The sequence below is a fragment of the Equus caballus genome, chromosome 1 (genome assembly GCF_041296265.1).
Source record: "Equus caballus isolate H_3958 breed thoroughbred chromosome 1, TB-T2T, whole genome shotgun sequence".
Lineage (NCBI taxonomy): Eukaryota > Metazoa > Chordata > Mammalia > Perissodactyla > Equidae > Equus > Equus caballus.
In genome coordinates, this window is record NC_091684.1 from 132,614,927 (window position 1) to 132,755,178 (window position 140,252).

General features: G+C 51.2%; 4 protein-coding genes and 1 long non-coding RNA gene across 34 annotated transcripts in view; 1 reads left to right on the plus strand and 4 right to left on the minus strand.

The window, feature by feature from the left end:
* Positions 1-1,209: 1,209 nt before the first annotated feature.
* PML (PML nuclear body scaffold) lies at positions 1,210-47,875 on the minus strand. Of its 17 annotated transcripts, none has more exons than XR_011439450.1 (9): positions 47,598-47,854; positions 45,419-45,885; positions 23,901-24,481; positions 22,320-22,390; positions 15,764-15,907; positions 15,120-15,375; positions 13,836-14,007; positions 4,848-4,998; positions 1,210-3,789 (listed from the first exon to the last, which is right to left on the minus strand). XR_011439450.1 is itself a non-coding variant. In XM_001493244.5 (9 exons), exons 1-9 carry the CDS (start codon positions 47,730-47,732, stop codon positions 3,007-3,009), a joined length of 2,646 nt encoding a protein of 881 aa, XP_001493294.1. In that variant the 5' UTR covers positions 47,733-47,875; the 3' UTR covers positions 1,210-3,006. The 17 variants fall into 17 exon arrangements, 12 of the variants coding, with proteins under 12 accessions (XP_001493294.1, XP_023509627.1, XP_023509609.1 ...); XR_011439449.1 differs by having other exon boundaries at positions 1,210-3,794; XR_011439448.1 differs by having other exon boundaries at positions 15,112-15,375.
* A 1,990-nt stretch (positions 47,876-49,865) lies between these two features.
* On the plus strand, positions 49,866-58,809 carry STOML1 (stomatin like 1). Of its 9 annotated transcripts, none has more exons than XM_070269216.1 (7): positions 49,866-49,952; positions 51,663-51,769; positions 52,845-52,994; positions 53,304-53,507; positions 56,516-56,711; positions 57,191-57,400; positions 57,896-58,809. In XM_070269216.1, the coding sequence occupies exons 3-7, from the start codon at positions 52,866-52,868 to the stop codon at positions 58,087-58,089; spliced, it is 933 nt and encodes a 310-aa protein (XP_070125317.1). In that variant the 5' UTR covers positions 49,866-49,952; positions 51,663-51,769; positions 52,845-52,865; the 3' UTR covers positions 58,090-58,809. The 9 variants fall into 9 exon arrangements, with proteins under 9 accessions (XP_070125317.1, XP_023509708.1, XP_005602997.1 ...); XM_023653940.2 differs by having other exon boundaries at positions 49,875-49,952; positions 57,188-57,400; XM_005602940.4 differs by having other exon boundaries at positions 49,892-50,134; positions 57,188-57,400.
* Positions 58,810-65,263: 6,454 nt separating this feature from the next.
* On the minus strand, positions 65,264-66,709 carry LOC138924514 (uncharacterized). Its single transcript, XR_011439453.1, has 2 exons — positions 66,397-66,709; positions 65,264-66,220 (listed from the first exon to the last, which is right to left on the minus strand). It is a non-coding gene; the product is annotated as an uncharacterized lncRNA (long non-coding RNA).
* Positions 66,710-76,918: 10,209 nt separating this feature from the next.
* On the minus strand, positions 76,919-101,650 carry LOXL1 (lysyl oxidase like 1). Of its 3 annotated transcripts, none has more exons than XM_001917702.6 (7): positions 100,123-101,650; positions 85,909-86,017; positions 82,661-82,798; positions 81,995-82,151; positions 81,304-81,399; positions 79,283-79,398; positions 76,919-77,258 (listed from the first exon to the last, which is right to left on the minus strand). In XM_001917702.6, exons 1-7 carry the CDS (start codon positions 101,258-101,260, stop codon positions 77,252-77,254), a joined length of 1,761 nt encoding a protein of 586 aa, XP_001917737.3. In that variant the 5' UTR covers positions 101,261-101,650; the 3' UTR covers positions 76,919-77,251. The 3 variants fall into 3 exon arrangements, with proteins under 3 accessions (XP_001917737.3, XP_070125319.1, XP_023509726.1); XM_070269218.1 differs by lacking the exon at positions 100,123-101,650 and adding an exon at positions 95,313-95,474; XM_023653958.2 differs by lacking the exon at positions 100,123-101,650 and adding an exon at positions 86,244-88,033.
* A 31,868-nt stretch (positions 101,651-133,518) lies between these two features.
* TBC1D21 (TBC1 domain family member 21) overlaps positions 133,519-140,252 on the minus strand; it is a 13,795-nt gene continuing 7,061 nt past the window's right edge. For 2 of the 4 annotated variants that reach the window (XM_014734126.3, XM_070269227.1), the window contains 8 exons: positions 139,488-139,582; positions 138,899-139,009; positions 138,671-138,771; positions 137,626-137,722; positions 137,184-137,317; positions 136,051-136,167; positions 135,303-135,386; positions 134,763-134,943 (listed from right to left, as the gene is read on the minus strand). In XM_014734126.3, the coding sequence (XP_014589612.2) occupies positions 134,911-134,943; positions 135,303-135,386; positions 136,051-136,167; positions 137,184-137,317; positions 137,626-137,722; positions 138,671-138,771; positions 138,899-139,009; positions 139,488-139,582 (772 nt within the window). In that variant the 3' untranslated portion in view covers positions 134,763-134,910. Of the gene's footprint in view, positions 134,944-135,302; positions 135,387-136,050; positions 136,168-137,183; positions 137,318-137,625; positions 137,723-138,670; positions 138,772-138,898; positions 139,010-139,487; positions 139,583-140,252 lie in introns of all 4 variants that reach the window. The other 2 variants (XM_003363651.5, XM_023653995.2) reach the window with 2 other exon arrangements.

A 140,252-nucleotide genomic window follows, 5' to 3' on the forward strand; every position in this document is an offset into this window, starting at 1 on the left:
AGAAGATTTTTAAGCGACCTTCCTGGGGGTGTGAGTGAGCCCTTGGGCTGCCACAGGAAGGCTGTTCCTGCTCCAGGTCCGTGGCTGAAATCTCCCATTGGGGTGTGTGTGGGACACTGAGCCATCTACCGCTCAGCCCCTCCAAGGGGGACTCCCTGTCCCCCTTCCTGGCTCCCTCAGGCCCTGGGACCCCACAGTTGTGTGCTCTGTGCCACATCTTGTTCTTTATCCCCCTGAAGACCAGCCTATGTACTTTTTTACTAAGATCCAACAAATATCCATTTTTTTTAATAACTTAAAAAGCTGTAACACTGCCACCTTTGTTGTCTGTGAAACAAGGTCTCCTATTTGTGTGGTTCTTCATATGTTAAAGGACTATTTTTACAAACGTGTTCTTGTTGGTTCACACGAGATCCCGTGAGGTAAAAATGACCTGAATTACCCCATTTTACAGAGTCAGAGCCTGAGCATCAGCGAATTTGACACGCCAGACCAGAGTTATACGCTACTGAGAATGGAAACTCAGTGTCTTGGCCTATGGCCCAGCAAGCTCATGGTTAGTTAACATGGATAAACCTAAGACAGAGTTCAGAGATGAAGCACAAGTGATGTATGTGGACTTGCTCTTAGAGACTAAAGCTCCAGGATTGGAATTTGGGCATCTGGGACAGGTGGGGGGGTTAAGGGTGGTGACACTGATCAAATCATATTACCTGTGCCAGGGGAAGCCTGCGGTACTGCTGTGAATTCCATCTGCCACAGCCAAGACAGAAACCATTAATGATACATTGCCAACATCCTCGGCCTCCCACACTTGCTTGTGAAGGGTTTTACCACCTGTGGCTCTGGGGACACAGACAGGGGTACAAGATTACCCAGCAGGGGGCAGGGCAAAGTTCCTGTAGACTCTGGTCTCTGGCTCCTGACTCCTCTACGGGGTAATTCTTGAAGCTGAAGCTTCTTTCCCTCCACATGGATCTCCCTTTTGGAGATGATCCCGGGCAGGCCCACCCTGGGTCTCCCCACGTGGAATGGGGGGTTCACATCCATGAGGCCCTCAGCACTGAGCAACAACGGGTTCTCAGCTCTGCTAAGTCCTGGAAGGTCCCCTCAAAGAGCAGCTCTCCCATGCCTGGGAAGTCCCGTCTTGACCAGGCGAGAGGCTGCTCAGTCTCTGGGGTGGGCAGAGCAGAGATTGTGACTGCAGCATCAGGCTGTGGAGACTCATATCTTTATTGAAGGCTGTGGAAGTGGAAAAAGGGCAGAACAGTCTCTTCTTACAAAACCTGTGATCAGCTACATCTGAAGACAGCAAGCACTGGGGGGCTGGGCTTGGAGCTGGAAATGAGCAGGCGCTGCTGAGTTCACCATGAGGCTCGGGGGGAGATGATATAGGGAGTGGCCCAAGTGCTGCCTTGCAGCTGCCAAGATGGTCATCACAGCTAGGCTGGGGCCCCAGTCCCCCTCCTCCCCTCCACCCATCAACCTGTTCCCACAGGAGCTTCAGAGCCAGCACCTGCTTTGAATCAGAATTCTAGTTCAAATGCATTGGCGTTCACTGTTAGAGCCAGCACTGTCACCATGGTAGTAAGTTCCTATGGGCACCCACTGGATGGGGGCTGAGGTGTGGACACACAGACTTCAGCCCTGTGAAAGCTGAGGCCATAAAGGCTGGAGGCCTGGGCTGTGTCCCAGAGGCAGGGAGCGGAGGAAGAGGGATGGCAGAGGAGGAGGCAGAGGGGACAGTCATTCTGCTAGTCAGACAGGATGGCCCTGACCTGCCTGTGTTCTGCTGCTGACCACAAGGTTGGGGCCTTAGCTTAGGGCTGGGAGCTTGGGCGCAAGAAAGAAAACTTTCTTGTCCACTGCCTCAGAGGCCTGCTGTCCATTCCTAAAACCCCGGAGTGGCAGACCTGGGTGGGAGCTTTCAGGCTGTTGGGGCCAACCAGCCCATTTTACAGGTGGAGATGCAGGACTCAGGAAGGGGCCTTTTCCTGAGTCACACTCAGAGCACACAGTCGGGGCCGAGACTTTCTCTGCAGCTCCACGCTGCCTCCCCTTGGAGAAGCAGTCTATCAGAGCAGTGGTTCTGAAACTTAGCGGGCATTAGAATCATCTGGCAAACCTGCTAAAGCAGCTTGCTGGGCCCCGCCCCAGGGACTCTGCTTCCGGAGGTCTGGGATGGAGGCTCCCAGGGGATGCCAGTGCTTCGGGTCCCTGGACTACACGGAGAGCGGCGCTGGGTTAGAGGACGTTCCTCTGGAGGGCTGGGGATGCAGTGCAGAGATGCAAAGGGCCATGCTGAGAGGAGTAGGCGGCCTCAACTAAGGGGAGGTGTTTGTGTGGCCAGGAGGGAGGAAGTAAGCTTGGAAGGGTCAGACTTTGGCAGTAGGAACAGGCATGGGGCAGCCTCCGTCTCTGCTGATATGAGGCCCTTTGGGGCTGAAAATGTTCCAAAGGGGAAGTGAACAGAGAGTGGCCTCCAGGCAGGCAGAGGCTGGGAGAATCCAAACTTACAAGGGGCAGTTTGTTTTGAAAGGCACTTTGAGTACCTGTGGGGCCACTGATGTTGTCGAAAGTGTCCATGGGAGCTGCCAGCAAGTCCCCTGGGGCAGTGGCCGAAGGTCAGGGAAGAGCTGCAAGGACACCCATGGAAGTGGCAAGTCAGGTGGCTGGGGCAAGACGGGGTCACTTAGAGAGCCCAGAGGCCATGACATCTTCCCCCAGGACCTCCTTGGTTTTGGCTCCTGGAGGGGAGGGGCCAGCAGGCTAGGTGAGCTGCTCCCAGGGCCCCCAATGCGATCTAGTGGAAGGTGGCTGCTTGGCCCTGGAACCTTCTCTGTGGGATTTTTAGAGAAGGGGAATTTGGTCCCAGAGAACTGATTCTTAACAAAATGACAACTGAGTACCGGAGAGCAGGACTTGCAAATGCTGTGATGGGTGGGGCCTGGCTCAGGGAACCCATCCCGCTGCCTCCAGAGCCTCCAAGCCAGTCCTCCCCTCCTCTCAGCTCTGCTGGGAGGGCCTTTCTGCCAAGCTGTGGCCGGTGAGCCAGGCAGAGGCGCCTTCTGCCCGAGTCAAGGCCGGCCCATCCAACAGGCCTTTGAAGTAGGTACTCAGAGCCTGCAGTTTGAAAGCAGGCTGGGCAGCGGGCAGCGAGGTGGTCTGTGGGCTCAGGTAGCCACTGTACTTCTTCAGGCCCCGCTGTGGGTCACGGCGGTGTGCAGTCAGCAGCTCCATGAAGCTCACGTTGTGGAGTGCCAGGAGGCGGGCCTCGGCCTGGAGCAGGACAGCCGCCTGCACCAGGGGCTGCAGGGACGCGAAGCACTGCAGGCTGCTGAAGGAGTAGATGTGCTGGGCCAGCTGGGGGCCTGGGGAGATATCAAGGAGGCGACACAGGTCGCGCATGGTCACCACGGTGGCCAGGGCGCTGCGTTCGCTCATGTTTCTCACCAGGTAGGTCTTGGCCAGACTCTTGAGTTTGAAGCTGCTGGCCCTGGGCACGCGCTCCCGGATGAGGGGCAGGGTGGCCAGGAAGCCCGAGATGGCCTCCTGGAACTCCCACAGCCTGTTCATGCCCTCCAGGGCCTGGAAGAAGTGGGGGAGGCTGGGCCCCCACAGCTTATAGCAGGCCAAGATGGGGTGGCGCATGGAGCTCAGGAAGCAGAGGAAGCGCTGCAGCCCCACCTCCAGCGAGACGGCCTTGGAGTAGACACTGAAGGAGGCTCCGGGCTGGATGAGCACGCGGAACTTGCTTTCCTGGTTCACAGCTGCCAGCTGCCTAATCTTCTGGGCTGAGCAGGAGAGAAGGGCAGGGTGAGGCCCCAGGGGCATGGGAGGCATTGGGCGGGAACAGGGGTCCTCTAGCGCTGCCGACCCACCATCCAGAGACCTCCTCTTTGCAGCCTGCCGGCGGGCACCAAACATCAACCTCCAAATGTGGCTCTGACCCTGGCTGTGATGGGGACAGGGGTCAGCAGGGGAGGTCAGGCTGCCCTGCAAACACCCCTTGCTCACCTGCTGGGAGTCCAGCTCCCTGCTACCTTGCTGCTTGCCCCAGAGTTCACCAAACCCTTTAGATCCAGGTCCCTCCTGTCTGTCTTCTGTCAGCCCGCAACCCCCCCTACACTCGAGACCCCTCATTGTTTCTACTTGGCCCTCTACTCCCTGCCCCCTGGCCTCCAAACCCATCAGTCACTTAGCTAAAGCTCCCAGCCTTCAGAGCCCTGGGATAGACAGCACACCTGGCCAGGCCACTCCATTCAGAGCATGGCCCAGAGCCTCACTGGGAGGTCTGCAAATGCCTCCCTTGTCCTACGGAAACACCTGCTGCTTCTGGCTGGCTGGCGAGCCCCATGTCGAGTCCACACTACAGGGCAGGGCATTGCAGGGCCAGACCAAGGACAGTGGGGAGTAGAGGGGCTAGCAGGAGAAGGGGTGCTCTCTCTGTTGGCCTCCCTGTGCAGCAGCCTATAGAATGGGCCCTGTCCTCAGAAATGTGCAGTCACAGCCTAAGGCCTTGCTTGGATTGCTGGTCTCACAGCAGTGACTTCCCGCCCTGTGTCTCTGTTTAGAAGTGTGTTCCCAGGCTTTCTAAGAGAAGCACCAGGCAGAGGTGAACTCCTGGAGGCACCCGCCTCACGCTTTCAGGCACTGGGCAAGGCAGAAGTCCTTATTCGTGGTACAGCTGGGCGTCCCAGGGGAGACGCAGTAATCTGCCCACTCTCTGCCTGCAGTCACTGGCCAGCGCTCAGGGCTCTTGGGCCTTGCAGATGGCTTTGCCTGCACTTAACTTGGGGACTCAGAGACTAAGCTAGAAAGGGGTAGGGGTGTACTGGAGAACCCACTTTCATTGTCAATCATGAGGTCAAAGAAAACCAGGGGCCTGTCTTCTGCTTGGGGGTCGGCGAGGCTCTCGTTCAGGACCCTGAGGGAGCTGGGGCCCTCCAGCTGGAGGTCACTGGACTCGCTGCTGCTGTCATCCAGTTCTCGGGAGGACTGCAACACAGAGAAACCAACAGGTCAGGGGTCCGGAGGGCGAGAGGGGGCACACTGGTAATGCACAGATGTGCCAGTAAGTTGGTGTGTGTGGTTGTGTGTGCAAGAATGTGAATGTGTGGGAACACGAGCAAGTTGGTATGGCTGGGGGCATCTGTATGCACATGAGGGTGATATATTATTGGGAAAGGGAAGGTGCATGTCCAAGTGAGTGCATGTGCATGGGAGAATGTGTGTGCATGAACAGATGTGAATGTGCACGTGCACGTGCAAGGGTTGTGTGTGTGAACCACTGCATGTGCATTAGTGAGTAGGAGTGAGGATGAGATCCTGCAGGCAAGTGTGAGTGTATGTGAAAGCACGAGTGTGGGAATAAATGCAGATGTGAACTGTGTGTGTGTGTGTGCATCTGGGTGTGCATGAGGGGTGTGATTATGGACCTGTGTTGACACACAGTGTGTGAATATGTGAGCAGGCGTGTGCATGGGTGAGTAGTGCTGGGTGTGGGGGCAGTGCTATGGTGGGCAGGGAGGGGTCTGCTCCTCACTTCATCTCTGAGCAGACTCAGAAATATCATGAACTTGGAACAGGAGGAAGGAGCCTAATCTCCATCCCCAGATGTTTCTCTGGAAGGGGACAGGAGCCAAAGCCAGCTGAGGTCCCAGTGTCCTACACAGAGGGGAGGGGTGGATTGCTTGGCTTCTAGAATGCCACATCTAGGTGGACATGCAGAGCCTGGCAGTGAGAGCAGTGGAGGGAGAAGGAGGCTTAGAGCCTGGAGGACCCCCTACCCTGCCCCGTGCTAGGGAAGCCTGAGGCCCAGAGGTCCTCGAGGCTGGGCACCTGAGGCTCCGTTCTTTCCAGCACCAAGCCCAAAAAGTTTGAAAGGCCTCAGGTAGGGGAAGGGCTCAAGTTCTGAGAGTCTCCCAGGAGGCTGGGGCTAAAGAGGGAGGAGGGGCCTCTCGTAATATATAGATTTAATTGCTCATCATCTGCACAGCTGCCAAATCCAGACGTTCTATCTTTGGTGACCTGCTTAGAACCTCCTGTGAATGCCACCTGAGGACATTATCCAGAGACCAGGAGGAAGGGACATGGCCAATGTCACAGGGCCAACTGGGGACACTGCTGGGAGAGTCCAGAGCAGGCCTCAGGTCTTTCCTCCTTATGGACTGGCTGATGGAGTTCGCCTCACCTGGTGCTGACTGAGCCCAGGAACTCTGGCCTCTGGCTAATGTCCCTGGCCCAGAAGATTATTAACGTGTTCTCCTAGGTCCTTCTACTCTCTAGATGAAACATCTGTTTTAACAAAACTTCAGCTAAGAGCTATGTCATTACTAACCACAGGTAAAATGTGCTGGATTTTCCTAGGAGTGGAAATTTGCATTTCACAGCCCTACCCCAGGCTCACCGACTTCCTTCCAGTTGCTGATAGAAACAGACATTCACTCTGAATCCATCTAGAGCTGGTTCTGCTTAGAGAAGCCCGTGAGTTCTGGGACTTTATACATAAGGGCCTATAAAAGACTTTGCCAAATGCCTTGCACTGTCCGTCTCCATGATTTGGCCACGCTTCAGAGGCTGATTTTGCATGTCTTGCTCTGAGTCTGTCTCACTGTCCTGGCTCCCTCTCCTTCCTGTAAGGGGCCTTCTACAGGTGTCTTTCTCGAGTTGCTAGCTGGTGGACAGGACGGGAGACACCGCCTTCCTCCCCTGTGGGAAAATCCGGTTGTTTTCTGTCTCCAGCGCCTGCTCTTGCACTTGGGCTGGTGGAAAGTGCTGGACTCCCCTTGCTATGTTCTCCTCTTGGCCTCAGCTGCCTCTTGCCAATGTCTGAAGAGCCGTCCCCTGGGCCGAGTCCTCTTTGTCACCCACCAACAGGGCACATTGGGCTTTCTCTTCTTCCTTCTCCTTTTCGCTCCAAACAACACTGCAGAAGCCCTTGCAGTGGCCCGGAGTGCTCCACCTGTCTCCTCCTTCAGGCCTTAGAGCCAGCCTTCTCTTCAGATGTTCTCTTCTAAGAGTGGAGCTCCCTGGAGAGCAGCACAGCTGGATCTTGGGGCTTGCTCCCTCCTCTTTATACCGGGGTCATATATGATGGCCATCAGAATCTCATTTTTAGATCCTCCCATTGTCCTGGGGTCATTTTCTCTTTTTTACTCACGGATATGTCCTTTGTCCTGCAGTTACTGAAGACCCTGCTTGCTCCCTTAATAAAAGGACATCCCCTTTTCGATAAGCTTGTTAAAGGAGGGAAGGCTGGGTCTTCTAGCCCCAACTGCTCTTCCTCTCAGATTCCTCTTGTCCTTGAGGACTTCCATAAAGTGCAGCACAGGGCCGGCCCCGTGGCCCAGTGTTTAAGTTCACGTACTCCGCTTCGGCAGCCCAGGGTTTCACCAGTTTGGATCCCAGGCATGGACATGGCTCCGCTCATCAGGCCACGTTGAGGCGGCGTCCCACACAGCACAACCAGAGACACTCACAACTACAATATACAACTATGTACTGGGGGGCTTTGGGGAGAAAAAGAAGAAAAAAAAAGAGAAGATTGGCAACAGTTGTTAGCTCAGGTGACAATCTTTAAAAAAAAAAAAGTACGCCTCCTCTATGGGGCTGGTCTCACTGGAAGGCCTTCCACTGACCTCCAGCCAGCTGTAAACTCAATTCCCCTCCCTGCCTGAAATCCCAGCAACACAGCACATTTAAAACAAGACTTTTTTTTAAAAAAGCATGCTTTTTGGTGAGGAAGATTGGCCCAATCCATCTGTTGCCAATCTTCCTTTTTTTTTCCTCCCCAGAGCCCCAGCGCATAGTTGTATATTCTAGTTGTAGGTCCTTCTGGTTGTGCTATGTGGGATGCCACCTCAGCAATGGCCTGACGAATGGTGCCATGTGCATGCCCAGGATCCGAACTGGCGAAACCCTAGGCTGCCGAAGCAGAGTGTAGGAACTTAACCTGGCCCCTTTCATCTCTTTCTTTTGTTCTCTTCCTTCTAGTTCTATGTGGGATGCAGCCACAGCATGGCTTGATAAGCAGTGCATAGGTCCGCACCCAGGATCTGAACCAGTGAACCCCAGGCCACTGAAAGCAGAGTGTGTGAACCTAACCACTCTGCCACCCACCAGGCTGACCCCCGAAAAGACTTTTCTAAAGACCCAAGTTTAACAGAGGGCAATCTGCCCATAGAGACTCTGGCACAGGATGTCTTTCTGGCTCTGCTCACTAAAGGAAACCCTCAAGACCCACCCCGACACCCCCACTTCTGGCCTTATTACAATCGGGAGCAGAGAGGGACAGTAGTAGAGCCCAAAACCCAAGCCAGGAGAGGGCCTTTCCTTGGAAAAGGCTGAGATTGCTTGGAAGGGAAAAGGAATGCAGCAGAGGGAATGGAGTGGGGAAGAGACGAGAGCCCATGTGCAAGGACTGGAAAGTGAAAAGTGGGGAGCGGCTTTGAGGAACTAGGGAGGGGGGGACGACGAGAGCCACAGGAAAGGGGAGAGGAATTTAAGAAGTGCTGCTGTGAGTTAGGAATTGGATGCCTTTTAACACTCTTTGAAAGATGCAAGTAAATACTGGAATTTATTTATTCTGCTTGGTTAATGAACTGTTTCTTTGACTGCAAAACTGTCCTCAGACCAAGCCATGTGGGATCCAGGACTTTTCCAAGGTACACATGCAATCTGGTTCATGAGCTATGTTTCACTTATCTTCATCACAGGTCAACTTAGCAGGTCAAGAGCATTCCAACTCAACACAGCAGGTCTAATGACCATACCAAATGTGGTCATAGGGAGCAGCTGGGTTGACATTTTAATCACCTTCCTAAAGTCTAGGAGGTTGATCTGGAGGATCCAGTGTCTCCTCTCCCTGCTGGATCATAGCCCAGGAGGTACATGTCGCCTTCATTCAAAGCTGATACCTACACAAATGTGCAGCGCTTCTCTGACACAAATGTGGAACTCGTGCCCCCAGTTCAGCAGTCCTCTACTTTGGCTGTGCATTAGCAGCTTTAGAAATCTTGATGCCCAGGCTGAACCCTAGACCAATTCAATTAAAATCTCTGGGGGTGGGACCCAGGAATCTGTCCTTGGTAAAACCCCCCAAGTGATTCCAGGGTACAGCCAGGGCTGAGAATGACTGTCCTAATTACTGATTCATTCATTCCATGTTTGGTCATCAGCAGATCAGACAAGAGCCAGACTCTGATATTCAGCATCCAGTCACCTGAAGACATTAATTATCTAGTATCTGGCATTAATTCTTATCAAGAGTCCCCAAGCTGCTGAGGAACTTTCTCAGCACCCAAGCTTAAGTAACAGCTGGGATCAGTTTGGCAAGACACACACATTGCTGTTTGCCGCAGAAACAAAACCCCAGCTCTTGCAGTTTTTAAGGCCCCAAAACTACCTCACATGCATCTGTGAACTGGATCACCTCATCAGCTGGCCTGTGGCCTTGACTACCTTCTGCCCACTGCTCCAGCCCCTCCGCAGGCTGCTGCTGTCCCTCAGGGGACATGGCTCCCATCTTCCCAGACGGGCACCTGTTTCTTTTTCTAACACACTCACCAGCATCACGGCCCCTCCCCTGGATCAGCTGCTCCTCACAGGCCTCCCTTGCACTGCCAGTCACCACTGCCACTTCTACCAGGGGCTGCCCCCTTGGCTGGGCCCCCTCCTGCTTCCACTTGGTCCTGCTGCTGCTGCACTCTGGGGCCAGTCATCTGTGCACGAGTGGGTGAGAACTCCCATCCTTTTCTGCCTTGGATCCTAACATAAGGCCCACAATAGAGGAGGCACTGCTGACTCACCCTCGTTTTTAAGCATGGTCCTCACTCCAGGTCTCCACCATGAGGGTCTTGCCCCTCCACCCAACTATGGCCCCACTGCCTCTTCCAGCAGGGGGAGGTCTCTTATAGAGCACTCTTCCTGCTTAAGCAGTCACTCCACAATGCCAGGCCTACACCAGAGCCACCCGCCACGTCTAGCTAGAGTCCACCAACTGGCATAGCTGCAGCCGGAGCTGGGTGAGGGCAGGCAAGGGGTGCCTACGTGCCCTGGTACACTTGAAAAGGTGATTTCTTAGCAGGCCAGTATTCTACAACTTTCACACTGTAAAGTCAGATAAACTTCATGGAGTGGGCATCGGTGTGCGGGACGCTGGCACACCCTGTGAATGTCACCCTACCCCCTCCAAGTTGCCATGGGTACTCTAAGAAAACCAAGGAGTCTGGAAGGGGGCATGGGAGCTGCGTGAGAAATGCACGAGAGGGACCTAATTTATTTTCTTTAAAACTTTTTTTTCCCAAAAAGCTTGGGACACCTGTAATGGTTAAATTAAAAAATGTGTGTCTAGGGGACCAGCCCAGTGGTGCAGCAGTTAAGTGTGCATGCTCTGCTTCAGCAGCCCAGGGTTCACCGGTTTGGATCCCAGGTGCAAACCTACACACCACTCATCAAGCCATGCTGTGGCGGTGTCCCACACACAAAATAGAGGAAGACTGGCACAGACGTTAGCTCAGGGACAATCTTCCTCAAGCAAAAAGAGGAAGATTGGCAACAGATGTTAGCTCAGGGCTAATCTTCCTCACCAAAAAAAAAAAAAGTGTGTCTGATGAATACCTACACAAAAGTGGTGGTCCTCTGGCTCTCACCTCCAGACACCGCCTCCAAAGGTGAGCAGCTGCTTCTAATTGTTTAATTCTTCATAACCTGAAAGGTGCTTCTACCTCCTTCCTTGATTAACCTCAGACATCACCTAGTAACTCCTTGTTGACAGCTGAGGATTCGACTGACACCCCACCCCCTAAATATTGCTGGTTTCAGTTCCTCCACTTGACTCTCGTGAAGACCGGTGAGACTAGTGGCATTTCAATCCTCTTCTCTAGCTTCCCTTCCCAGGCTTCTACCTCCACCCAGGGTCAGTTTTAATCTTACAGGATGGAAAGAAGGGCTCGGATTTCAGAGGAATTCAGAACATGTAAAGATAAGACTCAAAAATTGACTGAGTGTGAGGAATAATAAAAAGGGGGGTTGTGCAGGGCAGCTCTGGGGTCTCGGCTTGTGTAACTGGGCAGATTGGTACAACTTGCCGATAAGGGAGGACAAGAGACAAAATTTGAGGTTTCTATAGGGCATCTGAGGGCAAGTTTGACATGTTTATGGGGCATCCGAGTGGAGACATCGGAAGGCCATTGGCTACACTGGTCTGGCAGGCAGGAGTGAGTGCCGGACATCAGCAGCTCCTGGGCAGTAACTGAAGCCATGGGTGCAGCTAGGTCACCAGGGAGAGGACACAGACTAAAAAGAGAAGAGGGCCCAGAAGCAAAGCGGGAAGAACAATATTTAAAAGAATAGGGACCCAAAAGAGAGGGAGGAGGAGCAGCCAGAACTACAGGTGAAGCTGCGAGGGAGAGCAGAGGACCTGAAAGGAACTGATAGAGCTCAAGGGACAGGAGGCTGTGGTCAGTCTGAGTGGGCCAATTCTCAGTGATGGTGAGGTCCAGGGTGTGGCCATGTGGTTGGCGGCTGCAGCAGAATGGAGTGAAGACCCTCAAGAGCTCAAAGAGTGCAGAGGTCAGGGTGGTGGATGCTGAAGTCACCCAGGAAGAAGGTGGGGACAGGAAACCTAGGAGGCAGATGCCAGGGTCTTCCCTGTGTGGGGTGAGGTGGGAGGAGATCTGAGGGGCTGGGGAAAGTAGGGTTCACCTGGAGACCTGGAACCTCAAAGGCGCAGGAGATCTTACCAGATGGTGGGACTGAAACAGTCCAGGAGGCACAGAGGGCCTTGACCCCGCCTCCCACTTCTGATGCTCATAGGGTGTGGGAGAAAGAGACAGTTTTCCCACAGGAGAACCAAGTTTCCGTGCAGGGAGGAGGCAAAGCCGCCTGCAGGGAAGAACTAAGTCCAGCAGGGAAGCTGATGGTCATGGAAGAAGGGTTTGCAAGGCTATCTTTCAACAAATATTTATTAAGCAGCCACATCTGCCAGGTCCCAGGATGGACACAGTCTCTGCCCTCATGGGCTCAGATCCTGGCAGAGGCCCAGTGGAAAGGCTTGGGGTGGGGGGGATGGGGCAGTGGGAGGTGCAAAGGGCAAGAGAAGCTTTCTTTTGGTGGACAGAGGCCCAGGGATGTGTGGAAGGGTGGCCTGAATCTCAGTCATCACATGACCTCTTGGCTGAAGAGGACTTAAGTCTTTCTGCCAGAGTCCATGTAGCCATTCGTTCTCTGGTTTCCTCCTTGATCAAGATATACTGAATGCCTAGTGTGTGCAGGACCTTTAGCACGTGGGCTGGGCTGGGCTGGGCAGTGGGCCAGAGGCTCAGGGAGCAGGGCGTGGGTGTTTGGCTGCAGGGTTACAAGATGGTGGCCAGCAGCTATAGAAGATGAGGCAGTAGGGGCTCTCAGAGGCTTGCCTGAGGGGGACCCAGGCTGGCGGGAGGCTTCTCTGGAGGGTGGGGTGGTAGGACTGCAATTGGAGGGACTTCCACTGGGACCTGGACTTGGGGATTCTCTATGGGGGCTCTGTCAGAATCCCTGGGGGAGACTCCTGTCCCAAGAGTCTGGGGTGTTCTGCTTCCTCCCACGCCCCCTCTGAGACAGGCGTCAAGCTGAGGAGCCACAGAGGAGAGAGGAAGGGCAAAGAAGTTGTTCAGCCACTGGGCTACATGGGGGGAGCCCCGGAGAGAGTGGCCGCGGGATCGCACTGCGCGTCTCGCCCGTCGGGGTTGGCCACTTGCTGTTTGGAGGTGGGCAGGACACTCCTGGGGATTGGCAGGAGGGTTGGGAGGCCCTGTGGTGGCAGGGGTGGCGGCTTGGACCGCGGTGGGAGGACAAGTCCACGTGGGGGCACAATACACTTTGAGGGGCAAGCGGAATAAGTGGCGAAGGCGGGTACTTCCTTGTGCTCTGCGTGACAGGAAGCTGATCCCACGGTGGATGGCAGCACGCTCCTGGTGACCGGCAGTCTGGCTGGGACACTCGACATCAGAGACAGCAGCTTGCTTCGTGGAATCGTGGGAAGGCAAAGGCGGGGGGCGGCATGCGCCACGTGGCAGACGGATAAGACGCCGGCAGCGGTGGGATGCTCCTCGCGCTCTCTGCAGCAGGTGGGCTGGCGAGGAGTGTGGCGCATCGGTCTCCGTGGGCTCCACGCGCTTTCCAACACAGAACCTCAGACTAAGGGCTGGAAGGGACCTTGGGGACCACCCAGGCCAACCTTTCACTCTGTTCAGATCCCCGTTCCCCTGGACAGGTGACAGCTCAGCCTCCATTAACAAACCTCCAGAGACAGAAGGGTTACAACCCACAAGGCCACTTGTTCCATTGTGGGATGGCTGTAAAGAAGTTCTTCCTTACATGGAATGAAAACTTGCCTGTTTGGGCCCTGGACAGTGCTGCCCATGCCCTCACACCCCTGCACTGGCCCTAAGTGGCTGTGATTAACCAGGCAATGGGTTCTTGTCCACCCCCCTCACTGAGGACTTAAGAGGACAGAAAATGCATAAGGAAGCTCCAGACAAAGGTATTGGCTAGTCGAGAAAAGAGACAGGGCTTGGGAAGTAAGCATTCTATCAGCTTTTTAGAAGAGTACATGTGGTTACTAAAGGCTCCTGCCCCAGTATGGAGGAGGGCTGGGGTGCCCCAGGCCCACAGCTGGCATTTGGAGACTGTCCTCAGGACAGTTCAGGACTCATGGCTGCGCTGGAAATTCCCCAGGTGCAAGGTGAGTCTAGGTGCAAGGTGAGTCTGAGAGTCACCTGCTGTGGCTGTGCCCCTTGGGACCTGGAATTGGGGGAGGCCAGGGTCCTGGGCCAAACTTCTGGGCCACTCACCGAGTTTTCGGCATCTGAGTCTTCTGAGCTGCTGATCACCACAACGCGTTCCTCTGAAACAGGGCAGGGGAGACAGCGTTAGGCCCTGCCGGGGATGCCCGCTGGGTGGGATCCGGGGTGTCCTCCCGTGGGAATCCTTGCAGACCACTGGACTGGGTGGGTGACGTGTGCCCTGCAAGGGGGGATGTGAACATTCACCGTGTGCGCCTGTGTGAATCTGTTTACTTAAAGCGGCTTTGCATCACTGCCTGCTATGCCCTGCCTGTGAATACTTAATTCAGCTGCTGGCTAAATTCAGAATTTCCTCCCTGTAGAGGTTTGACACTTTCTGCAATCTTTTTTTTGAGGAAGATTAGTCCTGAGCTAACTACTGCCAGTTCTCCTCTTTTTGCTGAGGAAGCCTGGCCCCGAGCTAACATCCGTGCCCATCTTCCTCTACTTTCTATGTGAGATGCCTACCACAGCACGGCGTGCCAAGTGGTGCCATGTCCACACCCGGGATCTGAACCGGGGAACCCCGGGCCGCTGAAGCAGAACGTGCGAACTTAACTGCTGCGCCACTGGGCCGGCCCCACCTTTTGCAATCTTAAAGAAGCACGTTGGTTTCTTCCAATTCTCAGCCCCTTTTGATTACCAACAGCATTTGTGAGCAAGGAATGTCACTTGGGGCTCAGTGTGTGAGCCGGGACGGGGCTCAGTCTAGGACCTAGAATGAAAGCAAAGCTGGACTCCAGGTGAAGCAGATCTAGGAAGAACTGTCTTAAATGTTGCAGAATTTTATGGGTTGATCTAAACTCATGCCCAAGGACTCCCTGCCTGGCAGTGCCCATAAAAAATATCTAGAACAAATGAAGTACCTTAGGTGGGTGGCCTTTGCAGAAAAATTTGGGAACTGATGGGTGCAGACTTTATCCAAGTCCTCTCTGGGAGTGTGCTAGGCACCTACTCACAAACATTTCTCGGGGAGAGCACCCTGTGGAGAGGCAGAGTTCTGGGCACTGTAGGGTGTCTTGGGGGAAGGAGCTATGGAACTGTGGGCCTCAGCCCCTCAGGCTCCCCACACTGAATCCCGGCAACGCAGAGGTAAGGTGGATCCCTGTTAATCCCACAGGAAAACCGTGGGCTTTCCCTGCCCCATCAGGTGGGAGCTGAGAGCAGGACACACAGGGAATACTGGTGGCTTTGGGCTCCCTGGGTGGTGTAAGGATGCAGAAGAGGGGCTCCACCCAGTCCCCGGAAGACAGCATGCAGGCCTCAGCCTCTGCTGCCCGCCTACCTGCCTACCTGCCTCCACAGGGTGGTCAGGTGTGTGGTTGCTGTTGGGCAGGAAGTCCTCGTTTCCTATGACAGGGCTCTTGGAGCTGGGAGGCCTGTCCAGGCGGGATGGCGAGACTGCCTTGGAGGTGCTGGGTCTGGGTTGCTCGGGGGAGCTCTGGGCCAACCTTCCCTCCTTCTCTTCAGACTCCATCTTGATGAGCTTCCTGGGGCACTCGGTCTGGCAGGACTTCCTCTTCTGTGGTGTGGCTGTGCTGGTGACCTCCTGTGCAATAGGGAGCCAAAAGGCTGGGTCAGAAGCCTCTAGGGACACCGGGGTGGTAGGCAGAGACCTGGATGTGGGGGGCAGGAGCCTTTGCTCCTGCTGTTCCCTCTGCTCTCTGCCATGCAGATCACGCCTCTCTCCTTACAGAAAGCCCTCCCAGGCGGCCACGCACACAGGCCCTGCCTGCTGACCACCGACCTCTGCTGGCCTGATTGCCCTGGGAGTGGCTCATGCTTAGAGGGGAGCTTCCTGACAAGGCAGCCAAGAGCGAGGGAGAACATGGAGTAGGTGCTCATTAAGGCCTGGATTCTCATCCCTGCTCCACCTCTTTCTGCCTGGGGGGATCTGGGCCTTCAGGAGGGGAGGTGGGGGCTGGGGAGAACCTTACCTCTCTGTAGGAGGGGTCTTTGATGGAGTAGGCGTACACTGGCACAGGGTGTGCCCCGGGCACCGGTTGTACCACAGCCACAGATGGGGTCTCAGTGAGGGTGTCATCCAGCCCTGGGGCCTGCGCCTCCTGCACCTCCTCCGGCTTCAAGGAAGGAAACAAGAGAGTCAGAAATGACCAGGCAGCAGGCCCAGGGCTCGGAGCCCAGGCCTGGAGTCAGCCCAATCCCCAGGGCCTCACCCAGCCAGAGGTGCAGGCTGCCCGGTCCAAGGAGAGCAGGAGTCCCCCCAATACCCTCCATGACGTCACCTCCTTCTGGCTCTGAGGTGCTGGCGTCCAGGGACCACTTCAATTCCTGTGCTTCCTAGCGGGGCCAGTAGATGACCTCAGGGATCTTACTACCCAGCAACTCCTCAAGGCTCACTAGCCCCGGCTACATACCTCCAGGGACAAAGTGCTCACTACTGACGGAAGCAGCTCCTCAAACTGCAGAGTTGCGAGAGTGAGGACATCCTTCTACTGGGCTGAAATTGGCCTCCCTGTGACCTTCACACTGCCCCCTGGGCCTTAACTCCACCTGGGTCAGAACAGCGATTACACACCTTGGACAAATCACTTAACACTCCTCGGGCCTCAGTCCCCCTCTGTAAAATGGGAATAATAATAATATTCCCCTCACAGGATAATGTGGATGAAATGTGTCACTACCAGTAAAATGCTTAGAGGAGCACCTGGCACTTGGCTGGCACCAGTGCTGCTGCTGCTGCTGACTACTGTTTTTATCACTGGTCTGTGTCGGACGCAGTGCCGAGTGCTCCATGGACCTGTCCCAAAAAGTAGGGGTAGCTCCTCAAAGAGTTACACACAGACTTTCCGTATGATCCAACAATTCTACTCATAGGTATATACCCCAAAGAACTGAAAACAGATATTTAAACAGAAACTCGCACATGAACGTTCACAGCAGCATTATTCACAATAGCCAAAAGGTGGAAACAACCCAAACGGCTATCAACTGATGAATGAATAAACAAAACGTGGTCCAGCCATACAGTGGAATATTGTTCAGCCATAAAAAGGAATGACATTCTGATACACACAACATGGATGAACCTTGAACACATTATGCTAAGTGGAAAGAAGTCAGCCACAAAGAATGCATATCGTATGATTCCATTTATAAGAAATATCCAGAATAGTTAGTTAAATGCATAGACATAGAAAGCAGACTGGTGGTTGCCAGACGACGGGGGAGGGAAAAATGGGGAGTGACTGTTTCACGGTTATGTTTCAGGGTAATGAAAATATTCTGGAACTAGATAGATGGGATGGTTGTAGAAGATTATGAGTGTACTAAATGTCACTGAATTGTATACCTTAAAATAGTGAATTTTCTTATGTGAATTTTGCCACAATAAAAAAGTTAGTTAAAAATAAAAATGTAGGGGGGCTGGCCCCGTGGCCGAGTGGTTAAGTTCGTGCGCTCCGCTGCAGGCGGCCCAGTGTTTCGTTGGTTCGAATCCTGGGCGCGGACATGGCACTGCTCATCAAACCACGCTGAGGCAGCGTCCCACATGCCACAACTAGAAGGACCCACAATGAAGAATATACAACTATGTACTGGGGGGCTTTGGGGAGAAAAAGGAAAAATAAAATCTTTAAAAAAAATAAAATAAAATAAAAATGTAGGAACTATACCACGATTATTGCCAATCTACAAAGAAGGAAACTGAGGCACAGAGAGGGGAAGTGATTTCCTAAGGTCATACACCTACTAAGGGCCTGGACCAGGGTTTGAATCCAGTGTCCTGGAAATGGAAGTGCCCTTCCTGCCCTTGCATATCCTCCTTTAATAGTCACTGTCTCCTTTATATCTCTCCCACCATCTTTCTCTATCGTGGGAAACTGAAGCATTCGCTGGATCATTTGCTGAAAATGAGTGACAAGTGACCCAGACTCCAGGGCTTGGCTCCTGGGGCCCTGGCCTGCCACTCCTGTCTCCAATCCTGACCCCTTGGCACCTCACTTTGTGCCCCCAATGGATGAGTACCAATTCGAAGCCTGCAGTCCGTCCATGCAGTGATGGAAAGGGACTCCCACCCAGCGGGAGGGGGCTCTCCATCTAGGGTAGCTGCAGGGAAAGAGCCAGGCACGCCCGACTGTGAGAGTATGTGGTCAGGGTACGCTTTCCTCACGGGGACAAGCTCTGTCCCTCCTGTGTGGTAGAGGACACACTCAGACAGCCTACCCTCATGGGGGAACACCAGGGATTAGCTGGCCAAGCCCGGGCTAGGGTAGGCAGGGAAAGACTGGGACGATGGGGCCATGTGCTGGGTACCGGGACCCCACGTCGGGGCTCTCCTTGGCATCGAGCACTTTGATGTGGGATGTGGGCTCCCACGCCATTTGCTATAACGGATGACTTCCTTCTCTCTTCCCTCTTCCCCTCCTTCCCAGGTTTTTTTTCCCTCAACATCTTTACAAAAAGAAAGGAGAGTCATCCCTCTGGATCAGAGTGGAGCCTGCTGGCGGCAGCGGAGAGAACAGACAATCTCATGGCCTCTAGGAAAACACACGGTCTCCACTCTGCTTTCTATGCCAGTGTTTTTCAAACTACAGTCTGGGATCCACTAGTGGACCATGAAGGCAATCTAGTGGGTCATAACCAGCATTTTTTATATTACATAGAATAAAAATAGGAAAGCACGTCCCATGTAATAAGCATAATTTACTTTGCAAAACTTCTGTTTTAGCTACAGGCATGTGTGTGCACGTGTATACACTATAGGTTAGATGTAAAATATATTTTTTACAGCAGATAGTGGTCAAAAAAGTTTAAACCACCTCACACTCATTAGGATGGTTACTTTTAAAATTGCATGGTGCTTCCTCTAAAAATTAAAAATATAATTATCATACATCCAGAAATTCCACTTCTAGGTAAATTTTATGTTGTGTGTATTTTATCACCATTAAAAATTTTTAGAAAGTTGAAAAGGTCTTGCTCTACCCTTCCATGTCTGTTTACATACTGTTGGTATGTAAGAGACCCTCCTTCAGATGGGCTGGGCTCCTCTCTGCCTCTTTTCCTCCCTCCCTGACCACCCCCCCTCCCCCCGCCACCCCACCACAAGGTTAATGCAGCAGGAGACACTCAGGAGGGCTCAGTAAACAAAAGAAAATCGCCATGACTGATTTATAGCTGTTTTATAATGTTAAAAATGTTTATTTTTTCATTTAAAGTATTGTAATGTCATTACAAAAGGCGCCTATGAGAAACAGAGGAGGGAAAATGCCTGAGCCACCCCCCACCAAGCATTCCTGGTTAAGCCTGTTGGTGTGTTTCTCATTTCCTAGGCACACCGTTGCAAGGAAAGTAAACCAGCATTTCAAGAGGGATGCGTGCTGGCACCAGAGCCCAGCTCCTGCCTCCTAAGGCAGGCACACAGGTCCAAGAGTTGTCTTTCTCCTGGCACAGTTGACGGACCTGACTTCCTCCTGGGACAGCGCGAGCTGACCTCGCCTGGCTCACCTGAGCTGCCACACTTGCCCTTTGCACTCAGCTCTTACCACTTCCTTCACCCAGCTCCACCCTCCCGCCACGCACCCCCAGCCTATTACCAAAGTGAAAGCAAAAAGCTCTGGACAGAGTATTCTTCTGACGCTCCAGTTCAAACTGCTTAGCAGCTGAAAGCGGGAAGTTGTTACCCGGCCCCTGCCCCATATGACATTAACCACAACCCAGCTCAGAACAAGCCTAACTGTTGTCTTTAGCTTGCAGGAAACCACAGAGGAAGAAGATGGCTGAACAAAACCAGTCAAAACCGGCTGAAGGCAACAAGGCAGTCTGACTTGACCTGACATAGACCTCGCAGCTCACCAGACGCTTACTGTGATACATTACTATACTACAGAACATACCCACCGACACCACGACAGTTTACAACCGCCACGGCAATGGCAGGCTATAACCAAATGAGGAAAGAAAAGAGGTGGCACGGTTGTTCCCCAGACATCCCGCCCCTTTCCCGGAATAACTATGCCGATCCCTCCCTTTCGTCACCTAGACCTTTGCCCCACTTCTCCAATTCTTTGGCTATTGAATACAGCTTGTGCTATTGAATGCTCAGCTTAAGTCTTGTTTCAACGTTGCGACACGGAACAGAGGAAGAACCACAAGAAGAAGGGCAAGAGTCTTACTCTAGTTTCTCCCCTCCACCAGTATGGGGAGACAGTTCAATCGGTAACAAAGTCACATCAAGACAAAGACCTGGCAAAACGCCTCAACCCTCCACAAGACTGCAGGGGCCCTCTTGCTGTTCATTAACCAGCAATTGGCACTTGGAAGAAAGCCGAGAGCTGTGATCCAAGGCACTTTTCACTCTTACTCATGTGATTTATTTGGGGACATTAGTCATTCTAGCATTGCTGTAATACCAAAACAACCTAAATATGCCCCAACAGGGAACTCGCTAAATAAAGTATGCCAAATCCATTCAGTGGATCACAGTGCAGATGCAAAAAGGCCTCAGGAAGCTTCCTGCCTACTGACAGGTAAGAATTTCAGAATATCTCATTGAGCGAAAAGCCCCGGCACAGTACTATGTATATGGGATTATGCTACCTTTGTGCAAAAAAAAGGAAAGGAAAACAAATGTTTATAATCATATTTGCTTGTAATTACATAAAGAAATTCTGGAAGGATATGTAAGAAATTGATGAAGAACTGGACAGATGGGGGACATAGAGTGAGACATTATTTATCACTTTTCTACATTTTTATTTTGACCATGTGATTGTGTTATCTATCCAGAAAATAAAATAAAATGTCCTTTAATTTTTGAAGCTGTGTATATGGGACTGCAGTACCTAAGATAGTTAGGAGTTGGCTTCTTAGTCTTGCCCCTAGCTCGCTGTGTAGCCTTGGGTTAAGTCACACCCTCTCTCTGGGCCTTAGCTTCATTCTCTGTAAAAGAGGCGGGTTGGACTCCATGCTCTCTTCCTATCCTAGCTCTGAAACTCTCAGATCCTAAGTCCTGCTTTCCTCAGGAAGCCTCTCCTGATTGCCTCAGCCTGCAGCAATCTCTCCCTCCTATGGGCCATGCCATGACAAAGCTACAAAGGCTTATTGCCCCGACCACCCACACCAGAAGACCTGCTTTCCATGGAGGACTGGTCAGTCCTGGGCCCAGATGCCTGACAGGCAAGCACATGCAAACCTGGATGACAAGGATGGGGAGGAGACCAGACACTTGGTGCAATAGGGAATGGAGGGAAGTTATCCCAGCCAAGAGGAGCCATGCATGCAACCACCCAAGAGGGCAAGTTAAAGGGATGCCACCGCATTTCCACCCAGGGCAGTAGAGGCAGGAGTGAGTGCATCAAGAATGAGCGAGCTTCCTGTTCCTGGAGGTGTGTGCATTGTGGGGCATCAGAATTTGCCACCCAGAATGTGTCTCTTTGGCTTATTTTTAAGAACAAAAAACTCGGAAAGAAACTTTGAGCTTCCCCCTAACTGCCTAAAGAATTTAAGATTAGAAGGCCTGTTCTAGGAAGGAGCCATCACCATGATAACTCTAGGTATGGCAGACGGGAAGGCATCTAGCAAAGCTCATTTTATCAGTTCTCTCTCATTGTGTATAGATGGCCCAGCAAACACTAGCTTACCAAACATTTGCTTTCCCATCTCCCTATGAATTGCCTTCCTCCTCTCTGAAGCCCCAAACCACTACCCCCAACATCCTCCTTTGTCTTTAGCTGAAGATGGTAGTAACGGTGGGGGCTTTGGCCACTTTGGCAAGTTACTCGGTTCTCCTGGGTTTCTCCTATGTATACATACTATTAAACTTTGTTTGGTTTTCTCCTGTTATTCTGTCTCATGTCAATTTAATTGTAAGACCAGCCAGAAGAACCCAGAGGATGCAGGAGTGTTTCTTTCTCCCCTACAGCATGAAAGCTGGACAGGTATAGGTCAGGGGCACTGCAGAGAGAATGCCAACATTAGAGGGGGTACGGGCACCTTCCAACCCTGAACAACTATGGTTCTTGGATATATGCTGACCCCGATGGATACACACTGATGGAAGCCAGGCTGCTGGGATCAAGGTCTGACTCCTGGCCCCATTCTCCATTCCTCTCCAAGAACCACGAGTGGGGGAAAAGGAGAGGAAGGTCCACATGTTGACCCAGGAGAAGGCTCACATATCTGGGGTGGAGTAGAGGGAGGGGACAGATCATCTGCCACATCCATCAGGGCCACCTACCAGTGATCACCTCATTCACTTCCTGTACTCCCCTGGTCTCACCCCCCTGAACCCATCAAGAGCTACCTTGGCATGTAGGAGCTCTGAGTCAGCCAGCCAATCCTTCCCTTCCTCCCTCCCACTGACAGCTCCAGTCCAGCCACTTGCTGTCCCTCTCTCAGGGGCTCTCCTTCCTCTGTTGCCTACAGACACAGGGACAGCGAGACTCAGTTTACTTCCTGACACAGGGAACTTCCAACCTGCTGGCCTGCTGGTTTGTACTGCCTCCCCTTCAGACCTCAAACCCATCTCACCAGGTCAACGTCAGAAGCGTCTGTGGGAGTGCTAGGAGCCTCTGGGCTGGCTCTCCTGGGTGGAGCTGCATCTGGAGAACACAGAAAAGGTCACAGGCAGTTCAGGGCCAACCCTGGCAAGAGGCATCCTGGCTTGGGACAGTGACAGAGGGAACATTCCTGTTGCTTTTCCAGGAGACCCATTCTCCAGGGCCTCTCACAGCACTGGGGTAGTTCCATGGAGGGGCTGGCAGTTGGAAGAAAAGCTCCCAAACTGCAATGGGCATGAACCCAGCGAGAAGGAGAGTGGGGTGGAATCAGAGAGCACTTGCCTTTGGCTTCAAACCCCAAATACACTTCTCTTCATCTCTGGGCCACCACCAAGGCAAGTGTGGACAATCCTAAAGGCGTTATTGCTCACTGAATTCTCTGCATACAGTGAGAAGTCCGAGATAACTCTTCCTGTTTTTATTAAGTCTAAATCTCTCATGCTTCAGAATAAAATAACTCCCTTCTCTGCCACTGCCAGTTTACAAAACCCAAAACAAGCTGTTTAAAATCTGTGGGGCCATTTCCTGTATATGGGGTAATATACAATACCTAGGTGGCGGAGGCACAAGTCCATGCCCATTCTAGGATTATGTATACTTCTATGAGGTCACATCCATCAGCTCCAAGGGTAGGAGTGGGCAAGCTCTCCATCCCTAGCACCTGTCCAGGTGCCTTCAGATTCTGTAGCCTCCCTCCCCTTTCCCAGTAAGGGCATCCTCACACCAGCTGTTCAGAGCTCAGATTCCAGCCTAGAGATTTTGCTAAAAAGCCATTAAAGCCTCCTCCCCTTGCAGGCCCTCTTCTGCACTCCCCTCCCCTTGTCTCTTGAAAGCTCCCTGACACCTCCAGCTCATACAAACAGAGCTGCTACTACTCCCAGATTTGGACTGCAGAGTCAAGCACTGTCTCCTTCTCCAGCTACTGACGTGCCCCATCTTGTCTCCAGCTGGACTGGACAACTCAAGGCCAGGAACTGGTCTGCTGTCTCCCCACTTCCCAATACCAGACAGGACCCACAAAGGTTGGCTGCTGGTCCAGATGGCAAGCTATCCTGGAGCCAAATGATCTCCTTCACTGAGCCATAGCCTGGTTTTCAGCAAGCACCTAACCACCCCAGGGGGTTTTCTCAGCCCCCTTCCACCCTAACCTCATGTTCCAGCTGACTTCTCTGTTGCTGGACACAGGTGGCTTAAGAGAACCTCCTGGAGTGGTTGGTCCCTCCGGAGCTAAAATGACACGGGCTCTCAGCTTTATAGTTTCTTGACTCCCCCAGGGTCATAAAATCACAGCTAATCCATAGGATCTTGTAAATTAGTAAAACGTGACCCCTATGGGGGGCTGCAGCCCCATGTCAGGGCATCCTCTCCCCCTTATCCTGTGCCCTGGAACCTACGATGTGATCAAACTCAAGAAACTTAATAAAAACTCCACACTTTCCTTTTCTGTCACATGGAAATGATCTTTTCTGTCCTGCCTTCCCCAGGGGGCAGCAGCAAGGCACAAGTCCTTAAGGGTAAACAGGCCAGCCATGAGGGTGTCTCGGGTGCTTACCTGTCCCCTGGGTGATGCAAGAGACGAGGTCCTGCAGGCGCACCTTGAATTCGTCGAAGCGATCGGTGCGCACCACGGCTTGCAGGCTCTGGGGCTCCTCCTGGCGCAGGCGGGAGAGCGCCTCGCGCAGGAAGCCATGCATGTCCAGCACCTCTTGGTCCGAGGCATAGCGCTTCATCCTCTGCACCAGCGCGCCGCCCATGCGGATGCGCTGCAGCACAGCGTCCAAGCGGCTCAGCTGACCCGCTATCTCTTCGTAGTCGCGCTGGTACCGCGCGTTCACCCCCTCCAACAGCTCGCGCTCCTGCTCCCGCACGTGGGCTACGACCTGGCGCACACGCGCGCGGATCAGCTCCTCGGTGTCGGCGCGCACGCGGCCCAGCTGGCTGACCGCCGAGCGCATCTGCGCCTGCGCCGTACCAAACGCGCGGTCCTGCTCCTGCAGCGCCTGGGTCATGGCGTCCAGCTCCTCCTGCCGCTGCTGGATCTCCAAGGTGATGTCGCACTTGAGCTCGCTGTGGCCGCTATCTAGCAGCGCGCACGAGCAGCACAGCGGCTTGGAGCAGCCTCGGCAGTAGATGCTGTGGACACACAAGGCCGGCGTGATTTACGGCTATCTTGCTTTTTTTCCCTTGAAATTTTTGTTATTAAATTCCTCTTCAAAAGTTACAAAACTTTGAATCATGATATGTTTATAGTTTCGTGCCTTTCCCAATTCAGCGTCTGTGGTTATGGTAATAGTACCCAAACTACCAATAAAACATTAGACTATAAAAAAGTTATCAAAGTAACAATAGCTGGCTTCTATCTGAAACACTGTAAAGATATATAAAAAGAAAGTTAATCATCTCTTCCCACCAGTTCTGAATTTCCTTTGCCCACCTCCAAGCTATCCAGGCAAGCATCCTGGGTGCATCCTTCCACACCTCTCTCCACTCAAACCACCTTAACAGAAATAATATCCAAACTATGCAGCTGCTGGCAGGAGTCTAAGAACTTGATCTATTTTATACCATTTAATCCTCACTAGAGCCTGTTAGGGGAGAATTATTGTTATCTTCATTTCACAGATAAACTGATACATTCAGAGGTTAAATAACTGGCTCAAACGTCTACAACAGGGGGTGGCCCCGTGGCCGAGTGGTTAAGTTCCCCAGCTCCACTGTAAGCGGTCCAGTGTTTCATTGGTTCGAATCCTGGGCACGGACATGGCACTGCTCATCAAGCACGCTGAGGCAGTGTCCCACATGCCACAACTAGAAGGACCCACAACAAAGAATATACAACTAGGTACCAGGGGGCTTTGGGGAGAAAAAGGAAAAAAATCTTAAAAAAAAAAAAAGAGATCATTCCATACCATTAGTTTGTAACTTCCTCCTCCAATTTAACTTTCTCTAGGTCTGTAAGTAGAGATCTAATACATTCTCTTTAATAGCTCCATTATATTCCAGATGGACCACAACAGATTCATTCATTCTCCCGTTAATGGACATTCCAGTGATTCGGTGATTCTTTTTTTTTTTTTTTTTTTTTGCCAATATGGACAATGCTTTATGTAGCCTAATGCATGGATGCTTTTGTTTCTATGAAATAGATTACAAATAATAGGATTGCTAGATCAAAGAGTGTGAATATTTTTAATATTTTTATTTATTTAATATATTTTAGCTAGCAGACACTTCCATAGCAATTACTATGTGTCAGACACTATTATAAGCCTTTGAAAAACATGAAGTCATTTAATCTTCCTAATAATCCTACGGAGTAGGAACTATTAGCATCTCCATTTTAAGGATGGGGAAACTGAACAAGGGGTACGATCACTTGTCCAAGGTTACACAGTTAGTAAGTGGTAAAGTCCAGATGCAAACTGTAGTAGGGAGAATAATGGCCTCCATCCAGGTACTAATTCCCAGAACTTGTGAATATGTTACCATACATGGCAAAAGGACTTTACAGGTATGATTAAACTAAGGATCTTGAGATGGGGAGATTATCCTGGATTATCCAAGTGGACCCAATAAGACAAGAGTCCTTATGAAGAAAAGAGGAGGAGGGTGGGAGAAGGGAGATGTGATGATGGAAGCAGAGGTCAGAGTGATGCTGTCCTGTGGCCTTTGAAGATGGAAGGGGGTCACAAACCAAGGACTGCTGGAAGCCTCTAGAAGCTGGAAAAGGCAAGAAAATGGATTCTCTCCAAGAGCCTCCAGAAGGAACACAGCCCTGTGGACACCTTGATTTCATCTCAGTGAGACCCATTCCAGACTTCTGACTTCCAGAGCTACACAATAATAAATTTGTATTGTTTTAAGGCCTGAAATTTGTGGTAATTTGTTGGAGTAGCAATAGGAAATTAATATAAAAACCCAGGCAGTCTGGCTCAGACTCCGCGCTCTAACCGCCACAATGCTGCCTCTCCAAATATTACCAGGAAAAATATTTAGTTACTTCCCCAGAAATACCGCTGTAATTTACTCTCATCAGCAATGATAATAATGTCACCCCATAGGAGAAAGAATCTTAGCTGGGGCCACTTTGGCTCAATGACTGAGATAACCTTGTCCTGAAACTGCCAACAGAGAGCTAATGGCTAACCTGATTGCCAAATCATGGCAGCAGGTACTAGTTGTCAGCTTTGCTGGCTCCCAACCTTCCCAAGGCACCCAAGGTAAGGTCCCAGGGCTTGATCCTCCTGATCAAACACAGGAGACTCATTCCAGGCTAGCAGAGGTTTCCTGGAGAGCCCAGAGTGTGGGAAAGGGGAATGGGGGTTGCCACCAGTCATGAGCATTCAGCTCCTCTAGCCTTGGGAAATCTGACCTAAGTGACAGAGACCCATCACCCAGAGGCAGGGCCAGTGACTGAGGTAAGTGGCAGCTGGAGCAGAGAAAAGAGCTGGGCAGATGTGGATCAAACCTCAGCTCTGTGCCCTTGGTGGGTCACTTAACCTCTTTGCACCTCAGTTTTCTTATCTGCAAAACAGGGATAGTTCCCACCTCACATGGGAGAGCTGTAGGGGATCAAATGAGGGAAGTCCTATATAAAAACATTCTTAACGAAGACTGTGATTATTATAGTTGACAGAAATATTAGTGCTCACCAATGACACAATTAATGAGAAATGCTAAGCAATTATGAAAAGAACTAATAATTCTACAGAGGGCAATTTGGCAATATCCATCAAAATTACAAATGTATTTATCCTTTGACCCAGCAATCCCCCTTCTAGGTATCTATTCTGCAGCTCTAGCTCCACACTTACAAAAGAACATGCAACACAGTCCGTAATCGCAAAGAACAGAGACAACTTAAGTGTCCACCACTCGGCAATGAGTTACACAAATTATGAGGCACCCATACAATGGAATACTATGCAGCTGCAAAACCCTGAGCAAGCTCTTTATATGGAAAAATCTCCATGGTAAATGAGGATAATAACAGGAGTATTAGGAGGATTAAATGAGTTTATATGTATAAAAGTCTAGAATAGTGACTAGCATATAATGAGTATTCAATATTTGTATTATTATGATGTATATTTTAAGTAAAAAAATCAAGGTGCAGAAATGTACATATAGGATACTACCTTTTGTGTAAGAATGGAGAAAAGTAAGGATATATACATATTTGACTGTATTTGAATAGAGAACAGAAGGACACACAATTTAATATAAGTAGTTATGAGATGGAACGGGACAGAGGTGGAGGGAGACACTTCCCTATATGACTTTGAGGATGCTGTCATGTCTGAGCCCTGCGAATGTATTACCTATTTCTTAAGTCAAAGAACAGAATTCTAATAAATGTAACTATCTAGGGTGTAGAAGTAAGGGGAGGAGAGCTAGACCCAGGTGTCGTTTTCCTGCTTTGGACCCCTGGGAGACGGGCTGAGTCTGAAGCCAGCTTCCCCTCCATAGAGAGGATGCTCCATGCCTGGGAAGCGTACACTGCGGGTAGTCTGACCGAAGGGAGAGCAAGACTTTCTGGGTTGACCACAGTCTCTGCTGGGTCCAATTCCTAAGCCCCCTCTGTCCCAAATGGGGTCTCCCTAGGGAAAATCAGCAACCACTCCCCCTCTGGACGGAGGTGGACAAGTGGCAACAGGTCTCTGTGAATTGGTTGGACTGAATCAGACCACCTTGGTCTAAAAGCCCTCAGTCTTCTGATAAGACTGAGGTGCAGACCCTGAATCAGAGTGACCCATCAAAAGGCTGCCACTCAGGACCAGGAATGAGCTCCTGGGCTCAGGATTCCTTCACTCTCACTCGAGGAACATTTATTGGGCACCTACTGTGTGCTTAGCACTTTAGGGGAGGCAGAGGTGAGGTGGGTACCTGCCCACAAAGAGCCCCATGACAAGAAGCCAGACTTAACAGACACAGAAAGGTGTAGCTTGGAAAGCAAAATTACAGTTATTTGCCCCTAGAATATTCAAAAGAACAAGCTAAAACACCACAGAATTAATAAGAAATTGCTCAGCAAAGTGGCTGGATTTACACTAGAATTAAGAGAAGAAAATAGCTAGGGCCGGCCCCGTGGCCTAGTGGTTAAGTTCGGTGCACTCTGCTTCGGTGGTTCGGTGTTCAGACCTATATCACTTGTTGGCAGTCACACTGTGGCAGCAACCTACATACAAAATAGAGAAATATTGGCACAGACGTTAGCTCAGGGTAAATCTGCCTCAGCAAAAAAAAAAAAAGAGAGAGAGGGAGAGAGAAATAGCTTAATTCTATCCCAGCAAACCAAATGAAGAAAATATGAAAAAAAAATTCCATGCCCCCATTCACAACAGTAATTTAAAATAACATGCTAAAAACAAACAAAAACCAAACAAACCTAGACATGATCCTAACGAGAAATACATAAGATTTATATGGAGAAAAGGACAAAAACCCACTAAGAGATAGAGAAAATCTAAAAAACAGAAAAGTGTATCAAGGTCCCCAACTGGAGAGACTAAATACTATAATACTAATTCTCCTAGAGTTAATATAAAGGTTTAAAGCAATTTTAATCAAATTATGAATGAGATTTTGAAATTTAACTGATTCTAAATTTCACATGATGAAATAAACAGATCAAATAGCTGACATTTTCAAAAAATCAGTGTAAGGAAAGGGATTTTCTCTGCTAGATAACAGGTTATAGAACTACTATTATTAAAAGTGTGGTGTTAGCCTAAGAGTCAAGAGAAAGATCAGCAAACAGACCAGAATGTCCTGAAATAGGCTGTGGCATCTATAAGAATGTAATATTTTATACAACAAGGAATGCATCCCAAACTAATGGACATTACAGGGGTTTTCAACAATTGGAATCAGGAAAACTGGCTACTGGGGGTAAAAAAAACAAGATAGAGTTTTGCTTCGTACAACAGACCAGGATACATTTCCGAAGGATCTCAGAGTTAAATGTGGAAAATAGCACCATGAAGATGCTATAGTCGACTATTCACTCTCATGACAGTAAAGACCTTATAATCACTGAAGAAATGGAAGAAATCACACTATCAACAGACGCGACTGCCTGAAGACTCAAAACGATACATTTTTGGAAAGACATTCACAACCTCCTATTATAAGAAAAGCTTACTATGGAACACCAAGTGTTGTTCATTTTGTTTTGAATGATTAAAGAGATAGCAGTGGGGCTGGCCCCATGGCCGAGAGGTTAAGCTCGCACGCTCCGCTTGGGCGGCCCAGGGCTTCACTGGTTCGGATCCTGGGCGCGGACATGGTACCGCTCATCAGGCCACATAGAGGCAGCGTCCCACATGCCACAACCAGAGGCACTCACAACTAGAATATACAACTATGTACTGGGGGGCTTTGGGGAGAAGAAGAAAAGAAAAAAGAAAAAGAAGATTGGCAACAGATGTTAGCTGGTGCCTATCTTTAAAAAAAAAAAAAAGAGAGAGAGCAGGAAGGAAAGGAAAAAGTCTATATTGATAATAGTTACCTTCTTTTTCTTTCTCCCTCCCCCTTTTCACCTATTTAGATTTTCCAAAAGTTTCCATAATCAATTCTAAGCAAAGGAGTTTGCACTTTAAATAGGAGGCAATGGGGAACCCTCAAAAAACATCCCATCTAGGAATTACAAGAAAGCTCTTTCTCTTCTTTCCTGAGGTGTACTGCTTTGCTCATCCCTTTATGAGCATTCAGTGAACTGATGACCTTTTTAATATTTTAATAGAAGCCCCAACACATGTCCTGAGTTCTCAATCTCCCCATCCCAAAGCTGCCTGTCTCTAAACTGCCATGCCAGAGACCACCTGACAGCAGAAAGGGTATAGGTTCTGGAGGTGGGCAGACTTGGGCCTGAATCTGAGCTCTTCCAATTCCTAGCTATGAGGCCATGAGTAAACTACTTTCTCTCTTGGAGTTTTAATTTCCCATCTATAAAATGGGGATAAGGATGCCCCTTTCACAGACTGTTGCAAGGACAAAGGTGGGCTGGTGTATGTGAAGTGACTTGCACTGTGCCAGGTATACACTGGACATTCTGGAGCTGTGAAAGAAAAGAGGATGTTAACTGCACATGTACACACAGAAGGGTGCCACTCAGAGTGCAACAGGAAAAGTAGCAAGTGCAAGACATTTTTAAAGCATTACATAAGTTATATGTTAATAAAAGAGATTCAATCTTTGGAGCAAAGTTGATCACTTGGGGAAATTCATTGAGTTTTATAATAATGTACTATAATTATACGGTACTGGATATTAATGAACATTAATGCAATATGAATTTACATGCCAGTAAATGTTGCAAGACCATAGAACACAGTTTATCACATAGATAAGTGCAGTGATTATCAAGCTATTTAAATCTGATCTAATTTCAGTAAATGAAATGGCAGAGGAGATGGATGAAACAACCAGTTCATTAAAGCCATGAGTGAGAGTAACTAAAGCCATGGATAAGAAAAATGTTATTTGGTGATTAACGTAACAATAACTTAACACTATATTAGTTAAAAAACATATGGAATAAACAGGCAGCTCTTCTATTTAGACAGGGCAATTTCAAAATACCTCACCAACTCTAACAGCTTTGGCAGAACGAATCCAAATAGTAAAATATGCCAAAGCAGGAATTTGTTACAAAATTCAATGACTAAAGTTAATCATTCAATGTTAATAGAATCTGGTGACACAGAAAACAGGCAGTAACTCCTGATGTGACACAAACAATTTTGATATTCTCAAGTACGTCTATAAAAATGTGTATAAAATGATTTCATGTAGCTTTGAATGTATACTGTGGTTCTGATCTTCATTACTCCTTCAATAGTCATTAAATAAATAAGTTTCCCCCAAATTGTTGTAATACTGTTAAGATTAGTAATCTGAAAAACCTAAAAATAATAAATTAAAAATTGTAATACTAATGGTAATAAAGCAAGAAGAGGAAACTAAAAAGGAAAAGAAAGAGGAGGAAGAGTAACGTAAGAAAATTTCATTGAAATAATAAAAATTTTTAGATTGAAGGGGCATGCCAGATTCCAGAATAATTTGATATAAAATGCTCAACACCAAGACAGCTTAGTTAAATTAATAAACTTCAAGAATGAAAAACATCTTTAGGCATCAAGACAGAAAAGGCAAATAAATTTGGCCCCATGAACATTGATGCTGGAAGACAACACAGCAGGGTCTACATGGTTCTGAGCAAAGAATGGGCCCCAGGCTTGTACCCAGCCAAGACGGCGTTCAAGTATATGAGCAACCAACAGACATTCTCAACACCAACAGACTCCAGGACAGAAGTCCTTCTTGAAAAAAAAACTGCTCATTGACAACATCCCTCCAATTAAGAGCCAAATAAAAATACAGAATTCCTGAAAAGTGATGTTGAAGTAAAAGGACCACTGCTGTGCATTAGAGCCATTGTGACATATGACCAAGACCAGAGAGACGGGAGCAGACCATCCTGATCTTTCTTAGCAGAGACTAGTTACTATTGTCTAAAATGGAAGTGTTTCATTAAAAACAAACTATAATGACTCCAACATCTTAATGTCTTTGTCATTTTTTTGCTTTATCTTAGAGACCTTTAAGGAGATATTTTAGGATGAAGAACTATTTCTTTGAAGTTTAGCAAGTCCAATTTTACTTCAGTATCTTTTTCTTCTGTTAAAATGAAGGGAAATTAAATTTAACATTGTTTAAATTGCATAGTTTCTTTTAATAATCTAATTCTAAGGGAAAATACACTCGAGCTCTAAACAAGTAACTTGCAGAATCCTTTTCTGCAGCTCAGCTGGTAGCTAGTTGAGGACCGCCTGCACAGAGAGGCTAGCGGTACAGGAAAGGTGTGCAGTCTGCAGTCAGGGAACCCCACAACCTGTTCTGGCCCTGGCTCAGACAAGACCTTCTAGTTGAGGGTTAGCTTCCATTAACACTCTGCCCTCTCGTCTCATTTATACAATGGGAGCGGCCCTCTCTTCCTCAATAATCTTACAGGAGGGTGAGGGAATTAAGATAACAGCGTAGGAAAAACATCTCAAAAGATAGGCAAGTGCTCTACTGTGTTAACAAGAGGCAGAACTCACCCAGAACAGCCCATTCTCTGATCGTATTGGAAAAGAGAAAGCTTCCTTCTGGAAAGCAGCTGCCCAGGTCCCAAGGGGACAGGAGTGTCACTTGAGGCTGGCTTCAAACCTGTCCCCGGCACTTCTGTTTCTGCCCCACTGCATTCCAGACACCTGGAATCTTTTCTTTGCTTTCACTTGAAGTGGTTGCAGGACATTTTTCTAAGATGTATTAAGGACATATTCCTCTTTCTTTTTATACCATATGGAATTGGCCTTTCCCTTTAGGGAGACACAGACTCCCCACTCTCAGCCCATGAGCTTTGGGGGAGCCCATGTCTGACACCTAAGTCAATCTGAGTAATCCCCACAGCCTCAGTGACCCTTTCATGGACAGGAACCTGATCCAACCCTAGACACGCTGAGCCTCGGCTTAGAATTCCTGGAAGAGATTCTTGTTCTTTCCCACTGGATTTGAGGGTGAGGGTGTGTAATGGAGCTGCTGCTATCATCTCGCAACCGAGAGGGAGAAATCCTCCTGTGAAAGGAGCTGACTTGGAGGAAAGCCAGGTCTCAAGAAATACAGAGAAAGCAGGTCCTGGTGACGCAACTCGAATACATAATCGGGTCAAGTCAGAAGCCTGCCACAACCCTATTCACTTAAATAAGCCATTCACCCATTTTTTGCTTAAGCCATTAACTAAAAGTTTGTTACTAATTTATACATCTGTTTTAGTTGCAACTCATACAGACCAATCTTTTCAAGGTCCAGCTCAAATATCAACTCTTTCATCATGGTTTCCCTGATCCTCCCAATTAAACACAACTTTTCCCTCCTTAAAACAGTCACAGCATGGCCAATTGGGTAAAATAACAAGACCCATATATATGCTGCATACAAGAGACACACTTCAGACCTAAAGACACTCCACAAACAAAGTGAAGGGACAGAAAAAGATACTCCATGCAAATGGCAAAGAAAAGAAAGCTGGGTTAGCAATACTTTTATCAGACAAAATAGATTTTAAAACAAAAACTGTAACAAGAGACAAAGAAGGGCACCACATAATGATACAGGGAACAATCCAACAAGAGGATAGAATACCTCTAAATATCTATGCACCCAGCATAGGAGCACCTAAATATATAGAGCAATTATTAACAGACATAAAAGGAGACACAGATGGTAACACAATAATGGTGGGGGAATTTAACACTCTGCTTACACCAATGGGTAGACCATCCAAACAGAAGATCAATAAGGAAACATTGGCCTTAAACGACACATTAGACCAGATGGACTTAATAGATACATACAGAACACTCCATCAAAAACCACAGAATACACATTCTTTTCAAATGCACATGGAACATTCTCCGGTATGATCTCCCTAATATGATCACATATTAGGCCACAAAACAAGTCTCAATAAATTTAAGAAGACTGAAATAATACCAAGCATGTTTTCTGACCATAAACGTATGAAACTAGAAATCAGCTACAGGAAAAAAATCAGAAAAGCCACAAATATGTGGAGATTAAACAAAATGCTACTGAACGATTGGGTCAATGAACAAATCAAAGGAGAAATCCAAAAATTCCTGGAGTCAAATGAAAATACTACATGCCAAAATTTATGGGATACAGCAAAAGTGGTTCTTCATAGCAATTCAGGCCTACCTGAACAAACAAGAAAAATCCCAAATAAACAATCTAACATTGCACCTAAAGGAACTGGAAAAAGAAGAACAAACAAAGCCCCAAATCAGCAGAAGGAAGAAAATAACAAAAATCAGAGCAGAAATAAATGAGATAGAGACTAAAAAAACAATAGAAAAAAACAATGAAACCAAGAGCTGGTTCTTTGAAAAGATAAAAAAAATTGACAAACCTTTAGGTAGACTCACCAAGAAAAAAAGAGAGAAGGCTCAAATAAATAAAATCAGAAATGAAAGAGGAGAAATTACAATGGACACCCCAGAAATACAAAAGATTTTAAGAGAATATCATGAAAAGCTATACACCAACAAATTGGATAATCTAGAAGAAGTGGATAAATTCTTAGAATCATACCACCTTCCATAACTGAATCAAGAAGTAGAGATTTGAGGGGCCAGCCCCGTGGCCGGGTGGTTGAGTTCACGCACTCTGATTCAGTGGCCCCGGGTTTCACTGATTCAGATCCTGAGTGTGGACATGGCACCACTGGTCAGGCCATGCTGAGGTGGTGTCCCACATGCTATAACTAGGAGGACCCACAACTAAAATATACAACTATGTACTGGGGGTATTTGGGGAGAAAAGGCAGAAAAAAGAAAAAAAAAAGAGGACTGGCAATAGTTGTTAGCTCAGGTGCCAATCTTTAAAAATAAAGAAGAAGAAGTAGAGAATTTGAATAGACCAATCACCAGTAAGAAGATCGAAACAGTAGTCAAAAACCTTCCAAATAATAAAAGTCCAGGACAAGACAGCTTCCCTGGTAAATTCTACCAAACATTCAAAGAAGACAATACCTATCCTTCTCAAAGTCTTCCAAAGTTGAAGAGGAGGGGGAGCTTCCTAACTCATTCTACGAAGCCAACATTATCCTGATACCAAAACCAGAAATGGACAACACAAAAAAAGAAAATTACAGGCCAGTATCACTGATGAACATTGATGTAAAAATCCTCAACAAAATACTAGCAAATCGAATACAACAATACATTAAAAAGATCATACACCATGATCAAGTGGGATTTATTCCAGGGATGTAGGGATGGTTCAACATCCACAAATCAATCAATGTGATACATCACACTAATGAAATGAAGAATAAAAATCACACGATCATCTCAATAGATGCAGAGAAAGCATTTGACAAGATACAGCATCCACTTAGGATAAAAACTCTGAATAAGATGGGTATAGAAGGAAAGTACTTCAACATAATAAAGGCCATATATGACAAACCCACAGCTAATATCATTCTCAATGGAGAAAAACTGAAAGCTATTTCTCTCTAAGAACAGGAACCAGACAAGGCTACCCACTTTCACCACTCTTATTTAACATAAGTACTGGAAGTCTTAGCCAAAGCAATCAGGCAAGAAAAAGAAATAAAAGGCGTCCAAATTGGAAAGGAAGAAGTAAAACTGTCACTATTTGCAGATGATGTGATTTTATATCTAGAAAACCCTAAAGAATCCACTAAAAATTATTTAGAAATAATAAATGAATATGGTAAAGTTGTAGGATACAAAATCAACATACAAACATCAGTTGCATTTCTATACACTGACAATGAAGCAGCAGAAAAAGAAATTAAGAATACAATCTCATTTACAATTGCAACAAAAAGAATGAAATACCTAGGAACAAACTTAACCAAAGAGGTGAAAGATCTGCACACTGAAAACTATAAAACATTGTTGAAAGAAATTGAAGAAGACAAAGAAACGGAAAGATATTCCATGCTCTTTGATGGAAAGAATTAACATAGTTAAAATGTCCCTACTTCCTAAACAATCTACAGATTCAATGCAATCTCTATCAAAGTCGCAACAACAATTTTCACAGAAATAGAATAAAGAATCCTAAAATTTATATGGAACAACAAAAGACCCCAAATAACCAAAGGAATCCTGAGAAAAAGAACAAAGCTGGAGGTACGACACTTCCTGATGTCAAAATATACTACAAAGCAATAGTAACCAAAACAGCATGGTAAAAAGAATGCAAAAGAATGAAAGTAGATCATTATCGTACATCATACACAAAAATTAACTCAAAATGGATTAAAGACTTGAATGTAAGACCTGAAACCATGAAACTTCTAGAAGAAAACAGGCAGTACGCTCTTCGACATGGGTCTTAGTAGCATATTTTCAAGTACCATGTCTGATCAGGCAAGGAAAACAACAGAAAAAATAAACAAATGGGACTACATCAAACTAAAAAGCTTCTGCACAGCAAAGGAAACCATCAACAAAACGAAAAGACAACCTAACAATTGGGAGAAGATATTTGCAAACCACGTATCTGATAAGGGGTTATTAATATCCAAAATACACAAAGAACTCATACATCTCCACAACAAAAAAACTAACAACCCAATTTAAAATTGGGCAAAAGATCTGAACAGACATTTCTCCAAAGAAGATATACAGATGGCCATAGGCAAGTGAAAAGATGTTCAACATCATTAACTATCAGGGAAATGCAAATCAAAACTACAATGAGATGTCACCCCACGCCTGTCAGAATGGCTATAAATAACAAGACAGGAAACAAGAAGTGTTGGAGAGGATATGGTGAAAAGGAAACTCTCATATACTGCTGGTGGGAGTGCAAACTGGTACAGCCACTATGGAAAATAGTACGGGGATTCCTCAAAAATTTAAGAATAGATCTACCATACAATCCAGCTATTCCACTGCTGGGTATTTATCCAAAGAACATGAAGACATGAATGTGTAAAGATACATGCACTCCTATGTTCATTGCAGCATTATTCACAATAGCCAAGACTTGGAAACAACCTAAGTGACCATTAAGAGATGAATGGATAAAGATGTGGGATATATACACAATGGAATACTACTCAGCCATAAGAAACAATGAAATCCAGCCATTTGTGACAACATGGATGGACCCTGAGAGTATTATGCTAAGTGAAATAAGTCAGATGGAGAAAGTCAAATACCATACGATCTCACTCATAAGTAGAAGATTAAAACAGCAAAGAAACACATAGAGACAGAGACTGGATTGATAGTTACCAGAGGGGAAGCAGGGAGAGGGGAAGTCGACAGGGGTGATTAGGCATATGTGTATGGTGATGGATTGCAATTAGTCTTTGGGTGGTGAACATTATGTAATCTACACAGAAATCAAAATATAATGATGCACACCTGAAATTTATATAATGTTATAAACCAATGTTACCACAATAAAAAAAAATGGTCCCAGTGCTTTATCTGAATGTGTCTCCTGATACCTATGGGTCTCTGCCGTGGAACACAGGGCTGCGCACACTCGCAACTTATCCATAGGCAGAAACCCTCCATAGATTCAGACTTCAGAGTCAGGGATCCTTATTTGCCTGGCAACAGTGATCACAATGCTGGCATGAAATAAACGCTCAATCAATGGTTTCTCAATGGCTGGATGGTCAGATGGTCAGATGTGGTTCCAGGCAGTTTAATTTTATGAGTTAGGAATCAAGACAAAAGGCTGTTAATTTCAAGTCTGACTGTCAAAGATTCTTCTAACACATCTGAGGCCTCCATCCCTGAGCAGCAAAGCCCACTCCTTACAGCTGGAGAAAGCAGAGATGGGGATTCAGGAGTACTGAGACAGGGACGCCAACCCTAACCCTGGTCTTGGCTTGGGTCACTTTAAATTTCTCGCTTCTTTCTCCAAAACATAGGACACCAGGGGCGGGGGAAATCCCTTTTAACCACATATTATTCAACCAAGTCTACCTTCACGGTCCCCCCATGAAAGGAAAAGCAGTTGCCCCTGGCTCTGAAACCAAGTTCCCCAGATGAGTTCAGAGAAAAATTTGAAAATGGGTTGTTCGTAGCCTAACTCCTGGCAGCAGCCTTTCTTCTGCCCATGTGGTGCTCCTCACAGCCAGCATTCAATCCCAGTGAGATCTCAATCCCCAATAAGATGCAATTTACTGATAACTTCACGGAGGGCTCCAGGCAGGGCAGCCAGACACCCAGGCTGCAAATCTCAGGAGCACTCACTTGATTCATGAGGGCTAGGGGGCTCCTTAGAGTCTGCACCCTTGGCGCCTGGCTTTCTTCCCCCAGCCTGACCCTAAGCACACCCATCTGGACCTACCTTTTCCATTTCCATTCAGCCAGCAGCCCTTCTCTTCCTTGCCATCAGCTCTGCCACTGCATGATGTACACCTCTGCCATGACCCCTCCCCTCAGCTGTCCAGCATGCTTCTCCCCGACCTGTTGCCAATCGTTCCAACTTCTGTTCTTGGGAACTCTTTTCCCAGTTCATGATCTCATCACACCTCTCAAACTTGATTAATAGGTCTTCTGTTTTCTCCATTCAACTACAATTCAAGCTCTTTCTGGCTACAAGCTTTGATGGCCCTGGATTAATCCCCCGTCCCCCACCAACTGGCCAAGCTTTGGAATCTGACACACAGACATGGGTCTCAACTCCACCTGCAGTCCTAGACCCATATTACTTGTGGGTGGAAGGCACTCCCCAGTGCTCCCAAGCAGACATGATGGGAAGGTGGGTAGCCACTCTGATCTGCAGGTCAAGCAGGCCCTGGCAATACGAGACTCTGGCCTTTTCTCCACCCCTCCATCTCCGCACTCTTGCAGGCCTCACCCCCACCTGCACTATGGCTTCAGTCTCCCAATGGGACTCCCTTTTCCCTGGTTCAGATTCTTTGCTTCAGTTTCTGTTGGGTACATATCCCCAACAGTATGGTGGTTAAATCTCCTCAAATCCTTTATGGAATAGGTGAAATATACATAAGCATACAGCCAAAGAAACAAATACTAGTCTCCCTGCTCCCAAACTTGCTCACTTCAATCAAAGTACCACTTTGATGGATGATACGATCATCCTACTCTCTGCCTTAACACCCATCAGTGGGTTTCCAACACAGCCCCGCACAGGGTCCATTCACACTGTGTTCTCCAGGATATTCACCGGTAAAACAACAGTAAACTGCAAGAAAAAGGACCAAGCTAAGAACATTCTATGTTCTAGAAATTGTAGGACAGAGTCCTAACTCCTCCAGGCCCCCCACGTCTCACCCCAGCTCACCTTTCAGCCCCTGCCCTCATGCACACCCTTTACTTGCAGTACCTGACATGCAGCAGACCTGCTAGTGCCCCTGTCTTTGCACACAACTTACCCCCTTGCCATTTCTCCTTCCTTGCATGTCAGGCTAAGTGTGACACCCTCTTGGACTCTGCCTTCCCCAGTCAAAGCAGGCTGGGCAGGTGGCCTTTTTGGAGATCACTCACCTTTGTGACTGCCTTCCTTATTCCTTCCTCTCGTAAATAATCAACTGAGCACACACCGCATGTCAGCCCTGTGCTAGACGGGGATACCGGCAGGGGAAAATGTAACACTGAGGACAGTGTGATGCCAACGTCCTATCAGCACGGAGTGAGGCTGGTGAGCAGGCTTCCGCTGAGCTGGCTTCCTTGCTGCACTTTGCAGCCTTGACTATTAATTGTGGATCTGTTGCTGTGGCCACCAGACTGTGACCTCATGGAGGGCCAGGGCTGTATCTGTTCATGTTTATACCCTAGCACCCAGCAGAGGGCCTGCCACACAGTACAGCAGGAAGGAGGGGTAAAAGAATGGACTCCACAGGCCTGGTAATCAAGAGCCAGCAGCCAGACACTCTCAGGCTGAGTTCTAAGTTGTAAAGCCACCTCTGGGGCTGCTCTCTAGGGTAAGCCCTAAATTAGCTCTATGTGGAAGGGTGGAGTGGTTCACGACCTGAAGAAAGTTGTGGATTATTTATGGCACTGAGGTATTGAGCAGTAAAAAGAAGCTGAGTTTTTCAAGGAATCACTGGTAAATTTTGAAACGATGTAACCCGTATGTGCGTGTATGATTTTTAAGCAACATGACCAGGTTTCTGAAGCCATCCACCATGCTGAAGGGACCAGAATCCTAGCCTCTGGCTAGCGGGACAAGCCTTGCCCATTGTACCAGGGGAGGAATCCATCCGGACCCCCGCGTTAGAAGTGGGACCACTTGTAAGCTGCCACCTGGGCTCTATGGGGGAGGCCCTGTCCTCACTGCGGGGTGAGAGGTGTCACTTGGGGTTTACACAGCTGCTGTTGGCCTATGTCAGCTACTAAAACTCTGCACTGTGGATGTCAACATTTACACGTGAGCAGATAACACAGAACCATGGGACCTGTAAAGAGAATCAGCAGCCAAAATGGGGACCAAACTGATTCTCAGCCCATACTGAGAAAAGGGTAATGTAAGAAACACAAACCTTCTAAAAATTCTAAGTTTGTTTTTCAGGGAGATTTAAGAACATACTACACTGGAGAACAAGAGCAGGCTGACAAGAAAAAGCATCCTGAGAACATGAACCTTTCTTGGCAATTAAAAAACACAACGGCTAGGGAAAAAACCAAACCCACAAAACTCCACACATGCAGCAAAGAGCAGAAAGGAGTCTCCTAAAAAAAACAGTTGGTCAATTAGAAAATCAATTCAACAAACTCTGAAAATCTAGAAGAAAAAAGGCAAAGTAACAGAATTAATGAAAAAAAAGGTAGATGGATTTGGAATTCTAATCTCTACACAACAACAGTTGCAAAAAGAAAACATAAGCAAATGAAGGGAAATCAATTCATAAAAAAGCAGAAGACAATTTCTTTGATCTGAAGAAAGACTTGAATTTTCAGATCAACAATATCATGGAAGATTATTGAGGAAAGAAAAAAAGACCTAGACCTGGATATAGCTTGATCAATCCTTCCCAAGAATAACGAAAAACTTATATAAAAATCCTTAGCAAACAAAAAACAGATTACCCGCAAAGGAAAAATAATTAGACAACTGAATTCCTCACCTGCAAGAGCGGAGGCCAGAAATTTATGAAGCAATGTTTATACATTCCAAGATGAAAGAACTGTGATTGTGACTTCAGACTCTTAAACCTAGCGAAGCTTTCCTTTCTGTGTGACATGCAAGTTAAGACACTTAAAGTCTCAGAAAGTAAACTCTTTCTGAAAAGCAACACCAAAAATTACTTGAAGTATTCCAGCCAAATGCGAAATTAATCACCTTAAATAATTCAAGAAAGGAGAAGATATGCTATAGAAAAAATTATGTGAGCAATGAAACCAATTAAAATCTAAGATAATACATAACAAGTGGGTTATAATGTGATGATGACACTTAATAACTGTTAAGAAAGGATGCTTGGAATAGAAAAGGCATAAAAAATTTGGTAATAATCTAGAATTAAAATTTCATGTTATTTCAATTAAATTTGAGTCTGGGAAGGGAAAGAGGAGTGAAGAAAAAGTACGCTAAAGGTTTTATCCTATCTAGAAGAATAGTCATAATCTACTCTTGATCGAGAGATACACACACATATGTTTTAATATGTTTGTTAAAAACCTAAACAAGAGTACAAAGAGGAGATATATTGGTGTATGTGTGTGTGCATGTGCTACATAAAGAATACATATTTTTTTAAATCCTAGTAATATGTTAGTCCAAGGAATATGGTAGGCTCCAAAGAAAAGCTCAATATTGTCTCAGATATAGAACTCTTACACGTTAACTGACCATAATGTAGAAATTAACATCAAATATAGAAACCGAACATCACAAACCACTTGAAAATTTCAGAAAATACTCTTCCCAAAACTCATCCATCAAACAGAAAATTTTCCAAAAGAGAAAAGATTGAAATTATATATATTTGAGAAATGATTGACTATGTGAACACTACTTATCAAAGTTATGGGATGCAGCAAAAGTCATATTCAGAGGAGCTTATTAAATAATAAGGATAGCAAATAAATGAATTAAAGTTCATTTATTTAGTTCAATGAGTTAGGTGATGAATAATGACAAAAATGTAAAACAAAGAAAATGATGATAAAAACAAAATGATTAATTAGAAAAAAGAAAAACATTAATATCCGTAAGCAATAAAAGGAAAGACCAAAAGCTAGTGCTCTCAAAAGATCACTAAAATAATTACAAACATACAACATTAGAAATAAGAAAGGAGGGGCCAGCCCCATGGCCGAGTGGTTAAGTTTGCGCGCTCCACTGTGGCGGCCCAGGGTTTCGCCAGTTCGGATCCTGGGTGCGGACATGGCACCGCTCATCAGGCCACGTTGAGGCAGTGTCCCACATGCCACAACTAGAAGGACCTGCAACTAAGATATACAACTATGTACCGGGGGGGATTTGGGGAGAAAAAGCAGAAAAAAAAAAAAGAAAGAAGAAAGGAAATATAATTACAGGTATAGAGAGTTTTAAATTATGAAAGATAACTCAGAATAAACTAGAAAATTTTCCAGAAAATCTGACTCAAGATCCCAAACAGATCAACACCATGGGAAAAAAATCTATTCTCCAAAAAAAGGCATCAGTCTCAGATAGTTTTTCAAGAAACTTCTATAAGCCTAAATTGCTTATGTTCTTTAAACTGTTCCAGAGAAGAGAAATTATATGAATAGTAAGATTTTAACATTTATTAAGTACTTAATATGTGCCAGGCACTGTGCTAAGCAATTTATATACATTATCATGTTCAAAAACGGAAAGCTTACAAATTCATTGAAAGAAATTAGTATAAATGGATGAGAAAACTTAAAGAAATCACACATACTCATAAAAATTGATCATATCTATAAAAACAGATAATAGCTTAAATAAAAGAGTACTAAATGGAATCTAGCTATCAATTAAAACAGTAGTATGCCATGACCAAAGACACTTTTTCCTCCTGGGAATTAAAAAATGGTTCGTCATAAAGAAACCTATTGATATAATTCATTGTATAAAAGGTAAAAGGACACCTCCATAGAGTCCAAAAGAACACTCATTCTTGAGTTAAAAATAAAATAAAGTAAAATAACAGCAAGAACAAAACTCTTAGTAAACTGGAAATGGGAGGCAGGCAACTTTCATAATGTGACTTTAAAAAGTTACCTAAGGAAGTCAATAACAAGCAGCCTACTGAGCAAGAAAACATAAGAAACTTTCTGGTGAAAGAAAGGAATAAGATAAAGTTGCCTTTTCTAATCACTTCTGTGAATTATTCAATATTGTTTTGGCCAATGAAACAAGCTACAAAGAGGTAATATGTGTAAATGCTGGAAAGAAAAAAGTTTTTATTATTCGCAGATACGACTGCTCACCCAGAAAACCCAAACAATCAATTGAAAAACTTACAAGAATAAAAGAGCTCGACAAGATGACTAAATATTACTGTACATAAATTAAGAGCATTAGTGAATGTTAATGATAACCAGTGAGAAATCATAATGGAAACATATTCCATTCACAATATTATTAAATATTATAAGTTTAACTCTAAAAGCTCAAGACATGTGAAAAACTATAACAACTAAAAGGTATAACCAGAGATGAGGCCAATTCTCCCTAGATTTAATGCAATTTCAAGAAAAATCCCAATGAATATGTAAGTTCTGAAACTGCATAAATTATAAGAGCAAAGGAAAAGCAAAATCATTTTTGAAGAAGAATGGCAACACGCCCTATTGAATGCAAAGCTACAGACTTCCTTACAGCAGTAAGGATTACCCTAGGAATAGTCAGATGATTGGCACAGAACAGAGATCTACTGTATGTCTTCTGTATGTCCTCGTTCTGGGGGATCTGCTTGCAAAGGGAAGGTGCTCTTTGCCCACTGGGAACACACTGCAAACAGATGACTACGTGGGCATTTAGTACATGATCTAAAGGGCATTTCAGAGGAAAGCAAGAGTGGATTATTCAGTAAAAGTTGAGAGAACTGGTTTTCCATTTGGAGAGAAAAGCAAAGTAAGGATTCCTCCTTTATACCATGCACAAAAATAAATTCCACAGGAATTAAAGATTTAATTATAAAAACAAAACCATGAAATTACTAAACTAGAGTATGTATAAGAAAATATCTTTAACATTGGAATGGGAACAACATTTCCTAGGATGATCCAAGCCAGACACCACAAAGGAAGAGATTAACGGATTTGACTATATAAAACTAAAAACCTAAACACAATACCTCATATTAAATGAAATGACAAAGGTCAACATGGGAAAAATATTTGCACTATAACAGGCTCTTATAATTAGAGGCTAACTCCTCGAAAGAAAAAAAGAAACCCAAATAGGCAAAGGACGTAAATAGGCAATTCACAACGAAAAAACACAATTGGCCAATAAACACATGAAAAGCCACTGAACCCCAACCTTAACAACAGAGAGAGAAAATCACATTCAAACGGTAATATCGGCTGTTGAGGAATCCGGGGAGAACACATGCCGGTGGTGCAGGTGGTAAATCTCCATGCAGGAAGCAAGCCACACTCAGTTTAGCAGGGCTGTAGTTTGCAGTGTGTTCCCAGTGGGCAAAGAGCACCTTCCCTTTGCAAGCAGATCCCCCAGAACGAGGACATACAGAATCTTATACAAGCAATCTATTGGGGGGAGGGTCAAAAGTTCACCTAGGTATGCTACCATTTTGGCTAAAGGGGGGGAAATAAGACCATACACTCCAATAAATCTGTGTATTTCTTCACAAGGAAACTCTGGAAACATTCAAAACTAGTAACAATAGTTAACTGGATGGGGGAGGGAGAAGTGGTAGGAATCAGGCAAATGCAGACAGGGGAACGCAGACTTTGCCTTCCCTCTTTATAAATTTTTTGTGATTTTTTGAATCACATAAATGTATTATCTATCAAAAAACTGAATCAAAATCTTGTGCTGTTTAATAAAAATAATGATAAGTGGAGTTGATTTTTTTTTCACAGACATTCCCACATAGCACTGTGTTAACAGTTTTGACTTTTCAGACAGAAAGTAACTTCCTGCGTTTCATCCTCGAGCCCAGCTAGAGACCTCAGGCAGAGCTCGTGGAAAACTGCACTCTGAGACTTGCTAAGGGGCAGTTTGGTAACACGTATCAGAACATAAAATTTCCATACTCCACCCAGCAATGGCATTTCTAAAAATTTATCCTAAAGAAATTACTGGATAAGAGTGCAAAGATGATCCTATAGCATTCCTTATTACAGAGGGAAACTGGAAACTATTTACTACCTTCTCGCGTGGGATAGCATAAACTGTGGTCATGGCCACAGATGCTGCTGGTCTGCGGACCACACTTTGAGTTGCAAGACCCTAGTTCCTCGTCCCACGCTCCCAGCGCTGTGACTCTTTGGATCTCTGCTCCCCGCACCCTCTACCTGGCTCTTGGATGCTCCACCCCAACCCCGGGGGCGTCCCGCTCACCTAGTCAGCGTAGGGGTGCGGTGGTTGGGGTTGGAGCAGAAGATGTTGTTGGACTTGCGCGTGCTGTCCAGGAACTCGCGCACCGACTCGTTGCGGAGCTCTTGCAGGGGTCGGGCCTCATGCTTGAGGAACCACTGGTGCGCCTCGACGCACTTGGCGCAGAGGAGCTGCTCGCACTCGAAGCACCAGAAGTCGGCGGACTCTTTGCAGCGGGTGCAAATGGCCTGCGCTTCCACGATCTGCCGGTACACCGACAGGCGCCGCTGCAGACTCTCGAAGAAGACATTATCCAGGGCCAGCCAGTCAGCGCCTGGGGGCGGGGGTGCCTGGCAGATGGGGCATCGCACGCCTGGCACCTCCAGGCATCCTGAGCACAGCGTGTGTAGACAAGGCAGCAACTTAGGGCACTTGGCTTCTGCTTGGCAGCCCTGGCAGCGCAGGAACTGGAATTCCTCCTCTGTGGTTTGCTGGGGGACCAGACAGGGAGGGAAGGCCTTAAGTCTCAGGAGTTCCTATCCACCGGACACCCACCCCTATGTCTGGAGGCTGGAATGGGCCTTCATGTTCCATTCCAGGCAATTATTGGATGATGCAAAACCCAGGCTATCAGTAACCCAATCTCCCATTTACTCAGGCTTCTGGCTCTCACCCCACCATTAACTGAGCACCCACTTCCCCTGAGACACAGTACCAGGCCCTGAGATACAAGGATATATAGGATACATTCCTCCCTTCAAGGAACTCAGTTTAGAAAGTATATACATTAAGTTTCAAGCTCACATAAAGTGCTTAATACAGTTTGGGAGTACCTCAAAAAAGTTAAACATGGAACTACCATATGACCCAGCAGTTCCACTTCTAGATATATACCCCAAAGGACTGAAAACACAGACCCAAACAGATACTTGCACACCCATGTTCACAGGAGCATTATTCACAACAGCCAGAAGTGGAAATAACCCAAGTGTTCATCAACAAATGAATGAATAAACAAAATGTGGTCTACTCATACAATGGAATATCATTTAGCCTTAAAGAAGGAAATTCTGCTACAACATGGATGAACCTCGAAGACATTATGCTAAATGAAATAAGCCAGACACAAAAGGAGAAATCTTGCACGATTCCACTGATATGAAATACCAGGAGCTGGTGGGAAGGAAGAATAAGAAGCTATTGCTTAAAGGGTAAAAGTTTCTGTTTGGGGTGATGAAAAAATTCTGTAAATAGACTGTGGTGATGGTTACACAACATCGTGAATATACTTAATGCCACTTAATTGTACACTCATAAATGGTTAACAATGGTAAATTTTATGTTATAGGTATTTAACCACAGTAAAAAAAAATGCAAAAAAAGAAAGTGCTCAATAGAGTACCTGGCACATGAGAAAGTGCTCATAAATGTTAACTAGTATTGTTAGTAGTCTTATTCCTAGTTGTAATTATGCAGATAACACAAATTACTGCACTATAGTGTTATTTGTGCTCTCATGAATGGGGGCAAAAGGGCCTGGAACAGCACAGAACAAGTGATCAAAGTAGTTCCTTTGGGAGCAGGAGGCTGGGGGAGTTGCCCAGAAGACTAAGGCAAAGCTTCCAGGAGGAGGACCCAGTAAGCCCCCTTGGGGATGGGGGTTGGGTGGGCAGGGTTTTCCAAGAAGGATCTGGAAGGCTTCCTAGAGGAGAAACCACAGGAGCTGTGAGGCCTGAGCTGATACATCTCTCTCGTCTGGGCCACAGTTTCCCACCTTCTGATCTGGGCACTTAGATTTAAGTTTGTCCACACCTGGGACATTCCCCTGGCTTCAGGTGGGGGCAACAGGGCTACTACCTTCATCCTCCCTAATCTGTGGTCCTTCCCCTGAAGCAAGGGCTACCTGGCAAGTCGTAAGGATCAGTAGGAGAGTCCAGTTCCAGGTGCTACCGACCCTCGGCATCTTGCCCCCCTGCTCCTAGAGAATCGCAGCCCACAGAGGCTCCCCTAACTCATCCTAATTCCCTTTTCTATTCTCCACTACCCCTATCACAGCCAAGAGGGTCAGGACCCCAAGATCTGGTCTTCCCTCTGTGTCACTCTTTAAGGTACTTGGCCAAGTTTGCCTTTCCCTTCCCACCTCTCCCCTCCACCACAGCCAGTCAACAAGGCCTCAACCCCATCTCCCCAAACCCAGTAGTACCTCTGTGGGGCAGTGGCTGGGACTGGGCTGGTGGCCTTCTGAAAGGGACTCCGGGGGAGGCATGGTGGGTGCGTGGGGCAGCGCAGAGTCCTGAGGGGGCCCCGGAGATCTGGCGGATACAGGCTCCTGCTGCATGGAGCCCAGGTCAGTTTCGATTCTCGGTTTTGATCTTGCAGGGCGGGAAGCGAAGCTGAACAAGACGTGTGCGCCAGATGGCTGAGTCTCAAGCAGTAGGAAAGAGGAGGTGCCCGCTCAGAGCCCGCCCCCCGAGAGGAAGTGAGACAGAAGCTGGGGGCGGTTCTAGGGGCAGAGAGGCAGGCTGAATTTTGAAGACACACCCAGAGGGGAGAGGAGGAGAGAGGAGGAGAGGAGTAGATGCACAGCTGACCTGGGGGTAAAGGAATAGCGGCAGGGCTGAGCAGGAGGGAGGCAGCTCTCAGCCTCGGCTGCGAGCCACACATTCAGCTCACACTGGCACAGCTTTGTCCCAGCCCCTAGCTGGGAACTGGGGGCACAGAGACGAGTCACACATGGCCCTTCCTTTAGAAGAACCCCTGATCTAGTGGAAGAGCAGGTCCCTAAACTGAGATTTTCACAAAGTATTGGGACTGGCTGGAAAGGAGATCCTTTAGCTGCGACTTGGAGGAACAGTGGGAATTCACAGGGGATTCAGGGATTGGGGGAACACTCAGAGAGAACAGCATGTGCAAAGGCAGGGAGGTTGGAAATACGAGAGCACGTTTGGAAAGTAGTTTTGGTTATTTTCAGATCTAAGAGGGGACCCATGAGCAATGTCAGCCCAGGAGTGGTCTGGGCAAGATCATAGCTAAGAAGATGGACCAGTTCTGCGGGGGACAGTTGGTTTGGAACCAAGGAACAACACGATCCCTTCTGCATGTTGGGACAGTCACTCTGACAACCTGAGAGACACTGGGAGGACACTGAGTGGAGATAAGAGGAACAGGATGATGACTTGGGTGACAGTTGGAAAGGCTGATGAATCTGAGGCAGTAGGGGGTGGGGAGGGAAGAAGGAGACCTGGTGAATGAGTATGAGGAGAGTGATGAGAAAGCAAGTTAGCTCTTGGCCAGTGGAGAAGCAAGCCAGACCCCCAGCTGGTGGGGGCAGAAAATGCAACTCCAAGTGGCCTCACTGGGCCAGTGCCCAGTGTATCCATTCAGACCATCCCAACCACTGCGCTGACTCCTGTATACCCATTCTGTGCTTAGTTCCAGCTTGGAAGAGATTAGAGGGGATGGGGACTGGGCCTTGCTCTTGTAAAACTTATAGTCTGGGGTGTGTATAGAGGGGACATTGGGAGAGACTCAACTTCCCAGGGACTGTGTGAGGCTCAGGAGCCTGCCCTACCCTCCAGCCTGATCAGCACCCCTAATCAGGCCATCAACTAGGAAAAGCCAAAGATGGTGAGCAGCCATCTACAAAAGGACCTGGAAGTTGACTATGGCTGGGGGCCTGTGGGGCCTGAGGAGGTAGGACTGGCATGTGGCTGAGACAAGGACAGCTTTATTAACTTCTTGGCTCCCTTTGGAAGATAGCTGCCCTAACACCCTGTTGGAAGTTAGTGCTTCTCAGAGTAAATTTGCTATTTGCGTTTGGGTTTTCTCAAGCCATGGAAAGGCAAGTTATACCTCTGGGCACCTGGACCAAGGGGCACGCTGTTTCTGAGCCTCACCTCTGTGATGCTCTGCAGGGCCTGACCCACCCAGGTAGCTCTGTGCTATCCCCTCATTCCTTACTCTGCAGTGCTCCCCAAGGTCTGCACAGGAAATTTCTTACTTTTTGTGCCAAAGTTCAAGCCCTCCCGCCCGGCCTTGACCTCGGTGACCTGATCAACAGATAAGTACTGAGATCCACTTTGTGCTAGGCCTCGTTTTCTGGGCTGTGGGGACACGAAGAGGAATAATTTGCTGACCGTGCCCTGGAGAGACCATAATTCTAGACAACGGCTCCCCACACCCCCCCAGTGTGTCAGTTTGGAGAGGGAGTGCTGAGAAGCTGGTAGAATTTCCTTGACTCTGGAGAACATTCAGCTCCTGAAAAACCCGCTACAAGGCCCAACTTCCCCTCCCGCTCCTTTTCTAAGGCCGAGTGGGAGCACAGAGGAGGAGGCGAGAACTCCTACGGGCTCCGAGGAACGCAGACCGCCCTCCCTCCTCGCCCTACGGCCGCAGTTCGGGCCTCCCAGCGCAGGGGGCGCGGTGCGACGGCGGGAGCCGGCCGGGCCAGCCCGCTCCTCCTCCTGGCCGCGGCCGCGCCGCTGCGGCGCAGGGAAAGCCGGAAGCGGCGGCCGGCTGGGGCGGGGTGCGGCCGGCTGGGGCGGGGTAGGGCCGGCAGGTGCGCCCGGCTCCGCGCGGGGGCGGGGGTGTGCCCTGCGTCCAGAGCCATGCTCAGCAGGTCGGGGTATCGGGCGCTGCCCTTGGGGGACTTTGACCGATTCCAGCAGTCGAGCTTCGGCTTCCTGGGCTCTCAGAAGGGCTGCTTGTCCCCGGAGCGGGGCGGCGTGGGGCCGGGGGCCGGTGAGTGGCCACCCAGCACGGCGGACCCGGGGCGGGCACCGGCCGGCATCCCCGGGCCCGAAGTCTCTGCCTCTCAGGAGTCAGCCGGTCTGGCGCCCTTGCACTCTAAGAGGAGGGACCGAGAGGGGACACGATGTGGCGAAAGGCCTGGATTGGGCATGGGATGCTGGCGCTGATCCACCCTTCCTGGGGCTACGCTGCAGCCTCAGAGCTTTCTCATCTTACAAGAAGTCTCGCCCCATCACATTTCTCCTCGGCCCTTAACAGCCCTTTAGGTCTGGGCAGCCGTTGCAAGTTCCCATTTTGCCTAGAAGAAAATAAGATCTAGGCATAGGAGGTCACCAGCACACTGAGGGCTCTTGGCTGCAGAGAAATTGCAGAATTCTCACCCCAGGGGACAACCCTAGAGGCCCTGAGCTCCAGCATCTCCCTGTTACCTGGTGGAGATGGGTGGGCCAAAAAGGCAGGCCCTCAGCTGCCTGTTGTCTGCTCTGGCCCTCTTTTGCTCCAAAGCCTTGAGAGGTTCCCTTGGCCCACAGGTCAGAGTCCACATTCCTCAGCCTGGTAACCAAACCCTGGAGGATTTGGTCCCTCCCTGACCCTCCTGTAATGACAGCTGCCCCTATCCGAGGCTTCCTTTCCTGCAGTGGCCACATGGGTCAGCTATCCTGAGGCTCAGAGAGCCTAGAGGGTTTGGGGTTCTTGGGAGGATTGGGCAAGGTTCCTGTCTGCTTCCTGTCCGAGGCTGGGAGGAGAAGGGGAGCAGAGAATAACCTCATCCGAGATTCTGGGGCTGTCTCAGCTCTACTTTCATCCGGGGTTCTGGTTCTCTCGGGGCCAGGACCTCTGGTTCAGATGAACATCTTCCGAGTTCCCCCTCCCACCTGAAGCAGCTTCAAGTGAAGCACACATTTGACAGTCTTTAGGGCACTAAAGTAGGGGGAAGAATTGTGAGCCGAGAAAGAATGTCTTAGCCCTCATCTATGGCTCCTATTGATGAGCCATTAATGCCTTATCCCTTTAGGCTAAGGCATTATCTCCAAAGGGACTCCTTGAAAGCACCCCTCTGAGGCTGATGGTAGAGGAGGAATGTGTGATGCCAGCAGTTTCAAGTTCAACCCAGCACATGTTTACAGAGGCCCAGGTGCTCCTGGCTCTGTGCCAGGTATGGGAAGGCAATATAAATCAGACAAGAGGATTGACTCCCGCTCTCAGCCTGGTGAGGACAGCATCACATGGATTGGCTTCTCAGACCTAATGGCCGTTGCCTAGCAGAAAATAGGCCTTGTGAGGGTAGGACTTGGCACAGATTAGTTTTGATGTGTGGGAGGAGGGAACAGTCCTTAACTAGCACTTGCCCAAAGATATGGGAGTGTCAGGCAAGGAGGCAGATTGAGAGCCCAGAGAAGGAAGGAGCCACTGAAGGGGGAGGGAGGCAAAAGGCACACTTGACCAAGTTCACTCTGCCTGCCCCTGACCTGCCAGACCTGTTGGTGTTCTTTGACTGCCTCTGTTCTCTTGTCCCCAGATGCACCTCAGAGCTGGCCCTCCTGCCTCTGCCACGGCCTCATCAGTTTCCTGGGGTTCTTGCTGCTGCTGATCACCTTCCCCGTTTCTGGCTGGTTTGCCCTGAAGGTGAGGCTGACCGAGTGAGCCGCCAGGGTGGTTGGGCCACACCGAGGGCTTTGGCATTGGTGGATAAGTCCTCTGCCCCCTTCCCCTGAATATTACGTTACCATACTTCTGTGAAATGGACTGGGCGAGGATTGTTGATTCTCATCTTTCAGATCAGGAAACTGAGGCTTAGACGTGTCCAAAGTCATCCTGGGAGATAGTAAGTGGTAGAAACAAGTCTTCCTAAATTCCCCAGTCCAGGGGTCTGGACGCTGGCTTTAAGGTGGTACAGATGTCTATGCCAATTCTTCCTCCCTTTGGGTTAGGCTAAATTAGAAATGAAAAACACTCAACTTGGCCAAGCAGGTAATGAGTAGTAAAAGGAAGTCAGGCCTCATTTTCAGCAAGGGGTGGTGCAGATGGGAAAAGGATGAACTAGAGTTGAGGCTCACACCTGAAAGCTGCAGGGAAAGTGGAAGTCCAGGCAGGCCTTGCCCTTGGTGTGGCCCTAGGCAAGTCACCTGCTCTAGAAAGCCTTAGGGGGTGGTGTGGTCTGGAAGGAAGTCCTTAGAAGGTCCTAAAATCCTGGTCCTAAAACTGCCTTTGAAACAAATACTGTGTGATCTTGGGCAAGTCATTTCTCCTCTCTGGTCTGCATTTCTCAATTTGGACATGTTAGTTTGAGGACTCCAGGGATCTGAAGTTGGCAAAGCCCTTTGCTTTGGGTCGCTGTTAGAGCAGCCCCACCTTTTCTCCTAACTAATTCAAGGGCAGACGGTTTCCTGGTTTGAGTCATGTCTAGCTGCAGACCGTAGAAGTGATAAGTTTCTCTGAGTATCAAGTCAAAACAGTGTAGTAGCTGAGAGCATGGCCTCTGGAGTCCTTCAGAACCACATTCAAGTCTTGCCAGTTTCACTTAGGGGCTGTGTGATGTTTGAGCAAGTCACTTAACCTCTGAGAGTCTTGGTTTTCTCATTTGAAAACAGAGCTAAGGATACCCCACACTGACGAAGACCAGGGGAGACATGGGGGAGGGCCCTGTTATTGCCAGCTCAGGCTCCCCACTTTCAACTCTTTCCCTTGTCATTGTGGACAGATTGTGCCCGCCTACGAGCGCATGATCGTGTTTCGGCTGGGCCGGATCCGCACTCCTCAAGGACCTGGCATGGTTCTGCTCCTGCCCTTCATTGACTCCTTTCAGAGGGTGGATCTGAGGACACGGGCCTTCAATGTCCCTCCCTGCAAGGTGAGGGGCTTCTTGGCTCCCCTGGACAGAGGGAATGGGGGCTTGTGCAGAGTGTATGGTGAGTGCCATACCTTGGCCTGTAAATAGCCATCAGGGGTGGGGAGAGGGGGGTAGAGAAAAGACCAGAAAACCGAGGCTGGGAGAACATCTTTGCTCCATATATATAACTGCCTGCACCTGGGGACACCATTTTGCCCTTGAGGAGCTAGCTACCAGGTGGGTGGGTCAGGCTGCGTGGTCTCAGTGGGCCACACCTCCCTGCAGCCCCAGCCCCTTGAGTGTCTCCTCCTTCGTGGCCTCTCCCTACAGCTGGCCTCTAAGGATGGGGCTGTGCTGTCCGTGGGGGCCGACGTCCAGTTCCGCATCTGGGACCCGGTACTGTCGGTGATGACGGTGAAGGACCTGAACACGGCCACACGCATGACGGCCCAGAATGCCATGACCAAGGCCCTGCTCAAGAGGCCTCTGCGGGAGATCCAGATGGAGAAGCTCAAGATCAGCGACCAGCTCCTGGTAGGCGGCACCTCACACGATAGAGTTCGTTGGCTGGCACTTGGGCCTGGCTCTGCCTGCCAGGGCACTTTGCACGAAGCACCAGATCACTCTGGGCCTCAGTTTACCATATGTCCAAGAGTGTAACAGCCTTTGAAGAGCTAGTGGTCTGGGTGCAACTCTGAGTTGAGGAACAGAAGATGGTCAGGGCCTATAGCGATCTTGGGCGAACTTGCCCTGGGAAGGGAAGGGGTCCCGATGGGGGCGTGGTCTGCCTCTGACTGCTGAGATCTCACCTTCACTGTTCTGCGGGCGTGGCCATGACAACGCTGGGCCTCAGGGCCCCTCAGCAGTCGCATGGGCAGGCAAGTGGGTGAAAGGAGCAGGGGCCCTCCTGGCCCAGTCACCTGCTGGGGAATTCCGTGCCCTGCGGTGCATTTTTGCGGTTTTGTGTTCCTTGTTCTAACCGAACAAAGGAACTCGAGGGCACTTGGACCTTTTTCTGGCCTCTTCCCCATGTATGAGCAATGATCTACACTGGAATTCACCTCACATCCCTTCTTGACAAGATGGAGTGGAAATGAATACACCGTGGCGGTGTGCCCCCTGCACCACACTTCCCTTGTGCTTTCTCCCGTGTCCTGACAGGAACACGGATGGAGTTTCCCCTCATTCTCCTCAGCCCTGCCTTCCCCAGGGGACTGGGGTTAGAGGACAGGAGGGGAGTGTGGGAATACCGGTCCTGGAGGTCTCAGTCCTTCCGGGAAGTAGATCAGCCAGCGGAGTGGCAGTCTGTCTGTGACGGTAACAGTAGCTCTCCTGTGCATAGCAGTTTACAGTGTATGAAGTCCTTTCACCTGCCCTAGTGGATCTCAGCTGTATATTTTGCTGCAAGAGGGCCAGTATTATTGTTTTATTTGGAGGGAGGAAACTAAGGCTCCGAAGTTATTTGACTTGCCTCTCAGAGCCGTGGTCAAGGGCAGAGCTGGGCCAGAGGTGGAACATCTGCCCTGCCCCTAATCCAGTGCTCAGTCTTGTACAGCTCAGGCAACAAGTTGACAATTTTTATCCATGAAGCCATATTCCATTTAATTTACCTTCAGGAAGAGAAAAGATTCTCTCACCTTGTTGCACGTCGATTTGGTGCGGCAAAGCCAGGAGAGGCAGTTAGGGGGAGTCAGTCCCACACCAGGATGGTGGAGTCATTTAGGGTCCATTGCCCAGACTGAGCTGGCACCAGGTACAGTGGGGTCAGTGCCCGTGGTTACGAAGAATTCTCAGGAAACCCAGCACCCCTCCTGTAGGCGCTGGTTCAGGCATCCGTTTCTCATCCTCACTTTCATTTTTGGGTCCTTTTCATCTCGAGGGTTTGCACCCTCCCCACCTCTCGCTTGCTCCAGGCCAGCTGCTTCACCCCTCACTGCCCTGGGCCAGCCTCCCTCAGCCCCTACCCATCACTCTGCAGGCCTTGCCTCTTAATCCTCAGGAGAAAACACTCTAGGACAGGAACTCTTTCAGCTTCCTCCAGCGTCACTCCTTCAAACTCATCTACATACGTCTGTGCTACTTTTCCTGCCTCATTGGAAGCCTTTGTCTGAGGCTCATCCCTACCCCAGGCGGTGCTCTGGGCCCAGGACTCGGCTCCCTCCCTCCGTCCTCCCTCCCTGCTCCCCTTTCTGCGCAGACACATGCCCTCCCTTTGCCCCAGTCCCCCTCTTGCTCTCACTCCCCTCTTCTCCTCTTCCTCCCCTCCTGTCTCTACACTCCCAAGTCAGCTCTGGCCACGTCAGGGTGACCTCCCTCTTTCTAGCGCAGGGGGCACCTCCTCCCTTCCCTTGCTTCACCTGCTGGCAGCCTTTGACTCTGGACCCATCCTTCTCTACTCTCGGATCCTCTGCTTCCCTTGGCTTCTGTTACCCCACGCGCCTGCCTCTCCCCCTTCCTGGTCACTCCTCCTTCTTCTGCTGCCCTTTCGTTTCCAGGTTTTCTGTCAATGGCCTCTTCTCCTCTATGACCTCCTGGGGAGAGCTTATCCATCCAGGGCTTTTTGCTGTCTCTGGACACTAATTATTCACAACACTCTGCTCCAGCCTCGACTCTCTCCTGCGCCCTGGACCCATTTATCCGTCTGCCTGTTGGACAGTTAGTTGTCTCTCCCATAGACCCCTCAGGGTTAATGTATCAGAAAAAAGTTCTCTCTCCCCGGCCCACCCCCTAGTCTGTGTCTCTCTCTGTGTATCCTCTCCACTTGAACACCCACACGCAGGGGCCATGCAGGAACCCACGCCAGAAACCTGACAGTGAGGTGACAGCCGGGCAACCAACAATCCTAGTGGCTCTGCCTGTCTTGCTATGGCTTCGTATAGTTTACAGAGTTGTGCCCCTCCTCTTGGTGTAGCCCAGCTTCATAGCCACCTGTCTGCCTGACACCAGATTCGGGTCATTTCTGCCTGCAGTTGGTCTCCATGCATCCACCCTCAGCCCCTCCACTCCAGTGTCCCCATAGGAGCCGGGGGAATCTTTCCAATGAGCAAATCTGCTCTGTCACCTCCCTCATGAACTCCTCCCTGGGGATCCTTGTGCCTCACGATAAATCCAAGTGAGCAGATGCAGCCGGCTGTGACCCAGCTGTCTCCATGCCCCCAGGCCACGGTGGAGGGTCCAGCTAAATGGAACTACAGTTACTCGCCGTTTCCCGAACATTCCAGGTCCTCCCGTCTGGGCTTTTGCCTGGAAGGGTGCTCCCTTATGCCCCTTCACCTGGAGAACTCCTCCTTCCGGCTTCACTCCCCCTCCCTGCCCGGGCCTACGCCCTGGGCCTCGGCTGTCTCTTGGTTGCTCACTGCCAGCTGCCCACTCCTGGGTTGTAGCAGCCCTCTGCCTGTGCTCCCTGGCTGGGACCTTCTCAAGGGCACGTAGGGGGGCCTCATACACTGCTGTGTCCATGTGTGCCCATTCCAGCCTCCCAAAGAAGGTGATCCAGAAGGCCTTGTTGAACGAATTCCATTTCTCCCCACACTGTCTTCCAGCTGGAGATCAACGATGTGACCAGGGCCTGGGGGCTGGAGGTGGACCGCATGGAGCTGGCAGTGGAGGCTGTGCTCCAGCCACCCCAGGACAGCCCGGCTGGGCCCAGCCTGGACAGCACCCTCCAGCAGCTGGCCCTCCACTTCCTTGGAGGAAGCATGTCCTCAGTGGCAGGAGGTGCCTCACCTCTGGGGCCAGGTGAGGAGCCTTGAGGAGGTGGGTGGAGGTGCTCACTACGGCACATAGCTTGGTGTGCGGCACAGGCTGAGCTTTGCTACTTGCTCCCTTAACCAAGCACCTTTGTGTAGTGCACCCCCTGCCCAGCTGTTCCAGTCACCTTGATTCTAGAGCTCACCAGAGCTAAGGCAGTGAGAAGAGCCCAGGTGTCTGTAAGTGTCTGTGAGTATGTGGAGGCCTCTGGAACCTCTGTAGGAGGAAACAACAGCACCCGGCAGAGAGTTTTACCTTCAGGGGTGGAGTAGCTTAGAAAGTGGGGCTGAGAGCGAAGGCTGAAGCTCAAGTGTGGCTTCTCAGCAGAAGAAGTAGATCACGGGCCTCAAGGGGATGTGAGGGGGAACTGCCACAAAGGTATGGAGGCCACAGTGATCCTGACCTTGGCAGCACATTGACCTCCTTCTCTTTGTCTCCCTTTCCAACCCTGTTGGCACCCCCAGCAGACACCTTGGAGATGGTGAGCGAAGCTGAGCCGCCTGCCCCTCACGTTGGTGCTGGGCCCACCCTGAAGCAGCCTGTGGCCGAGGGGCTGCTGACTGCTCTGCAGCCCTTCCTGTCTGAGGCCCTGGTCAGCCAAGTTGGGGCCTGCTACCAGTTCAATGTCACCCTGCCCAGTGGCACCCAGAGCACCTACTTCCTGGACCTCACTACAGGTGCAGCTGCCCTCCCTGCCCCTCCTCCCACCCAGGTTACTTGGAGCCTGCTGCCCTGGGGCCCTTTTGAAGACTGCCCCCTGCTCCTGCCAACAGTTTCAGGCGGACCCGTAGCAGTCAGGGGCTCAGACACCATGTGCAGACTGTGGTTGTTCAGGCCATGTCTCCCTGCCACGTCCTCGTCAGCAGGACATCTCAGTAGCCAAGCTTCCCACCGCAGGAGTGCTCGCGTGCTGCAGGCCTCCCGGTGCCAGGCCCCGGCTGACCCCTTCAGTGTATTCTCCCCACTGCTGCTCACCAGGGGCCTGGGACCTGGGGACTGTTGGAAACTGAGGCTCTAAGTGCTCACACAGCCAACAGGACTTGAACCCAGCGTATTAGAACCTGAACTCTTAGCCACTACTTTTCACTCTTCCCAGTGGGACATGCGAACCCCTTCTTCCCCTGTCATCCAGCTGTCCCCCTACTAATGCTCAGTTTTCTTTCCCCCAATAGGGCAAGGGAGTGTGGGACACGGGGTGCCCAACGGCATTCCTGACGTGGTGGTGGAGATGGCCGAGGCGGACCTGCGGGCCTTGTTGTGCAGAGAGCTGCGACCACTGGGGGCATACATGAGCGGGCGGCTGAAGGTGAAGGGTGACCTGGCCGTGGCCATGAAGCTGGAGGCTGTCCTCAGGGCCTTGAAGTAGCAGCCTTGGCTGACCATCGATAGCCTAGCCCCGAACCTGGCACCAAGCCAGGGGGACGTCTTGGAGGAGGAGGCATTGGCACTGTACCTTGGATTATTGAGGCCATGAGGAGTTTCAGGCCCAGCCAGGAGCCAATAAATGGAGACTGGGAGACACTGGAGCTGGAAGAAGCTAAGTCAGGCTGCCCTGCCGTTCTTGCCTACAGTGGGTCTTTGGACAAGCTGTTGCCCATCCTGGGCCCCTGCCGAGCACCCCGCCCTGAGCTGAGTACACAGTATAAGGACAGGAGCCAGGCCTGCTCTGCCCTGCTGGCTCCCTGACTGGAGAGGCAGGGCCCACAGAAACAGCCTGACAGCCTCTGGCTTGGTCCACATGTGAAGGAGCAAAGCATGTGACACAGGCTGCAGGCTCCAGAGTGGAGGATCAGAGAGGCTGGGGGGCGGGGAGGCGGCCACCGAGAGGAGCAGGGGGCTGGGGTTCGAGCTGGGTCTGCCCTCCTGATCTCAGCCCAGGCCAAGGCTAGTGGGGGGTAAGAATGGGAAAGCGTGGGGCCTGCTCCTCCCCTGGGCCTGCTCCTGAAGGCATCTTGACTCGGCTACCAGCTCCGTCCTGCATGCCTGGGGGGCTGGGGCCCAGGGCAGCATGAAGGAGAGCCCTGCCGTTCCTAGGTTTCTTACCAGAGGTTTGAAAACCTCTAATAAATGTGGTGTTTACAATGTATTGGAGACAAATGGGGGCATGGTGGGGGTGGTGGGTAGGACAGGCCCTGAAGCGATGCCCCTACCAGACCAGGGCGCCGGAAGCTGACACGGGTCCTCATGATGCTCTTGAATCACCCATAGTTCCCCTTGCTGCTGAGAGTCTCAAAGCCCTGGGGCAGGCACAGGACACTCTGTTCCTCTTCATAGTCAGGAGAGGTTTGCTGGGAAAGGGGGTAGGGTGTGGCAGAGCTGGTCCCACAGACAGGAACCTAATGAGGGGCAGGGTGGGGGCTGTGTCACATTCAAGAGAGGAGTTGGGCCTGCTCTCACCTTTCCCTCCTGTTGTACCTGGTCACTGTTCCTCCAGCAGCAGAAGTGAGGAAACGGGCCACGGAGGTCTGGCCTGGGCCCAGCCCGGAAGCTTAGCCAACCTTCTGCTCTGGTGCTCCAGCCCAAACCCCAGGGACCCCAAGAAAGGACTCTCACTTCCTGAAGAGGCCTGTGAAAAACCTCCACAGAAGCCCAAGCCTCCCCTTCGAGGAGCAGCCTCTGGCTTGTCCTCTGGCACCAGGCCTCCTCCACAGGGCCCTCTCCAGCTTCCTCGGCACCAGGCTCTGTCCAGTGTGCCCTTTTGTTCCTGCCGGTGCCTGTTCCTTCTCTTGGAGGTCCTTCCAGCACAGACTGCACCGCCCTTGGGTTCAGGTCTCAGCTCCAGGGCCTCTTCCCAGAGGGCCAGAGCCCCAGCCTGCTGCCCCTGCTCCAGCCCTCTCTCCGCTAACGGGAGGATGCCCAGGCGGGGCCTTCCCTCCAGGCCCAACGGCCACCTTCCCACCACCCTTGAGGCCTGGTGGGGCATGGTCCTCTCTCCTCTTGCCTGGGCTCCCCTCCACTTCGGGGCTGTCGTTGTGCCCAGTCCCCGTGTCTGGTCACTGTTCTTGCGTAAGTGCCTGCCCTCCCTGCTGGACCACCAGCTTCCTGTGTGAGCGATCCGTGTTTCCTCCATCGCTACCACACAGTGCCCACCAAGTGTTAACGAGGAAGCCCCAGGTACTTTCCTCATGAAAGCTTAGGGGAAATGGAAACATCTCAGATTTTTATTTTCGGAGCATGGGAGGATCACCTTAATGTTTCTGGATGTCTAAGTGGGTGGAGAACAAGGCCTGTGGCCAGCCATGACTGCCCCCGTCCTCTCGAGGGGAGCTCATTCCTTGGGGGGGACCAGCGCTCCAGGAGAGGGTGCCCACAGGTTCAAGGGCCCCTGGGCTTTGGAGGACTGAGCAGACCTGCAGTCCTCAGGGGACAAGAGGGGTCACCCAACAGGGTCAAGGTGTGGGGAGGGAGGGAGAGGGTACCTGATAACCAGAGAAGGCCTCCAGAGGACGTGATGCCTGAGACTTGCAGCCCCATGGGCGATGAGAGAAGACATGGCAGAGGGGAAGCCCCTGGGAGGACACAGACAGAAGAGGCAGCTGTGCCCACCCCCCCGGTTTGGGGAACTGGAACCTAAAGTAGGAGGCGGAAGCAAAATCACCCACTCACTGGGTGCCAAATATGTCCCCGCGCTGGACGAGACACGTCATACATGTTATTTTTTTCTTCAAGATAACCTGATGAATGATAATTAAAATGGTTATATTATGCTATGAGGACATATTAATATATAATACATTATTTTGATGCTTTTTTTTAAAAGATTTTATTTTCCCTTTTTCTCCCAAAGCCCCCTGGTACATAGTTCTGTATTTTTAGTTGTGGGTCCTTCTAGTTGTGGCATGTGGGACGCCGCCTCAGCATGGCTTGATGAGCAATGCCACGTCCGCACCCAGGATTCCAACCGCTGAAACCCTGAGCCACCGAACAGAGCACACGAACTTAACCCCTCGGCCACAGGGCCGGCCACGGTGCTATTTTTTAAGTAGGTAAATTTTGAATAGCTAATATAGTCACATGGTTCAAAGATTTTTAAAGATTAAAAAGGCATATTATGAAAATTGTCCCACATCCTCCTGACTCCACATATTTCCCCACCTTTCTCCAAACCAGTATCCCTGGTATTATTTTCTTGGTTATTCTTCCAGAAGTTTTTTTTAATACGTATACAAGAAAACCCAAATATACATTTTCTGGACATTTTTTAAATACAAATGGCGACATAGCTTATACAGTGTTGCTTCGTTCACTTAACATTGTCCCTTCAGGATCTTTCCACGGTAGCACACAGACCTTCCCCATTCGGCTTTGTAGTTACACAGGATTCCAGCGTATGGATGTATCATAATTGATTTAACTTGTCTTGCATTGATGGACATTTAGATTTTTTTGTGTGTTTTGCTATTGCAAACAATGTTGCAGTAATAACTTTTAACATATGCTGTTTCACCTGTGGTTGAGTTTATCTGTAGAATAAAATCCTAGAAGGGAAATTGCTAGGTCAAAGCATTTGTAATTTAATAAATATTGCCCTGTTTGGGGGTCATTCCATTTACACTTCCATTGTTAGTGATTGAGAGTGTGTTTTTCCTCATAGCCGTGCCAACACAGTGTGTTGTTATTAAACTTTTGGATTTTTTGACAGTCTAATAAGTGAGAAATTGCATCTCAGTGTAGTTTTGTTGATGTTGTTCAATTGATTATTGCTTTTTAAGACTTGGATTTCCAGAATATTTCATGGCTTTCTCCACTGTATGGGTGCAGGCCCCCATCTTTACTGCCCCAGATTCTGCCTCTCAGCCAGGAGAGAGAGGAATGGAGAGAAGAGGGGAGGAGAGGGGAAAGGGAGGGGAAGGGAGGGGAGGAGGCTGAGGATAAAAGGGACTTGCCTACCACAGTCCTTCTCTGCTGGGAGGTGATCCACTGCACTAGGACTCCAACTGCTTTCATCCAAATTCCAGAGCCTGGCACAATGTCTGCCATGTAACACCAGCAACTGGTTTTTAAAATTAACTTGAGGCATAAGATGAAGGAGTATCAGATTTGTTGAGGAAGATGGAGGTAGAAAGAGACAGACAGAGGGGAGAAAGAGAGAGAAAGAGATGGGGATTGGGAGAGAGGAGAGACAAAGACAGAGACAGAGGGAGAAGGAGGGGGAGAAACAGAGACGGAGACAGAGGGAGAGAGATGGAGAGAGACAGAGACAGAGACAGAGGATGAGGGAGAGGGAGCAGCAGGCTGGAAGGCGAACAAGGGAGACAAACCACAGGGAGATAGGGACAGAGGGAAGGAGTAGGGGTCAAACCGCGGTGCCTGCCACAGTGGTGAAAACAAAGCCATGCAGGTCGCCCTGGTGGGGCCAGAGTCACCCCTGAGGAGGAGAAGCCTGGGGAGGGCACCCAGGGGCCTCCAGGGGGGCCTTGGCTCCCTGGTCTGGGTCTCCTGTCTCGCTGGAGGGAGCCCACAGAAGCCCAGTCATGAGCTTGTGGCACCACCTTGTGGCGATTTGGAGGATAGCTGGTTTTCTCGTTCCAGATGGCGCTTTCAAGGGCTAGAAGGGTCCTAGGGGGCACTGGAGCTTAGTGGAGAGTGGAACCAGAGCCTGAGCCCAGTCCTGGGAAGCGTTCACCTTGTCTGACCATTCCCATAAACGTACACACACACACACACCCCTGTGTGTACCCAGGCCCAGGGTGGACTTTGAAGTGATGGGGGGTAGGAATTGGCCAGGAGAAATTGGGAGGGTTGACTGGTGTGACCAGGAAACTGCAGATTATGGGACTAAATCTGTAAAACGGAGCCAGTTATATCAAAGGCCATTTTAAGACCTTCCTAGGATGAGGTGCTCTTACTTTTGGAGGTTCCTCCTCAATTATTGAAATGCACAGAAATCCTACATTAAATATAACACATTACGGTAAAATAAGGTGAAGTGCTTTTTGTAAGTTTGCCTTGGGAATTATTCAGCTAAAAGTAATTCGTTTACCGTAGAATTATCTGTGAGTTCTCAGCATTCCCTGGGCATTCATTTGTATTCTTGAAGTGCTCACAGAGTTTAAAGAAAACCTAACCTACAAATTATTTCCAAATGTAATGAATTCCTTGTGAAATTACATTTCATAATTACAGATGTTGGCACAGAATTAATAACAGAAATTAACAATTGATGACATTTTGTAGACATTTGATTAAACATTTATAATTTGGGCTATTCTGTAGTTGACATTTTGGAGCCAGGAATTTTCTCAGGTTTTAAACATTTACGTAGGTCCCTGAGAAGCTCAAAGATGCTGGCAGTGTCCCTTGGGACTACCTTACCTCAAAAAGAAGTAGCCCTGATAACTAACCCATAGGAGAGCTATAATGAAAAAAAATGGGATAATATATGAAAGTACTTAGCACAGTACCCAGTGAACTCTAAGCACCCAGTAAAAAGTAGTAGATGTTATTAAATAACACACAGGTGCATAGTCATTCACTCATTCATTCAGAAAAATCGTACTAGGCACTCACTGTGTGCTGGACATGGCAAGGTCCCAGGTGCTGGGACAGCCGTGAACAAACCGGTTGAGACCCCATCCTTGTGGAACTTACACGCAAGTTGGGAGAGCTAGACATGAACAATAAGTATTATATATAAGGAAGTCAGGGGCTGGCCCGCTGGCACAGTGGTTAAGTCTGTGTGCTCTGCTTCAGTGGCAGCCAGCGGTTCACTGGTGCGGATCCTGGGCACAGACCGAAGCACCACTTATCAAGCCATGCTCCAGCAGGCATCCTACATATAAAATAGAGGAAGATGGGCACAGCTGTCAGCTCAGGGCCAATCTTCCTCAGCAAAAAGAGGAGGATTGGCAGCAGATGTTAGCTCAGGGCTAATCTTGCTCAAAAAAAAAAAAAAAAGGAAGTCATATAGTATGTTAGTGCCTCGGGAGAGAGTCTGGCATGTTCTAGAACAGCAAGGAGGCAAGTGTGGCTGGAGTGGAGAGTGGGGGAGAGTTGGGAGGAGATGAAGTGAGAGGAGAAAATGGGCCCAGTTCCTGTTGGTCCTTGTAGGCCATCGTGAGGACTCTCTGTGCATCACTAGAGAGTTCTAGTGGAGGAGCGTGAGTATACACAGATAATGGCCAGACCACATATAGAAACAGAACTCTGACTCGCACCCTGCAGCCTTCTGCCCAGGAAACCAATGCCCTCTCTCCAACGACAGACCCAGGAAGCCAGCCTGCTGTCTCTAGTGACAATCCAGGAAGCTGAACAATAACTTCTGGAACAATTGGCCCCAAAAGGTCAGGACTCAATTAATAACTGACAGGTTCCCTAATTTTTTTCCCTGCTTCCAACTTAGGACCAAGCAGAGAAAGCCAAATATGTGCCCTAATCAATCACACAGGATGCCCACTTCTGGTCAGCCCACCTCCATCTTCCCTAGGCCACCAGCCTCTGGTCACCCACAGCCCTGCCTTTTCCCACCATAAAGCTTTCCCGTGCCTCTGTCTGCCTTTGAGTCTCTGCCAAAATACAAGTGGCAGGGCGGGGTGGGGGCTGACTCCCTTGCTGTCCCAAGCTCTGAATAAATCGCCTTTGCTTTTCTCATTTGGTTGGTCTTCACTTACTTCCACAAATGACAGAAACTGCCTTACTTTTTCTTTTTTGAGGAAGATTAGCCCTGAACTAACTACTGCCAATCCTCCTCTTTTTGCTGAGGAAGACTGGCCCTGAGCTCACATCCGTGCCCATCTTCCTCTACTTTACATGTGGGATGCCTACCACAGCATGGCTTTTGCCAAGCGGTGCCATGTCTGCACCCGGGATCCAAACTGGCGAACCCAGAACCGCTGAGAAGCAGAACATGCGAACTTAACCGCTGCACCACTGGGCCGGCCCCTGCCTTACATTTTAAAAGCTGCTCTGTTGAGAACAGACCTCATGTAAAAGCAGGAAGACCCATTAAGAGGTCATTGCAATAATCCAGGCAAGAGATGACAGTGTCTTAGACCAGGCTGGTAGCAGGGCAGGTGATTAGAAGGGGTTGGATTCTGGTTATATGTATTTTAAACTTTTTATTCTGAAATAATTATAGATTCACAGGAGGTTGCAAAGAAATGCACAAAGTCCCAAGTACCCCTACCCCAGCCACCCCCCAACATCTCGTATAACCACACCACAATACCAAAACCAAGAAATTGACATTTGCACGACCCACATGGCTTACGTAGATTTCACCAGTTATACGTGCAACCATTTGTGTGTGTTTGTGTGTAGCTCTACGCACTTTTGTCACACGTGTAGCCGGGAGTAACTACCACAACGATCAAGATGCTTGACTATACCATCACCAAGACATCCCTCATGTCACCCCTTCATAGCCACACCCCTCCCCTCCTATTCCTAACCTCTGACAGCCACTAATCTGTATTCTATCTGTATAATGATGTCACTCACAATTGCTCTATAAGTGGAATCATGCCGTTTGTATCCTTTTGGGGCTGACATTTTCACTCAGCATAATACCCTGGAAACTCATTCAACTTATTGCTCGTATCAACAGTTCATTCATTTTTATTGCCAAGTAGTATTCTCCAGGATGGATGGACCACAATGTATTTAGCCAGTCATCTTTTGAAGGACATCTGAGTAATTTCCAGATTTGGGCTGTTACAAATCCAGCTGCTATGAACACGGTGGACAAGTTCCTCCATAAAAATAAGCCTTCCTTCCTCTGGGATAAGGACAATTGCTGGGCCCTTGGTAAGTCCATTTTTAGTTCTAAATGGAACGGGTTATATTTTGAAGACAGAGCCGAAGGATCACCTGACAGATTGGACATGGTTGTGAGAGAGGAGAGAGGAGTCAGGGATGATTTGAAATGAGCTCGTACACTTAGAATAGTGCTGGGGCCGAGTAGGGCTCAGCAAATGGCAGCTACAGTGACAGCAAACACAACCTAAACTATGGGGAAATGAGAAACCCCGTGAGAGAGTGTAAGCCACCACCACCGCCTTAGAAGGCCTTCGGCATGACTCACAGGGCACTCAGTGCCTGGAAACTCCTTTGCCTGGAAACCGCTTTGATTATTCACATGAAATTTTTTTTTTTTAAGATTTTATTTTTCCTTCTTCTCCCCAAAGTCCCCCAGTACATAGTTGCGTATTTTTAACTGTGGGTCCATCTAGTTGTGCCATGTGGGACACCGCCTCAGCAGGGCCGGATGAGCCGTGCCATGTCCGTGCCCAGGATTCTAACCTGTGAAACCCTGGGTGGTGAAGCAGAGCGCTGAATTTAACCGCTCTGCTAGGCCCGGCCTCTATTCGCATGTATTAAAAGTGAAAAAGAAGAGTTCCGCTTCCTCTCAGGAGGCAGAAGGCCACGGGAGAATGTCACTCCCATTCCAACAAGAAAAAGCCAGATAATCTGCAAAACTATAATTTTTAAAATCCATCAGAGAGCTTGAGGTCGTAGTAGGCAACCAAGAGAACTGAATTCCAAAGAGTGACAAGGGCCTGCGAGGAAAGACAGGACAGCTGTTGCCTTGGGAGAGCAAGCAGGGGGTGGGAGAGAGTTTGTTCCCCTTTCTGTCCCAGGCGGAAGAGGGGGGAGGCCCCTCCCCGCCCCCCGCCGTGGCACAAACATGCAAAACGCGATTATCTGCAGCTGGAGGGCGGGCACACAACCTCACCTGCTTCTCGGGGAGGTTCTCTCAAACAAAACTGTGAGGCGCGGGGGGCGGGGGGGCGGCTGTGCAGCAGAGTCTGATCCACTGCGTCTGGCGGAGGCAGAAACCAAGATCCACTGCATCTGCGGTGAGGATAAAAGTAAACGCCGCTGCTTGGCCCTGTGGGAGGGGCAGGAAAAGCTCTCCTAAGATACACCAGAGATACAAGGCGTGGTCAGGAACACTGCCGAGGGCCCCTCTCTCCGATTTCCAGGTGCACAGGCTCTGTGAGTCTGGGGCCAGGAGAACCGAGAAACAGTAACAGCAGTCTACCACTAGGGGGAGAGCAAGAGCACGCAGAGGGACCTCTGTGGTGTAGGCGGGCGGGGACCTCTGAAGGCTGAAGGTGGAACAGCCAGAAAAACCCTCTGGAACACAAGGCTGTCTACAAGAAACCTACTATAAATATAAAGACATAGATATGTTAAAAGTAAAAGAATGAAAGAAAGACATGCCATGCAAACACTGATCCAAAGAGAACTCAAGTGTCTATATTAACATGAGACTGAGTAGAAACAGAGTTTGGAAGAGAGACTATTTCCAGGATAAGGAGGGACAATACATAAAAATAAAGAGGTCAAGTTCATCAAGAGGAAAAACAACCTCAATGTGTATGCACTGGAGAACAGACCCTCAGGATACATACAATTACAACTGATAGAACTGAATGGAGAAATAGACAGATCCACTTCTCTGTTGATACTTCATATAATGAGCGAGTAGACGGAAAATCAGGCTGGATCTGGATAACTTGAATAACAGTGTTCACCAGCTTAACCCAACTGACATTTATAGGACACTCCACCCAACAAGAGCAGAATACACATTCGTTTTGAGCACATGCAACTGCACCAAGACAGACCATAGTCTGAGCCATAAAACAAACCTCAACAAATTAAAAATAATTAAAATAATACAGTATGTTTTCTTACCATAATAAAATTAAACTATAAATCAATAAGCAGAAGATATCTGGAAAAGAGCAAATTTTTAGAAGTTAAACCACACACTTTTAAATAACTCTTGAGTTAAAGAAGAAACAGTGAGAGTAATTAGAAATATTTTAATTAAATGAAAATAAAAACACCACATATCAAAATTTGTGGGACACAATTTAAAGCAGGGTTTAGAGGAAAATTATAGTATCACATATTTATATTAGAAAATATAGAAGAATATCTTTGTGACCTTGTTTAGGTAGAGATTTCTTAGAGAGGACAAACAGTACGATCCAGAAAAGAAAAAACATGATTATACTGGCTGTCACCAAAATTAAAAACTTATGCTTTTCCAAAGATACTAGCAAGAAAATGAAAATGCAAACCACAGATTGGGAGAAAATATTTGCAAAACACAAAACTGATAAAGGACTTGTATCCAGAATAGATAAAGAGCTCTTCCAACTCAGTAAGACAGACAAGCCAATTAAAAACAGGCAAAGGATTTGAACAGAAACTTCATCAAAAATGAGATAATGGAAAATATGTACATGAAGAGATGCTTAACATTATTAGTCATTAAGGAAATGAAAATTAAAACTGCAATTAAATACCACTACATGCCTACTAGAATGGCTTAAAAAAAGCCAATGTGAAGTGTTGGCAACAGCCACTTTGTGGAGGAACAGCCACTTTGGGAAACAGTTTGGCAGTTTCTTGTACAGTTAAACATACACTTATCACATGACTTAGTGAACTCATTCCTAGGTATTTTCCCAAGAAAAATGAAAATGTATGTCCACTCAAAGGCCTATATGTGAATGTTTACAGTAGTTCTCTTCACAATGGCCCCAACCTGGAAACAATCCAAATACTCATTTTCTGGTAAATGAAAAAAAAAATTGTGGTCCACACAACGGAATACTACTCAGCAATGAAAAGGAACAAACTATTGATACACACAACAACATGGATGAATTTCAAAAACATTATGTTAAATGAAAGAAGGCAGATACAAAAGGCATGTATTGTATGATTCCACTTATATAAGATTCTGGAAAAGGTAAAACTATAGGGGCAGAAAGTGGGTTAGTTGTTGCCAGTGGTTGGGGTGGGGGTAGAAAATTGATTGCAAAGAGGGATGAGAGAACTTTTAAGGGAGATAGAACTACTTTACATCTTGATTGTGGGGGGTTTCGACGACTGCACCTACTTGTCAAAACTCATCAAACTGTATACCTAAAATGGGTGAATTTCACTGCATGCAAATTACTCCTTAGTATACCTGAATTATATTTAAAAACTGAAAGAGACAATAGTTGTGAATCAGAAATGAAGTGGCCTTTGATGTCGCATATCCTGGGAATAGAGTTCTGCACCCTCTGCTGGCCTCCAGGGGCAGTGACGGCCAGTTTCCTGGCTGAGAAGCTCCCAGGCTTCTGGGTCCCCAGAGGTGAAGCCCCCCCTCCCCCATCTGGTGTGGGTGCACTGCCAGCTGGATGAAGTATCCTGGCCCCTGGATCCGGTTGCTCAGCTTGCTGCAGGCACTGTCCCCCAGCATTTTGGGGGTCTGCGTATTGATAGAGCAACGAGGGAATTCCATCAGGACCTCATTATTCATCCAGATGTTACCCAAGGCAGCAGGGAGAAAGCAGAGAATGGAACTTATTTAAAAACAAACAAACATGTAAGAACTTCTCAAAAAGGAAAAGAAATGACAAATTATCAGCCTCATGGGGTATTCCAACTGACCACAGTTTCCAGCAAGCAGCAGCAATTCAAGCTGTAGCCTTTGTATTTTTGCAAGCTTTGTGCACCTGCCTCATTTTACTCTCCCTGCTTCCTGAGAAGAGCACTTAGGATCATACAAAGTGAATGTTGGGTCCATATTGCCTGGGTCCAGATACGGGTTCCAGTTTTGTCCCAGCACAGATCAGGGATGCAGGGAAGCACAGCAAACACTGGGTGTGGGATAATTGTGGGCAATGACTGCATTAGACAACACGGTAACACAGGGTTCCATTTGCTGGCCCCCTATCCAGGCCTTTGTATCTATTGCCAAGAGTAAAGTTGGTCTGCGGTTGTCATTGTGAAGAGGGTGGGTGGGATGGCTATCTTTGTCAGATTTGGATGTCAGGATTATGTTAGCTTCATAAAATCAATCCATCATTGCCCCCTCATGCTCCAGAGGAGTCTAAATAACGTAGAAATGACCTGTTCTTCCAGTTTGGAAGAATTCGTGTTAAAACTCTCTACGTCTCGTGTCTTTTTTAGAGCTGTCAACATTTCTTCTGTGATTATTGGTCTTTCACTCATTGAGTCAATTTTGGAATTTACAAATATGTTCCTAAATATTATTATTTAATGTTGAAACACTCCAATTTATAAGCATGGAGTTGTATGGACTATTCTCTTAAATTTCAAAAGTCATCTCCATGGCTGTGTTAACATTCCCTTTCTAAACTCATGTTTTGTATTATTATTTTTCTTGACTGGACTAGTTGATGGTTTGTCTAGTTTAATTTGCCCCTACCTTCCCCCGCCCACAGAGAACAACCTGAGCATAAATTACACTACTTCTAGGAGGAATCATGCTTCTCCTCCCCCGGTCACTTTTTGAGCTGCTGTTTCCAGGAATCAAGATTCTAGGGAGCTGCAGGGGAAGGAGATGAAGGTCTGAACAGTGCTCTGGCCGTGCTTCAAAGCACAGGCAAAGTGGCTTTTTGTCTGGTCTCAGATGCCTTTGAGGATCTGGTGGAAGCCACACCCCGTCACCAGAAATGTGCCTGCCTTTGAATCCTGGCTCTCTCATTTACTAGCTGAGGGAACCGGGGGCAAATCACATGACCTCTCCAAGCCTCAGCTTCCCCATCTGCAAAAGAGGCATAACAGTGCCTCCCTATAGGGTCATTGTGAAGATTAAATGGGCTAATATTTGTATGGAATTTAGGGCAGGGCCTGGCACATGGCTAAGTGTTCAAGAAGTTAGCTCTCATCACCCTCATTATCAGTGTTCCCCACTGGGTCTTTGTCTTCCCCCACCTCCCAGGAGGTATTATGCTTCTCCACCCCAAGGGCCAGATCCGAAGTGGCTTCTGTGAACTGTGGCACACTGTGGGATGATGGGATGTTGCCCCAAAGAGGAAGAGGGAAGGAGTGAGGAGTTAGGGAGGGCGTGGTGGAAGCAGGCAAAGAAAGAGGTTGAGAGAGCTTCCTCCACACTGGGGAGATGGGGGCTGCGGCTCTGCTAGCAGTAGGGACAATGTCCTGCTCCTGGCAGTGCCCTGAGGATGAGGTAAACCTTGAGGGACATGTCTGCATGAATTCCTTGTGCCCAAGCTTTGCAGGAAGCTGAGATGCCTGCCCTGGGGGTTCAGTCAATGAGCTTGCATGCAGTGACTGGAGGAGACTGAAGACCACAGGGCTCCTCTCTGATGTTCTAGACCTTCTAAGGCCTCTTAGGATGAAAGTAAAATGACTCAGGACACGGAATTTCCCACCTGGTAATCAGGGGCTCAAAGCAGACTGAACTTGATTTTGAAAAATTAAAAAAAGAGGAAGCAATTTCACATGGCCGGGGCATACAAGAATCACAATCCATACCTGCTTCCCCTGTCTTCTACATTTTGAGTTTTGTTGTTGAAGCTTTTTCAGGACCTTCTCGTTCTCAGAAAGTTCTGCTGCAATTTCCAGGGTGCTGTGCGTTGTGTGCACCCTCGGGGCCCGGGCTCTATCTACTCTCCTGACCCACGTCCGCAGACTTCAGTGACGTCCCTGAGGTGCGGGCAGCACCTCTCATTCTCCCCAGCCAGCAGGTGCCAGCCCTGCCCATGGCCCGGCCTGCAGGACTCAGTCTAGGGGGTGGCGGGGGGATCTGCAGGGGTGTGTGTGACACTTTTCAACAAATGCTGTGGTGGTAGTTGTACTCAGATGCAGCCACAGTGAGGAGCAGCTGGCGAAGGCCCATCCCTGTGAGGGACCAGCAAGGCTCAGAGGCTGTAGATGGGCAGCCTTGGCCTCTCATCTTTTTTTTTTTTTTTCTGTTGTTGAGGACTGGTCTTTCAAACGATTCTCATTTTAATAGAATATAAAGAAGAGACAAGAAACAGAACAGCGAGTATCAGAGCGAATCACATAGAGAAAGAGAAGGTATTCTTTCGTAAATAAATATATACACAGTCTATATATACCTATAAAGACATAATAGAAATATAGGTGCATATATACGTGTTCATGTGCGTATTCACGTGGTATGGACACATACGTGTCTACAAGCACACATAAGCTACAAATATGTTATAGAGACAGATACAGGACACCCGCAGCGGGCAGGGATGTACAATGTATTTCTTACTAGGAAGGAGGATTAAAATGTGAAAATCCTTACACTCGACCGAGCACTCCGAAGTCACCATAAACCCATAGGACCTTCTCAAAGCCCCTGCAGCTGCTCAGCCTCCTCAGGACAAATGAAATCCTGAAAAGAAGCGGTCCCCGAAGTGGCTGCTGGTGCAGAGACCCTACGGGAAGGGGAGCAGCTTCTCTGACCTCCCGCACGGCCCTGAGCGCCGCAGCGCCCATCCAGCACCTCCGCTGGGACGGCAGCCCTTCTCGGCAGGGTGGACGAACCCCTCCCGAGAAAGGCGGGAGGGCTTCCCCGCCCCGGAACGCAGGCCCGCACCGAAGCCCCTGCGCCCCTCCGGCGCGTTCTGGGGGAGCGCCCCGCCGCCCCTCAGCCAACCAGGGCTCAGAGCCTCAGCAGGCAGAGGGCGGGACCCGGGCCGGCTGGAGGCAAGGTGAGCAGCAGAGGCGGGCCGAGGGACCCCAGACGCCCTCTCTGCCCCGCGGCAGCCCTGGGAGCCCCCTGGCCATGGTGTCCGGATGTGACGTCCTCTGCCTTCCCCCTCCGAGGTCTGAGGGAGGCGAGGGCCTGGCTGTGGGAGACCGGATTCGGGGCGGCAGAGGGAGGGAGTCCGGGCCCCGTGGGTCCAGGTCTGAACCCCTGCCCCACCTCCTCGGAGGAAGCTGCTGGGGAGGGCCTGGGGGTGGGGGGAGCGGACTGGGGCAGAGGCGGGGCCGGGCCCTGCTGGGGGTCAAGGAGAGGAGCAGAGGGAGGAGCAGAGGGAGAGCAGGGGACCCCAGGGATTCCCCCGCGGCCCCACCGTCAGCCCTGGGCATCCCCGGGCATCCTCGGGCTTAGTGTCCTGAGGTGACCTCCACCGACTTCCCCCAGGGGTCTCAGGGCGGTGAGGGCCTCGACTCCACAGAGGGAGGATACCAGCTCTCAAGCTGAGGAGCCTGAGGGAGGACAGAGGGGACCCGGCAGAAACACGCCCCTGCCCCGGGCCGGGTCTGAGAGAGCCTGGGGACTCCTCAGAGAAGCAGTGCCTGAGAGGGTTGGGGGGGGCAGGCCTAGGTCCTGCTGGAGTCAAGGGGAGACGCTGAGGGAGGACCTAGGGACCCTGGAGCCCAGGACAGAGAGGGATCCTGTGGCCCCAGAGCAGGATGACCGGAGGAGGCGTTTCCTGCCTTCTGCCTCTGGGTGGGGGGCTTCAGGAGGTGAGGAGTGTGGCTTCAGGTCAGCAGAGGGTGGAGTCCCAGGGCCCCCAGGGAGGACTGAGAGACCCCCTAGCCCAGACATAGGTGACCCCAACAGAAATATGCCCCTGTGGTCATCCTGGGAGGCCAGGCAGGGTGACAGGAGGAGTGGCCTGTCTCAGCAGGATGGTGCAGGATTGGCCTGCAGGATGCATCCTCAGGTTAGCAGAAGGGATGATTCCAGGCCTTGGCCTCGGGCTCTCTGGGAGGTGTGGGCTCTCTTGTCCTGACCACAAAGGGGAGGAGATGCCTGATGCCAGCTGGGAAGACCCCCCCACACCAGGCTGGAGGGGCAGGTGTTGTCAACCTTGCTCAGTCTGGAATCAGCAGGGCAAACAGGAACCTCCCTCAGGAGGCTGGCCCTAGGGGTGGGCATCAGGGGCGAGGGGCGGCCTGTGGACCAGCCTGGGTGCTGTGGAATTGGGCTGAGACCTCCAATGCAGAGGAGTAGGCGCTGGGTCCTGGGCTGCCCTTCTCTCCACGGTTAAACTTCAGATGCTTTGTTTTCATGAAAACTGTAAAGATCCTCACAGGGCCCCACCCTTGGCCAAGCAGTTTATTAAAGTGCTCTTCTAAGGGTCATTCCTATGGATTAAGAAGCTCCTCACCTAAAACTCAGGAAGGGCATCAGTCCAGCTCTGCCATTCTCACTGTAGTTATCAGGTGCTTCCAGGACACAGGCCCAAGAAGCTCTCTAAAGAGGCAGGAGTTTTGTGGAGTAGGGGAGCTGGGAGGGGTAATGTTTTCAGCTGGGCCCCAAGCGAGGGTGCTGTTGCACAGGGTAGGGGGCAGACACGGAGCTATCTGCGGCAGGGGGAGGGGGAAGACCAAGGCTGTGGGCAGGACAGCGTGGGATCTGGGCCTGAGCTGTCCTATAAACTGGCTTTGATCCGACCCAGCCCGGGCCCTGCCCCCCTTCACCACCACCACATCCTCCCTCCCCCACCCAGGGCAGCCAAGTGTCCTCCTTTCAACCAGTGAGCCTCTCTGAAGGTTCCAGGTCCAGCCTGATTTGGTGTCAATGCCCCCACTTCAGGCCTCTGTCTGCGGCATCCCCCAAGCCAGATGATGCCCCAGGCCCTCCCCAGCCTCTCCTGCTCTGAGTCTAGCAGTTGCCCCCCTACCTGCTCCCACACAGGCTGGGCTTTGCCTGTCACTCTCCTCTCCTTCTCTCCCTCTCCTTCCCCATCCTCCTCTCTCTTCTCTTCCCCTGCCCCCTTCTCTGCCAGGCAAGGAGGGAGCACTGGAGCCCAAGGAGCCCAGCTCCTCAGGACACAGATGGGGAGACTGAGGCTCAGTGGAGGACAGAGTTAGGACCCCAGCCAGGTCCCCTGCCACTCACAGGGCCTCTGCTCTCTGTCCTTCCTGCTCTCCAGCAACATCCACCCCAAACTGTAAGTACAGTCCTCCCTTGGTAGCCCTGGGGAGATTGGTTCCAGGACCCCTGTGGCTACCAAAATCCGTGAATGTAAGTCCCTTATATAAAATGGCGTAGTATTTGTGTATAATCTACACACATCTTTCCATATACTTTAAATCATCTCTAGATTACTTATAATACCTAAAAAATGTAAATGCTATGTAAATAATATTGTTTAGGGTTTCATGTTGAGAAAAAAAGTCTGTACATGTTCAGTACAGACACAATCATCGCAGGCCTTTCCATCTGGAGTTGGTTGAATCTGCAGATGGAGAACGGTGGATACGGAGGGCTGACTGTACTTAACAGATCCTGTGGTCCAGACTGAGGGGGAGGCTGCAGGAAGGCCCATTTCACCTCAAAGTGTTTCTTCAGCAGCATCTGAGGGTGGTGAGCCTCTCAGCACTGGGGCTGAGCAAGCTGAAGATGGGGGGGTACTGGGCAGGTGGCCAGGAGGCCCTTTGCAGCCCAGGTAGATTCCTGCACATCAGTGCCCAGATATGCTCCTGGAGACCCTCTGGGTCTGTGCACCCCAGAAGGAGGTTCTGAGTCAGGAATGGAGATGACTTGCCCACCTGCCCCCCTCCTTCTCCTGTAAGACCCTGTCTAGTGCTGAGTGCCGAGCTCAGGTGGGGCAGCCAGGCACTGCCATGGACCAAGAGGGATCGTGGTTCACCCCAAGGTCCTCACCAACCAGGCAAACTCCATACTGTTTTCTTAGAATGTGACTTCCAAGGAATAACCCATTTTTGGTTCAGGCAGGGAAGGTGGCCCTGCTCCTCCTGCTGTGGTCTCGCTCACCCCCCCCCCCCCCCCCCCCCCCGGCCCCTCCAGAGCCAGGCAGCCCCACCCCTGGAGCACTGCGCTTCCCCAGGAGCCTCCCTTGACCATCTGTTGAAGCTTGTGGCCTCAGACAGGCTCCCATTCTGGGCTTCCTTTCTAACCTGGGAATTGAGGACTTTCGACTCTATCTCATAGGGTCCTCTGAGAGTCTGGAATTTGGTGACCTTGTCTGAGCCCTCCCTTGCTCACTCCTGGGGGCACCTAGAAAGGAGAGGGGGAGGGGCTGGAATCAGGACAGCACCTCTGAGACATACATGGGCAGGGGTTGCAGCAGAACAGTGACTCCTGGATGACAGTCTTCTGCCCACACTCCTCCTCAGCCCTCCCAGTCCAGCACCAGATGGAGAGTGGCAGGGCCAGGAAAGAGCTGAAGCCTAGCAAGACTCAGGGACTGAGTAAAGACTGAGGGAAGGAGGCAGGAGCTCAGCCATACTCCATTTGGCTGCCTGGGCTGGTGAGAGTGGCCCAGGGGCTCCAGTGGGCTGGGGCCAGGACCCTTCTGGAAGCATAGCATGGCTCCAAGAAGCCCTCCCTCTCCACCACATCAGAAGACCTAGTTGCTGCCACGGACCCTGAGGCATGAATAGCATGACGGCCACAAGAGAAGTGGTCCTTGGAGGACTCTGAGTGCAGGGCCAGGAGCTGGGGTCCACAGTGATCTGGAGGGGTGGGTACAACACCCTGCAGCTCACCCAGCACCTGCCTCTACAGCAGGAACTCACTGGCTCTCCACGCCAGAGTGTGAGCCAGGCAGGAGCACGTTCCCATTTTACTGACGGGGAAACTGAGGCCCAGAGGTGTAACACGACTTGCCCAAAGTCACACAGCCAGTGAGCAGGAGACTTGGCCCTGGAACCCAGGGCCCTGGTTCTCTTCCTTTCTCTCTGGTGTTACCCCCTGGGAAGGCAGGGAGCTGGCAGGAGGCAGGTGAGTGCAGAGGTATCCTGAGGGCTAGTGGAAAGGGAAGGAAAAGGGAGGCGCCCTCCTCCTGCTTCTTCCTGCCCGGACCCAGTGTCCAGGACCTCACAGATACCACAGTCAGGGCAAGAGAGAGGGAAGTGGAGCCATGGGGCCTCCCCCATCTCCCACTCCCACCAGTCTCTGCCAAGTATACTCCTGTCTGTTTCTTTCCCGGGGAGACGCCACCTGCCACACAAAGGCTCCAGCATTCTGCCCAGAGGCTGTCTCATAGGTGTGATGTGCACCCCCTCCACTCCCTGTGTGCTCCCTGAGGCCTGAGAGCAGGAACTGATTTTCCTGTGTGCGCTCAGCCCCAGCACAGGCCCGGCATTGAGTAGGGGCTCGATATGTGAGTAAGGGAGTAAGTGGCTGGTGGAGTGAGTGTGTGAGAGAGCAAGGAGGGTGAGAGTGTGCGGTGAGGCAGGGGTGGGGTGTGGGGCTTGGAGGAGGAGCAGAGCAGGAGACCAGCCAGGGGGGAAGGAGCTGGAGGTACCCACTCCATGCTGCAGGGCCCCTCCCCCAGGGGGCTGTGTGCCTCTTCCCACTTAGGGGCTTGGCCTTGGGATAAACTCCGGTGGGTTTCCGCAGTGGGCTTGATGCCCTCTGGGTCAAGCTGTGGTCCTGACAGAGTGGTGGCTGCCCTCCCCCACATTCTGCTAGGGAAGGATGAAGCCCAAGGATGTCCCCTGAGCCCAGCCTCGCTCTGGCCATATGCAGAACCACAGAGTAGAAAAACCTTGTTTTATTCAGCCCAGGCCTGGGCAATCTTGCTCTGTGGCATGGCCAAAATATAAAAAATAAAAACCAACAACCGACAAAATAACGCTGTAGAGAAAAGTTAAGTACAAAATTGGGCCTGGCATCCGGAATCCCTGTGGTTTCGGTCCACGTTTGCTCCCTGAGGCCGGCAGAGAGGGATGCCCCTGGCGTCCAGCTGCCCCTGCCTGTGAGTGGGGGGCTGGGCCCCTTGGGCCGGGTTTGTCCTGGCAGGAGGCTGCCTGGGGAGCAGGGCCTGCTTTGGGAAGCGGGGAGGTTGGCTGTCTGTCCACCCTCTCCGAGATCAGGATCTAAGGGAAGAAAGAGAGCAGGTCAACAGCAGGCTGTGGGGCAGGACCCCTCATGCACTGTCAGCAAGGCCCCCACTGCGTCCCCAGCTCAGGGCTTCTCTTCCACATGGGCAGGCAGGCAGACCTCCATTTCCTTCAATGCTCTGGGCTCAGGGGATAGGGGCTGACTCCTCAGCCCCAGCTCCAGGAAGAGGGCTTTCAGAGACTCGCCCACCCACCCTGGGCATGGTCTCATCACCATCCACTCCCCATGCCCTGAGTCCCAGACTGTTTTCTAGGCCATTAGCAGAGCTGCTACCGTCTGGAAATACTTTCTTGTTTTTTCTAACTCAGTGTTTTTTTTTAAAAAAGCCTCCTTTTTCCTCTTCAGAAACATGATCGAAACCCACAGGCGTCAGTCCCATGGCCGTTCTGGGAATGCTCCATCCGCTGGCTTCCTGTGCCTGGCCCTGCAGCCTGCCTGCGGTCAGGGTCGCAGAGACTCTCTAATAAGACCTGAGCCATTCCAAGCACTTATGTAAAGGGCTCAGAAAGAGGGCCTTGGCCTTCCCTGCGCCCGCAGGCCCCAGGGGACCCAGCTGGGGGCTTGGGGCTGCTGTTTCAATCCACCTTTCCCAACAGCAGGCGGGACTAGAGGGGGATGGAGGTTCCCTGCCTCCCTGTGCCGCCCCCTCCCCCTGCCCTTTTCGTCTTGTAGGCCCCTTCCTTCTTTCCTTCCTCCCTTCTTCTCCTTCTCTAGAATTGCATCCCAGAAAACTTCTACCATTTAGGTGTCCCCTGAATTCTGAAGGCCTGAATGAGACAGGCCCTGAGGAGTGAGACGGTGCTGGAAACCCACTGAAAGAGCTAAGTTGCTAGGGAGGGGGCAGGAGTCAGTCGTTACAAACACAGTCTGTGACCTGGATAATCTGATCTAATTCTGCCTATGAGGAGCCTAGTCTCTGTATTGAACTAGAGGCTGCTGTTCTCCTTTTTAGTACATATGGTGTGGTGCGGGCTGTGAGCAGTCAGGTTAGTGGTAGCAGCCAGCAGTGAAACGGCTGTCTGTAAGCAGGTCCTGACCCTGGTCACACACTGAGCCCTGACCCTGCTCATGGGCTAAACCTCTCATACCTGTCAACCAGTAATAAGTACACACTTTTGGGGAAGATGCCCCTCTGGGCCTTGGAATCTCTGCCATTTGTGCCCCAGCTGATGGACTAAAGCTCTAGGACTACTCTTTTTTTAAATGGAAGAGTTGCTTTGACCTGATCAAATATTTGAAATTCATACGGAGTAGGGTGGTGTTTCTTAGTGAGTCTGTAAGCAGGAGGTCCCTCTGCAAAGTACTTCATGTGGGAAATCAGGAGAGAGGCTGAGGACAGCCAGCCTGGGGCAGTGACAGCTGAGGACCCTTCCCAGGAGCCATGTGCCAAAGGCGTGGGCCCAGAGTTTGTCAAACCCCTCGACAACAGGGCCGAGGGACCAATGATGACTCATTCCAGGCAGAATCACTTGTATTTGGGACTGTGTAATTTAACCCATTTGATAAGGACACCGGTGATGACACAGCTGCCATTCACTGAGCACCACTGTGAAGGGTTCTTGAACATGCACAGACATCAGGCCTTTAAATCCTCCTCATAAGCCCATGTGGCAAGTGCCACTTTTATGGCTGAGGAAGGCAATTCAGAGAAGTGAGGTGAACTGCCCAGCGTCACGGAGCGAGGAAGTCACAGAACCAGGATGGCAGAGCCCATGCACCTTCACCCAACTATGCTGCCTCTTGCTGGTTTCCACTTGAGAAATCTAGGGAGCCGCAGCCCAGATCAACACCTGTGGCCTGAGCCCCACCATGAGCACTCGATTTAGGGTTGGCATGGACAAGGTTCCTCCTGCTGAGCCTGTGGGCTGGGCCCGAAGGCAGCTGTGTTTGGCCGTCAAGGTGACCCAGAGTGCAGGTATCTTATGTACTTCAGGTGGCCCTGCCTGCTCCCCAGGGAGGAAAGGGGCTGGAGCAGGGAGAGTGGTGGGCAAGCACTTACTGGACGATTTTGCAGTTTGTTGCAGAAACATAGCGACCTGTATAGTGGATGTTGCATCTCACCACATTGTTGGTGAAGTCAGACTCCAAAACAATGTACTTCGGGTTCACATGCACCTGAAGAAGGGGAACAGAGGGAAAAGGGATCTGGTCGGGGGCTTCACTTCACTTGGTCACCAGGGAAGGTGGTGGAGAGGCAGACAGACAGACACAGATGAGACAGAGAGAGGGACACAGGGAAATGGAGAAAGACCATGCCAGACCAAGAGACATAGAGACAGAGATACACTGGAGAGACATGGGGAGATAGAGAGAGACAGAGAGACGAAAGAAGAGACATCTCACAGTCAAAGAAAACATCATTGGATCACCCTTATCAGAAGACGGGAAGCTTCCCCAGAGCCAGAGCCCAGACCAGCGGGCCCCACATGGGGCATTCAGGGTCAGAAAGGTCGAGACACTGCTCTAGGGAACACAGCAGTGAGTGAGGGGCCAGGCAGGGATCCCTGACTCTGAGGCTTGCACTCCTTCACCACGCATGCCTATCTAGATGACCTGTTGAAGGCCTGTCCGGTGCCAGGTGGCAACTCTGCCCTGGAGCCTGACACTCATTGAGATGATGGCCCAAGCATAACCTGTCTGAAGAAGAGCTGTTGGGACACAAGGAAACCTTTTAAATGTTGGATTAATTGGGGGTGGGGGTGGGGCTCCACTGGGGTAGGCTATACCACCTTATTTGCAGAACATTTAAGAACAGATGCAATGACGTTCCTCTTAAATCCTGGTGCGTTCCTTTGGGGCAGGAACTGCACATTACTTATGCAGCTCAAATCCCCTGGGGCCCAGAACTCAAGAGGGGCCTTTGGACATGTTTGGTGGGTGGATGAATGACGGAAGGAAAAGAATACCCTTGACAACCTGGCCCCTGGGTGAGGCTGAGCAGAGGCCACTTTGAGCCCGCTGAGAGGTGCTCAGGATGGGGCTGCAACCAGCTGCTTCCGGGCTGCTGTGTTCTGAAGGGAGCCCCTCCAGCAGCCCGTCTTCACTGCCCTCCCTTTACTGAACTTTGACGTGGAGCAGTGGGTCCAGGGGACCTGGCAGAATGAGCCCCACCCTCGCTTTGCACTTGCTCAGAGGAGGCCGAGATTTGGCTTCCTCAGGTGAGGTCATGACAAGATTTGGCTTCCTCAGGTGAGGTCATGAGGACTGAGCCCCCATGTAGCCTGCATGGATGTCCCACATTGGGCTGTGTGTCCTTTTTTTTCCCCTAAAGATTGGCACCTGAGCTAACATCTGTTGCCAATCTTCCTTTTTTTTCCTTCTTCTTCTCCCCAAAGCCCCGTAGTACACAGTTGTATATTCTACTTGTAGGTCCTTCTGGCTGTGCTGTGTGGGATGCCACCTCAGCATGGCTTGATGAGCGGCGCCATGTCCACGCCCAGGATCGGAACTGGCAAAACCCCAGGCCTCCAAAGCCGAGTGCGCAAACTTAACCACTGGGCCACGGGGCTGGCCCCAAGGGCTATGTGCCCTTACCATGCTTTTCTACTTGTCCGTGCCAAGGGAGGGGGCACTGGAGTGAGGATACCTGGAGGAGGGGTTCAGGCCAGAAGGGACTATTGGGCACAGGAGCCCGTGGCTCTGCAGGGGTCACTGTGAGGAGCTGAGGGTCTCTCTCAGAAAAGGGCAGTGTCCTCTCCCAGATGGCACAGAGCCTGCCTTGCCCCCAGACAAGGATGGACTACGTGGCTCTCCACGTCCTCTGTCACTTAGGGAAGACAGAGTCACCACCTCCTCTAGCTCACCACACCTGGGTAGAAGGTTCCTTGGTGTCTTTGTGAAAAGAGGCTGTGTCTGCCTGACGCTAAGACCTTCGGATGGGAAGCACAGACCTCCAGAACATCATCAGCTGCTCAGCAGCTGCGGAGGAAGCACACCCAGAGGCTGAAGCAGATCTCAGAGGTGGGCGACAATGAGCATGAGCTGTAGGTTGGAGGGAGTGCCCCAGACCAGGAAGCCCACCTTGAGGATGTAGTTCCCGGGCTGCACATCGGTTATGTCAATCCACTGGCAGTCGATGTCCGCATTGTAAGTGTCATAGCAGCCTGGGCTCAGGCCCTGGGAAAAGGGACAGGAGTAGAGGTTGGGGTGCTGTGTGCTCCTCAGAGCCACCCCGTGCCCACTTCAGCAGCCTGGGGCCTCCTCATGCTTCACCTCCACCCTCGCCCAGGGCAGCCGCTCAGACTGGTTCTGCCCTTCTAAGCCCACTGGGTAGGTGGACCAGAAAGACAATAGAGAGATATAACGGACATATGGGAAGGATGAAATGAAGGAGGGAGGAATGGATAAAGAGAAGACAGGCAGGATGGACATTCTGTGGATGTCTGGACAGACTGACAGAAAGATGGATCTGGGTAGACAAATAGGCAAATGGAACATCATGCCATCTAGATGTCACTGGAATGTTCCTTTCTTTCCATGAGCAGACACACCTGGGAATGATACAGGAAGGGGCCTGGGCAGGGGTGGAGGGCAGTACCCACGGGGTCCTGTGGTGGCTTGAGGACTGGCAAGAAAACCCTCACTCTGACTGAGCTGAGCAGCCGGGATTCTTGGCACTAGCGTGGCCTCAGATTGGTCCAGCCTCCCCGTCTCCCCCGGGTGGGGCTCCATCCCGCACTCCTGTGGCCCTGCCCCACCTCTCTAGCCCAACCTGCGTGTGAGAGGTGCAGGCGTAACGCTTGAGGTTGCCGAAGTCGCAGGTGCTGTCCTCCAGGCAGAAGCTGGCCTTGTGGCCCTCGGCTACCTTCTTGCCTGTGGCTGCGTCCAGCAGGTCATAGTGGCTGAACTCGTCCATGCTGTGGTAATGTCTTGGGCAGAGGAGAGGAGGGGGGAGAATAGAGCCTGGTCACCCCGGGCTTCCCACCCCATCCCCCTCCTGAGATGGGCCCGGGCACCCTGCTGTGAGCAGCCTCCTGACCAGTCTAGGCTCCTGAGGCTCCTTCCTCCCCTATGTGCCACAGGGCAGCATCTCTGGTGTCCCCACCTAGCTGTGTCGCCCCAGGAGAGCACCTCCTCAGGACTCCTCATTTGCTTTTGGGGTCCTACCTGTGTTGGCCTCCCTTGGGCAATGCCCTGTATTCTAGACACTTCCATCCCTTATCGAGACTGATCTTTCTATGTCCCATCTTCCAGTCCAGCTTTTGCTATGGCTCCTCTGAGAAACTCTTGCCCCAAAGGTGGATCCTTGGCAGACAACACCTCACCAGGGCCCTCCCACCAGCACCTACCCCTCCCAGAGGCTAATGGGGGAGGGGAGCTCAGACACAAAGCCCCTGGCCCAGAGGAGAGACTGGGAGAGGCAGGCCAGTCCACTCACTGGTGGCAGCTGTGCCACTCCCAGGTGTGCCGCGGCCGGTTCGGGAGGAAGTCCGCTGTGCCCTGGTTCTTCACACGCTGGGGGAAGCGCAGCAGCACCCGCACGTCGTAGTCGGTGGCCTCAGGGGCATAGGCTGTGCTGTGGCGACAGGTGGGGAGACCAGAGTGGGGCTGGGTATCATGACACTGACACCCAGAAGGCCAACTTGTCCCTGAAGATCCTTACATCTGACCCCTGCACTGTGGCAGAGGCTCAGGCCTCTCCCCCTCTATCCTGACCTCCACCCAGGCCTGGTTGTCCCCTCCTTTCTGGTCTCCATCGTGTGGCTAGCAGCTGCCACTGGAGTCTTTCTAAAGAGCATCCAGCCCGAGAATGGCCCTCTAATGATTGCAGGTGACTCTCAGCTGAGGACAGCCCCTGGGGGTGGGGGCACATCAAAATCTTTGGAGAGCTTTTTAAAAATGGCCCTATCAAGGATATTCTGGTAAGTTTTTCCTTCTCCAGACAGAGCCCTAAGTGTTGACTGAAGTATGCCATGTCTTGGGTGTGGGCCTAAGAAACAGACTCAGGCTCTTCAATGTCAAATCCTCTTCACTTTCCTGGTCCTCTCTGCCCTTCGGCTTTCCCACAAACCCTGGGTTCCAGCTTCCAACACTGTTTCCCAAATGGACATAACTCTTTCACTAATCTGTACTTTTGCCCATGCTGTTTGCTTGATCAAGAACTTACCCAGCCTCCTAGACTCAACTCAGGCCCCCTCCTCCAGGAAGTCTGCCCTGATTGCCCCACTTACAGGAATCCTGACTGCCTGAGAGCTTTAAGAGCACTGCCTGCAGCAAACCTGATACCACATGAGCTAGGTTGGTAAGACTAGGCCGTCACTCCCTGACTGAGTGGCTTCAGGGCCAGTGACCTGCCCCTTTCTGTGCAGGGAACCCCAGCCTAGGGCAGACTGCCTGCTCCCAGTTCACTCACTGACCCCAGTTCCCAACTGAGATGGGCCCTGAGAGAAGAGAAATAAAAAGAGAAAGGAATGAGGGGCAGCAGTGAGGGCGCATGCTCACACAGACACACACACACACAGACACAGACACATACACAGACACACACACAGAGACACACACACAGACACACACACACACACACCAGGAGGGCTGGCTGAAGGCTCCTTCCCTCTTCAGCTGACTGCAGACAGCTGTCGTGGCCAGCCCCAGGGGCACTTCCCTGGCACTCATTAAGGTCTGGGTCTTAAGGCCAGAGGCAGGAGGTGGCCAGTCACGGGGATTAGCTCTCTCTGAGAGGATGTCTGGACAACAGGCGGTACAGGCTCCTGTCTGCCAGGACGTAAGGCTCTTGGCCTTGTCTAGGGAAGGCTTGGAATCTGTCTGTGTCTGGATTGGAACAAAACATCCTCCTTCCCTCTGTTCAGTTAAACCCTGCCCTTCTGTTCGGCTCAGCACACCGTGGGAAACCATCAGGATCTAGGTTCTAGGCCCAGCGTGGCCACAAGCTCATGGTGAGACTTGGAGTGAGTCCCTTCCCTCGTCTGGGCTCTGCCTGCTGTCTGTGAACTGGCATCAGTTTGCAGCCCACACTTTCAATGGCCTCTGAGGGCCATACCACTCCAGGGCTTCGGCTCTGCTGCACTTTCTGGGTCTGTATCCCCACCCAGCCTCCTCCGGTGCCTCAGACCTTGCAGACCCCTCCCTTCTCTGACCTCACACAGCTCCAGCCTGCAAACTGCTCATTCTAGCTCTCCTCCCACTCCCTGTTGCTTGGTTCTGTCATCGGGGCGTGGGTGAGTGGCCACTCTCTCCAGCTAGCCCAGGAGATCCCCCAGGCGGAGCCCTGCCTGCCTCCTCCCCAGCCCATCTGGAAGCTCAGGTCTGGCACATGGGATGCTCCATGAAGATGGGCTGATTAAGTCTGGCTTTGACTCAAACTCCTCAAAACTCAGCTTCAATGGACTGCCATGGAGGCTGAGCGCTCCTCACCACTGAAGGAATGGCAGCAGGGCATTATCCTTATGCTGTCTTCCCAGGGACAATGGAGACAAGACCTGAATGGGCAGGTGACTGAGTGGTACTCAATGTGTGGTCCCTGGACCCGGGCCAGTTCACGCATTGTTTATTGCCAGGCTATAATAAGACAAGGAACTTGTACCAGCATGTAAATCAACTACATCACTAATCACACTGCTTAGTTCAGCTGACACTATTGTTTTTTGAAGCAGAACTTTCTGGATGAAGAAAGCAGTGAGTTGAGTTACGTTCTAGGGCAAGCTCCTTATCTTGTTACAGAGAGAACAGTTGTGGTCAGCTATTCTGAATGGCAGCGGACTAGAGGTTCCATACGTGAGAAAATGTTAGATTCCAGAGGGCTTCCTAGATACTAAAAAGTGAAAGTAAACAGAATTCAAATGTAAAAAAAAAGCAAATGATTACCCAAAATAGGTGCTTTCAATATAGAGGGATGTCAACAAAAGGCGTAGGGCAATACAATCTTTAACTAGTTCTTCTAGCACAGAGAGATGTCCCCAAAGCATACACATCTGAACAGAACATTCGCTGTTAATACATTCAGAAGCAGAATCCCCCAGGAATAACGGAGAGTTGGCTACGCTCACCTTCTGGGTTCCTGTAAACTGGTGTCCTCTTCTCCTCTCTCCAGTGCAACCCATAACTAAGGCCTTTGTCACCCATGACTCCTGCCCCTGCTGTGACCCAAGCAGAGGCAGCCTGGGCGAGCGGAGGCCACAGCTGTCCTCCCTGGTGATAGCTCCGTAATCCTGCCCTCTATCCAGAAGGCTCCTCCCCTGATAGGACTTCCCTGGGCCCTTGTGGGAGTATTGGGACCCTGGGCTCCCCATGAGGAACCTTCTCATGAGGCAGCTCAGATAAGAAAGGTTTTAGTTCCTCTTATTGCTCCCAGTTTCCTGATGGGGCAGCATATACCTTCAGGGCCAGTGTGAAGATTAAATACCATGGCAAAAGTGAAGTTCCTCATATAGTGATGCACACAGCAATATCAGATAATTGCTTGTTCCCTCCCCGCCCGCCCGCACCCCCCCCCCCCCCCCCGCCTTTGGTGCAGGTAAGGCTCACAGATGAAAAGGTCAGGGTCCTGAGAGGCTCAGACGCTTAGCCAGGGGCATGCAGCTTGCAGGCAGCCTGGCTAGCATGAGCATGGGTTCTGGATGACTCCCAGGAACTGTCCTGACGCTCCAGGCTTCGCCCTCAGCTCCTTACCTGGCCAGACACTTCTCTTCTGCAGCACAGCGCAGGGAGTACAGATGGGCTCTCTGCACGTAAGTGGATGCTTGCACGTAGTTGGGGTCCGGGACCAAGTCAGGGAGACCTGGAGTGGGCAGTGGGAAAGAGGGAGGAGGGAGGAAGAGCATGGCACTGAGGAGGGTCAGGCTGGCCACGGTCAATGCCCAGAGACCTCCCCAACCCCCAACACCCTTTGCCATTCTTCTACACAGGCTGTCACCTCCTCCTGGAAGCCTCCCAACCTGAGCTAGGTGTGTGACTGGAACCATTTTCCCTGGGCACAGGTGTGAGGTCAGGGAGCAGAAGCTCACTTCTGGGGCTCCATGCTGTGGGAGCTGCTGAGACCCCTGGCAAGCTGGCACACGAGCAAGATCTGGGAGACAGGGCAGAATTTGGAGAGCCAGAGAAGAGGAAAGGGTATTCTTGGGAGGAGCAGTAGCATGAACAAGGGCCTGGAGGCAAGACTGAGTGAACCAAGTAATTTCCTGACAGAGACACTCCCCTCCATGTCCTTATTCCCCAGGCCTCTGGGCACCAGCCCCTGACGCCTCTGCTCCTCTCACCCCTGCAGCCAGCATTCTTTGTGAACCACCAAGAAAGCCCTGGGCTTCTGGCCCAGAGTGGGTCCAGGAAGGCTCGTGGGCAGAGCCAGGTGAATGGCGGTTGGCAGCAGTGGAGAGGGCAGGAAGGGGTGGGCTAGCAGGAAAACACATCCCCACAGCAGGCTGCTGACCAGGCAGGATTCTCAGCCTGGGCGCCCAGCCCAACCTTCTCAGGATTCTTTTCTTCCTGCCGTTGGCCCCCAGACCTGACCAGGCCCTCCCCTGTCTGCAGCCTCTGGCCTCCAACCTGCTCCCTCCCCTGCGGGGCCTAGGGCCCAGGGCCCAGGGGAAGTCTGCAGTCCGCTCCAGCCTTGTGATCACATGGTGCTAGAGCCAGGGGGTCTGACATTCTGCCTGCGCCCTCTATGTACATAAGTTAGTCCCAGTGAGAGCTATTAGGAATAAGCAGAAACCAAATTCAGGAGTCCAGACCCCATCCGCATGGAAGAAGAAGAAATGAACTTGATGGTGGGAATGTGGGAGCGGTGGGGCATAGGGTGGGATGGGAGGTGGGCTGGGAAACCCCAGAGCCCTGGGCTCCATCTCAGCTCTGCTACCGACTTAAAGGGGAGTGGGCAGGGGCCTCTATGTCCCCTCCTCTCTCAGGCTTCAGGGATTCTGGCAGATAAATGATAAAATGAGGCTGTAAGTTCCTCTTAGCTTCTTTCAAGCCCTCTGCTGGTGGGGGGCAAGCACAGTGAGGGGGCTTGAGTCACGCAGACAGGCTTCCAGCACCCTCCTCTTGCTGCCAAAACGGTCTTGTCAGCTTTTAGGTCCAGAAGATAAGGCAGAGGAGGACTCTGGCTTCTAAGCCTTTCACAGAAGTGTCTGCCTGCATGCCACCTCTCACACACACATCCCTTGGGCTCCCAGGCCCTAGGCTGCTCACCCTGGGGCCCAGGCTTCACGCGGGAGCAGCCAGCGTGATCTCACCTACTGGGAATGAAGAGGAAGCTTGGAGCACAGGGGTGGGTGAGGATGAGGTGGCTCCTGGCTGACGGGGGCCGTCTTGGCCAGCCTCAGCCCTCTTACTCAAGCCCCCAGGAATGCCTGCAGTCATTCCCAAGGGATCCCCGGGCCTTCAGAGCAAGGGGCCACCTCAGGGCCAAGCTGGCTCTTACGCTCTGGTCCCCAGAAGCCTCTAGGGGAAAAGTGAGGAAGACAGGAATGGTCCCCTTAGCCATCATCACAGTGCCTTTCCCTCAGCAACATGTTGGGGTAGGTCAGCTGGGCCTGAAGCCTCACGAGACCCAGCATTTGGCACCAGACAGCTCGCCTCCCCCACTCCGGGCCCGGTTTCAATAAACACTGCACAGATGGCTCCACAAAGCTTTTCTGGCCCGACCGTTCCTCTCTGGGCCATTCCATGAGTTGGCTGTGCAGTCCAGGGAAGTTAGAAGAGCCAGCTGAGAAAGAGGCCAGGGGTACTCAGGGCCAGCGAGGGCTGGTGCCACTCCTGGCCTCTGACTGAGCCCTATGGTCACCCTGAGCTCTAATCCTGGCCACACACTGAGGTTTGATACCTATCAACAACTCTGAACCTCAGACTCATTGTTGATGGACTAAAAGCTCTGTACTTAAAAAAAAAACAACAAAAGCACCTTAAAAAGAACTGCTTTCACATCGTTAATCCTTTTTGATTATAACCGAGTGGAGTGAATTTGTTTTGCAAGCTCCAGAGCCATGGGGGAAGGGCACTTGTAGCGTCTACATGTGGGTATTCAGGAAGAAGACTAAGGACAGACACCTCAGAGCTGCTGGTCACCATCTGAGCCCTGACCTTGGCCACAGATGACCATCCTCCCCTCACTGTTGAGGAATCTTAGGTTTAGGCAGGCGCCTCCTGCTCCAGGAAGTCTTCCCTGACTGGCAGTGACATTCCAGGCTGCACACACTTCTCCTTTCTCACTACTAGATCTGTATTGATCTATAATTAGATTTCATCATATTTGCCTGTGTCTACTCCCCTCCAGACTATGCGTTCCCTGAGGGCAGGGCCTGGGTCCCACTTACCCGCTCAGTGGGGCAACATACCATGCACTGGAGCTGACTGACTGCCCCATCCATCAGCCTTTCTCAGGCAAGCTTCTTGAATGGTTAGTGGCTTAATACTTTACCTTCCAATCATCCATGAGCATGTGCCACACCCTGTACCCTGCAAGCCCATCAGGGCATACACAGGTGCTGGAGGGAACTGAGGCTCAGAGAAGGCAACGAATTTGCCCATGGTCACACAGCAAATTGGGGCAGCCCCAGGTGGAACTCCCAGGTCCCAACCCCCTTCCAGGACTCCACTTGTCATTCTTCTTTTTATAAAAATGAACTTTTTTGAAGTATAATCTACATACAGTCAAATGCATAGATTTTAGGTGTAGAGTTTGATAAGTTTTGACAAATGTGTAGACGGTATAACTATCACCACAATCAAGCTATGGACTGATCCCACCATCCCTGAAAGTTCCCGCCTGCCCCTTCCCAGCAAACCGCTCTTCCCGACTCCGCTCTTCCCCTTCCCAGGTAGCCACGAATCTGTTTTTTATTCACTTTAGATTAGTTATGCCTTTTCTAGAAGCAAAATGGAATCATTCCATTATTTTATTTTCTTTGTTCTACATCTCTGACCATCACAGGGGTCCTGTGACTCCCCTAACTGGCTCCCCCTGACTGTATTCCATCTCTGTCATCCTCAATGCCCTGGGGGAAGCTGCTGGAAAAGAGCTGGGAGTTCAGGCTGGGCACCCGACCCCCTTCAGATCCCCTGCCCAGGCCCCTGGGAACAGCAGGCCCCCTCCCTCAGCTGGTATGTTCTTCCAGGAAGGAAGAATGCCTCCTTCTCTGGCCTGCTCTCCAAGGAGGCATTCCATCAGTAGCCAGGCCTGCAGGCTCGCGCTCCTGGCCCCTCCACGGGCTGGGCGTGGGGTTGGGTTGTGTGATACTGGAAGAGGCTGGGGAAAGGCTTGCACAGGGGCTTGTGGATGTAGGGGTGGTGCACAACCAGGCCCTCCAGGCAGGGTGGCCAATGTGGGATGAAGTCTAGTTATAACCAGACCATGTGCTCATCCCCCATCCCAAGAATTGTGCATTTTAAAGGAAGATCCTGAGAGAGGGTAAGGTTTATCAGAAGGCGGGGAGAACGTCAGTCATGGGATGTAATTTTAAGGAGGGGCTGGGATCTCTTACCAAAATACATGGAGTCATCCAGCCCTTGGACCTGGCGCTTGGAGACTTTATAAAGTAGATTCCAATGAAAACTTTTCTTGGACACTCCCATTTTAATAAATGCATAGAACTGAATTAATCATAATTCTCATTTTAGAGCAAACTAACAATTATCACTGGTCTATGCAAGGCTCCTCTCTTGTAATAAAATTTTTAACTTTCATCCTCACCTTTGACCTTCAGACATATCCTTGAACATCTGTGCCTCTGTTTAAAATCTGCAGTGTGTTGGATGTGGGTATACAGTTTTAAAGTATATAAGTAATATTGTCTTATAGATCTCATTCTGTTTCTTGCTTTTTCAGTCAACGTAGACTTTTAAAATCTATCTAGCTCATTGCTTGTCATTGCTAAATAAGATTCTACAGTCTGCACCCTCCATGGCTAATCTAGCCAGTCTCCTGGGGATGGACCCTTGGGGATGGAGCTGACCACTCAAAGGCTGGGTGGATGGTCTTGCCCAGGCTACCCAGGGAGGCCCCAGTCACCATCAGTGTCCTGCCTTCTGCACCAGGTGGTAGACAGGAACCTGACTTCTTACCCTACTCTGTCACAGACCTACTGTGTGACCTTGGGCAGGCCTGGGCCCTCTCCAGGCCTCACTGCCTCCATTGATCCAGATCTGATTGTCCTCTATCCCACTCAGGGCTGGAAGCCCTGGCCGGCCCCCTGTGGGTGCTCTTGCCCAGAAGGAATGCGCTGACCGTGGGGGCTGTGCACATACAGATTCAGGCTGTACAGAGCCCCGGCCAGGGTTGTGGGGGACACTGAGTCACAGGGCAGCAAAAGCCCCTGGGATGGTTGAAGCTAGGCTGCTCAGCTGGGGAGAGGGCGGGCATGAGTGAATCAGGTCCCAAGGCCATTCTGTAGGCAGCCTCTACTCTGGAAGAAGCCTCTGTCAGACCCTGCAGGGCAGTAAAGACAGAGTTGAGGGACAAGGACCAGCGTTCTGCATCCCCACTCTGCCCCTGGAGCTTCCTCTGTGGGGGATCCCTTCACACTGTCTCTTGGTGGCCAATGTGCTCAGGCCCAGCCCACCCTGTCCCCTCCACCCCCAACCCAGGCTGAGCCTAGAGCTGCTGGCTGGCTCACATGCCAGCTTTCTGTGGGAAGCTGACCATCGTCTTCCCCTTCCCTGGCAGGACCCAGCTGGGGCCGTCTTGTGGCAAAGACTCAAGCAGGTGAGTTTGCCATCTCATCCAAACCCCCACTGTCTAGGTCTCTTCCATCTTCTTAGGTTCAATTCCCCCACCTGCGTGATGGGCAGACCGGACTAACTGGCCCTTGAGCGCAGGTTGGATGGCTCCATAAATACTTGGGAGATTAAAATATTTTCAGGAGCTATTCAGTCCATTCCCCAGCCTTGGGCAAGAGCCCAAGACCTCTCACAACCTCTACAGACAAAACTTTAGCAGCCAGGAAATTTGCCCACCGTCTGACCTAAATCCTTCCGGCTTTATGAGAAATCTGTCCCCTTGTGCTCAGTGGTTCCTGGAGGCTGCCCAGTGCACAGGGCCTGTGGGCACATTCCTGTCGCTTGCCCACATCTCACCTGTCTTCCTCTTGGCTTTCCCTTTTCTGTGGTTTCCATAAACCTCGTATCCTTCAAAATCTTTCCTCCCCACGCCTCCTGCTCACAAGAAGCAGATGAAGGAAAGTGGAATGCAAAATGGCCTTAATCTCTTGAGCCCGGGGCTGGAGGATAAACAATGTCCAGCAGAAACTGGTCAGTCAGTTGTGAAATACGTGCAGAGCGGGATGTTTTGGCTCACGCAGCTAGACTGCAGAGGAGCCCCTAGGTGGGGAAAGCAGAAAGCTCACAGAATAAAGATGAACCAGGAAGGCCTCCAGGGCAGGAGCTGGCAGCTCGGTAGCCTACGAAATTATCATCTAATAATCAGCACATTAAATTGTTGGCACCAGCCTGATGGTGCCACACCTGCATGATGAGCAGACAGCCAAGGTGGCTGTAGGATCCACTGTGTCCTACCATGAAGGGCCAATCCTAGCCCAGGGAAAGTAGCTACCATGGCCATAAAGCCAGGCCTAGAACCTTCCATGGCTCCCCAACGTCTACAGAATCAAGCCTAGATTAATCAATCTCAGGGTGGCAGCTAAGGCCTTCTATGGTCTGGCCTTAACCTGCCCTTCCAGATCTCTTAACCCCAAAGACCCATAGGCAGCTCTCTAGCACACCCGGACTTTTCTGCCTCTGGCCTCTGACCCCATGGTGCCCCTGTCCTGGAATTCCCTGCTACACACACACACACGCGCGTACACACGGCCCAGCTTTGCCCTCCCTGGGATACACAGTCTTCAGGCCCCAAAGCCTACCTTGTTAGTCCTGACCACCCCTCTGCCACCACCCTGTGCCTCCCTTCCCTCTTCCAGCACATGTCTGCTGCCCCCACCTGACAGGGAGAGGGGAGAGAGAGTCAGGTGGCAGCAATGGCCTCACTCAACTGTGTGGCGGGACCTGACTCAGAGAAGGGGATCTGTGTGTGTGTGTTCACCTGGGGGAACTGCCCTGGAAGCAGGCCGGGCTGCGCTGGGAGGAGGCCGACACTCACCTTTGGCAAGTTAGCTCCCTTCCCAGTCGGCCAAGCCTTCTGCCGCCTCCTTGCACACCTCGCTCACTCACACGCTTCTCAGCATGAACACAGCCCCTACCTGTTCTGCCCGCCCACCCTGTAGGCTCTGCTTAGTGCCACCTGCCCCCATCTCCAGAAGCCTTCCTGCATGCAACAGTCTCCTGGGTTCCCTCCCTGCCCCTCAGACCCTTCACCGTGACCTGAAGTTTTAATTTTTCTTACAAAACCCACTCGGCCCATAGCCTTCCCTCTCAGCTTATGACCACTTCATCCTCTCAGCTGCACAGACCATAATTCTTCACATTATGCCTGACCCCTCTGTCTTACATCCCACATCCAATCCATAAGAAATCCCATCAGCTCTCTCCAAAATATATCCTGAATCTGACTTCCCACCACCTCCGCTGTTACCACCCTGCCTGGCCACCATCATCGTGGCCTGGATCTCTGTGCCAGCCTCCTCTTGGTCTCCTGCCTGCCTCTCCACTGTGCACTGCCAGCATAGCAGCCAGAGACCCTGTTTAAATGTCACTGCTCAGCTCAAACCCTGAAGTAGCTCCCCAATGCACGGAGAATAAAAGCCAAAGTCCTCACAGCGGCCTACAAGGCCCTCCATGGTCAAGGCCCTCCATGGTCAAGGCCCCCCATGGTCAAGGCCCTCCATGGTCAAGGCCCTCCATGGTCAAGGCCCCCCATGGTCAAGGCCCTCCATGGTCAAGGCCCCCCATGGTCAAGGCCCCCCATGGTCAAGGCCCTCCATGGTCAAGGCCCCCCATGGTCAAGGCCCCCCATGGTCAAGGCCCTCCATGGTCAAGGCCCCCCATGGTCAAGGCCCTCCATGGTCAAGGCCCTCCATGGTCAAGGCCCTCCATGGTCTAGGTCCTCTTATGCCTCGGACCCGTCTCCTGTTATGCCCCACTCCTAAGCCGTTCTGCTCTAGCGACACTGGAACTCACTTGAAAACCCCAGCGAATTCCTACCTCAGGGCCTCTGCACTGGCTGTTTCCTCTGTCTGGAATGCTCTTCCTGCAGAGAGCTACAAAGACTTCCTTCAAGTCTTTGTTCAAATGTCACCTTCATGAGGCCCGCCCTGACCACCTATGCAACCTCCCCCAACATTCCAGATCTCCCTTACTTATCTCTGTTTTTTCCCCAGCACTTGCCACCTTCTATTACTTGTTTATCCATAAAAATATAAGATCCACGGGGGCAAGGATTTTGTCTTTCTTTACACTAATGAATACCGAGCTCTAGCCCAGCTCCCAGTACCCAGGAAGGCACTCAATGAGTATTTGTTGAATGGCTAAATTTTCTCAGGAGATGAGATCTGCTCTCCTCAGCCAGAAGAGAACCCCTGGGGGAAGGGGTGGGTGGGACTTTGCCTGCCGCCCAGCTGCAGGCCTAGGTCTCGGTGCGCAGCATGTTCTGGGAGATGGAGAGACAGGCAAGATGGAAGTGGGCTTGGGCCGCTGCATCCTGCTTCTGGGCTGAGACCTTGGTGAAGACAGGGATGGGTCCGGGGCACCCCTGAACTGCCTGCACCAGCTCAAGGCCTGGCACCTGGGTGCCCTCGGCGAGCACATGCACAAATACCTACACCCCACAAAGCGGCTGGGGGCATCTGCCTGTGTAAGCACAGACCTTATTATCATGCAGAGCCTGGGCCTGATTCCAAAAGTCCTTTCCTTTGGAAAAGGATTCGCTTTGGGGTTGGAAAGCCTGTGGTTCCAGTTGGCCCATGAGCAGGAGGAGGGGTGGTCTGTCTCCTGAGGCTTTGATGGCAAAGGCCTCTCCAGCCTCGCCCTCCCCACCTGAGTCCCTTCCTGCTCTGGCATTCTGCCACCAGTATCACCCCAGTTCCAGGTGATACTGAAGTGCTCGGTTTCTGGGTGCCCATCAGCAAGGGGGAGAGGGACTCAGGTGCAGCCCTGGCTCTGTAATCCTGAACGCAGACAAAAAGGCCCTCTGGGTCCAGCTGCCTGTGGCGAGGAGGCCGCTGGGGCAGGGCAGGGGAGGGGACAAGACCCAGCCTCTCCTTCCGGCCTCCTAGCCAACTGCTGCTCCGCAGGAATGCCTGGCATGGAATTGGAAGCAGGTGTGGGCTGCCTGGGTGGACCACCCGCCTCCTCCCTGGCCCTTCCTCTCCTGCCATTCCAGCCACTGCCCTGGGGAGTTTTCTGTGTGTTCTTGGCTTGGACAGGAATGAGGTGGACTCAGGCTGGGACTACTGGGGAGGGGTGTCCCTTTGGCGATGAGAGGACATTGAGACGGGTGAGAGGAGGGACGGAAGGCCAGAACTCCCAGGCCACGTGCAGCAGTAGCCTGGTGCTTGGAAGCCCCTAATGACTCCCCAGCCTGCTCTGCCACCACCCCAAAAGGCTCTGTGGGGCCTGCAGACTCAAGGAGAAAATTCAACTGTTGGTTTTCCAGGGGTTTTAGACCTGAGGGAAACAACGAACACAGAGACAAACCCTTCTCTGAGCAGCAGGGGCAGCGGGAAGGTTGGCGCAGTCCAGTGGGGTAGAGTCAGCCTGGGTCTAAGCCCGGCCACTGATGAACTCAGAGACCTTAGATGAGTTACGGAACTTCTCTAGCCTCGGTTTCCTTGTCTGTGAAACGCGGGTGATACTACTATCTAACAAGGTTTCTGGGGGGATTAAATGAAAAAATGAAAATACAAGGCTTCGTACGGTGTCTGGCGCATGTTAAGGGTTCAGTAAATGTCAGTTGCTGTTGTCCTTTACAGTAGGAGCCGTCTCTTCCTGCAGGGACAGTCCAGTTCGGACCAGGGGAGAGAGGATGTGGCTATGCAAACTGGATGATAAGAGAGGAGACAGGAAGTCTGCCTGCGATGAGGCTGCCCAGGATACTACTTGTTTGTTCTGACACTAGTGACCTTCGACTGCCGAATGGGGAAGGAGGAAGTCGACCCAGTTCCCTCTGCCTCCACAGCAGTCTGACCCTTTACCATAATGTCCTTGGCCTGAAGACTCCACTTTTTCCAAAGGAGCGACTTGAGACAACTTCAGGGAAGGAAGGAGGGATGCTGAGCTGTGATTCTGTCTCCATCAGTCACCAGTTATGTGACCTTGGGCAAGTCGCTTGACCTCTGAGGGCCTCAGTTTTTCATCTGTGAGATGGGGACAATAATAATACCTAGAGTTGTTATGAGGATTAAGTGACTAATTGTAAAGTTCCAAGAGGAGTGTCAAGCACGTGCTAAGAACTATACAAGCGTTGGTTAAATAAATGTTCTGGAGTCTGCAGGCAGAAGGACAAGGCCTCACACCACCACCACCCTGGGGAGGTAGTCTTCACTTCCGAGCCTTGCATACTCACTGTCCCATCTCACCCTATCACAACCAGTGCCTGGAACACAGTAGGCAGTCAAACATCTGTGGAATGACCAAAGGAATGAATGAGAAAATAAATTTATTTTTAGGTAAATACCTAAAAATTTAGGAAAAAAACAATGTATGGTGGTTGAGAACTCAGGATGGGGAGTCATGCAGACTCAGATCCTGGTTTTACTACTAAGAGGTTGTGTGACAATCAGCAAGGAGTTTGTCATCTTATCTATGAAATGGGACTAGTAATGGTACCTGGCTCGTGAGGTTGCTGCGGGAATTAAGGGAGATGATGCATAAAGTGCCCAATATATGCTAGCATAATTATCCCCTGTGGGTGCAGCCAGGGGACCTGAGACCCAGAGACGGAAGCTGGTGGAGGCGGCCCAGGCTCTCAACCTGCCCCACCTGGCTCACAGGTGGAACAAGGGTCCTCCTGGGTCAACTCAGTGCAATGCAGAGATGACAGGCTTGGTTTGAATTCTGGATCAGCCACATCCAGCTGTGAGACCTCCCTAGTCTCAGTTTTCTCCTCTGTGCCAGAGGACCATACTCTCCACCTCTGCACGGGGCTGTGAAAGTGAATGAAACGCACATTTCAGCCACTAAGCTCAGCAGGTGCTCTTCAGCCAGGCTGTTAGTATCATCCTGCCTTGGGCTCTAACTCTGGACACCTGTTGGGTGGAGGCCTGCTTCTGTCCTTCCCTGCATCTACTCCAAGCCCTGTGGAGGTGGGTAGGTAACCTGGGGTCGGGGTGCAGCCCAGGCAGTGGGGGTAGGGGCAGGGAGCTAGTGCTACACTCAGTGTCTAAGGGGTCCTGTCTGGTCCTGGTGCAGGAGGCTAGATGGATAGGGGAGTACCCTAGAAACTGCCCAGGTGTGCAGGAAATGAAACATCTAGGCCTAGGAGCAGCGGAGTCCCTACGGGAGATTTGGAGGCCTAAGAGAGGGAGAAGGAAGAGAAAAGAGGAAGGAGGGGCCTCAGGTTCTGGAGAGGTAGGCTAAAGCATTTAGATTTTGTCCTGAAGGCCTTGGTAGCCACAGAACCTTGTTGAGCAGGAGAGTAACATGGTCAGTACTACATGGGTTTGTCTGCCCCATGTGTAGGATGGACTGGTGAGGGAGAGGCTGGGAGCAGGGGGCCAGAGCAGAGGCAGCCACAGCTCCCTCCTGGCCTCTGATTGGCCGTGTGAAGTCAGGGATGGAGGACCCAAGCCAGGCAAGGCTAGTGCAGCCATTAGAGACGCCCCAGGAGGAGGCAAGTGCAGCCCACTCCATGTTACTTTCACAGGATGGCCAGAGCCAGTGAATCAGGCCAGAGGTGTAAGGGGGAGGCCCTGGGAGGAGGAGAGGTGTGCTTTCCCGGGGACTGGAGTCATGTTAGTCGGTACTCACACCACAAGCTCAGAGAAGCTAACGCTACAGGGAGGCAGGAGCAGAGGTGAGGAGGCTGGGAGGCTGGCTGTGATAGAGGGAGAGGCATAGTGCAGGAGACACGGCCGGGCCTGGGGAGCAGGATTTGCTCAGAGCCAGGCAAAGTATGTGACCCTCTCCGGGCCTCTGTTTCCTCGTCTTCTCTCGAGTTAAACATTTCAAAGTTGGAGACAATGGCATTGAGGAGGCCTTGGACACCCCCACCGAGGGTGGGACGGAAGAGGGTTCAGGCGCCCGAGGAAGAAACCAGGCTCCAGACAGACGTCTGGAAACTGCCCAAACATGAAGGGATGTGGGCGGTACCCACATGTGTTTGGTGTTGTGAGGACATGTCCACGCCCACACACACACAGGCCGCCAGCGCCCGGCCTCAGACCCTGGGGTGTGTGGCCAGGAGGAATGAGGTCAGTCTCGGAGAATCCGCCCTGGACTCCCACACCAGGCCTGGGGGTCTGATCTCAAGCACAAGGCTTGGCCCTTCCTGAACTGGGATTTTCCATGGTCCCGGCCTAGCAGGGTAGAGAGGGGGAACGAATGATGAGGGAGACAGTACTGCTCCTCTCTGGCCTCCCTGTGAGCGCCAAACCAGCCTACACAGCCCCCACTCCCACCCCACACACCATCCCCTCCATGACTGGGGAAAGGAGAGATTGGAGGGGCTGACGTCCATCCCTGGCAGCAATGCTTAGGTACCTCCTCTGGGAAGACCTCCCTGAGCCCCAGCCCCTGACTGGGGCAGCCCCTCCTCTGAGCTCCCCTAGCCATCCCCAGTGCCTGCCCAATCACAGCACTGTCGTGCCCCCTCTGCTGTGCCTCCCTGGGCAGGTTTGGATTTGAGCAAACCAGCACACGGGGTTGGGCACCTAACATACCACCTTCATCGGAGAAATGTCTTTAACCCAAATGAACGTGGGGCTCAAGGGCAAGGCCAGCGGCCGTGCTAAGCACCAAGCACCGCCATTCCAGACATGCCTTGCCCTGGGCGGTCCCCTGGGAACCTTAAGAACTGACTGGCCAAAAAAGGGCCCTAGAAAACCCACTGGCCTGGAGCACAGATGCTGCATCCCAGGCCTGGCTCTGCCAGCAGTGCTGTGGCATTTGAGGCCTGAGTGTTCTCCTCTGCCCAGAGGCGGGGCGCTTCTGGCTGAGCCCCACTCTGCGGTCTTGCATTCTAAGAAAAGCTACCACCAAAGCTTAGCACCCTTTAGGTAAAACATCCTCTCCTCCAAGGAGCTCTAGGAGCAGCTGATGCACTATTGTAATCCGCCCTGCTGCAGGGATGCAGCAGGACCAGATGTGGCCGAGGCCACGGTGGGCAGGAGGATGCCTCCTTCATCACATCACAGAAGGGCCCTCCATCTACCTCCTGTAGGTTCTCAAAGTGGGATTCAGCACGCAACCTGAGTGCTACTCCCTGGATGTGAGGGAGTGGGTGCTATGAGTGAGGACGCTCCTGTCCCCTAGCCTTGAGCTCCAGCGGTCCCTAGGGAGAGAGAAGCACCCCCTCCCCCCCATTCCTCTGCAGCGGCAGCCTCTCACCCAAGGTCGGTACGGCTGAAGACAAGGCAGCAGTTCCTGTGCTCACACAGGCAGAGAAGCAAAGGCTCCTCTGAGCCGCTGGGCCGCGAAGGGCTCAGCCCTCACCTAGTGGGCCTGGCACAGCACCCTAAGTGTGGAGCAGAGAATCAGAGCACTGATTGTAGCCTGAAAGAGGCAAGGCAGGGGTGGAACCCATGTGCACTGGGGACTGAATGGAAAACCTTGACCGAAGCTGACTTTGGATTTGCAGAGACAGAAACAGGAAGGGGAATTCTACGACAGCAGAGCATAACCATCCAGTCCCGGCCAGACCACTGGTGGGCCCTTGCCGCAGTAGCCCGCCTGCTGACAGCACATGGGGACTTGTTCATCTGAAGAAGGAAGGTTGCCCCCTCTACTGTGTCCTTGAGTGCACATGGCTTGGGCCTTCCCAAGACTAGGTCCTATCTTCCTCTCCACTGCCCCCCAAGCCAAAAAAAACCCAGAGAGGCCTGTCCACAGCTGTCTCCTGGAACTCGCCTCTAGGACCAGGACCAGGGTGAGCTGAGGGACGTGAGTGAGCCACTGGCCTGGGACACAAAATTTAAGTGTGCCCAAAACCTCAATAACCAAGATAAGTAATATTTGAGGCAAGATTTGTAAAAATTCAAATTAATGCAGAAAATGTGATGAACAAAACATCAAAATTTCAAACAGAGACAGGATCAGTATTGCTGATTTTTCAGTTTGCCTCAGGTTTGAATGTGGCTTGGCACGGCACCGTTACTGATTCTATTCAAAATGTGGATATTTTTTCATCATTTTTTTTGCATTATTTCTGATCTAAAAAATGCATTAAAAGATTACTTATTTTGATTACTGAGTTTTTTGGCACCCCATAAAATTTTGTGCCATTCGCCTCTCTAGTCCAGGTCTTGCAGTGTTGCCTTGAGCGGACTCCTTACTGGTCATCTAGTCTGGACTCCTGCCTCTAACCTTCTGCCATTCAGGCCAAGCTCACACACACCCGGTGATGGTGCCGGAACGGAACGTGCCACACTCCAGAGGCATCCCCAACGCCTTTTCGACCCTGCTGCTCCCTGCGGCACCCTGTGAGGCTGGGACAGAGGCATCCCCAGGGCTGAGGACAGGCCCCGACTGGAATGCGGGAGAGGTAGGGAGAAGGGCTCCTTCCCTTTGTCCCCAAATGACCCAAGCCATGTCTGGAAAGTGCTTTCTTCCAAAGCCAGTCCCTCCACCCCTTACGCACCAAGCCAGGATCAGAGCCCAGGCGTGCCCGGCCAAATCCTGGCACTGACGATGCGTGGACGTGGGGAAGACTGGGAGGTGGGACGCACTGGGGCTGTTGAGGGGGAGGGGGTCCTGCCTTAGCAGCTCCGGGGAGGCCTTCGCTAGAGGACAGAGGAGGGTTCACCAGTGAGCAGAAGGGCGGACAGCGGGGCGGCGGACGGTACTCACCGCGACCGTTCTGGGTGGGCCGGTACACGCTGCCCACGCTGAGGCGGCCCTGCTGCGCGCCGGGGCGCTCTCCCCCCGGCGGGGGCGCGTCCGAGCTGCGCACGGGCAGGTAGGGCGGCTCCAGCACGCGGAACGGGGGCTGCGGCTCCACGCGCGGCGGCGCGTAGGCCTCGGGCGGCACGTTGGCGTAGGGCGGGTACCAGCCGAGGCGGGGGTCGCCGCCGTAGGCGCCGCCGGTGGCCTGCGCGGCGTCGGGGCCCGGCTCGGGGTAGGCCTGCTCGACGCCCGCCGTGCCCTCGTGGTACAGGCTGTGCGAGTAGCGGCGGTCCAGGCCGTCGGCGGGCGGCGGCGGTGGCGGCGCGTAGGGCCTCTCCGGGGCCGGGTAGAAGCCCTGCGGCGGGTACTCGGGCTGCTCCTCGCCGCCGCCGTACTCCTCGTAGCGCGCCCGCGGCTGGAAGGGGTAGATGACCCCCGCCGAGGCCACCGCCGCCGTCCCCGCGCCCAGGCCGCCGCCCCCGCTGCGGTAGTACACGTAGCCCTGGTCGTAGGTCCGCGTCGCGGGGTCGTAGGTCTCATACTGGCTGACGTAGGGCGCCTGCGGGTAGGGGAACTGCTGCGGGAAGGAGGGCGGCTGGCGGTAGGTGGTGGCGAAGGCCGAGGCCGAGACCGAGGAGGCGGAGCCCCCGTGCCGTTGCTGGGAGACCGAGGTGCGGGCCCGGGCCATGCCCGTGCTGTCCCCGACGGCCACCTCGCGCCAGTTGTCGGGCACCTGGCCGAAGCCGAAGGGGTGCCGCGCTTGGCCGCGCACGGTATCCGAGCCCACGCGCCCGGGCAGGGGCAGGGACGGGGCCTGCCGACGCCGGGGGCCTCCGTGGCTGCGCCGCTGCGGGGCCTGGGGGGCGCCCGCCAGCAGCACCCGGGAGCTACTCTCGGTGCGCTGAGGCCGGGCCGGCACGTACTCTGAGCCCGAGTTGAGCAGGCTGTACACCTGCCCGTTGTTCTCCCACTGGATCAGCTGCCGCCAGCGCCCCGCGTCTGAGCCCTGCCCCGGCTGCGCCTGCTGCCCGTGCACCAGGACGCAGAGGCAGGCGCCCCACACCAGGGCCCCCAGCTGCCCGCTGGCTCGGGCCAGAGCCATGGTGGCCCCTCTGCAGAGGCCTGGTGGACCGAGAGGCTCTCAGGAGTGGCCTCCTGTGCGTGCTTCTCTTTCCACGGTCTCGAGGACAGGACGGCTCCTTGCCTGCCCCAGCTCTAGCTTTGTCCATCCTGGCCTTGTCCCGAGCGGGACGGCTCCTCCGATGACAGCATTTCGAGGCCAAGGGGTCAGGGCAGGGCAGGGGCGGTGCCCAGGGCTGCACGAGGCTCTCTGCAGGGCACCGGGCAGGCAAGACTGCCTGGGGGCCTTACATGGCCAGCCCGGCACTGGCTGGCCGCTGGGCAGGCGCTTTCCCACTCTGAATGAATAAGCAAGAGGCTGGGAGCGTTGGGAGGTGTCGGGCAGCCTGGTCTGCCTGCTGGGGCCTCCTCCGCGGGGCCCTATGGCCCGCCGGGTTTTAGCTATGTGGCCTGTGCCACAGCTGCTGTGCTCCCTCGGTCCCTGGAGCCCCCAGCCAAGCCAAAGACCTGTCTCTCAGGAAGGGAATGAGACAGGGAGTGGGAGGGAGCCTCTGGGGACTCAGGCCTGGTTAGTGGGGTCCTGGCAGGCAGATCAGGGCTGGGGTGTCAGCATCTCTCTGGCCATTTCTCCCTGCTTTGGACTCAGCATCCCTGGTCTCACCTTATTTATTGGCTTCTTGTTTGGGCTTGAATGAGCCCCTAGCTCCTGTCCACTCCGGACTCTGCCAAGGACCCCTGAACCCCCATTCCCTAAAGCCAGTGCTAAGAGACACTCTTCTTGTTTGTGGGCCTCCTTGAGGAGATGTTGAACCCCAGCTGAGCCACCCTCTAATTCTGGACCCTCAGTTCTTTGGACCTGAGTCCAAAGGGGCTGGAGCTTCAGCCTTTTCCCTCTTGGCATTCTTCTGGGTCTTACTCTCCGGGTCTGTAGAATGGGGTACACCCCTGTGCTGAATAGAATTTGTGAAATCATGGGAGAGATCATCTTCTCACCCGTCCTGTGTGGTTTGTGTCCTGCATCTGTTGAGTCAACATAACCTGGAAATAACCTGAATATGCGCATGGCTCCAATGAAACACAGAGGCTATCTTTGATGTCGGAAAGGGGTCCTTGTGAGGCATTGTGTACTGTAAGCATAGAACAGCGGAAAGGGGGATTCAGGAGAAGTGGGCCTAGTCCTGTTGCTGTCATTAAGTTACTGGGTGATCTTGGGCAAGTCCCTTCCTCTCTCTGATCCAGTCGCCACATCTGATCAATGGAGGATTAGACCAAATGGTCCCCAAGAGTGCTTTGGGAGGTTCTCTGTTCTCTCTGGGGACAACAGAGATAGGAGGAGTCCCAGAAGCTTGAACACTTTGGTGTCCAAGAAATCACACTCTCAATGCCTCCCCTGGGCTGCCTTCTCCAGCCTTGCTCCTGGCAACTGGAGGGCAGAAGTTCCCCTCTTGTGCTTATACACCAAGTATGAAGAACCTGCTCTTAACTTGGCCCCTGCAGATTCCCCTTCTGGAAACTCCTGGAGCCCACCTTGGAAGGAGACAGCTAGAGTGGACATTCCTTGGGGACTCTGGACCCCTGCCCCCTCATCCTTGCCAGCCTGCATTTGTTCACCCGTAGCGCTGTGCCTCAGGGGGAGGCTTGGGTCAGGTCACTTGGGGCATCTGTCTACCTTCATAATCCAGCCAGCAACCATTCAACACAGGCCCCTCAGCTCCCCAGTGTGGGGTTTGGTCTGACTCCAAACAGGCCTCCTGCGAGGATTGGCTGGTTTGGCTGAGGACACCAAGCCAGATGCTGAGCCAGGCTCACTGAGGGCCGGGACCTGGAGGGTTAAGCCTTCCCTCCCTCCTGCCTGCCCCCTGCAGTGCTGGCCTCAGCTGCTTGGAATCTCTGGGGTCCTGTAGGGCCCTCCCGCCAGATGGGCAGCAGCACCAGGAGAGGAGGAGGAGAAGTGGAAACAGGCCTCAGGGTACCCCTGGCGGGGAGGGGAAGGGAAGAGGAGGAATGGAGGGAGGACAGAGGATGGCTGTGAGGTAGGGGGAGCCCCACTGGCCCAGAGTAGAGAACGCAGGACCCCTCTTCTCAAGCCAGGCAGGGGGACAGGGGCTGCCTCAGGGCTTTCCAGCTATGGGGAGACCAGGGCACAGGCCAGCATGCTCAGCCGGCCTCTGCCTCGGAGCCAGCTCTTGGCATGAAACCCTACCCAGTGCTGGCTCCTGCTCCTCTTTCTTTTTTCTTAATAAGGTCGAATCAGAGTGAGTCAGAGGAGCCAAGTTTCCTGTTGGGCTCTGTTTGAATAAACTCTGCTCTGAACATAGCTTGGGCCTCTGCACAGGCTCCGCGGGCCAGGGCTGCAGCCCTGCAAGCCATCTCTACTGAGAGTGGGGATCTGGGGTCCCCAGATGACTGAGCCAGGGTCCTGACCTGGCCCCCAGCCACTCCCCAGGGAAGCCTGTTAAGCTCTCAGAGCTTCAGAGTCTCGTCTGTAACCTAGGGGTAATACCTTTCTAGTGGCATATTTGGGAGGATGAAATGAGAGGATTATGAAAAGTACCCAGCACAGTGCCAGGCATGTGGCCACTGTTTTCTTTCTTTCCTCTGGACTGGTAGGGAAGGGAGGGGTTCATTTCCCAAGGATGTTCCCCTCCCCATTTTCTCTGTTCCTTTCCTGTTTTTGTCTGTCTTCAGCATCCTTCCTTGCTCAGGGTAAACCTTATGCAGGGCTGAGCACCTCTCCTGAGCCTGTCCTCTTCCCTCCTCTCCAGTTCCTCCCTCAACCTCTTTCTCTCTTCCAGTCTGGGTCTCCTGAGGTGGCTGACAGGGCCCGCAGCTCTGTGATCCCAGGGGAGCCTGCCTGGTTCCACCTCTCTGCACAAAGGGCAAGGCCTTGCCTCGGGAGCTGGAGGTGTCCTGGCACCCTTCGATTGAAACCTGCAGAGCGGGGCCTGAGAGAGACCTGCAGGCTGCAGAGAGTGCAGAGCTTGGGTCAATGAGGGCTTTGAGTCACCAGGCTGGGCTGGGGCGGGCCAGGCCTGAGCTGTCTGGAGGTGAGGGGTGTGGTGGGCAGCTCCTCTCTAGGCCCTGTCCCTATGACAGTCTCAAGGGACCTCGGAGGCGAAAGGGCTTGTTGATAGTGCATGTCTTTATTAAGTACCTACTCTGTGTGCAGCTCTGGGCTGAGCTGCTCTGTTGCTGGGCCTCCCATGGAGCAGCCTGTGTCCGGTGACCCTGTGACAGACCTCCAGGCTCTGGAAAATCCATGAGGGAGCAAGGAGGCGTCAGGCGTGACCAGCAGAGGGATGGGGAGCAGAGAAGGGACTGGAGGGGAGATGCCTCTCTGCTTTGCAGAGGAAAGGACCAGGAGGCTGGCTGTGGGGCAGAATGTGGTTGGGGGGAAGGGATGAGGCAGGCTCCGGGGAACCCTTGCCCTTAGTCTCCCACTCGGGGCAGGGCTGGGACTCTCCCTCTTCCCCGTGATCACTGGCTCCTGAGCCTAGGCCGGCACACCTGGGTGGGCCGTTTAGGAAAGGCGGTTGATGGGATTTGTGCTGAATGGGGAGAGGAAGCCCTAGCCGCCAGCATGGGACTGTGCGGGGCCCCAGCCACTGCCTCTGGAAAGTGGGCTGGAGGAAGTGCTGAGTGAGGAGGCCTGGCGAGCTGGCATAGAACACGCTGACTCCGCAGGGAGAGGACCACCGACTGACCACTGCCAGCTGGGCCTGCGCCCACCCCTCCCCTGCAGCCACATCTGGTGCAATTTTCGGGGAGGCAGGGGGGCTTCAGTCCCCAGAGCCCAGGCAGCCGTGGAGGGGGCTGGGGCCCTTTGGTTTGGACGTGTCTCTCTTCAGGGCTGGAACTCCAGAGAAGCCTGGAAGTGGGGGAGGTGAGGTCAGAGCCTTTCTGAGGGACAGATGGGTGAGGGGAGGGAAGGAACCCACCCTTCTCTAGGACCCAGGGGGATTCAGTGGTCCTGACCACCTCCCACTCTGTTTACCCTTCTAGCTCTCCAGGCCCCTTCCCCCATGGTTCCCTGGGGAATTGGAAATACCAGAGCTGATATAACAGTCTGGGCATCAAGGCAAGCCTCATGGAGGCCGGAAGACCCCTTGGCCCACAGCCCAGCCAGCTTCTCCCCTTCCTGACGTTGTCCCCCTCCCAAGAGGCAGGCGTGGCTCTGGGGCCTGCTGAATGGTCACATTCCCTGTTCCCACCCCTCCAACCCGGGCCCAGAGCTGGTGGAGGCAGGGGAGGAACATTACTGCAGAAGGAGGAGAAGGGGTCTCATCCCAGGGGTCTTCTTGGTGGAGGGATTTTGCCAAAGCTGTTGGCTGGGGCCTGAGTGGGAGGGCCCCCAATGTCAAATTTAGGGGCTGGACCTCAGCCAGCATGCAGTGTGGAGAAGGCTGTAACAGAGTCCCCGGCCCAACAGAGGGAACTGGCAAGACCAAGCAGGGCGCTAGTCCTTTGGGCTTCAGCCTGGAGAACTAGCAGGGAAACTGAGGCGGAAACCCAATGGTTCTGACTAATAAGGACCTGGCAAGGCCAAGGGAAGGCTCTCCTTTCTCTCTTTCTCTAGCTCTCTCAGATTTTGTTTTCCTGCCTCTGTGTCATTAACTTTCATTTTCTGGGTTTCCCTAGCTTTTTTGTTTCTTTTTTCAATAACCCCTCCCCACTCATTCATTCGTTTTCTCTGTCTCACTCCGTTTCTGCTCTTTCACATCTCTCTCTCTGGCTCCGTCTCTGTCTGCTGATGTTTCCCCAATTATTCCTTCACTCACTCATTCACTCAGCGTGTTCCCCTGGTGAACGCCAGGCCCTGTGCTGGCTGCGGGCGTTACAGAGAGAAACCAGACCTGTCTAGTCCCCAGAGTGTTTGAGTCCAGTGAGGGTGACACACGTGAGCGGACAAGAACAGAGTGATGAGTCCCGAGGGGAGGGGAAGACGTGCCACTGACTCTGTGACCTCTGACAGTTCTCTTTCCCTCAGTCTTGATGTCTGTCTGTCTATCCGTCCATCCCTGTCCCCCTCTGACTCTATCCTTGTTTCACCTTTGTGAGGTGGCTTTCTTTCTGCAGGACGCATGCAGCGTGCTTACATCCCTCTGTGGAGGAGGCAGTGGAGCTGCAGAACAGCTGGTGGTCTGGGGCGAGGGCGGAGGTGGGTGATGGAGGGAGCAGGGCCCTTGGAGCCATTGCTGACAGCCGTGACTGCCCAAGGGCTGGGGACAGGGCTGCTGTGCCAGGACATGGTTCTGCCCTGCGACTTTGTGCTTCGGTGAACTTCTGAGGTGCTAAGTCTGACACTTGGGATTCTACAGAGTGTTGATCTGAAGGCGGTTCTGGGTGAGATAAATGCTGGTCATGGGTGTGGATTAAGCTCCTATTCTGTGCCACAAGACTGGACAAAGTAAGGCTCCTTACTGATGGTATTTCCTGTACTTCGGTGGCTGTAACTCCCACCCCCACCCCTACTCCCAGGAGTCCTTGAGGAGTTCAGTTTTGCCCACCTGGGGTCTGGAAAAAGAAGGGCCCACAAAGTGATGAAAGAGGAGTGGAGATGAGATATTTGCAAAACTCGTTCTCTAATCTAGAGAAAATCACTCTTCCAGACTTTTTTCCCCTCATTAAAAAAAAGTGAGGGCCAGGTTCTGTGGTGTGGGGCTGGGTCCAGTGTGCAGCTGGGGTTTGCAGGTTTGGATTTCAGGCAAGGACCCATACCACTCGTCAAGCCATGTTGTGGCGGCAACCCACATACAGAGTGGAGGAAGATTGGCAATGGATGTTAGCTCAGAGCGAATCTTCCTCACCAAAAAAAGAAAAAAATTGAGGCCATATTGCATATGTTGTTTTCTAACCTGCTTGTTTGTGTAATAATATATGGCGAACATTTTCCCATGTCAGGGTAACTGCCGTAACCTGGTTCTCTTTTTAGGCTTCATGTTGATCACAGGAGCTCCCCCTGCCCAGATAAGGAGGTGCTCAAGACTGTTCCCCCAGAGCCCTCTGTTTGGGGCCATGTGGGGCTGGCTTAGGCTCAGGCTCAGCCCCTCCCTGATTAAAACCTCATCTCCTTCAAGGCTGGACCTGGATCCTGAACCTATAGTCAGGTCTTCCATTTTGCTCTGGTAGGATAAGCTCAGATCTAAGTTGGGGAATCTCAACCCCAACTTGAGATTGAGATAGGAAGGTGGAGTGGTGAGGGTTGCCTTAGTTTCTGTCTTCCCAGGAGGCCGGCCACTTCCTGTAGTGTCAGAAGGACCAGGCTTTCTCTGATTCCAAAAGGTTGGTAGCAAACTGCCTGTGGAGCAAGTGGTGGCTACCAACCTTATGCCTACATAACTAAGAGGGGCCCAGAAGACCCACTCCACAGATTTTTTGTGTTCCACTAGGAGGAGAAGCATCTGGCAACTTAAATTTTTTGAAATAACTTAAAAATTTTTACTATAACATACACAAAGAAAAGTACGCAGATCTAAAGCGTACAGCTTGCTGAATGATCGCAAAGTGAATATACCTTTGGAACTACCGCCCGGATCAAGACCTGGACCATCGCGGCCGCTGGCAGCTTCTAACGGGAGCTCCTCGAGCTCTACCTGGGTCAGCACCTGGCTACGTCTAAAACTGTTTTTCTTCAACCAGATTTTTGATGACTGAGTTATATGGATAAGTCAGAAATTGTTAACGGCCTTTTGTTGGTTTCATTTTATTTTCTTCACTCTTGTAAATGATGCTGTAGTGAGCACCCTTGAACATAAACCTCTGCTATGTAGCAGCCTCAGAGTGCCTGGGTTTGGTTCCTGCCCTCATTTGTGAGCTGTGTGACTCAATGTGCCTTTTTTCTTTCTGTAAAATGGGAATAATCATATGGATTTAAATGTGGTAACATATGGGGTGTATTTAGTACAGAGCCTGGTGCATACAAACACTCAATAAGTGTCAGCCATTATCAGTCCCTTCGAGTTACTTATTGAAATTTGGATTTCTGGTAAAAGAGTTTGAATGTTCCCAAGATTTGGGCACAAATTACCCAGCTGCTCCCAGAAAAGTGGTCTCCATTTACCTGCCCAGAGTGCCCTTGCCCTTGTCAACCCTGGGTACTATCTTCTTAAAACAGCCATGAATATTGAACAGTTTAAACCATGTTAACACATCTCTTAGGTGAGTATCTTTGATTACCTGTGAGAGTGAGCATTTTGTCTGGTGTTTGTTGACCTCCCACGTGGTTTTCCTGCTTCTCCCTTTGTACACAAGAAGTATATTCTAAAATAATAGCCAGAATGACCATTTTAAGACGTGAGTCAACTTTTCACTCTTCTGCTTAAAATCCAGCAGTAGTTCCCATTTCTCTCAAAATAAAAGCCAAAGTCCTCTTAATGGCATCCAGGGTCCTCACCATTTGGGCCCTCACTCTCCCTGCTCCAGCCACACTGGCTCCCCATCCATCCAGCACACTGTGGCTGTTTCCCCACTCTGCAGGGCCAGCTCCCTGACCTTGTCCGAGGCTTTGCTCAAATGTTGCCATCTTATCCCTCACTCCTGATCCCCTTACCTCTCTTTTTCTTTTACCATAGTACTTATCACCTTCTAAAATGCTGCATAATTTCCTTCTTTGTTTAGTGTCTGTCTCTCTCCGCTAGAATGTACACTCCACGAGGGCAGGGACCTGTGTCCTGTTTAAGCCGCATCCCAAGTACCCAGAACTGTGTCTGGCACATAAGAGGTGCTCAATGAATATTTGTTGAGTGAATGAATGGTGGGTTTCCTTTTCATATTCTTTGACTCTTTTCTATTGTAACGTTCATCTATTTGGTACTGATTCATGAGATGCAGGATATTTAGCACCTTTTCATATGTCACTCTTTGTCACATGTGCAACTAATTTTTAAAGTTTTTCATTTGCATCAGTATTTTTATACTTTCCTAATGTACTGAAGTGCTTCATTTTTAAGCTGTCAAATTCTTAGTTTGTCCTTCATGATCTCAGACTTTATTGTTGTGTGACCTTTGCCTTCATTAAAAATATATACATTTTCAGTTAAAATTTCTTCCATGATTTTATGATTTCATTTCACATTTTTATTTAACTCTTTAATCTACTTTATCTTCACGAGTGGTGAGAGGTAAGAAGATAACTTTAAAACAAATTAAGCAGCTACCCCAGCCTGAATCACAAACGAATTCATCATTTCCCAAAGATCTGAAAGGCCATTTTATCATATGCTGAATACCTTTGTGTATTTGACAGGGCTTTCTGTCCTGTTCTATTGGCCTATCAGATCATTTTCACACTGATATTGACCTATTTTAATAATTGTGACAAATCCCCTTTATTTTTAAAAAGGTTATTTTTTGCTGTTGTCACTTAGATGAACTCTAGACTTTTTTTTTAGACAAAAACAAAACAAAAAATTCCTCTGGCAATTAGAATTGGATTAAATTTATAGATTAATGTAGTGATAATCAAGTTCTTTGCAGCACAGAGTGTTTCCATCCAGGAACATCGTGTAGCTCCTATTATTATTATTATTATCATCATTTTATTATTTTCAGATTGGCACCTGAGCTAACAACTGTTGCCAATCTTCTTTTTTTTTTCTGCTTTTTCTCCCCAAATCTCCCCAGTACATAGTAGTATATTTTAGTTGTGGGTCCTTCTAGTTGTGGCATGTGGGATCCACCTCAACATGGCCTGATGAACGGTGCCATGTCTGCACCCAGGATCCGAACTGGCAAAACCCTGGGCCGCCGAAGCAGAGCGTACAAACTTAACCACTCGGCCACAGGGCTGCCTCCTCTCGTATTATTAAAGTCTTTTTTATTGTTGTTCTTAAGTGAAATTTTATTTTATGGGTGAATATATGTGTTTGGTGCTTCTTTTCATGAAAGATAGCAATGGCATCTGTGGTGGGCAGCTTCTGAAATGGCTCTGCATGATGCCTGATCGTCACTCGTGTACTCTTCTCCCCTTGTATGTGGGCTGGACCTAGTGACTCACTTCTAATGAATAAAATGTGGCCAAAAGTGATAGAATATTGCTTCTGAGATTAGGTTATAAGAAACTGTGACGTCTGTCTTTCTAGAACTCTCTTTCTCTCTGGCCCTGTCACTTGCCTGCTCTCATGAAACCAGCTGTCGTGTTGTGAGCTGCCTTATGGGAATCCCGAGTGGCAAGGAACTGAGGGTGGCTCCTGGCTAACAAGTAGCAAGGAACTGAGGCCCTCAGCCTGCCGGCCCTGTGGGGAACTGAATCCTGCCAACGACGGTGTGAGTGGGCTTCCTCAGCTGAATCTTCAGATGAGACCGCAGCCTTGGCCAACACGTTGATTGTAGCCTTGTGAGAGACCCTGAGACAGAGAACCCAGCTAAGCCACACCCAGAGTCCTGCCTCCCAGAAACTGTAGGATAGTAAATGTTGTTTTAAACCACTAAGTTTTGGGGTATTAGTTATGAAGCAATGGATAACTAATACATCATCATCTTTTGTTTGTTTGTTTTGCATCACATTTTCTAACAGGTTATTAGGAAATGGAAAAGGTAGTAACTTTTCTGTAGATATAACTGGCCACTTTACTAAACTCTTCTGATAGTTTTGTATTTCTTTTCCTAGTTTTTCTAAGAAGACAATCCTATTTGTAAATAATTATAATTTTTTCTCTTTTAATATTTTTTTCTGTATTTTGCATTAGCTAGGATTTAGAACCATGATGAATAACAAGATAGTAGAAATCTTTGTCTTGTTCCCATATTTAATGGGAATGCTTCTTGCATTTCACTCTTTTGGGGTTGGCTGTGGATTTGAGAGCTAATTTTCTTTTATCAAGTGAAATAAGTATACCTCAATTTCCAGTGCACTGGAGCTTTTTTAAAGAATATCAGGGATGGATGTTGAAATTTACTGAACATCTATTCAGCATGTAAAATGGTCTTTTTTTTGACCTCTTGCTGTGGTTAATCAGGTTACTGCAGTTTTGATCTAGCATCATCCATGCATTCCAGGAATGTGTGCTCCTGGGGTATTCTTTTAAGATATTGTTGGTCTTACTTTGGACTTGATCTGATTAAATTTTTATTAGGGTTTTACATCTATATAAATGAGACTAGTGTATGACTCATTCATTCATTCCATTTTTCTTTGTGCCATTTATCAGGTTTTAGTATCAGCGTTATTCAGGCTCTACAAAAAAAAATTGGGAAGTGTGTGAGTCAGTGTCCTGGCAAGAAACATTCACCCAAGATGGTTTAAATAGACAGACTTTAATGAATGAAGGGACTGCTTATAGAAGTGTGGATAAGGTGAAGTGAACAAACAAGGGATGGCAAGGCACCAAGAGACCAGCAATAACCAGGAGCCAGGACCATCTCCAGGGCTGCAAGGATGGAGGAAGAACCAGCGTGACTGCAGCCCAGAGAGAGCTGGAGCCTTGGAGAATAGGTCCAGGCAAGAGCTGTGGTTGGAGACACTGCTTCTGCCAGCGAGAGGTCACTAAAGGAGGACCGGGAAGCCTGGGGGATGAATGCGGTTTGCGGGGGCGGGGGGGGGGGGTGGTCAGCCCCCTGGACCACAGGACCAGGAAGGGAAGGATGTGGTTTAGGGTGTGGTTTCTGTCTCATGACTGGATCCTGACTGACATCTACAAAAGCATGTGTCTAACAGGTTTTTCGTACTCATGTCCAGGTCTTTTCTACAGCAACTTCCCCACACTGATCTTTTCGTTTACTATGCTGTTGCTTATTTTGATTCTTCCCTGTTTGCTGAGAGATGCACTCTTAGCGTTTTTTCCCCATGAAAGGTAGAGCCACGCATGGCATGTGTGCTAAGTTCTAGCATGTAGGAGCATCTTCTTCTGTTGTCTTCATGCGTGAATGCACCTGGCAGACTGTTGACATTTCAGGTCAAATCTGTGATCTCTCCAAATCCTGTAGAAGAGTGGCTCCTGAGGTGTGTTCCACTGAGCACTTGCCTGACCGCACCGTCGGTGGAGGAGGCTTTCCATCGTCTAATAAACCTGGAAAACTTGCTTGCTAATGTCACCAATTTAGCAACATATATGAACACTTTGAAAGCCCTGGAAAGCCTCAGTACAGGATTTCGTCTTGTTTTGCTTCATTCAGCATTTTCCAATTTTGTTTTATGACAGAAGGTTTTTTCTCCAATATAAGTCCTTCCCAACCTTCTGTGGAATCTTGCTTACGATTATGCATTTTCGGAAATATTGTAGATGTTTCTCCCATTTTCTCTTTGCACAAGTGCTTGTAGGATTATTTCTTTACCCTTAAACTCGACAAAATCCTGTGTGGCATTTCTAAATATTTGTTACTTTTTATTCATTTGACTTAGATGAAAAGGAACTTTTAAATGTACAGGCTCAGGCTTTTCAGCAGCCTAGGGGTATTGTCGTTTTCTTTCATTCCTGCTTTTGTTTCATTTGTTTTGTTTCTTCTTTGGGCCTCGATGTCCATTACAGTATCTCCCTTTGTTTTTATCCTTTCTTTTGGCTTTTCCTCTGCATTCTCAGAGAACTTCTCATATCTATCCTCCACATGTACAGATTCAATCTTCTGTGGTTTCAATTCTGTTGTTTACCATCATAATGCAATTTTAAACTCTGCTGCTGCATGTTTAGTTCCTTTGTGGCCTTTCTTTCTCTTCTAGGATTTACTTTTGATTTCCACTTGCCTCTCAGCCAGCCACCTTCTCATTTAATCCTTCCCATCTTGTTTTTCAACTCTCCTTTCTTAGAGTTCACATTTTAGTTAAATGATGTGAGTACAGAGCAGATGTGGTCTGGAAGTTACTTATGTTCCCGTGATCAATATTTTTCAAAGGAATTCTTTTTCTCTGCTCTTGGAGGGCACGTTCTTTTCCCTTCATGGCACAGAATCTTTTCAAAGTGTGTATTTGCAAGTGTGTTTGTGTGCGTGTGTGTGGGGGTGGGTGTGTGTTTGCTGTCACTCCTGGGATCTGAACTGATGAACCCCAGGCTGCCAAAGTGGAACATGCGCACTTAACCACTGCGCCACTGGGCCAGCCCCAGTCATGTTATATTTTTAAATATAGGAAAGTCCTGAATGAGAGGCCTATGGGTGATTAGAAAAAAAGGAAAAGATCTTGATGAAATGTGTATAGCAAACCACATAAAGTGTGAAGTGCTTATAAAGCTCCTTGGGGTCTGAGGCCAGATTTGCCTTGCTCGCTTGTTAGCTCCCCCTTTTGAAAGAAATAGTCATCCCAAATAACTAACAAAATAAAATCACTCTTTATTGTATTTCATAGGACTCCAAAAACTTTCTGTGGTCTGTTTATCTCAGAGTGTAACATTTATTAGGTAATTTTGATAAATAATACAAAAAAATGCAGAATCTCTTGGTTAGAATTCGATAATTAACCATAAATCAGTTTAGCTTAAACACTTGAATATACTCATTTTCTCACTAAATGGAATTTTTATTGTTATATTTCATGATTTCTCATTGGGAAGAGTTCTTTATTATACATTTTTTTTCTAGTTCAATTAAATTGTTGATGACTATTTCAAAAAAAAAAAAAAGAGTGTTTCATAAACTCTTATGGTTTTCTCCAAAACAAGGGGAAAAGAGTGGATTCTCTCTAGCTCACCATCCACCTGGATGTTTTCCAATTGTCTTGTCGTGTTTGAGGCAGAAGGACTGGTTAATGCAGACCCACATCACCAGTTGGCTGTGAACACAAATTGCCTGTGACATATGTCCCCCCACTTGTCACCACAGTTGACCTGTGGGTCCAGCTGGCTGTAGGGTGTGTGTGTCCTGTTCCTCTTTGTCTACTCAAGTGTCATTTCACTTCCAGTGAAATGCCAGTGCCATTACTAGCTCAAGGATCTAGTTGGGGAAAGGGGAGGGAGCTGGCGGGGGGGCAGGCCTAGTGGGGAGCCTTGCCTCTGTACCAGGGCCAGACATATACAGGCTGCTCCTCTAGGTGATTGATGCAGCCATGTCAAGGCTTGTACCCACCCTGTCAGGAAAGGAGAAATGTGGTATCGGAGGAAACCAATTCATGGAGGAGCTCCCCACTCCAAATTGTCTGCTTGGCCTAGCAACCATGTGTACCCCAAAGCCTCCTAGTCAGCTCCTTCCAAAAGTTGTTGACCCTTGGCACTAAGAGGGCTTTCAAACAACATATTCTCTGCAAGCCCTATGTCCTACCACCTGCCCTGCCAATTAGGGGGCAGTAGGCAAATACTGCTAGGATCTCATCTACTTACTTTGCATGGTCAAGTTTGGCTTTCTCAGAAACTGGAGTTGTGAATCAGCCCTTGGGGTCGCCCTTCAATCTGCATCTTGCACATTCTCCACAGATCCCCACCATCCCTGGCATGGGAATGTGCCTTCTCTGGCTTCCAGGCTGATGCAGGCTTTCCCTTCTTTTATATTCTTTTGATCAATTCAGCTGGGATTTGTGGGCGAGGAGAGCCCTGCGCCAGCGTGACAGGATGTTGCATGGGACTTTTCCTCCTGTTCTGGAATGTAGCTAAGACCCAAAACTGAGTATGGAAGACACTAGTGACCCTGTGTCCCTACATCCAGAGAGGTGTCAGTGAGCAGCCGGGAGTTGGTGCTGCCTCCCTTCTGCAGGGCTTGCTTGGGGCTGGACTGGCTCTTCTCTCATCCACCACCACAGCCTCCCAAGTGAATGTGAGAGGAGCAGGGGTGGGGGAGAGTCATTTGCCCTGGGGTGGGAGGCAGTGTTTCTGGCAGAGGCTGCTCGCTCCCCTCTCCAAGGGAGAAGGGGAGTGCTGTTCCTCCCTGAGGCCACCGGGAATTTCTTATAAAGCCAGACAAGCATGTCATCCCCCAGGTGGGTGTCTGCTTAATCTCAAGTCTCTGAGGTATACCTTGGAGCCGCTGGGTAGGGAAAGAGACAGATGGCGGGTGGAGGGAGAGCACTTTGAGGGAGCTGGGCTCAAGCTGCCGTGCTGGTGCCCCGCCCCGAGGGCTGCTAGGGCTCTAGGGCTTCAAAGAATGTACGGGCCCTCTAGAGGGAGGCAGCTTTAGAACAGGATGGGTCAGAATAGCCAGAGAAGCAGTACCAATCCACCCAAGAGAGGACCATCTTGTGAGATTTGCTTCCACATCCCTCTCTTGGCCCCCCAATCCCAGAGATCCCTAGAAGAGAGGGGCTAGGGGTTGAGCCGGACGCCCCCTCCCTCTGGGCCATGCAGCTGGGGCTTACAGCTCTGTGAGCAGAGGTGGGGATGACTGGCAGAGAGGAACAGGAGCTAGTCTTGATTACTAAACCGAGACCATTCTAATAGATGAAAATGTAGGGAGTTGTGCGATGCAGCCAAGGAATCAGTCAGTAAGAGCCTGCCGCCTAGCGGGAAAGGGGATGACTGATGGAAAATTGTTAGAAACCACATTGTATTTATACCAACACACTGAGACTCTACAATAAATGTGTTGCACTTGAGAAAAATCTTCCTTAAAAGCAAAAGCATAAAAAACCCAGCTTTGGAACTTTACAGGGGTAGGGGATGTGCAAAGTGTGGGATGTAAGCATCTGTGAGTGAAGATGGAGAGAGACCCTTGGCAGGGGACCAAAGGGATCCAGGAACAAGTCCTTGTCCTTTTGCTTGCAAACGACAGAAGCCCAACTCATACTAGCTTAAGCAAAAGTTTAAGTGAAATCATAGGGATTTATTTGAAGGATCCTGGAGTATCTCACAGAATCTCAGTAAGAGTCCAAAGTTGAATCACAGGAGGGACCGTGACGCAGGTGGGCATGAGTGACATCTGGAACCAGGGGTCTGCAAGCCACAGCAGCAAGTCCTCGTTCTTACTTCCTACTACAGGTCAGCCTCATTCTTTCCTCTCACTGTACACTGGTTTTGTCCGTAAGACAGAAAATATGGCCCCTGACAGCTTCCAAGTGTTGTCACTTGGAGGTTCTGCCACCAGAGACAACTGACTCTCAGTGGCGTGAAGTCTAAAAATACCATAGGAGGGCATCACTGGCCAGGTCAGGCCGGATGCACACCCTGGACTGTCAGCCTGGCCCAGTGAGGGCAGCTCCGCAGAGGAACAGGGAAGGGCCAACCCAGGAGAAAGCGTCAGGCAGTCACGACTGGTGTTCCTGGCAGGAATTGGACAGTCTGACACTGTGACCTTCTGCAAAGACAGGGCTCTGACGACCCCAACCATCCCTCCAGCTGCCAGGGTGCCATGTAAGCTGCAGAGGTTCTGATGATGACACTGTGCCCTTCACCCTTCCTGAAGCCCAGGGAGACAACAGCACTAATAACAACTGGCATTTATTGTGCACTTACTATGGGCCAAGCCCTGTGTTGTGCTCTGCATGAATTTTCACTTAATCCTCACAACAACTGAATTATTTCCATCCATTTTGAGGATGAGGATGCAGAGGCGTGGAGAGGTTAGGAACCCAAGGTCACGTGGCTAGAGAGGGGCAGTACCGGCACTCTGCTCAGGTCTCTCTGGCTCCCAAGTCCACGTTTACCATGGAGCTCTCCTGCCCCCAGGACTGCACATCTGGGCCTTGATATTTCCTGAGAAAGTAGCGAAGTCTCCCTGGCCTGGGGTGCAGTTCCATCATGAGGACTCACAGGCATCACGGCCAGAGCCTGAGAAACTCCCGGGGGAACTCCTGGCTGTGTCGCCGGGAGGCCTCCAGAGGGTGGGCACGAGCATCCGAGGAGGTGATTCCCTGTAAACAGCTGCTGCTGCCGGCAGAGTGGCCACATAGCCGGATCCTCCACCCTGGTGGCTTTGAGGGTAGAAGGGATATGGGTGCTAGTCTTCCCTTCTCCCTTTGTCCCCCACCTCCTTTCTCACCTCCCTCTGGTTTCCCTCTCCCTGCACTGGGGGGAGGGGAGTTGCCCAGGCACCCAGGGCTACACAGGCGCTAGTGAGGTTGGATGTGGGCTGTAGGCAACACCATTGTCACCAGAGGGCACCAAAGCCTCTTCACACACCTGGAGGCCAGGGGGGAGAGCAGAGAGGCAGGCGGATGGGCAGGGCAGGACTGCACTCTTCCTGCCCACTCCTCCTGCCTCAGTGAGCCTGTGGCCTGCGTGCCTGCACCCTGAGCCGACAGATGTGCACATGCCCTCGTGTGTGTGTGTGTGTGTGTGTGTGTGTGTGTGTGTGTGTGTGTTGGTATCTGTATGTGTATCTGATCCTCCCAGGAAGCACATCTGATAGCCTCGCAGTGTCAAAGAGGAAGATCAGAGTCCGGCCATAGGGACAGACACTCTGCCCATAACAAGCCACTGGCTTTACAGATCTCACTGAAACCATTTTCTGGGCAGACATTATAATTCTAGTTTCTGTCTCACTGTGGGACAGGCAAAGAATGACTTTGTGCAAAGGGAGGGGAATGAACACTTTTCCAGGCCTCCCTCTGTGCCAGGTATTTACTAGAAGCTTTACACTTATTATCCTGGTTGAGCATCCCAAAAGTCATGTGAGCCACGCAATATTAGTCCTATTATACAGATGAGGATGATGAGGTTCTGAGAGGCTAAGTAACTCACCTGAGGTCACACAGGTTGGCAGCGGTGAAGCTAAGATTTGAACCCTAGTCTCTCTGATTCCAAAGCCCCTGTCGGTTCCACACCTTCTAAAGCTGCCTTCTCGAAGTTGGGTTTTCCTCACATGCAGACCCCAGCAAAGATGGGCTTAAGAGCAGCCCAGTGAAGTTCCAGGAGCAGTGGCTGGCTCATGGCTGGAACGACTGAGCTGAGAAATAAATGTTGATGGACAGTTTGTGGCCAGTTTCTAGGAGTCAAGGAATAAGAGACTATATTTAGCTGTTTGCTGTGGGGAGTGAGGGCCCTGATTGCGGGGGAGGAGAGAGAGAGAGAATGAATGAGGTGCCCAGCTGCCTGGCCTGGCTCCTCGGCCTCAGAGTCGGGTCTCTGTGCCTGGAACCACGGCTGGTTAGGGTCTCTTGAGGAAGGGAAGGCCTGACCATATCCCCAGGCTGGTGGGACAGAGGACAGGGCTTGCGGAGGAGAATCTTCTAGACCTGTGGGTGTCTTCTTCGTGTATATGACGTTGGTCTATGAGCCATTCCAGCTTGGGAGTGCTGGGGCTCTCTAGTCCGACACACGGCACTGCTCAGATCCAAGGAGCTGTCTCTCTGCGCTGCAGGTCTGTCCTGGATGGGGCTAGGGGTTAGGTCTGCCCCTTTGAGGTACTTGACCTCAGGGCCCCTCCTTGTGGGCCAGGACATCCCTCTTCTTCCTCACAAGAGGAAATTGAGGCAGTCGTTCTGGATATGCCTCGGGCTTGGTTTTCCCAAGCAATCCACTTCCAGAGGACAGAGAGGTGAGCTCCTGCCTTCCTATGCGAGGTCTGTGCGTCTGCCCAGCCTGCCCACAAGCAACACTTGAAATGTTCTTTTGACATTTCTCTCCAGCCTCTCTCCATCCTTCTCCCCACGTAGGTCTCCCACCTCCCTGCTGCCCACCGCCCCAATGTGCCTACTCAAATCCTTCAGGGTGGGCAGCTCAAACGGCCACTAGGCATGAGGACTTAGCTTCCTGAGAAGGCAGTGAGAGATATAAATAACAACAAAACTTGTTACATGGAGAAGTAGCACGACCGACCTTCTGGGACTCTGAGTCTGAGCAGCTTAGGCTGCAGAGAGGCCACAACCTGGAGCCCAGGAGACCTGCCTGGCCCATCCCATCCACGCTGCTGGTGACTGAGAGCCAGCCACTTCCTTTGCTGGGCCTGGGTTTTCCTGACTGACACTCAGGGTTATCTAAGCTCACCTGACGTTCAGGCTGGTGCTCTTAGCCCCAGACCACACTGCCTTGATGGGAGGCACAGGGCTGCGGGACGGGCCCCGGCACGTCCATCTAGGCACCATTGCTGGCCCCTTGACTGCCCCTCAAACAGCTTCTGCGCTGCCCCTTGAGGGAGGACCACAGCCGGAACCTGGAGCAAAAGCGGCAAACCCACAAGCATGCTCTGGCTTCAACAACCCTGGAGCCACAGATTCATGGTGGGGATGGCGGAGGTGAGCGAAGGAACTCACCCGAAGGAAAAAAGCCCTGGTTTGTAGCAGCTGACAATTTCCAGGGTGTAATACTCCCCTGGTGACCAATTTCAAGCTACCAATATGACACTGCTGCATGCAGAATTGGGAAAAGATGTGCACCTTTTTTTTTCAAGCCAGCACAAGCTGACTTCAACACACCACTGGGCAAGGGGCAGGGCTTGATTCCGGGGATGCTAACCTCTAGGATTTGCTGAATTCAGCTGGGGAGAGCCACCAAGTGGACCCCTAGACCAGCATGTCCCTTCCACAGGTTGATTTAAGAAGGAAGAATGAAAAACTCAAGGGAGCATCATGAGGGAATTTCTTCCAGAAACAATCAAATCACTTAGCAATTTAATTGCCTAAATTTTTTTTTATTTTTTATTTTTTATTTTTTCTCCCCAAAGCCCCCCGGTACATAGTTGTATATTCTTCGTTGTGGGTCCTTCTAGTTGTGGCATGTGGGACGCTGCCTCAGCGTGGTCTGATGAGCAGTGCCATGTCCGCACCCAGGATTCAAACCAACGAAACACTGGGCCGCCTGCAGCGGAGCTCACAAACTTAACCACTCGGGCACGGGGCCAGCCCCCTAAATATTTTTTACTCAATTTAAAATCACTTGTCATGTGAGTAATTGGGCAATGCATTGTTGAATTATGGAGGGGTTTAGTGCCGAAATTGAAGAAGCAATCAAATATTTGCATCTTTGAATCAGGTAGTTGATTGACACCTAAGCAGGTATTCACATGGTGGCTGGGGTGGGCACAGAAGACCTTGTTCTCTGGGCCTCTCTTCAAGCTGCCCCCACACGCTGTGAGTCCTAACAAAGGCTGCAGGAGCAGGTTCCCATCACTAGGCCTGCGCCGCGTACCCTTCTGGGCCCTCCCGCCCTCTTCTGCTGCTGCGGTCTTTGCTCATCACTTCCCAGTTTTCGCTCTTGTCACTGGGGTCTGTTCGTGTCTCTGTCTTCCCTTCCATTTCTCAAGCTTTCTTCCTCTCCGTTTCTACCTCTCTCTCTATCTGCCTTGCCTCACCAGGTCTTCCCTTCCTCTGTGTTTCTGTGTGTTTGTGTTCTCTCTCCATTCTTTCTATCCTTCTCTTCTCTCTTTGTCTCTTCCTTGCTGTCTCTTTCTGTTTCTCTTGGTCTCTGTTTCTTTTGGAATCTCTCTTCTCTACACACACGGACAGACACACACTCAGACCCACACACACCCTGATACACACAGACACACACAAACACAGACACACAGAGACACACACACATACAGACTCACACACCCTCCTGGCCCTTGTCTTCCAGCTCTAGCTCCTCCCTGCTCTGGTTTCCACCTTACCCCTGCTCTCTGGTACCTGGTTCCTGTCCACATCCATCTTGGCACCATGCTGCCCAAGTGACACCCCTCCCTCAAGCTGATTCTGCCCTGCCTCTTGAGGGGAGCTCGAGCTGGAACCTGTGCTATAACCCCCCAACACATACTCAGGGTTTCATTATACCAGGGAGCCACAGGCTGTGGGGGCAAAGGCAGTGGTGGCTCTCTGAAGAAAACAAAATCCTTGATTTGTACCATCTGCCAATTTCCATGGTGTAAATACTCTCGCCATGACTGATTTCAAGCTGCCAACATGACGTCACTGAATGCAGAATTGGGAAGAGATGCATGCGTTCAGTTCTTTCAAGCCAGTGCAAGTGGACTTCAGCATACCACCGGGCAAGGGGCAGGGGCTTCCTGACCGCCTGCAGGGCCTGGGGGACTGCCTACAGGGCAAGGCCTCCCTGGGCCCGATGGGGCTGCTCTTGGACCAATGCCCACTCCATCCTTGCAGCTGACTTCACAGTAATGCTCCTGTTGGGGTGGGGCAGGCAGCCAAGGGTTGACCTCCATACTCTCAAAGGAAGGCTTCCAAGATGAAACGCCAGGCTGAGCTTAAAGCAGAAGCGCAAGAGAGGGCAGAAAGGCATTCTAGGCAGAGGGCAGAAGCCAGAGTGTGGGGGGAACACAGCTGCTGTGGGTGGTGCTGGTGACTACGAGCAGCTCAGTGCAGCCAGAGGATGAAGGTTGAGGGTGGAAAGGGTGAGAAATGGTGCAGAAAAGGCAGTCATGGGCCGGGATCATCAAGGGCCTTGAAGACTGAGTGAAGGAGCCTGGTCTTTTCTAGTGGGTGATGAGGACAGTAACATGATCTGTTGCCTTAGTTTGGTTTTCCCAAAACAGGCCTTTTAACAAGGATTTGGGTGAAGCCATTTGCTTGAGGGATGATCGCAGGAAGCAGGTGAGGGAGTAGGGAAGTGAGACAGGATGGAGAGGGAAGTCGATCAAGGTGTGTTAATGAGTAGGCTACTGCTGTGGGCCATTGGGCCTGGTCCTGGTGTGGACCCGCTGACATAGGGAACATGCCTCAGAACTGTCCCATAGAGGGGCGAGGAAGCAAGGGTATTTATCCACCAATTCTCACCCCTTGTTGGTGGAGGGTTGCTTCTGTGGTGTTAATGCCACTGGCATTCCAGTCTGACCCACATAGGGGCCAAGTTCAGTCCAGGGCCAGAGAATGTTCTTATGAAGAGAGGCCAAGAAGCCTCAGGGGTGGGTACTGGAGTGGGAAGCAGCCGAGAGGCCTGTTCTGGCCAGTGTCTTTTGAGAGATGCCTTCGGATTGGGTGGCATGGAACTTGCTGGCGACCCTGGTTAGGGCCGTTTCAGTGGGATAAATGAGCAGAAGCCAGAGAGGACTGACTCCGAGAGACAATAGAGAGCATATAAACTATTCTGAAAAGTAGGGAAAATGGGAGAACGTTGGAAGGTACCTGGGGCCGGGAAAAGGCAAACTGGAACAGACTGGGGAGTTGCCTAGAGCCAGGGAGAGCAAGCAGGTGGACCTGCAGGAGCAGCAGCATGCCCCTTAACCAGTTGCCAGACTAGACTGATGGCAGTGTAGGTGGGGACCTCCCCAGAGCACCCCAGTCTGCCCCGATTCACATGAACAGCCAGGGCACTGAGCTGCCATCTTGCACTTCCATCCTTCTCCTTTGGAGTCATGGATTGGCACAGCATGACCCAGTTCTGCAAGCATTTATTTGATTGACTGGAAGCAGACAGGGCCTCTGCTCTCCAGGGGAGAAGACCCCATGCTAGGCATCAAAGGGGTGAGAAAATGAGAAAGACCTATCCTCGTACCTAGGGAGGTGCAGACGTGCCACGACAGATGCATGCAGTGCTGGGGCATACGCCAGTGGAGGTGCCAGCAAGCATGGTGGAGGCCAGAGAGGAGCAGCTGTTCTGCCTGGGCTGGGGCAGCCGAGCCTTGAAAGATGAGGAACGTCCAGAGGTAGAGCAAAGAGGGGGCAGGCATTCCTGGATTTCAAAGTCTTCCCAGCCTGCTTAAGCCTTCCTGGCAGCTGGATATCACACCCTCTCAGGACTCACTGCTTCCAGCAGCAAGCCTTCCATAGCCAGACCCCTCCCACCATCCTTTGGTGGAATCAGACTGCCCTGGTTGGGGAGGTGTCAAAAAGAGGATGCTTGGAAGGAAATGAGGCGTGTCACACAGGGCCTACAGCTGAGGGGAGCAGGCTGCTGGCACAGGTTCAGTTCCTTGGTGTTGTAGGCTGAATAATAGCCCCCCAAAAATAGCCACACCCTAAGCCCCAGAACCTGTGAATCTGACCTCATGTGACAAAGGGGACTTTGCAGATGTGATTAAATTAAGGATCTTGAGATGGGAGATTATGCTGGATTCTTGGGTGAGCCCCAAATGGAATCCCAAGGGTCCTTATAAGAGGGAGGCAAGAAGATCAAAGGAGAAAGTAGAGCCAGCCCTGCCGACACCTGGACTTGAGCCCAGTGAGGCTGATTTTGGACTTCTGGCCTCCAGAACTGTAAGAAAATAAATACAGGTCGTTTTAAGGCACCAAGTTGGCAGTGGTTTGTTACAGCAGCCAGAGGAAATGAATACTCCTGGGAAGCTGCCTCAGCAACAAAGCTCTGCGAGCAGGGACTTGAGTGGGGAGTGCTCTTTGCTGGGAGTACAGGAAGCAGAGGCAGGCAGAGGGGGCCGCTGAACTGCTGTGGGGTGATGGATGGCTCCGTATGGCCCTGCAGAGCTGCCCCAGATTGAGGTGAGAGCCTGGCCGGTGACCTGCACTGAGCAGTCATTGACTGGGGCTGCCCTGGGCAGGGGGTGTGGCCTTGGCCAGGAGCAGTTTGTAGGGAGGGTCTGTGAGCCTGAGCAGGCCACCTTCACCCTTGTCCTGAAGGTGGGCACAGGGACACAGCTCAGCATTCCTCACGGCTGTGGAGGGCACACCTCTCTGAGCCTTCCTCCTTTGGTCTGCAGGCCTGGTACTTTAACAAATTTCTAACATCCAGGACCTCCTCATCTACTGAGGAGCACTAGGGTGTGTCCACCTCTCTCCTTGAGCAAGAAACTGGGGGTTTGGTCCCAGTTTCTGTAACTGTCCTAAACGCTTTACATGCACTGCTGTGTTTAATCCTAGGAAAAGCCTTAGCTTTTATCCCCATTTTACAGATGAGCAAACTGATACTCAGAAAGGTGAAGTGAATGCCGAGGGCCGGGGCCTGCATGCTCCCCTAGGTCTGCTGGTACCTCTTCACTGCTCTGGACTTCGCCTCCCATCCCGCACCATTTACTCACTAGCCGTGCCATCTTGAGCAGGTCACTTAACCTCTTTTGGCTTCAGTTTTTTTGGAAAACGGGATCCTAGTCTCTGTCTTGCCTCCCTCTTAGGGCTGTTTTCACTTGGCTCCAAGGAGACAAGATGTAGCAGGCTTTGAGGCTGGGCCTGTGACCCTGCTGCTCTCACGCACTGGGTGCAATAGCTCACCCCCACACACGCCTCCCCTTCATCCAATCCCCTGATAGCACTGGGCCCTTGATCCAGGGGAGGAAGAGGAAGCAGGATTGGGAAGGTCTCCTCTCCAGCTGCTTCTGATTTTCAGGTTTGACTTGTCACCTTTGTACGGTTTCCCTCAATGCTAGGAATTATACAGGACTGCTGTGCGTGGTCATACTGTCTGTGTGCTGGGCCTCAGCTGAGTGGGAGGAGGTGCCCAGCCCACGCTGGGCACATTTGCTTGGCACAAAGCGCCATCTTCCAAGGGGCTGCGTCTTCCCAGAGGGAAGAGCCTTTTTAATGCCCACAAAAGCCTTGTATAGGTTCACAGTGGATGGGAATGTGTTGGCTTTGCAGGAGCCAGGGGCTTGGAGCTCAGCCCTCAGACCCTGGAATTCAATATAGAAGAGGACTGAGAGGCAAAACCCTACCCAGCTCACAGTCACGGTTCCAGAAGCCACTGGAATCCCTCCAGGGGAGCTGCCAGGCCCTCCCAAGGACACGCAGAGGGAGCCCAGGGACCCCATGGGTTACCCACCTCAAAGCCTTTGGCCCACTTCTCTGCAGACCTCTTCATGGAGGCCCCCACCCCGGGGTGAGCTCCCTGGAGCCAACGCAGAAGGTCCCAAGTCCACATTTGTAATTGCCCCCGGGGGTTACTTCCTTACTCATCTCCCCCTTCCCAGTCCTTTCTGAAGGGGCCCAGATTCCTCCACCTCAAACCCTGACTTCATTGCATTCCATCCCCAGTTCAGAAACTGCCATGGTTCCACCTTGCCTAGACTGGCATTTAGCACACAACACACACACACACACACACACACACACACACCCTTCCAAGGTGAACAGCCTCTCCTTTCTCTCCTCTAATTTCCCTTTGGCTCCCTGTTATCTCCTGCCCCCAGATCCCACCTCCAGACTTTTGTCCAGGCTCTTGCCTTCCTGGACCTCTGTCCTTACCCTCTTCTTTCCACTATCTAAATATTAACTTCCCTACAGGCTGCACGAAGCCCCTCCCCTCATGCAGGGCAGAGGGCCTCCAGCCTCAGGTGGGGCTGTGGGTTGGAGCAAGGAGCCCTGGGAGGGCAGGCGGTGCCTTGAGTGCCCTGAGGACTGAGTCTGGAGAGGGCTCCTGACGTGCCGTCTGTGGGGCCTGCACCAGACGGCAGCCTCCTGTGAGATGGGGACTCCCTAGGCAGGAACTGATGGCCCATCCATCTCTGAGAGTGTTCCAGGTCCCCAGGATGCTCCCAGGGGCCCCCTAGCTGGGAGACTCAAAGGTATAGAACCTGAGGCTCATTGCCCCTTCAGCCACTGCTGCTGTAGGAGTCCCGGGAGACCACCAGCCTGCAAGCCGGACCGTCAACACAAACTGCCTGAGACCAGGGACCAGAAGGTGGCAAGTGTAAGTGACTGTCTAAGATGCACTGTCCCATACAGGAGCCACTCACGAGCCACATGTGGCTACTGAGCACTTGAAAGGTGGCTCGTCCCAAGTAAGATGTGCTGAATGTGTAAAATACACACCATATTTTGAAGACAGTACAAAAAAAGAATGCAAAAATCTCATTAATAATCTTTATATTGATTATATATTGAAACAATAATATGGTTATCTGGGTTAAATAAATCCTTTCACCTGTTTCTTTTTACTTTTTTAGTATGGCTATTAAAATATTTAAAAAATATATTTGTGGCTCACGTTGTATTTCTATTGGACATTGCTGGTCTAGGATGTAGAAAAATGTAGGAGAGGTCCTTGGACGGTTGTTCCCACTGTGAAATAGGTAGTATTTAGAAATTGCTAGAGAAAATAGAGGTGGCTTCTGACTTCAGCCCCATGCAGAACCCTGACTGCAGCCAGCGTTGAGCATTGGCCCGGATGCTGGCCCCGAGGCTGCTGTCCCGTGGCAGGAGGGCATGGCTAGTGCAGCTGCTCCCTGTGCTGGGAGCATCTCAGAGCAGAGCCTTGGCTGGTAGGAACAGCAGCATCCTGGGTGCGCGAGCAGATGTTGTGTGGGAATGAAGACGCTGGGCCCAGGAAGGAGGCCAACAGACAGATCACATCCAGGCGGCCCTTGTTACTGTTCTGAGAGATGACTCAGCCAAGGTCTTGCTTTCCTCAGGCTACCCTGGGTAAACACGGGCCATCATCTGGGCCATTAGGATGACTATCGCCACTCTCAGAGAATCACACTGGACCACAGTGTGTAAGTGCAGGAGGGAGGGATTCCAATGCAAGAAAGGGGGCATGGAGGTGGTCATGGTGCTCACTGTTCTGGAATTATCGAGAGATGTTTCTGGGGGACCCTGATGGCTCCTCTGTCTCAAGCTGACGGCTGGTTCCCAGCAAGTCTGCAGCCAGAGTAGAATGCTTAGGACCTCCAAGAGCCACAGACAACAGATTCCTCCTCCCTGCCCCTCTTCCAGCCTTCCAAAGCAGCTCTGAACCAGGGGCCTAGGTTTCCTCCCCTGCAACTCCTCCACCCCAGCCAGAGCACAGAGATTGCAGAGTGCCTCCTTCCCAGGGCAGCCTAGCTTTCCTAGAGCCCCGACTCCCAGAGGAGGTGCGCCCTCTGCAGGACCTAACATGCAAGTGTAGGTTCCACAGGAAGGAGGTGGTGGCTCATTCTAGAGGCCGTCCCTTGGGGCTGCCGGAAGCCACAGGTCCTGGAGAGGCCCTCTGCCTCTTGGGTTACAAAATAAGTGATAATGATGCATCTAACTCCTGCGATGTCTGCCCGACAGCTACCAGTTCTCTGAGTTGAAGTTTTCTGGGCGAAACACGTTATAGACATTGCACTACAACCTATAATGTAGATATTTTTATTCTTAACTTAGAGGTGAGAAAGCAGAGGCTCAAAGAGGTTAAGTATACTGTCCAGGGTCACACAACTGTTACCTGGAGTCTGACTCAAGAGCCACAGACTAAACCAGTTACTCTGCAGGCTACTTAGGGTGTGGTCCCCCAGGAGGGGAACAGAGTGGAGGATGGCGTCAGGCAGACAGCTCTGGTGACTGTCGTGTAGTGACCAAGATGAGGTGAGAGTGATGGGGAAGTGGAGAGGATCTGGGCCATAGGATAGGGGTGACACCAGGCCACTTCTGAGTTCTCCTAAGAAGACGTTTGTCAACGTCTCCCAAGCCCAGTTACCACGTGCTCTCTATTTCCTGACATTCATGCTCTCCTTTCCCACCCCCTCAACAAGGCAGCTTCATGCCACTGCACATATGCGGCTGGTCAGCCACAGGCATCTCTGTGGATAAGGCCGCAGCTGCCCCAGAAGGAGAGAACAAACTCACTCATTCACTTGTTTTTCACACTTCCTCCTATTTCACAGAGGGGAAACTGAGGCCCAGTGGGTGCTATGATTTCTCCAACCACAGGTCACCCCACTGGTCACTTGTAGACCTTAGGACTGCAACCCTCACTGAGTGGAAGTGGAGTTTGTAGCTGAGTCTTTGCCAAGGAGGGAGAAGTCAGGAGTTGTTTCTGAGCTTTCTTTAGGTCTGTGGTTGGGCCCACCTCTCCTCTCCCCATCACGGCCGACCTTGTATCTCTTCTTCTAATTCCTTCCCTCCTTCCCCCTGCGTTTGTCCTGACAGGTTCTCTAACACCCACCCCTACTAAGCTTGAGTTCTGAGAACCTATCCTCACCACGTCCCCCCCACCACCTTCACCTTCTCTGTCACTTCTCCCCCATCCTCGTCTCTTACTGGTCACTACAATGAACTTTGCCACCCCCACCACTCTAACCCTGCCTCTATTACGTGCACCTCCATCATCATCTTCTGAATGGCCACCATCACCTGCTGTTGCCATTATTTCTATCACCTGCATCACCATCAGCACTCTTCTCCTCCTCCTCATGATTTCCAGCACCCTCACCTCCCCCTTGCCATCCTTTCTACCGTGGCTAGCATTACCATTACCTCTGTCATCTCCACTTCATCCACAGCACCACACCTAACATTGCCTCCATCATTACCATCACCACCGCTGCCACTACCATTCCCTCCATTACATTCACCCTCACAACCACCATCTCCTCCAAGCCCGCTTTCACCTCTGTCATCACCACCTTTGCCAGGAACTTCACCATCCTCACCTCTGCCATCTTCTCAACTATTTCCTATCACTTTCTGTCACCTCCACTATCATCTCTCCTTTTACCTCCACCACGTCCACCATCCCTGTCACCACCACTCTCCCCCCCAGAACTCAGTGTCTGACAGTGAACTTGGGACGTGGGCAAGGAGCCCAGTCAGAGAGTAACGTTCTCCTGCCTGACAGACACTCCCTTTCAGATTTCTCAGAGACGACCATCAGCAAGCTAAGCGTCAGAACAATCCGTCCTCTTGACCCTTCCTCAGGATTCTTCTGACAGGAGACAGCTCAGCCCTCCCTGTCAGCCATGCCTGTGCCTAAAGCAAGAGCTGCTATCTGGTTGAAGGATCGAGGCTGTTAATCTGGGGCTGCCCTTGTTTGCATAATTATTGCATACATTTGCATCTATTTGTTCCCAGCTTCTGAGTGCTGCACTGTGGGTGTTCAGGTGCCATTTGCATATCACTGCAGGTGAGGGTCCAAGCCTTTTAAACTTGGGCATCTACTAATTCCCTAAAGAGATTCTTTTATGTGCTGGTTCAGAAAAGACCTTGGAATGCTTAATTCTAGAGTCATTTAGCTGAAGGGCTTTAAGGCGAAGAGGTGAGGAGGTCCACTTAAGAGCTGGTGGGGAGAGGGCAGCTGGAGGCTTTGATGTGGTCCAGGATGGACCCAGTGGTGGGGGATTGGCTGCAGAGACAATCTCTGGTCCTCAGAGCAGTTCAGAATAGCCCCCTGCGCAGCCACTCCTGTCCTCTCCAGGCATAGTCCATTTGCTATGTGTCCTTGGGCAGGTCCCTCCCCTTCCACATAGAAGGAGGGCATTAAACCATGAATCCTCGTCCATCGGACGCCTGTTCTAACCACAGGAGTTCTCAGCCCTGACTGTGCATTGGAACCACCTGGGGAGCTTTTTAAAAAATACCGAAGCCCTGGCCCCACCCCCAGAGATTCTGATGTCATTGGTGGGCCCTGAGCATGGGTTATTTTCACAAAGCTCCCTGGTGATTCTACTGTGCAGCCAAGATGAAAAGCTACTGCTTGTGGCTCCATCCTCCTACCCGCCTCCCTCATTTCCAGTTGCTGGCAGTCTGTTCCCCACCGCAGGCTCCCCTAGCTCCAGAGTCTGGCGAGACACTTTGGATGCTGGTGCTTTGGTTCAACATCACAGAAATAAATCTCTTCCTGTCCTGGGCCGTGTGGCTGATGGCCCGCATGTGGCAGGATAGCGCTTGGCACTGACTGTACATTCCCCCCTCTCTACCTTGGTTTTGCTCCATTCTCCCTCCCTGACTGGGGCTGGTCCAGAGAGGGGTCTCCAGGGGCAGGGATGCAGGGGGCTATTCCTGTTCAGCCCTCCTCCACCCCTGCTCTCCCAGACTCACTGCCTAGCCCGTTCCAGCCTCCCAGTGTTTGCGGACGCTGTCTCCACACCGGGCAGAGCGGCATGGCTGCCGTCTGGGCTCCTTCCTCTCACCCCTGCACACTGATTTCCTCATAACCCCAGAGCCCCAGCCCAGCCCCCATCCTGAAGAAGGAATGTCCAGAGCATTATGAACGTTGTTTCAAAACAAGATGTAGTAACCTTGGCTATAATTTGGCCTTCCTCAAACCTCCTGGGGTCATAACAGGCATAGCCCAGGATAAGGGAAGTGGGACAAAGCCTCCTGCACCACCCTACCCCAGCCCCCATCCCCTGTGGTCCAGCCCGGAACATCTCGGCCCACCTGGGGGTCCTCAGTTGCCAAGGGCAGGGGTAGCCTGTGAGATAGGGGTCTGCCCCACAGAGGACCAGGCGAGAGAATTGAGTGTGCGCCATGGGGGAGATGGCAGACCCTGAGTGAGGCCGTGGGCAGGCAAAGAGGTGAACATGGGGAGCTGCCCCAGAATCAATACTGTGGTGTTAACAGTGGGGGCTCTGGGGTTTGCCTGTCAGCATTCAAATTCTGACTTTATCATCCCTGGCTGTTACCCGAGTGCCTCAGTTTCCTCACCAGTAAAAAGAGTGTAATGACGGTACCTGCCTTCTGAACTTGAGGACTAAGGGAGAGAAAGCCTATGAAGTGATTAGCACAGGGCTTGGGACATAGTGACTACTCAGCAAGCGCAGCTGTGGTTATTGTGAGGGTCGGGGCCCTCATTCCTGGCTCCTGGAGCTCCAGCCCATGCCTCATGTCACCGTCCCCTCCCACTGGGGTTTTAGGCCGTTAAGTGGTCAGTGGGAGGGTGGGATTGGAGAAGACTTGCTGCTTGCCCTTTGGGGTAGGGACTGCAGCTCCGGATTCTGGGGTCTGAGTCTTCTCAGTGGGGTTGGTGGTGACAGTAGCAGGAGCTCCGGCGCTGGGACAGCCCCTCCTGGCATCTGCATTAAGGAGGCAGCTCAGGCGCCAGCGCCGATGAGCTCTGGACTTGCAGACCCTGGCCTGCGTCCATCCAGAGGGAAAAGGGTCAGAGGACATGGTCAGGGCCACCTTCCCTCCCTGAGGACTTACAGAACCAAGCAACTGGTCTATGTAGGAGTAGAACTAGCAGGACGTGGTGACAGATTGAAGTGTGTCTGTGTGGGGGGAGTGCAGTGTGGGAGGAGTAGATAGTTCCTTTGGTCTAAATGGAGCTAAACATCCTTTTTCTGAAAGCAGACAAAAAGGAGATATTTCCAACATAGTTATATCTCAAGGAGGTTGAACAACAAAACCATCAGGGATACCGCGAGGTTGCAGTGTGAGTGGATGGAGCGTGTGTGCGTGCACACGTTTCTGTTGGGGTTGGGATGGTGGAGTGGTCTGAGAAACACATCGGTGAGAAGCGTCAGCCTTGAAGACCAGTACACCAGTACCTTTTGTCACTTTGCCATGTTCCACCAACACTGATGGCTCTGTTGATGGTCCCTAACGTGAGTGATGACCTTTAGTTTAGTTGAGGAAGAAACTGCACATTCCCTCCTATTTCACTACCTCCTCCAGTTTTCTAAAACTTCTTTTTTCTTCCTTCACTTCATTTTCACTTCCTTCCTTCCTCCCTTGCCATCTTGAGAGGCCAGTGCTCCAACCTCAAGTCCAGTCACACCAATGGGGTTGGGTCCTGGGCAGTGGAGGCCCCTCCCCCTAGCTATGTCCTTCCTCCTGCAGCTAGGAGGGGCCCTTCCCCCTCACTAGATAAAGGTCTGAGGCTTCAGCCCAGGACTGGGCTCTTCTGGCTGGCCTGAGGGTGGGTGCAGAGCCCACTTCCTTTCTCCTTCTGAGTCTGAAACACAGACTCTGGGGCCTAGAGAACATGGATCTTTATATATGCTGCCTCTGTGAAGCTGCTAGTGGGTAGAGAGTCGTTATCTTGGCTGCAGGAACAAAGATTGGGCATGAGGCCATTCAAGGTGGCCAGAGAAGGGGAAATGAATGACCTTCAGGAAAGAGGCTTGGAACAGGAGTGAAAGGAGGCGAGGTGGGGTGAGGTCACACAAGGGACACAGCCAATCCAAGCTTTCATATTCGGCTCAGAACCAAGCTTTGGAAAGCTTGGATAGGGCCTGGGTGCTTCCATTTTCTTTATCTTTATGCTCATGGCCACTATGACTCATTTAAAAATATTATATTTAGGTCTTGCTCGTTGGAAGTATGGTAGGTACCAGTTCTTCCAGAATGAATTTATCAGTGTTTTCATCTCCACCATGATTGCTATCACCCCCAACACCATCATCTCTATCAATACAGAGATGGCCATTGTAGATATGTACTCAGTAGACTTTTGTTGACTGAATGAAATTCAGCACTACCACCGCCATCACCACTGACACCTTCATCTCCACCACTGCCAGAATTGATATCACACCTCTGTCACTAGTGCAACCACTGATATCACCACAACCACCACCTCCACTGTCATCAATGACATCACACCTCACCACCAAGCCTACTACATCATTGACACCAGCAACCTCACCACCAACCACCAACCTCACTGACGCCCCAGTTGCTTCCATCACCATCACACTGCATCACACCTCTGCCACCAACCATACCACATCATTGACACCAATATCACTGATAACCACCAACCCCATTGACATCCCCATCATCACCACCAAAACTTACATTGCCATCTCCACCACCAAACCTACACTATTGCTGACATCACCATTACCACCATCACCATCATCACTGACATTACTACTACTGTCCTCACTGACATCATTACCACTATCATTCACTGACATCACAACTCCTTCTACCCATCATCATCATCACAACCACTATCACTGACATCACTACCATAAATATCGACATTACTGCCACCACTACTAATTGTTATCTTCTCTCCTAGAACCATATTCCTTTCCTTCAGAGCACAAAAGGAAATTCGCAATTACACATCCTTTAGGGTGATTATCTGGTCCCCACTCAACTCTAAGTGTCACAGAAACAGGGATTGTGTCTCTCTTTCACCCACTGTTGAATTCTCAGTGCCTGGACAGTGGGCAGCTCACAGTAGAGACTCAATAAATGTGTGTTGAATTAACAAGTTATTTAGACCAGCACAGTCCCTAAGCTAAAGGGAACCGAGGCTCTAGGATTTTAGTGCTTCTTATAGTTCTATTTCCAGATTGGACCTTACTAGAAAAAAATAACCCTAGGTGATATAAGTCATAAACTAAGTGAGGAGAAGCCTGTGCTGGCTCCATGATATGCGCAGCAGCATGGTGGGAAGATCCTAACCTCCAGTCCACTGGCTGGGAGTGCTGCCAATGAACTGAGAGAAGTTTGGTTCTTCTAAGATCTTTACTTCCATCACTACATCACCTGGAATTTATCTGAACCTGGATCGATTTGGTGTTAAGACTTAATCCAGCTCATCTTTAAGACCAACAGAGGTTTTCAGACCTGCTCCCAGCAGGCCAGAGGTTCCTTGGAAGTACCACAGGGAACAATGTGAGGTTCAAGGACGGGTGTCAGGGGGCTCGCAGAGAGGAGGGCTCTGGGCTTCCTGCGCAAACTTCAGCCACTGGGCTCCTAGGAACAATTGTGTAACAATAGGGCACCAAGGATTTTAAAAACCAGCTTGAAAACTGTTGGTTTAGAAGGTAAGTTCTTGAGTTTTTTAGTTTTGGGATAGATATTTGGCATTTTGTATATGTTCCAATCAAAAATCATAGGCTAACTAATGCCACCAGGCCAAAAGAAGCATTAAGAAATGCACAGCTGACATCTCCATGGACTCTTCTCTTCCCAAGGCCGCAGTCAGCTCACCGAGATGTCTCTTACTCTGGTCTTTGGTAAAATGAAAACAGTTTTGTTCTTTGAGAACCGTATTCCACGCAGGAAACTTTATTTAAATAAACTGTCTCAGGAACATAAACCAAAGGAGAAGCACAGTACATGAATTTATGCATGTGTCTTCCTGCCCAGCAAATGCTGGCTCTTTCCCCACACAGAGAAGACCCTGGTGTGGGCAACAGGGACCCGCTTTTCAGCAACACCCCCTCCAGCAGAGACACAGCAGCCGAGAGACTCAGAGACAGCCATGGATGGGAGATTGTCACACTAACCAGGGACATAGTGCCTTTTGAGTGACAGCCACTGAGAGTGACAGGATGGGAGCAAAAGGGAGGGGAGGTTGGCTGAAGAGTGAGAAGGATGGTTGTGCCTCACCCCTAAGGGCCAGGGTCCACAGCAAAACCAGTGGATCCCTCCTGCCATCCATCAGCTTCCTCTGAAAAAGATGTAGCCAGTGGACAGGGCTGTGTGTGTGCATGTGTATGTGCATACAGGTGTACACACTTGCAGAGCTAGCCCCAGCCCCCTGTAAGTTCAGTGCCTTCTGGCCAATCTCCATGTCTGCCCTTAGGGTACCCCTCAGAGCATGGGTCCCCCAGCAGCGGGGGGCTTGGGGCTGTGGCATAGTCTGGGGAGAATTGTGGCATGAGCCTCTGCCCCAGAGAGATGCTGAACTGCTCAGCCAGGGAAAAGATGGCATTCTCTAGAGAGGCTGAACAAGACTGAACCAGGCCGCAACAGGTAGTTTAGTTTGAGGAGGCATTCCAGGCTGGGAAAGGAAGGTGCACCTGTGAGGAAGGCTTTGAAACCAGGAGGGGAACCATCTGCTAGCCAGAGATTTGGGTGTGTCCTTCCACAGACTGCTGGGATGCTCTGGAAAAACAACCTAACGTGTGCTTGGTGTGCTGGGAGTAAGGGGGGCTATGCGGGACTGGCAAAGCCCTGGGGTCAGGCCCTCCTCTCAGGCCTGAGTCCCAGGAGTTGAGCAAGCCTGTTAGACAGGTTTAATGCTGTCTCGCAGGAGGTGGGAAAGCTCCAGAAGCTGGTTATGCCCTTAATCATTTGCTTCCCGATGTGGGACCACCATAGCCTTTGAAACCCTCAGCCACGGAAGAGCTGCTGACCCACACAATCTCTTCCTAGCGGACACCCTCTCTCAAACCCACACAATCTCTCTCTTTACCCACCAGGTCTCTCTTCTCACTGGACCATCCTGTCTCTGCCCGTGTGCGCCCCCCTAGGAGACACATGGCCCATCACAAATCATGACTCTAGACGGCTGTTTCTGTTGCAGCTGTATTACCTACACCCTCACCCCAACACCCCAGTGGACTTGATCCTGACCTCATGGCCGAAGAACCACCTTATTCCTGTCCGTTGAGGGCGTCTGTTTGTTGCGGGTGTCCTCAGAGAAAGAAATCCTGTAATGGCTGAGGAACCTGGGGTAAAGGAAGGTTCTGGCAAGTTGAGGTGGATGGACATTGGTCTGTTGCTCTCATTCTTCAGTTCATCCAGCCAGTGACATTCTCTGAGCCCCTGGGTGCCCAGCCCTGCACCTAGAGCCACTGGTAATGAGGAGTGAGGGCTGTGTCCTCAGGACGCACAGTCTGCTTGGGGAGGTAGGAGTTGAACACACAAACAGTGGGAAGACCACGCAGAGCCATGAGTTGGTGGCAGAGAAAGTGGCACAAACTGCGTCTCTGAAGCCGAAAATGCCTCCCATGGGCTGGGCTTGGGCAATCAGGGAAGGCTTCTTGGAGGAGAAAGAGAAGGAGGACAAATACTCAGTACAACTTACGTCCTTCTGGATGAGCTCAGCATAAACCAGGCAGGCTGCAGAGATCAGCTCGTCGGCATCAAGGTCGATGAGGTTATTGCAGGCCTGTGCCAGGAGGAGGGGAGGAAGCAGGTCTCCAGGGGCACAGGGGGCAGCTTGATGCTTCAAGGGGACAAGGCCGCTGCTCACAGCAGTCATTGGGGCCACCCCATCTCTCCCCAACCAGCCTGGCACAGTGCCTAAAATTTCCCCACTGGAATTTTATATTTTGGGGAGATAGACGTAGTTTTCATACTGGACTCCAGCGAGTCCCAGGGCTCCACCGAGTATCTCAGGGGCTTCTAAAGAGGAGTTGTCTTATAATTGGGGTGCCACCTAAGATTTCTTTGAACAAAGTCTTCAGCTCCTCTTTAGAAATGTTGGAAAATTCTAGGTCTTTTGCCGAGGACCCTAGGGCCAAAGGGTTAACTGTGAGGCTGTCAAGCCTAATCGTTAAGAACCATTCAAGGCCTCAGTTTCCTCATACGCAAAACAGGGGTGATGATATGATGGTTGTCACGGCTCTGTGTCAGGCTTGTGATGAGGCTTAAACGGGCTAGTCTATAAAAGCACTCAGGAGTCTCAGGTCTCATCACTCTTCCTGCCCAGGGGCAAAAAGGGCTCTGAAGCCCAGCACCCCACAAACCAGGAGCCTTTGGCCAGGGATGGTGTGGGATGTCGGGGGCCTCCAGGAGCTGATGGGGCTGGGCCCGGCCCATGGTGCTCTCACCAGGAGGATGGCGTCGCCAGTCATGCTCTCCTGCAGCACCTGCCCGCGCACCATCTGCAGCAGGCTGTAGGCCACCAGCACCTGGAAGTTCCTGCAGGGCTTCCCCGTCAGCAGCACCTGCATGTGGCGGGCGGGTCTCAGCCTGGGCCCTATGGCCTGGGACTGCAGACGCCCTTAGGATGGTGAGGGACCCACCAACAACATGCTGGGGTCAGCCGCACCTGGGCCTTGCTGCTGACATGCTCATTCATTCATTCTTTCAGGCAAGTGCTCACAGCTACCTCTGGGCTTCTAGGCATTGTGCTGGCTACGGGGGACTCAGAGAAAAAGGCTTCAGGGAACTCATTAGATAGAGGGAAGGAAGAGGAGGAGAGAGAATGAGGGAGGGAAGGAGGAAGGGGAAGAGGGAGGGAGGGAGAGGGAGGAGGAGGGGAGAGGAGAGAGAGGAGAGGGAGAGAGGACTGGGTAACTGTAGCATTCGAGTGGAGCTTGGGCAAAGCAGCGGTGGATGGGACATCAACAATCCAAGGGTGCCGCCAAAGGCTTGGGGAGCTCATGGAGTAGGGCGTGGAGACCAGAGGCCAGGAAGGAGGCATGAGGCAGGTGGGAGTCAACTCTTGGGGCACTGAATGCCAGGCTGAACATTGGGTGGGATCCTGCAGGCAGTGGAGGCCGTGGGCCGGGCAGTGACAGGTGGTGGGCATATTCCTGGGGAGGTTCATCTGCTGATGGCCTTGGGGACTGTGATCCAAGGACTGCAGGTGTGACGTGTCCTTGGGGGCCCCGCATGCTTCAGGAGTGAGGACTCAGCAAGGAGCTGGCACTCGGGAGGCGGGGCAGCTGGGTAAGTGAGAGCAGAGTGAGGCCAGGACAGCAGGAGAGCTGATGGCAGGCCAGGCTTCCATAGGCACAGGTGTAAGGCCCCCGCCCCTCCTGCCCTGAGAAGGTATGGTGGGTGGGACTGGATGAATAGTACTCTGGCCTCTTCTAACAGGGAGGAGCAGGGTCACTGGCCCGATGAACCCCAAGCTACTGAACTCCATCCAGACAGTGGTGAAGGGGAGGCCAGGATAAGGGCTTCCCCCCACCTGTGTGAGGGGCCTCTCCCTTCTGTCTCCAGAGGAGTGCCTCACCTCCCAGAGCCTCCAGACGTCGTCGAAGGACTTGAAGGCTCGCTGGAAGCAGAGGCAGAACCAGGGGAAGAGGGACTGCACGGCCCCCGCACCCTTCCCTTCTGTGGGGAGAGAAGCGGGGTGCCAGCCCGAGGCTGTGGTCAGGGAGAACAGGGGATGGCATGCACCATGAAGCAAAAACACACAGCGAGGCAACGACAGAGCCTGCAGACACACTTGGGAAGTGCAGAACACCTGGCTGTCAACTTGCCAGCTGCCCTTGGAGACTGTTTAGGGTGGATTTTCAGCTGCTCAGACTCCAATCCCATCCAGACGTACCCTCTTCCCAGGGCCTGGAGAGAAGATTGAACGACCCTGCTCCCTCTCCCCGTGACTGGGCATCGCCACTGCCCCTGTCTGCCCCGGGTGAGGGGTGTATCGGGGCAGGAGGGGGTCCACTCACTTAGGTGCTCAGCAAACATGGGGTCCAGGAAGTTGATCAGGTTGTTGAGCATGTCTAGGTTCTTGCCCACCCCGATGTTAATGACACAGCTGTGCTCCTGTGGAAGATGTGGGGAGGGAAACCAAGACCTTCTAGGCTCGAAGGCACCAGAAGAGAGGCCTGCTTCACCAGTTCCCCAATTCTGGAGGCCCTGTGTGTGTCTGGCTCTGGGCCCAGCCCATGTCTGTCTGAGTCTGGGTGTATGTGTGTGTATGTACATGCACACATCGTGTCTATGTCCTTGTGATCTGTGTGTGCAGTGTGTGTTTGTATATGTGTGTGCATCTGTGTTGTGAATGTGTGTGTGTGTGTGTGTGTGGCAGGGGTGCAGAGATGTCTTAGGTGTGGTTCACAATGCAGTGAGTCCAATTACTCCTCCACACACATACATGGGTTAGAACCAATCAGGACAAGGAAAGAGCAGTGAACACATTGTTGCCAGGATAGAGAAAGGGATGAGGATGGGTTCTGGGCAGCCTCTGACAGATCATGAGGAAAGGCTTTACAGGGAGGGTGTTCCAGGGAGCAGCAACTTCAAAAGCCCTCAACCTGGACAGTATGAGTTACATCTGGGAAATACAGAGTCCTGGTGTGCCTGGAGTGCAGGTCGTGTGAAGGGAGCAGAGAGAGAAAAGACTGAAGATGGAGGCCTTGAATACCTGGCTAAGGTTATTGGATTTTATTTTGGAGGCCATGGGGAGCCATGGAGGATTTGTGGGAGCAGAGCTGCATTTTGGGAAGGGAATGTCAGGAGAACGTGCCATCTCCGGGCCTGGCCAGCCATGCTCTCTCAAGGTCTGGTGAGAGCATGTTTCCACCCTGCTTCTCAACTCCAATGCCTGCCCCCTCCCCCTTAGAACACACCTACTGGGGCTGGCATTGCCATCCTAGGCTCCTCTGGGACCGGAGGGCTGTTTCAGGGCTGGAGGAAATAGCTGGGGCTGCCAATGCCTGCCTAATCTCAAGGGGAAGGGGTGGGGTCCCCTGAGCCAGGCCCAGCTCTCACCGTTTTCTGAAGGAAGAACTGGAAAAGCCAGAAGGTCTCATGGTCATGTTCTACCATCAGCTGGAAAAGCATCACCATCTCATGGAAGCCCTGCTGGTACTCTGGGGTGGAGAGGGGCCAGTGAGGAGGGGCCTGGTGGGAGGGGCGGAGCCTGGGCTCGGGCAGGGAAGGACTTCTGGGAAGGAATTGGGAAGAGAGGGCTGAGGGGAGACTCAGCCAGTGGCGCACCTGCCTGGGTGTTGCAGACATAACTCAGGAGCAGGATCTTCTCTAGCTTCTTCTTGTCGATAAGGATGTTGCCCAGGGGGTCTTTGTCGTAGAGCTTCTGGATGTCATGTGCTAGGTTGGGAGCAAGGGACAGGTGGGTGGCACCAGATCCCCTCCTGCACAGGGGTCCATGGGTGAGTTTATTCTTCCCACCCCAGAAATAGGACCCAGAGCCTCCTGAGAAGGGAGCTGTGAAAGGTGCATCAGCCCACCAGGCTCTACCCCTCACCACACTGTGAGCTGCCTGGGTTTTTTCCCACCTCCAAATCTTTGGCCAGGCCAGGAATGCCTCCCCTCCTCGTCCAATTCAAATCCAACCTAGTTCAAGGCCCAGGGGGGAAGAGACGAAGACAAACCAGAAGGAACAGCAAGCACCCAGGGATACACAGTGCTGTGCATCTTGGGGCACCCAGTGGAGATGGGTGGATGAGCATGTCAAGGCAGCTTTCAGGAACCCAGGAATCACCCCCTCTCGACATGACTGGGGAGGGGGCAGAGATGGCTTCCTACCCTCCCCTCTGCCCAGCCCTGCCCACCCGACTCTGCTCACCGATGTTATTCCGAGTCTCTATGAAGTTCTGGTGCAGGTTTTCCAGAAGGGGCTGAATCTTCTCGTACATCTGGCATAAGGCCTTGTAATTCTTCCTGTGAGAACAGAATGGAGGCTGAACGAGGCAGCCGTCCCCTCCTGGCACATCACGGGGCCTCTGGGCTGTACCCGCTACCTCTGCTGCTCCCTCACCTCTGCTGCCCCAGCCCTCACTGTCCTCTAACAGACTCCTGCAGTGCAGCGCGCAGATGGGCCGTGCAGTCCCGCCGCGGCACCTGAATCCTGGCTCCACAACTTAATAGCTGGGTGTCTGCAACTAAGGTCAAGCCTTGGGGATGGCACTTTCCCTCTGGAAGCCTCAGTTTCCTCCTGTGTACAGCGGAGATGATGCTGGCCCCTAGGCCTCAGGATAGGTAGGATTGGCTGAGGCAGTGTTTCGTGCCCATCTTTAGAGATGCTTAGGTGGTGTAGTGGGCTGACTGGTGACCCCTAAAAGAGAAGTTCACACCCTAACCCCTGAAACCTATGAATGTGAACTTATCTGGCAAAAGGGTCTTTGCAGATGTCAAGATGAGATAATTCTGGATTGTCCAGGTGGGCCCTAAATCCAGTGACAAGTGTCCTTGTAAGACACACACAGGAGAGACACAGGGAGAAGAGGAGAAGCCCACGTGACCACCGAGGCAGAGACTGGAGCGATGCAGCCACAGCCCAGGGAATGCCAGGAGCCGCCAGAACCTCGAGGAGGCAAGGAAGTGTCCTCGC

What these genes read in the sequence shown, in the direction of transcription:
- PML (XM_001493244.5), bottom strand. Translation starts at nt 47,732, where the DNA reads ATGCAGCAGGAGCCTGTATCCGCCAGATCTCCGGGGCCCCCTCAGGAC. An exon ending in ACTCAGATGCCGAAAACTCG is followed by an intron (nt 4,999 to 13,835) that starts GTGAGTGGCCCA and finishes TCTGTGTTGCAG; the next exon opens with TCCTCCCGAGAACTGGATGA. An exon ending in CCTCATGATTGACAATGAAA is followed by an intron (nt 3,795 to 4,847) that starts GTGGGTTCTCCA and finishes TCTCCTGCTCAG; the next exon opens with CCCAGAAGATTAGGCAGCTG.
- STOML1 (XM_023653903.2), top strand. Translation starts at nt 50,268, where the DNA reads ATGTGGCGAAAGGCCTGGATTGGGCATGGGATGCTGGCGCTGATCCAC. An exon ending in CTGGCTGGTTTGCCCTGAAG is followed by an intron (nt 51,770 to 52,844) that starts GTGAGGCTGACC and finishes CATTGTGGACAG; the next exon opens with ATTGTGCCCGCCTACGAGCG. An exon ending in TGCCTCACCTCTGGGGCCAG is followed by an intron (nt 56,712 to 57,187) that starts GTGAGGAGCCTT and finishes TGGCACCCCCAG; the next exon opens with CAGACACCTTGGAGATGGTG.
- LOXL1 (XM_001917702.6), bottom strand. Translation starts at nt 101,260, where the DNA reads ATGGCTCTGGCCCGAGCCAGCGGGCAGCTGGGGGCCCTGGTGTGGGGC. An exon ending in GAAGAGAAGTGTCTGGCCAG is followed by an intron (nt 82,799 to 85,908) that starts GTAAGGAGCTGA and finishes CTGTCGCCACAG; the next exon opens with CACAGCCTATGCCCCTGAGG. An exon ending in CCTGCACCTCTCACACGCAG is followed by an intron (nt 81,400 to 81,994) that starts GTTGGGCTAGAG and finishes CCCTTTTCCCAG; the next exon opens with GGCCTGAGCCCAGGCTGCTA.